At 44.8% G+C, this 144,179-nt stretch overlaps 1 protein-coding gene and 1 long non-coding RNA gene across 5 annotated transcripts; one reads left to right on the plus strand and one right to left on the minus strand.

Moving 5' to 3' along the window:
- Nucleotides 1-500: 500 nt before the first annotated feature.
- MYOCD (myocardin) lies at nucleotides 501-95,976 on the minus strand. Of its 4 annotated transcripts, XM_060132986.1 has the most exons (15): nucleotides 95,643-95,715; nucleotides 60,900-60,965; nucleotides 55,654-55,697; nucleotides 50,988-51,043; nucleotides 49,260-49,335; nucleotides 46,677-46,838; nucleotides 33,511-33,683; nucleotides 30,417-30,542; nucleotides 25,158-25,402; nucleotides 23,341-23,494; nucleotides 15,282-16,220; nucleotides 13,044-13,187; nucleotides 11,618-11,746; nucleotides 8,644-8,701; nucleotides 5,079-6,314 (listed from the first exon to the last, which is right to left on the minus strand). In XM_060132986.1, exons 5-15 carry the CDS (start codon nucleotides 49,273-49,275, stop codon nucleotides 5,740-5,742), a joined length of 2,721 nt encoding a protein of 906 aa, XP_059988969.1. In that variant the 5' UTR covers nucleotides 49,276-49,335; nucleotides 50,988-51,043; nucleotides 55,654-55,697; nucleotides 60,900-60,965; nucleotides 95,643-95,715; the 3' UTR covers nucleotides 5,079-5,739. The 4 variants fall into 4 exon arrangements, with proteins under 4 accessions (XP_059988970.1, XP_059988969.1, XP_059988968.1 ...); XM_060132987.1 differs by lacking the exons at nucleotides 5,079-6,314; nucleotides 55,654-55,697 and adding an exon at nucleotides 501-3,565 and having other exon boundaries at nucleotides 95,643-95,976; XM_060132985.1 differs by lacking the exon at nucleotides 55,654-55,697 and having other exon boundaries at nucleotides 95,643-95,976.
- Nucleotides 66,883-75,218, plus strand: LOC132510726 (uncharacterized). Its single transcript, XR_009537409.1, has 2 exons — nucleotides 66,883-70,805; nucleotides 74,519-75,218. It is a non-coding gene; the product is annotated as an uncharacterized LOC132510726 (long non-coding RNA).
- Nucleotides 95,977-144,179: the final 48,203 nt, after the last annotated feature.

The raw sequence follows: 144,179 nt of genomic DNA on the forward strand, positions 1-144,179 counted from the left end.
GAAAATGATGGTCAGGAATAAATTTAGGGGAGAAAAGAAGATAAAAACTCAGTCTTCCTTGGGGAGTCTCTACAGATTTCATAGATCACTTTGATGCCCAATTTGTTCTACGTTACCATTCGGTTTGCTCAGCTGCGAAACTGATGAGAACGTTGGGTTGGCTAACTTATCTGTCCGTGTGTTTTAACAGCATGTATGTAACTGCAGACTCTGTTCCTTTTCACTGAAGTCCTCATTTTATTAGTATCATCAGTGGTAAGTGCGGGTGAGACGTACAGTGTTTGAGATCAGGGACATCGGAGATAAATAAAGTGCGATTACTGGTTCTGCCAATTTTGAGACGTGTAACCTTAAGCGATTAACTTAGCCTTTCCAAACTCTGTTTCTTCAACGTAAACTGGGGATGATCACGGTACCGCTTCATGGGACCATTGTGAGAATTCAGTGAAATAACAGCACAATGCCTGGTACATCACATAGTTAAGAAAAAAGCTTCCATCTTTTTCTAAAATAAACATTTTATTTAAAAATATACATTTTTTTTTAAAAAGAACACATGCCAACTTTGGTATTTAGCCATTGCTTCTTTTCTCTTCCTGGTCACCCACATTTCTTTCTAGTTACGTATCGTTGAGCAAAGGAGGCCGACGTGAAAACTCCACCACGCAGGGTCCCTGCAGAGAACGTATGCTGGCTCTTCTGACTTCTTCACAATGTGTCTCTTGGTGTTTCGCCAAGGGAGGATTTCAAGTACCCAGCCACACACTGCCCTCCTTCCCCACTGCAGGAGCACTGGAGAGAACTCTGGGCAGCAGTGTGGATTCCCTTCCTTTGGAAAACATTAGAACAGCCTCCAGGATCCTCATCCTTATCCTCCCTTTTCCCATAAACCCCCGGGAGCTGTTAAAACATGTACAGGAAACTCACATGACCAGTGTCCATGAGGCTGGAGGTGATTCAAATAAGCACAAGAGACAATCAGGTGTTGGCCTTAATCCGCAGAATTCTAGAAGCCTAGAATCCACCGACTCCCACAATCAGGAGGGAACTTATTCATATGTTATCAAACTCAATGAATCCTATTACAATTTCCCTGCAAGATGATAGAGACATTTTTCTCAGACCTCTTGCTGTCTTAAAATCATCTCCTAATGTGCAGTCCCAGCCTAGACAGGGTTGCTCTGAAAATGTGGATTCCAGAATCGAACCCAGCTTCTCACCACACTGAGCGGCTCTCAGACTTACAGGACCGTCTTGTTCTAGGACCTGGACTCTGTGTGTCTAGTAATATCATCTAATAAAGCATTAGCAGTTTCAGCATCTGAACCGCCCTGTTGGTTTCTACTGGCTTTATAGGAAAATGAACACTCCAGACTCTTTTAATCCGAGTTCTCTCATAGCTGATAGCAAACTGTGTGCATCTGTGGACTTCCCCCGTGAGGACCACAGCCAAGCCCTGAAGGGGGACCACGCTGCCCTCGCAACCCTGCAGCTTTTCTCCTAAAAGATGGAGACTCCCCGTGGACACCCCCCCACCCTTAAGTGTCCCTTTGGTCCGGAGAGCTCGTTCTGAAGATCAAGATTAGGGGGTGAGGCCAAAAAAAAGTTTCCTTTACCCTTCCCTGATTTTCAAGAGGCTTCTGTATCGGGCAATGAAAACAAACCCTAAAGCTCTCACAGATGATTTAAGTGGTGCAAGTAAGGAAAGATGTCTAAGTGACACACTGAGGCTGTTTGAGAAGAAAAAAAAAAAATGTTAGCATGGGCACAGCTTTTACCTAAAAAGGGGCCCTCCCCTCCACCTTCCGGGAAAACGCAGATCCCTTTGTCACCATAGGTAAAGGGTTTCTGGTTGGAGGACTGAGAGATTCCCAGTGTTCCTGCAACTCCCCAATCACTCAAAATCTGAACCATCTGTGCAGAGTCTACGTGGTGCTGTCCATTTGGGGGTTTGCGTGCTTTGAACAGGTGAGACATCGAGTACTTAGCCACCGGATGAGTAAATTGGATGTGGGAGTTTTCGGCTAGGCCAGCATTGGTTTCTAGAAGAGCTGATGGTGTCTGAACATTTTTGGAAAAGGACTGTCTTGAATGCTTGGGGTAGGTTTTTGATTATTTTTTTCAGATTGGAAATAAATGTTTCTGAATGGCAAAGGCCACCAGTTCACAACCCCTTGACTATTTAGGTGAAGACCCTCTTGCTTTCCTCATTTACCAGTGCAACCATTTCATTGGAGAGAATCATTTCTCATCCAAAATTTTGCAATTTGCTTTTCATAATGCAGAGTCTTAGTTGAACTGAGAGGTTAGGACCTTCCCTTCCTTTCCGTTCCTTTCCTTTCCTTTCCTTCCTTCTTTCTCCCTCCCTCCCTCCCTTCCTTCTTTCCTTCCTTCAACTTCCTTCCTTCTTTCTTTCCTCCCCCCCCCCCCCCGCTTTATAGTAGAGTGTGTGTCATCTCAGTAACGCTGTTAGCAGCAGAGCTTCTAATGAGCACTGGCTTAATGAAATCATTTGCACAAAGCAATTTCCTGACTCCACTGGATAAGCATGAACCTACTGCACCAGCGTTGGGAAAAGCTGCAAATGTCTGCAGGTCTGCTTTACCACGGGGGGTCCCAGGGGTCTTAAGAGAACTACATGTGGCTAGTTTCAAGCTAACCTTGACCATGGCCATCTTCCTAAGTCTCTGTACATCTTTTAGTCATGCTCAATTTGTCACCAGAAAAGGAGACACAACTAAGAGTTTAAAAGAACTTAAAAAAAAAAAATCCTCAACCTCCTCCCAATTATCCTCAGTTTTATCTTGCAAATATCATATCTGATCTACGAAGAGACAGTGAATATGGCGGGTGAAGACTGTGGGAGGAGGTTAAAAACAACAATCCAGGAGTCTGCTCTGGGTTGTGTGTTGGTCTGTAGTAGCGAATGTCTTCACTGTGAGGCGTATATGTCAGTGCCTGATAATATCCTAAAAATATCCCAATGAAAATGCATAGTCTTACAAAGATAGGGGCCTCCTAACCAAGTCTAGCACTTCAGACAGAAATACCCAAAGGAAAAAATAATTGACACTCAGACCAGAGTCTCAGAGATTGCTGTGCGATTGTTTTCCAAAAGAAGGGGGACAAAAATAACATTAAAAAAAATCACACAACGTGGCATAGGAGAAATGGACGGACCAGCGAGCTTTATCAAGATCTGAATACAACTTCGACGTCTGAGGAACACACAAACGTGAGGAATGTGTCACGAAGGTTTTCTTCTCCATAGCTTCATTGTCAAAGAAGAGACTGGCAATCTTCCCCTCTAGATGTTTGGTTCTGATAAAAGCAAAGCATACCGTGTGGCTCTTTTAAAGCACAACGCAGATGGAGGAATGTAAAACAACTGTCATCTTCCACTGGTGCTCTCCCATGAGAGATGGCAGTACCCTTTCCAGCGACCAACGGTGATGCTCTTCCGTCTTTTCACATCACAGTCAAGACGCGCTTGTTCATGGTAAGCAGGTGGCTGTGAGTCATTGGGTTGGAGCCATGAGTCATAAACAGAGAGGCAACGTGTAATCTGGGTGATTAATCAGGAACTCGCAGTGAGAAACGGCAAGATCATTTCACAGCAGATGGAGGCTTAAAGGCTTTTGGTACAGAACTCTAACACTGCCTTGAAGATACACACACATACACATATGTGTATGTATATGTACATATGTATGTGTATATATGGATACATATATACACACATACCTATAGACACACATACATATACATATGTATATATCTATACACACATGCATGTGTGTGTGTGTGTGTGTGTGTGTGTGTGTGTGTGTACATCCCTCTCCTTCCCTCCTCACCCCCCAATAAGATCTGGCAGCTCTCAGAGTAGCAGTCACCAAAAACACTCTGTGTTCACACACGTTTACAAGTTAACAATGGAATGACTTCTAAATCTTTGGTTTTTTTTCAAAAAGAGAACTTCTAAAATCACAACATGTTTGGTTATTTTCTCCATAAGTGCACAGTGAACAATTTTTTTTTTTTTTTTAACAAACGAAGAAAACAGTGCCTTAGTGATTTCAATAAAAAATAAAAACAGCGATAGCTACTTTCTACAGCATGCAACACTACGAAACGGTGAGCTGGGACCACAGTGAGCCTTAGGGAGGCGATCCTGCAAGTTAAGTTTCTCAGTTCCCAGCGAAAGCACAAGAGGTAATGAGGAATGCACACGAGACCGTCGTCTTTTCTCCTTCCATCCTTTTCAACGTGCAATTGTGTTTTCTTTCAGAAACCCAGACCTGAAATACTGTCTCCTTGTAACTATGATTTGTATTTATCTTTACTATATAATGATTTCCGATTTCCCCAGAGCAACCCAGATCGGGGATTGCTATTAATCAAATGAGGGTAGAGACAGCTTTGTGACTAATGGGCCGAGTCACTGGTTTCTTCCTGAGGGCATTCTTTTGACTTCCTTTTGTAGCAGATTACGCATACGGAGAATGAGTTCTCCAGGAGAACCTCGATTTTTTAGCTTTTTAACATATGGCTTTATTAGGGGTATGACAGCTGGTTAGAAGGCAGAAGTTCTCTTCTCCCGATGGTGGGGCAGAAAAGGAAAGATCTCCAACAGAGGAGCAAGAAAGGACTGATATCTTGAAAGAAAAGCAGAGCGGGAGAAAGGTAAGCAGAGGTGGACCACCTCCCACCAATAAGAAAACAAGAAAAGCAGCCTGACTTCTATCATCGTCCTGTTATAGTAACCCACGGTATTTATTTCCAGGACACGTGAAACGATGTTCTCTAGTCCTGTCTGAATGATCTCTGATACGGTTTCCTGAGGCTAGGGAGGTCCTTCTGCTCTGCCTACATGGTCCTCTCTAGTCTTCGACACTAAAGGGGGTTGTGCTGGAGAACTGTCTACGGCAGAAGGTTTTGCTTTTCTTCTTGCTTTAGGGTTCTCACCTGTTTCACAACGCTTATCACCACGGAGACAGTGGGAATGATTCGGCTACTGGTTGAGAAGGAGGGAAATTCTAGGTGGGGTTCTTGAGGCCAAAGGTGGGTCGGTTGTGGGATAGAATTGGGGCCACCGCAACGGGGCAGCTTTGTGGCTGAGGGACGCTGAGTTCACTTCACTCCCCTGGGAATGGTTTGGTCCTGTCCCTCTGTTCTGCCTTAAGAACCTGACACTGGGCCTGACTTCTATTTTGAAAGCCAGGTGACGGACAGACAGGAAGCAGCTTCCGTCATGGGTACGTCCTCCATCACCTCTGATGGACTGGCTTCCCTGTGCTCCCTAGAGAGCTTACATCTTCTTTCCACGGTATGTGTAATAAATTCATGAGAAAAGCTTACAAAGTGAGATTATGCCCCAACGATGCCTGAGAAAAAGTACGGGCTAGAAAAAAGACTGGTGTTTGAAAAGGCAGTGGAAGAATTTTTTTTTTTTTTTGGCATTCTTGGTCTGAAAAAGCATATTTTTGAGTGCACTGCTGAAATCATGAGCCATCACTGAAGGCTGGTAAATATTACATTATCTATCTATATAGAAAAGACTCCGATTTGCTCTTGTTCGTTGTCACAGAAGTCTCCATTGCTTCTTTTTAATTCTCTCCGGCTTCTCCTTCCCCTCCTCCACCCCCCTCCTCCTTCTTTTGGATAATGTAAGTATTTACGGTTGTGTGCTCTCCCCCACCGGGCTCCTACTGGTCTTCCGTAGCACGCTGCGTCAGGCATCTACCACTGCTGTAAGTGGAGGTCCATGGGGGAATTCAAATTGAGATCCGTGACATCCAGGAAATCGATGTTGAAGATGCTGGGGCCGCCGGTGGAGAGGGAGCTGAAGCTCGGGGTGGAGCTGGGTGGCGTGATGTCCAGCCACTCCATACTTTCCCAAGGAGATTCCGTGAAGCTTAAGGGCAGCCCACTGCTGTCCACGGAAGAGGGTGAATACTGAGTCTGCATGGGGGAGAGGGGGCCCGGCAGGATCTCGTGCGTGTTGAAGAGGTCTTCCGCAGCCTTCCCGGAGAATCCATCCATCATCCCATCGAAAGGGGGTTCCTCGCTCCCGATTTTCAGAAGGGCGACGTCGCCCACCTTCCCCAAGGGGCTCTGGGAATTTAATAAGACTTCAAGGTGCTCGTTGCTGTCGGCGCCGTAGTGATCGAAGGAGAGCTGGCCTCCTGCAGAGGCTGGTTCAAAGGAAGCCGGGGGCTTGGCGGGGAGGGCAGCAGTGGGGCTTCGAGAAGACCCAGGTATCTTTGGGACTTTTTGAAGACATGAATGATCCTCTCTGGCGTCAGCTGGCATTTCTGTTGGTAAAACACAATGGGAATTGTTCAAGCACTTCCGCTCGAGCATGACACGTGCATGAATCTCTGGAATGAATGACTTACGTGTAGACACAGGAGATGGCCATGCTTCTCGGGTCACTGCTCATCACCCAGTCTGATCCCCAAACTGCTCTGTATATCCTCAGTTCTTCCCTTGGGTCTCTACCCAAACCCTCTCCTGCTGGAAATTCCACTCTGTGATTATTGATTGCTCAAAGCAGGTTCTTTTACCTGCTTCTTCACTGACACCTGGCTGTCCCCTGAGGACACTACATCCTCCGTTACACCCTCACTGGGGGTTCCTTTGTTGCAGAGCCAGAAGATGGGTCATCAGGTCCTTTCTCATTGCCACGTTCTGATTGTCACTCCCCCTCATTCTTATTAACTCCTCAGTGGTTTTTTTCTTTTTCTTTTTTTTTTGCGGTACGCGGGCCTCTCACTGTTGTGGCCTCTCCCGTTGCGGAGCACAGGCTCCGGACGCGCAGGCTCAGCGGCCATGGCTCAACGGCCCAGCCGCTCCGCGGCACGTGGGATCTTCCAGGACCGGGGCACGAACCCGCATCCCCTGCATCGGCAGGCGCACTCCCAACCACTGCGCCACCAGGGAAGCCCTCCTCAGTGGATTCGAGGGTCATGCTGCTCTCCTTGGCCCCGCCCCCGCCCCCCAGTCTCCTGGCCCCTCCTCTTCATCCACTGAAAACTCTACTTCCGGTTCATTGTTTTCCTCCCACTTCAACTCTTGCCATCCTCTGTGCCTTCAGCATCCCCAGAAGTGACCCGTTGTCCAGCTGGCCTCTCCGTTCCTTGACATTCCATCCCTCCAACCCAGCTGATTCCGCCATTCCCATTCTGCCGGACACAGCCTGGACTTTGTTGTCCCCAAACACTGCATCCCCCTGAAAGCTCGATTTCGATCAATACTGCCAACTCTCTGTCCACCTCCTCCTATTCCTCTAGCTCCCCTCATAAGGACCCCACGACAACAACTTCTCAGCCAGCTGGGGTCACCCCAACCTACCAACTCTGCTGTTTTATCACCATCCATCAGCCCCTTCTGGTTTTTACTTCTTGTCCCGTCTATACTCCTGAGCCACCACTGTAATTACTCTCTCATAAATATCCTCAATCCCCTTGTCCTTTTCTCCCGTCACCATACTCCCTTGGCAAAAGCCCGCATCTGGATGAATCTTATCATCTGTTTTCTCTGAGCCTGCCCTGGATCGGCTGGACGTTCAAGAGAAAAATTACACAATGAAGCTGCCCGGTTCCTCTTTAACTTCATGATGTCAAGCCTACGAGGGGCACTTAATACTGCCTAGGGATCCTACTGTGTTTCTCCAGAAAACTCAATTCACTTGTGATCAATTCATCACTGTTCTTCTTTCCTGGAACCTCCCGTGCTCCCCTCTTGCACCCCGACTCTTTGCAGACCTTGCCAACATACTTCATTAAAAATATAAGGGTGTCTGATAGGAACCCACTCATCTTTCCATTACAAAACTTACGACGATACATACCCCTGTGTCCATCTTTTCCTTTTTCCCTCTTGTTACAATGGAAGAATTGCCTGTTTACTTGCTTTTTCCCCATCTCCCCTACCAGACCGCAAATCCCCTAAAGGTGGAGACTTTGCCTGGTACAGTATTGAACCTAGTATGATGCCTGGCCACTTTTCTCCCTGAAACTTTAAATGTCGTTACTTAAGGGCTCAGATCTGGAGTCTTTTCTTTCTATGCACATGTTCTCCTTACATGATCCTACTAATTTGTGTGGTTTCAAATTTTAGACACATACTATATAATTTTTAAAAAAGAAATAAATGAATGACTTAAAAGGAGGCAAAAAGAACACACTGACCATTTTTTACTTGAATGCCATGTGAACATGAATGGGCCATCAGTGGGAGATTACCAATTAAATTTCATTTTGAGTAGGTAGCACAAAACTTGCCTTTTCTGCTTTCTTCTTCTTATAATTAAGAAGAAGGGGACGTTGGGATTAGAACAGTAGGGACAAGTGGTGTAGCAGGAGAAAACATTTAGGGAAACACGGACTGAGCTGAAAGATGAAAACTGTTAAAATGACTGATGAAAATTTTTCTGAGGACAACGGGACAGAGGCAGTGAGGAATCATCATCTTTGCCTTCTATTCACATTACCTCTGCTTCAAATGTGGACGGGAGGCTGAGAGGAAGTGACACTCAACCCTGAGACAACTTTTTGGTCCAGCTTACAATGAGCATCTGACCTTGATCCTGAGGTTTGCTCCCCAGAGTACATGCAGGTGCAGGGCATCCTGATGTCTTACCTCCACTTTCAATGAGGACATCCAGGAGTTCGTCCATCTGCTGACTCTGGGTCATTTGCTATTGCAAAGTAACCAAAGGAGAACAGAGAAGTTAAAAAATGGCAACCGCTTCTGTAGGAAATCATTAGAAGCAGCACAACAGGCTTTTGAAGTAGGTTTGGCTAGGGTCTGTTTCTTTTTAATTGTGGTAAAATACACACAACATAAAATTTACCATCTCAACCATTTCAGAGTGTGCAGTTCAAGTGCATTAAGTTCATTCACATTGTTGTGCCACCGTCACCACTGTCCAGCTCCAGAACTTTTTTCATCTTGCAAAACTGAAACTCTGTCCCCATTAAACGCTAACTCTCCATTGCATCCTCCCCCAGCCCCTGGCACCCACCGTTCTATTTTCTGTCCCTCTGAATTTTTTTTTTTTTTTGCGGTACACGGGCCTCTCACTGTTGTGGCCTCTCCCACTGTGGCGCACAGGCTCCAGAAGCGCAGGCTCAGCAGCCATGGCTCACGGGCCCAGCCGCTCCACGGCATGTGGGATCTTCCCGGACCGGGGCACGAACTCGTGTCCCCTGCATCGGCAGGCGGACTCTCAACCACTGCGCCACCAGGGAAGCCCTGTCCCTCTGAATTTGACAACTCAGTACCTCGGATAAGTGGATTGATACAGCATTTTTCCCTTTACAGCTAGATTATTTCACTTAGCATAATGTCTTCGAGGTGCATCCACACTATATGTATCGTATGTCAGAGTCTCCTTCCTTGTGAATGCTGAGTAATATTCATTGCATGTACAGAATATGTATTTGGTTTATCCATACATCCATCAATGGTTTATGCATTCATCCATTCAACCAACTTAGGTTGCTTCCACCTTTTGGCCTTTGTGAATAATGCGGCTATGAATATGGGTGTAAACTGACTAAAGGTTTTTGAACCATGTGTGATTAAAGCTCAGTATGAATTCTGGACAGGAAAACTACTGAATAAAACAATCTATTACGACAAAAGAAGGGGAAAAGGAGGCAGAATGCTCCCCAGCCCAGAGTTCTTCAGAGTGAATTCAGTTGTTTGAGAAGCTTCCATCCCAGGAGAGGGGCACCTTAACACATATATAGTGTGGCCATTTTTTTATCACTTTGAAGTGACTTGGGTAGGACACAGAACAAGCCTCAACAAATTTAAGAGGACAGAAGTTAGTTCAAGCATCGCTTCTGATCACAATGGCATGAAACTAGAAATCAACCACAGAAAAAGAAATGAGAAAAAAATGCTTACATGGAGACTAAACTACATGCTACTAAAAAAACCAGTGGGTCAGCGATGAAATCGAAGAGGACATTTAAAAATATCCAGAGACAACTGACAGTGAAAACACAACCGTACAAAACCTATGGGATGCCGCAAAAGCAGTTCTTAGAGGGAAATTCATAGTGATACGTGCCTTCCTCAAAAAAACAAGAAAATTTTCAACTTACCACCTAAAAGAACTGGAAAAAGAACAAACAAAACCTAAAGTCAGCAGAAGGAAGGAAGAATTAAAGAACAATAGGAAAAAAATCAATAAAACCAAAGGCTGGTTCTTTGGAAGGGTAAACAAAATTGACAAACCTCTGGCCAGACTCACCAAGAAGAAAAGAGAACCCAAATAAACAAAATAAGAAATGAGGTGACTCAGCTCTGCCTTCCATTTGGCTGCTGAGGATGTGACCCAAGAACGTGGTTCACATTTCTCTGGTTCCTCATTGTGATAGCTTGTGGAATCTATCAACGTTTGTAGGGACTACACCTTCCCCTCTGGCTCATCTGAGTTGTGAAGCAGAGTCCGTTTATGGAAGTCCACTTTGCCTGGCCTTTTTTTTTTTCTTTTGAAACCAAGAAGGATGTGTTGATGTTTACAGATACCAGGGGACAGGAATGGGGAGAACAGAGGCATAATTGGATCTCACTCTTCTGAGAGCTGGGTCCCAATAAACACAGGCATCAATGATCAACGTGGGTGAGAGCACTGCTTGGAGAACGAATCATTTGCATTAAATGCCTACAAGGTCTGGCAGGTAATGTAAATGAGCCAAACGCAGAGCAAGAGAGAGAGAGGGGTAGAGGCTAGAACACATGTTCTGGTCCAAGGAGGCGGCGATACTTTGTTTCAGGCAATGGTTGTCTGGCAGAGATGTGCCTCCGGGTTGCCAGTTCTCTGATTTTTTTTCAGAAATGGGAAAGCCTACGTTTTGCCTAAAATCTCCCGATATTTAAAACACTCTCTCATCTAAATGAAATCTAACCGCAGGCTGACTTTGCTCTGCAGGATACCAGGGGGCAGCCACCGATGGAGATGGTATTTTCTGGGTTGAGCACACACGGAGGGCCACGTGATCCTTTATCCACATTCAGGCCATTTGAAATATAAGATCACGCATTGCTGGTTTTTTCTTTCTTTTTTTTTTTTTACTTATTAGTTGAAAATTTTCCAAACATAAATGGAAGTGGAGGCTACAACAAACCTCCACGATTACCCAGCTTCTACAACCATTCATATTTTACTAGGATCACTGAATTTTGAAGCTAGGAAGAAACTTAGAAACGACTGGCCCAGCAATTCCTCTCATATATTTGAGTACCTATCCCATGTCTGGACCATGTGATAAATGCTGCATCATCTGAAATCCTTATGCAGTAGATATCGTCCCCATTTTATGTAAGAGAAGTTGAATACTTGCCCAACGGTAGTGGGAGAGGCAGCCGGCACGAAGCCCAGGCATCTGGGCGTCCAGCCAACCTCTTCTCTCTCTGCCTCAGGCAGCATCTGTACACACACAACACATCCCCACAGTGAGCATCTAGACATTTTGCTCATTCCAGCAGGGAGGTGACAGACACGCTCAACAACAGAATCTCCACGCGTGAGGCCGCATCATGTAAAAACACGTCCACTGAGTCAGCCTACTCTTCCGTAAAGACCAGATCATGTGCTTACCTGCTTTACTGCATCTTCATAGGAGGGAGGCTGGCTTATCTCTGAAACTGCTGAAGTTGACTTAGAAAAAGTTGGGGATGGAAGTGAAAACTTTGGCCCTGACTTATCAGAAGAGTGTAAACCAGCCATCTGGGTGAGTAAAACGCAGAGAAAGACAATCAATCCATGCGTCGGAAACGGTACAGCTTCTGTTTTAGAAACTACAGGCTAAATTCTGCAAACATTGACTTAAGGCAAAACAAAAGCTGGGGCTTAAATTTATGTTACATATACACCACAGATACATATTAACAATGGTACACATCACTATGGACTCAAAGCTGGAGGCGTCTCAGGATGGGAACCTCGAAAATTCATTTCCCCCCTCTAAGGTACACCCTGTCTGTTGGGAGAAAGTGAGATGAGAAAAGAAAAGAAAGCAAAGGGTCCATCCAATCCGACATGAAGAGCTCCACCAACCCAGGAATTTCCAGAGTGATTTATCTCCCACCCCGTTTCATTCCTAAGTGGATGTATATGCAGACAGTTGCAGGCAGGTGTTGCCAGGGTATCTCTTCATGAGCCAGCCTTGGGGATTGTGAGAGCATTCTGTGCAGTGCCCGGGACCTTTCAGGGTCTCTGTCCCCTCAGGATGCCCTGCCCTGGGGCCTGCAGCACTTTTGTGTCATGGCCGTCTCACGTTTGTCTCCTTTTTTTTTTTTTTTTTTCCTGGTACGTGGGCCTCTCACTGTTGTGGCCTCTCCCGCTGCGGAGCACAGGCTCCGGACGCGCAGGCTCAGTGGCCATGGCTCACGGGCCCAGCCGCTCCGCGGCATGTGGGATCTTCCCGGACCGGGGCACGAACCCGCATCCCCTGCATCGGCAGGTGGACTCTCAACCACTGTGCCACCAGGGAAGCCCATTTGTCTCCTTTTTACCATCTTCCCACTGCTCCTTGAATTCCCTGTGTCCCGCATCTTTTATATCCCCAATTGTCCCACCTGCTGACATGTATCCGCATCTTTTATATCCCCGATTGTCCCACCTGCTGACACGTAACATCTCTTCCCTTTTGCACCGTGATTCCAACTTTCTGCATCTCTCCAGTCCTTTCCGAGGACCCACTACTTCTTTCTCCACATTTTTTTCCCATGAGCCCTGACTCCAATCTTGAACTTCACTGAACCAGGTCTGTTTGCCATGATGTTTCGCAAACATACCAAGGCCGTGTTAGTTGGCATGATTTCTGGGATGAACCCTGGAAACAGTGCCTTGGAATACCCTCACTTTTATCTGTACATCCATTTCTGTCCTTTTCAAGTGGACTTGTTTCTATCCAAAATGTAATTTCTTTCTGCCTTTGAACCTCAACATTTGGAGAACAGGGGCCACAGAGAGAGAAGAGGCAAAGCCAACCCCCAGTTTAAACCTCCTCCCAGGTGCCTACCTTTTGCTGTACACCTGGGCTTTTGGGACAACAGTTGCCCCCGGCACCATGACTGCTGTCTGCCTGGGCTCCAGAGAAAGAGGGGTGAAGGCTGGAAGGCTGGGGAGAGAAGCTTGAAGGATGGCCCTCATGTGCCCCTGAGTTCTGTAGAAAGGAAGAAGGACAAATTAAATGGCCACCAGCAGCATATTTGAGGGTAACCTTTGCTGAGACAACTAGTCCCTGCCCTGGTATCTCATCTTTCCAAACCTCCCTGAATTCCATCACCAAAGTCTCAGATCTGGCTTTGGACGTATCATTTCCTGTTCACAAACTTTCCATGGTTTCCACACATCTACATCGTAGGGTCTCCACATCTAACCAGGATAAGGCTTCCACACACTCCACAGTTGAGTACGATTTCCCTCTGCGAGCTTCAATTCTACTAACCCCTCCGGGCCCTGGACATACTCCCTCCCTGTGTTTCTTCACATGGAATGATCTTTTCCCGACTCTCCTTCTCCAACTCCACTTCTCAAGTTCAACCCTTTTGCAAAGCCTTCCAGACTTTTCTAGCACTTCATGGTCAACAGCCACTGCCATGCTCTGGGCGGCATTTAATGTCAAAAGTGCCCATCAGTGATGTTATCCTATATTGCTCTTTATCTTCTAATTTTTTTTTATTATGGAATCATTCATGTCTTTACAAAGAGTGCTTTGTAAACCATCAATGACTGTACAAGTGGTAGTTCTTCTTGAGAGTATCGATATCCTTCAATTGAGCCCCTTCTGGTCCACAGCTGTATATTTCAAGAGCTATTTTTACCTTTGTTGCCTAGGCCATGAGGCGCTCAATACCTGTTGTCAATGAGGATGGTAATCCGTGTGAGTTTCAGCTCCTCTCAGAGTGCTGACTGAGGTCTGAGCACCATTCACGTGAATGTGTTGTTCTGGTGGGTTCATAAAAATGCATTCGCCTTACCTATGGCCACGCCTCATACTCCCAGGGTAGAGAATATTCAGTGGGAAAAGGGCATGCATTTTAGAGTCTGATAAACCTAGGTTCCTGCGACGCTGGGCAACTGGCTTCACCTCCCTGGGCCTTATTTTCCTCAATAGCAAAGAGTGATAAATTGGAACTCGTAAGGTTGTTGTGACAATGAATGAGATGACTCATGTACATGCCTCTTACTACCCGGTACACGGCAGGCATCCAATTAATGTAAGTGTTTTTCCTATTCCCTTTCTAATAACATGGATTCCAGAACCTTTTGATAACGTAACTGTCTTTCTCAAAGAGACTTTCCTAATAATTCTTTGTTTTCATGGATAAAAGGAAAGTCCTGGATGGTCACCTTGGTCTAGTCTTTGAACGGGTCACTGTTCTAAGCCATCCCTACTCTCCCTCTGCACCAAACACACTGGTTTCTTTCTGGTCCTTGAACATTCCACACGTGCTCCTACCACAGGGCCCTTGCACTTGCTGCTCCTTCTTCACCTGCAATGCCTTTGCCTCAAGTATTTACAAGGTTTTCTCCTTTACCTCCTTCAAATGTCCCGGGCCCTTCCCTTTAAAGTTGTAAACTTCCAAACTCCTAATCTCCCTTCTCTGCCTTTTTTCTGTAAAATGTATCATCTTCTAATGTGTTAAACACTTACTTATACCTTTTGTTTACTATCTGTCTCCCCATGAGAATAGGGATTTTGTTTGGCCAGCTCAGCACTAATCCCCAGAGACTAGAACAGAGCCTGGCACATCGTAGGTAAAGATCTGCACCGTGCAGACCATGACATGGCCATGGTAACTCCCTCTTTGGCCCTCTTGATGAGTTGGTTTGGCCTATGGTAAGGCTTGATCCCAAGGGGTCCTGGGAACAGCCCCACGAGCCCAATCCAGCCCCTGGCTTGTTTTTGTAAATAAAGTTTCACGGGAACACAGCCACGTGCATTCGTTTACCAGTTGTCTATGGCTGCTTTCGTGATCCAGGCGTAGGGCTGAGGAGCTGTGACAGAGACTGTACATCCCACAAAGCCAAAACCACTTATGATCTAGCCCTTTCCAGAACAAGCCACGCTAGTCTCGGAAGCGAGTTCGCTCTACTGTAAAGGCTTGTGCATCGTGGCGTCGGGCAGCTGCTACTGGGTTTGTGGCGAACCCTCCCCGTGAAAAGTTCCAACGTCAGCTCTGTAGCAGCTGCACGTCCACGTCCCGCTTCCAGGGAAGACGGGTTCACCAGGCATGGGGCCAGGAGTTCTTACCTGTGCAGTACGCACCTGGCTGCCGACAGGTGAGGAGACCCTGTGCTCTTCTCCTTGGGCGCCCGAAGATGCGGGTAGGAAGTAATGGTTGTTTGGCGAGGGGGGCAAACTGATGTGCTGCGGGCTTTTCACAGCCCCGAGGGGCGAATGCTGCGGGGAGCACTGCGGGCTGAGGAATGTGGAAGAAAGTACGCTGGTTTGACCCGAGGGCTCCGCACAGTGAGCGTTCCCGAGGGGCAGGAGCTGAGCATCTTCACGAGCCGGCGGCTGGCCCTCGGAGCAGGCGCTCTGTCTTTTCACAGCTATTTGCGGGGACGCGAACGGACAGCTGGAGGTGGCGTCTTCCTGCTTGATGGGGGCGGCCGGGAAAGGCAGCAGCTTCTTCTCGGGACAGTTGCTCCTCTTGTGCTTCTGCAGCTGCAGCCTCAGCTCCTCCACCTGCCTCTGTTCTTGCTGGAGTTTCCAGGTGAGCTCGTTGATCACCTTCTGCTTCTCCACCAGCATCTTGTCCTTCTCGGAGTCCAGTCCGTCCAGCTCGGGAGGGATGGAACCCCCATTTAGACTGCCCATGAGGCTTTCCTCGGGGCACGCGTGGACTGGGGACGGATGCAGGCCAAAGGACGGGGAGGCATCGTTGAAGGTGTCCGGCAGGGACCCCGCCACCGACAGGTCCGAAGAGGCGGGCGAGATTGGGGGGCTGGAGCTCGTGCTGCCGAAGTGGTAGAAGCCGTTGGACAAGGCGCCGGTGGACGGGGAGGACTGGTAATTGGGCAGCGCGTTGCTGGGTGTCACAGGAAAAGTGACAGTCGTTATGTCACCGAAGTTGGGCACAGGGTTCCCAGAACAGTCCTGGAAGGGCCGAAGCCGGTCCATGAGGGCCGTCTTGGTGCCGGACACCGGCAAACCTCGTATTCGAAGCTGCTGTCTTAACTCAGAGACCTAAAGAAACCAGGCCGTCGTTAGTGCTGCTTAATGACAATCTTTTAAAAATGTATTTATTGTTACAGAAACTTCAAGACATCACGAATGGGATTTTATAATGTCCCCTTCCTTGTTTCCGATTTCCTCCCCTACACCAGATGTTCGACGGTTTTGCACAATTTTACTGATTTGAAAATACTGGCATACACCATGTTTTCACGGGTCCAGATTATAGAAATGTCCGGCTCAAATGAACCACGGCGGTTATCTGGTCTACTGCTCTCCAACCCCCATCTGGGTCCTTGTCCCCACTTTACAGGTGAGAAAACTGATACCTGCCTGGGTTTGGACATCAACCCTCAACCCACAACATCAAAGCAGGCTGACGCCCCAGGACCTCTGCATCCTAGTTGAGTGCCCTGTCCACCACCTCTTTGCCACCACTGGCAAGAGCATTACAGCACAGCTGGGCCCCAGCCCGGGGTTCCTGATTCAGCAGGTCTGAGTTGGGGGCTGAGAATCTGGGTTTCTAGCAAGTTCCCAGAGGATGCAGATGCTACTGGTCTCAGGACCAGGTTCTCAGCCTTGCAGTTCTGCCTCACCATCAATGTCCTAATTTTACTGACTGGCTTGGTAACAGTCATATACTGAGAGAAGTGTGTGCGGAGATGAGACCATCATTCAAATCCTGGCCCTGCCTCTTCCCAGCTCAGTGATCTTTCTGTAAAATGGGTCTGACAGTACCTCCCTTATACATTTTTGTGAGGATTAAAATGGCCTAAAATTTGTAAAGGGCTTGGAGTAGTGCCTCACAAATTGTTAGTGCAGTGTGTTTGCTATTATTATTACGTTGATTCACATGGAATTATTTCAACGCTGCAATTTTATATAATATATATATATTATATAAAATTGCAGCGTTGAAATAATTCCATGTGTTCATAAATCACAGATATGTAAAAATATGACAGACATGATGGAACACTTTAGATCCATTAAAACTGATGCTATTTGTTGATATAGAATAATGAGTAATTATTTATGGTATATGATTAAGTGAGAAATGTTTGAATTGCTTGATTCTATTTCTATAAGAATTATATAAACATGTGTATGTGTGTATATGTGTGTGTGTATATATATATATATATATATATATATATATATACTTAAACCTATGCTTGCAAGATGAAAATGTCTAGATAAAAATATGCTAAAATGTTAACAATCGTTCTCCTTATCTGTATTCCCAAAATAGCCCACATCAGCATATTACTTTTGTAATTAAAATGGGAAATATATTAAATACCTAAATGTCAATAATTCCATAAAACAGCCAGAAATCTATAGGGAAATATTCTTCTGATACTTTGCAGGGAAAGATCTTTCAAGCCTCAAAGCAAAGAAAGTAATAATAAAAATATTGACCACAAAAATTGAAAACTATAAGTCAAAAATACTGGAAGAAAATGCAAATGCAAACAGTCATCTCATTAAAACAATAATTGCAGGGCAAGTAATAAAGTGTTCGTAAGCTCAATGTATCAAAAGAAAAAGACTGACACCCAGTATAAAACAGGGTAATGGACATGATCCAATCCTTCACAAACAAAAGATAAAATTAAAAGAAAAATGGCCAATAACATATGTGTACCATCATTAGTGTTCCAAGAAATGCAAATAAAATAAGTATGTACCTAGCTTTGTATTCATCAAATCGACAAAGAAATGAATAATAACACTGTGTCAGTGAAGTAGCAGAAAAATAATTGAATAAAAATGTTAAGAAAAAAAAGCTTTTTAATACCTTGCTATTCCAAGTGTGGTCTTTGGACCAGCAGCATCAGACAGCATCTGGAGCTTACGGGAGAAATGCAGAATCTCAGGCCCCTCCCCACACCTATCAAATCAGAATCTGCATTTCACCACGAGCCCCAGGTGGTTCACTGGGCACATTCAGGCTTGAGAAGTGCTGCCCTAACACACTACCTCTGGGAATAGATTGGCACAAATGTTCAGGACAGGAATGGGGCCATATGGATCAAGAGTTCTTAAAAATAGTTATATATTTTGGTTTAGAAGTTCCACTCCCATGTATTTAGCCTGGGGAGATAATTAGAGAAATTAATAAATGTGTGTACAAATTTTATATATATATATATATTTTTTGCGATCCGCGGGCCTCTCACTGTTGTGGCCTCTCCCGTTGCGGAGCACAGGCTCCAGACGCGCAGCCCCAGCGGCCATGGCTCACGGGACCAGCCGCTCCGCGGCATGTGGGATCTTTCTGGACCAGGGCACGAACCCGTGTCCCCTGCATCGGCAGGAGGACTCTCAACCACTGCGCCACCAGGGAAGCCCACAAATTATATTTTTAATAGCAAAAATTTGGAAGCAAGTTAAAAGTCCAATAGAGGGATGTCAACGAGGTGGAGAAATGATATGCCAGTATTAAAAAGAAAAATCTTATTGAATATTAAACGTTATGAAAAAGTCCATGATAAATAAAATAAAAGAGCATGCCCGAAGTATACGCTCACATAATTATTTAAAAATAATTATTTTAAAACCAAACACGTTCATGCATATTTTAAGTCTAGAAGGATACAGAATCTGTGAGTTAATTGTCTTTTAAAATACTTGGGACTTCCCTGCTGGTCCAGTGGTTAAAACTGCGCCTTCCACTGCAGGGGGCGCAGGTTAGATCCCTGGCCGGGGAACGAAGATTCCACATGATGTGCAACCAAAAAAAAAAAATACTCTTCACTTTTTTATACGCTATCATATTTCAATAGTGAATATATATTACATTAAGAGTTATTTTAAAAGTTATCCCAAAAAGGATTTGAATAACTTACCGTACCACAAGCAATAAAATACGCTCTCAGCCCCCCAGCCTGGCTAGCATTGTTTTACCATTTTCTTTTAGATTTGCTGGTTTGAAAAAGTGCGAGATGGCAGCTCATCACTGTTTTAATTTAGAGTTACTTAAAATTAATGAGCTCTACGTTTATTTTTAGAATCTGCTCTGGCACTGAATAATTTAAACAACATTATTAAATAATGCGGCTCATATTCTAAAATAAAATGAATACTTGTTCCGTCCAGTTTGCTATAAATTTCAGAATATTATGCTGTGTAGGCTTGCCTGGGACAAAGATTTGTATAAACCTCTTTCTTACATTCCCTGGTGTTTTATTTTTTGAATTAATTCATTTTTTGGCTGTGTCATGCAGCATGTGGGATTCTAATTCCCCGACCAGGGATCGAACCCGCACTCCCTGCGTTTGAAGCACAGAGTCTTAACCACTGGACCACCAGGGAAGTCCCTCCCTGGGGTTTTAATCGTTGATAAAACTTTAAACCATTTATTACGAAAAATTTCAAACATACACAAAAGTAAATAGAAAAGTGTAGCGAACCCACAAACCCATTAACCAGCTCTGACGATTATCAGCCCGCATTTGTTTCATTTATACGCCAATCTTGTTTGAGTTACACCCCAAACTACTTCTTCCCCTACATTTCCTGAATTATGTGGAAGCAAGTTATACATTTTAATCTGTAAATATTTTGGTATCTTTGTCTAAAAAGTAAGTACTTAAAAAATATAGATATAAGATCATTATCACACCTAAAAAGATGAATAATTATTTCTTAATATCCATCAAATATTTTCCCAATTTTTTAAACTTCCCATTTACTTTCTCTCTCCTCCCCCGACCCCCCATGCTCTCTGGTTCTCTGACTCTCCAGTTTGTTAGAAGCAGGATACAAAAAAATCCATATACTGTCAAATTTCCACTTAGAACTTTTTAATGAGAAATCAAATTTTTTTCTCAGTGCCTTTCCCCTTTCACTTCTTTTTTTTTCTTTCTTTCCTTTTTTTTTTTGTGGTACGCGGACCTCTCACTGTTGTGGCCTCTCCCGTTGCGGAGCACAAGCTCCAGACGCGCAGGCTCAGCGGCCATGGCTCACGGGCCCAGCCGCTCCGCGGCATGTGGGATCTTCCCGGACCGGGGCACGAACCCGTGTCCCCAGCATCGGCAGGCGGACTCTCAACCACTGCGCCACCAGGGAAGCCCTTCCCCTTTTACTTCTATGAAGCAAAACATAAGCATTTTTCTGGAAAACATCACCTTCATTGCCTTACCTTTCTGATTACTTTTTTTGAGGGTTACCTTCATTAAGTCCTCTGATTTCTTCCTTTCCCTAAATGTTTCCATCATTCACCTCCTTTATTCCTCTTCTCTCCTTCCTTTCCGCCTTCTCCATCCTTCCCTCCCACTCTTTCCATTTTGTTCTCCTTCTATCTCACTTGCTGCTCTACTTCCAACCCTCCCCACTATACAAACGATTCCAAGATTTCTGTTCCTATCCCTGACAGCACAGGTGAGCTGAGCGAGGCTAATATACGTCTAACTGATGGAAACTGCCTAGACTTTTTCTCTTGGTTGTCCTCCTGGTACTTGTGCTCAACTTTTCTAAACTGAATGAACTTGCCAACATACCTTGAAACCATCTCCTCAGTCTACCCTCCCGATTTCTGCTACTGCTGTAACTCTCCCAGGTGACACCTCTCCCCATACACCCAGTAGTCAAGCCCAGTTCAGGTTTCTCCCGTCTACCCCCCGCCCCCTTTCCACTCTCAAGAATGACAATAGCAAAGCCTTTGATATCAGTCACTTGAGTTCAAGCCCCAGTTTTGTCACGTAGAAGCTGGTTAACTTGCATTTCACTTAACCTCTTTAAGATCCTGATTTATTATGTTTACATTTAAAACTTATCTTGTGGGGCAAAAATTAAACCAAATCTCAAAGTAAACAAAACTGATAAACTTTTAGCCAGACTCATCAAGAAAAAAAAGGGAGAGGGCTCAAATCAATAAAATTAGAAACGAAAAAGAAGTAAACAGTGGACACCACAGAAATACAAAGGATCCTAAGAGACTACTATGCCAATAAAATGGACAACCTGGAAGAAGTGGACAAATTCTCAGAAAGGTACAATCTCCCAAGACTGAACCAGGAAGAAATAGACAATATGAACAGACCAATCACAAGTACTGAAATTGAAACTGTGATTTAAAAACTCCCAACAAACAAAAGACCAGGACCAGGTGGCTTCACAGGTGAATTCCATCAAACATTTAGAGACGAGTTAACCCCTCTCCTTCTGAAACTATGCCGAAAAATTGCAGAGGAAGGAACACTCCCAAACTCAATTCTAAAGCAAACCTCTGAAAGCTGGCCGACCGATAGTTTATACTCAAAAAATGGTAGTTCCCACTGTCACCACCACCATCTCCTTATACCTCTGTTAATTACTGTAACTATAACCAGCCAATGATTCTGCGCATGTGCACGCCAAGGAAACCACCTCTAGGGGCTCTGATAGGCACATCATAGCTGGACTATGTTTTCTTTGGGGCCAAGACATCTCCAGTCCTACGTGATCTGAGCTCCCATCCAGAGATAGACTACTTAAAAAAAAAAAATCTTTGTAGAAGACATATGACATAAAAGTTACCATTTAATAATGTGTAAGGGTACAGTTCAGTGGCATTAAGTACATTCACGATGTTGTGCAAATATCACCATCTCCAGAACTTTTTCATCATCTCAAATTGAACCTCTGTACTCATGAAACACTCACCCTTTATTCCCCTCTCCCCTGGGAACCAACATTCTACTTTCTGCCTCTATGAATTTGAGGACTCCAGGGACCTCACAGAAGTGGATGCACACAATATTTGTCCCTTTGTGTCTGGTTTACTTCACTTCACATAAAGTCTTCCAGGTGAGAGGAGCTACTTCTGTCTCTATGGATTGATGATCTGCGGGGGTGTGGAGGGTGAGGGGCCACCGCTCTGCAGAGCAACATGATACACCTGACGTCCTCCTCTAGGTTTACAGCTGCCAAACTGAAACAAACTCGACGAAACCTAAGCACTTTTATTCCAAGTGTAAGGAACAGAGAAACCTTTGATATCAAAGCCCAAGATACATTTTATCTACCAGTGTTGACATTTGGTGGCCACTGAACTTCCTCTAATTTGAAAGAGTCCCAAGCCTACTTTTCCCCCAAAGGAGAGAATGACTGAGGGCTGAGCATGGGAAGAAGGATGACCAAGGAGGACTGAGGGCTGGGGAAGGGCCATAGGACTGGCCCAGTGAGGACCACGGGGGCCTTTAGGAATTTAGTGTTTTGGGGGAAAAATGATAAGATCCTTTGGGGAGAAGAGTAATCGGTGGGGTGGAAACTAGGTAAAGAGGTGCAATCATGGAGCTGCAGTAGGCATTAGAGGGAGGTGTGCCCACGCATTGGAGACCCGGAAGGGCCCTGCCTCCATCCTTTTCTGTCCTTTTGTAAACACCGGACAGACGAATCTGGCGATCCTGAGGACTGCTCTGAAACACACCAGGTTCAACTCAAAGGCCAGCGTCCTTTCAGTGAACAGAGATGCATGAGTGTGATCCAGAGTCAACTGCTAGCGCACATACATCATTTAACAAGCTGCTGCTACACTTCAGGGCAGAAGTTCTCAGAACTGCGGATTTCATAATAGAACAGCACCTGGTCTTAAATGATAGTATCGACATAGGGTTCCCAACGTTTTACCTTGTTGAGTAAGGACTATTCTCCGTATTTAATAGCATCCTGATGGAAGAAAAAGAAATAAAACACCAGAAACACTCAACTTCTATCCACTGCTGCCATCATTTCCCGATGGAAAGGACATTGTGACATTCAAAACATTGTGGGGAAATAAATACTTCAGATAAAGACTGGTCAGATATATTGAACGCAGTTAGATTCATGAAAAGCTCTTGACGTGGCTCTTGTTTTTCTTATTTCAAGAGACTGGTAAAAGTTCATCGTGAAGTTGGCCATTGGAAACTTGCATCAATCTCAAAGCCGCCCTCTGCGCTAAGGGCTAGCACGTATACGATTCTGTTTGACTCTTACAATGACTCATTGCAAAGGAGGAATGTGAGAGGCAGAAACATTAAGAGAAGAGCTGAGCTGGGAGCCCCCAGTCTCCTGTTCTATTGGGTATCCAACCACAGTGGTTAAAAATATATATATATTTGTTAAAAAAAGAAAGAAAGAAAGAAAATCATGTCAAACCGTATACCTTCAGATCATCTAGGTTGGATGGGAGCGGGCCTGGCTTGAGAGAAGAGACACCAGTTTGTCCAGAAAAACTGTTTTTGGCAGGAGACAAAGGGGTATTGCTCAGCGGTGCTAAAGGAGGGTTTGGATTTCTGACCACCTGCTCATTTGGTTCCCTGAAAAACAAACAGAAAAGAGGCACTTAAAATATCATCAAATACAGTCAGCTATACATCTGGGGGTGCGATACTGTGATTTAGAATAGGAAATATATATTTGGTCTTCATCCTGGTTTCTGGCATAGCTCCTAAAACCCTTGGGATTTCCTAAGTCATGAGAGCGCAGAGCTGTCTTTTGTTATCCTAATGAGGTGACTCTTGGAAGCCACCTAAGGATGGAGGGTGGTGGCCTGGAGAACCAATCATGTGATTAGAGGGTTGGAACTTTTAGTCTTGCTCCCGACCTCTGGGGAGGACAGAGGGCTGGAGGTTGAACTGATCGGCAATGGCCAATGATCTAATCAACCGTGCCTATGTAATGACGTCTCTATAAAAACCCAAAAGGATGGGGTTTGGAGAGCTTCCGGGTTGGGTAGCATGTGGAGACTTGGGGAGGCTGGTGCACCTGGAGGGGCCATAGATGCTCTGCCTGCCTCCCATGTACCCTGCCCCAAGCGTCTCATCCATCTGGCTGTTCCCATGGGGAGTTACGTGCCTTTACAATAAACCGGTTACCTAGTAAGTAAAATGTTTCTCTGAGTTCCCTGAGCCACTCTAGCAAATTAATCGAACCCAAGGAGGGGATTGTTGGAACCTCCCATCTGTAGCTGGTCTGTCAGAAGCACAGGTGACAACTTGGACTTGTGATTGGTGTCCGAAGGGGGAGGGGACAGTCTTGTGGGACTGAGCCCTCAACCTGCGGGATCTGACACGATCTCCGGGGAGAGAGCATCGGAATTGAGTTGAATTGTAGAACACCCAGCTGGTGTCAGAGAGTTGCTTGGCAGTGTGGGGAAAACTGGGTGGCCAGAACCCTTAGGGGGTGGCTTGCAATTAGATTGGATCACAAGCTAATTGCCCAGAAGGATCAGGCGTGTAATAATAAATACATCAGCAACAATAATCAGTGCAACGTAATAAAAAATCAGTAGAAGTGGCAGGGTGAGGAAGAACCAGAGTGGGCCAGATGGCAAGCGGCAAGCACCCCTCAAGCTAGTTTTGGGGAGACAACAGGGAGTGGTGGAGACTGTGGCCGCGGGAGAGGCCCGTCCATCTGTGATTTAGCAGATGCCCTGTCCTGGGGAGGAAGGAGCGTGCGCACAAAGCTTGATTGCGTACAGCACGTGGCACGATCACCAGCATGACCCGAGGTTGAACAGAGGCAGGTGGGGGAACCTACATCCCAACTTTATGGTTGAGGGGAAAGACCCTTTACAAGGTGACCTAACTGTGAGATCACACACTGGGCTCAGGAGTCAATCTTTGGGGCTGTCACCCAGTCACTCAGCCCTGAGCCAATTCCTGAAACGTAATCCGTATTGGACTGGCTCCCAATTCCAGCGTTACATTCTTAGATGGCTCCTCCCCTCCGTTCTCTAGCGCTAATACTTTCCCCAAAGAGGCCTCTTACCAGGGGCACTGATGTACCTGCTTCCTCCCGGCCTTCCGTCCCTGAAAAAGTGGGCGTGGTTTCTGAACCGTCATACTCTAAACACACCGGACTGGGATGCGGTGCAGCGCAGGACTCGCTGGGTCCCCAGGGGCTGGCCCGGGGGCCTCGGCCAGAGAAGCCACCAGCAGCGTCTGCCCCCAGGCGCCAGCCTGGGCTTGCCTGACTTACTTGAGCTGAGCTTGGTGGAGCCCGGGGTAGCTGAAGCAGTGCTGTTGCTGCTGACTGAGGATCTGCAGCTGCAAGAACAGCTGCTGCTGCTGGAGCAGCCGGGCGTAGGCGGAATCCATGGGCGGAGGGGACTTCTCGGCCTTCTGGTCCGGGGGGATGTACTGGTGATATTTGAGCTTCTTCACCTTTGGCTTGGGGTCCTTGGGCTTTTTGTGGCGGTTCTTACTGTCGCTCAAGGACTTGGACTGCAAAGCGGATGGAGAAACGGCATGTGCTTTAGGTGATGGATGGGAATGGTTTGGCATCATGAATATATCTCTAGGAGGTTTCATGGGATGGATGTTCCTGAACCCCCGACACACAATACAGCAAAGGCAGGATGCACAAAGAGATCCTGGACGTTAAGGTACCTTACGGACAAATCCACTGCAAGTGCATCGCAAAGGAAGGACACCCCTGAGGCGGGGAGTCTTGAGTCTTAGAAGTGGCTCCAGGAGAATTTCCTTCCCGGAGAAGAGGGAGAGGTACACTTGTGTTTCATGAGGACACCTTTTTTTTTTTTTTTTGTGGTACGCGGGCCTCTCACTGTTGTGGCCTCCCCCGCTGTGGAGCACAGGCTCCGGACGCGCAGGCTCAGCGGCCATGGCTCACGGGCCCAGCCGCTCCGCGGCATGTGGGATCTTCCCGGACCGGGGCACGAACCCGTGTGCCCTGCATCGGCAGGCGGACTCTCAACCACTGCGCCACCAGGGAAGCCCGAGGACAACTTCTTAACCTAAAACCACCTGACGGCCTAACGAAGGAGATATTCTGCTCTTGGGGTGGATTCAGAAGAAAGCGCTTTCATCTGTATGCATGTAATCACCTTTAGTGAAGCCCTTAGTACGCTGACTTATTAATGACGTAAACTCAGATGAAGTTCAGCTTGCCTCTGAAAATCCAGAATGTGGATCTCTGTTACCTCAAACGTAAGATCAATTCCCCTTCCCATCAAACACTGATATAAGATCAGGAAGTGACATCCTCTGAACTAAAGATTCTTTATTGACTACAGGAAGGGTTAGTCACCCACTGGGACCTCTCCAGAAGTTACCCATCATGGAGCACGATTTGGACCCTTGAAAAAAGTTAAGGACACAGGCTCGGAAGTGAAGACACATTTTTGAACATGGTACAATCATCCAACTTCATGACATCTCAATTACCTCACTTGCAAGTTGGGAAAAACATGCTCTACTTTCGATCTCAGTACAATGGAAGGATGGTGAAACATACTGTTGAAATAATAACAGATTTCAAAGGACAGTGTGGTTATATTTATAACCCACTCCTAAAATCCAAAAGCCTCCATAGATTGGAAAGCAATAGATCCATACTGGAATCGGTTAAAAAACATACATTTCCAAACCCTGACTTTATTACAGAAGATTGAAAGGAACATAGATATGGTGATGGTAGAGTCTTTTGAGGATCTGGGGACAAGTGGGAGGGAAGGTGTGGTACCAGCAGTGTCCAGAAGAGGGGGCTCCTGAATAGCTGGCGGGCATGTTGTGACTGGGCAGCTTCCCCGTTTTAACCACAAAAGTTTTCTCTGACTCAGCGCATCCCTCCACCGAAGCCTTTTTTTTGTGTTTTCTCAGGGCGGCTTCTTCTTGGAGACCAATGAACAATGAACTCAAGTATTCCCGTGGGCTAGGGGCTCTCCTCCCTGCTCATTCATCGGTTAGCGCTCCAGGTAATGAATCAGTCTTCTGCACTTGGGAGAGTTTCTGCAGGGCTCCTACAGTCAGCTCTGCCCTGCTTTGCTCCGGTGCAGCCTCCGCTCCCACTCCTAGAACTTGCTTGTCTGGGGGAGCTGCAGCCCTGGGTCTAGCAATTAAGTCAGGGGCTAAGGCATTTTCTCTATCTGTCGCCTTAACATAGGGACTCTGAACATTTTAGAAGGTACGAAAATCGGACCATTTTCTCTGGATAGTGAGAGGCAAAGGCCGCTGAACCCATGGAACTCCGAATCCCTGGAACTGTACAGTTTCATATTTTTGACACCAGAGGATACTAAGGCTGTGGGTTTGCTTTTGTTTTCTTTCTAGAACTGCGTGGCCGATAGAAGGGGAGCACAGTCATCTTTCTAAAGCAGACCTGGATCCCAAATCCAGTGGTTTAAGACTTGGGCATGAATGTATAAAGCAAGTTAGTGTAAGGCAAGAGGGAGTGGTGGGGCCTGCAGCTAGAGAGGGCACGACTTCCTAAAGGCCTTCTGCCTCGAATTCGCACACATACTGCGCCGGGCACGCAGCACGCCCCCCAAGCCACCTGCACTCAGTTTGTCCATCCCGCACGGCACACTGAAGTCCAACCTCCAGCCTGCAAAGGAGACCATCACCAAGCTGCCTAAACATACTCCTCTCCAATGGCTTACCCCTCCTGACTCTTCTCCTTGTCATTTTCTGCCATCTGGGACTCCCTCCTCTGCTTACTGTCTGACGTCGGCTCATCCTTCGAGGCTGGCTCAAACCCTGGCTCACCTGGGAAGCCTTTCCTAACCCACAGTGAGGTCTCTCCTCTGCATGTCTCATATGACACTCGAGGCTGCCCCGTAACGGTCACACTGCTGCAGACCCTGCTGAGGGGGGAGGGAGACAGACATCCAGCCCCAGGTCTGCTCCCGAGGCTACTGGCCCTGATGGGGGGCTGTGGCCACCTGGGGAAGGGGACTCTCCTTCTGTATTGCGGTAAAACACAAGGAACACAGAAATCCCCAGTCACCATTCAGTGGCATTTAGCGCATTTACAATGGGGTGCGACCATCACTGCTACCCAGCTACAGGACATGTTCATCACCTCAAAAAGTCACTCCATCCCCATTAAGCGGTCACTCCCCATCCCCCGCTTCCCTTGGAAACCACGAATGTGCTTACTGTCTCCATGGATGTGCCCATTCCGAAAACTGCATAAAAATGGAATCAGACACCGTGGTGCTTTGTGTCTGGCTTCTTTCACGCAGCATGTTTTCAAGGTTCATTCACGCCGTAGCAAGAATCAGGGCTTCATTCCCTTTTCTGGCTGAATAATCTTCCATTGAATGGATATGCCCTATTTATCCATTCTTCACTTGATGGACATTTAGGTTAGTTCCAACTTTTGACTATTGGGAATAGAGCTGCAATGAATATTGCCGCATACATTTTTGTTGGAACACCTGTTTTCAATTCTTTTGGGTGTGTATCTAGGAGTGGAATTTGCTGGGTTACGTGGTCATTCCGTGTTTAATTTACTGAGGAACCACCAAACTGCATTCCACGCAGACGCGCCATTTCACATCTCCATCAGCAGTGCACAAGGGTGCTGATTTCTCCACACCCTCATCAACACTTATTATTTTCCATTTTTAAAATTTTAGCCACTCTGGTTAGTGTGAAGTGGTATTCTGTCGTGGTTTGGAGTTGCATTTCCCTGACAACGAATGACATGGAACCCCCTTCTTGTGTGCTTGTTGGGCAATTTGTTTATCATTGGAGAAATGTCTATTCAAGTCCTTTGGGGCACATTTTTCTTACTTGCTCAAAGCCCCATATGGACTAGTGGTGGCTGTGATATCAGACTAGATTGTAGGCTCAGTGAGGGCAGGAATCATGGGGGGTTTTTTGTTTTTGCAGTACGTGGGCCTCTCACTGTTGTGGCCTCTCCCGTTGCGGAGCACAGGCTCCGGACGCGCAGGCTCAGCGGCCATGGCTCACGGGCCCAGCCGCTCTGCGGCATGTGGGATCTTCCCGGACCGGGGCACGAACCCGTGTCCCCTGCATCGGCAGGCGAACTCCCAAACACTGCGCCACCAGGGAAGCCCAGGAATCATGTTTTATTCAACCTGATATGCACTACTTGGAGCCTGCAATGTGAGCACCGTTCTCTTATAGAGGATTTTACAGTTTTCAAAGAGTATTCTTGTGCATGCTCTCAATGGCCTTATGTGAAGCTTATGCAGTCGATAGGGCAGAGATGTTTTCCCCTAGCTGGGTTGCTTCGTTCTTTGAGAAGCCCTCTAGTAGCCTCCTAGCTTAGAGATGATGAATAGTCATCAGCTGAGAACCCACAGGCACTGACCAGTCAGAAGAGCTGTTGGCCTTCACGTAAGTCCTGCTGGACCAGCTGGTTATCAACCCTGCTCCTCGTTGAAACTGACTGTCCTTCCTCAGGGCAACTATTATACTCCCTTAGTACCAAGAGGCTGAAGGCTTTGCTCATTTGCATTAGGCAGAATTTAAATACTTTGGTAGAAATACCGATGCAATTTCTCTTGGCACACAACGTTAGAAATCACTGAATCATCCCCTCCACCCTCCAGTCGCAGGGAACGAAATTCATCCATGCCACTTATTTTCAACGCTGTTGAGCTGAGTGGACTGTAGGCTGGGTTTAAGCGACTGCAGTCTGGGGAGCTCTACTGGGAATCGGAAATACCCGCCATCCATTTATACGATGAAAACCACTCCTGTGTACATGCAGTGGAGGGGGCAGCGGGTGGGCACCGTTACTTCAGCATTGATTCTAACTCAATTTACAACCTTTTCAAAAAACGTGTCTTAAGAATCATCTCAGCATCAAGCGGTGGCTTTAGAGCTGAGAGAACATGCCCCCCAATCAATCAGAAGTTATTTGGGATAAAACGAAGAAAGTCAAATGACTACCAGGCAGTTAACTGAGGAGAAAGTACTCTGTGAACTATTAGATATAATCCTGAGAAACTTAAACCAAAAGTATGTGATCGTGCTTGTAGTTATGTGTCTCTTGTGAGTGTAACCCTCTGCTTTATTTCCATAGGGAGACTGGCTTGAATGACATAGGGTTTGCTGTAGGCAAGGCCTTCAGGTTTGCTTCCCTTGCATAAAATGCAGCTGCCCTGCACCTGTTTTACGCCACATACAAAGCCTGTGTGCACTGCAGTCAGTTGTGTCTATCTCTAGGCTGAGCCGATGAAGCCTTTTACGTCAGGAATAGGCTGGCTGAGCTGTGATCCCAAAGAAGGGCAAACATTGCCCAGCGGGGGTCTTCGTCTGCAGGGGAGACCCCTGCTGGGCAAGAGCATCTTGGTCCATATACACCGATGGCCCAGGTCTCAACTCCTGTCTTGCGATGCTCCCAGTGGATCGAACACGTCCGTGTGACTCTCCCCCTGTTGACAGACCTAACTCAGCACTCCCTGCCCCGAGCTGGCCCTGTGAGCTGAGTGCTCAGACGGGCGTGGAGGCCGGCCCACCTTACCTTGACAGCAGCGTGTACAGGGACGGGGTTGCCCAGGGGGCCGAGCCCCTGCTTCCCTGGGTCTGACTGGTTGCCGGGCTGGGGGGCCGAGTCATTCCTTTCATTTTCTGAGCCAGAAATAAGATCCTAAAAATCCAAAGTTTAGCATTATTAGGATGCGGGAGTGAAGACTGCGTGACGTGGAAATGTTGCGGGAGAGCCTCCCGCTCCCACCCCCCAGGTCTGCTGTGTGAATCCTAGCTTCTTATCTCAGGAACATCAGATTCTGTCCTCCAGCGGGAGGAGTCGTGTATATAATTTGTCATCCAGTTGAGGACACTTTTAAGAGAGAAAGCAGGCATGATTAATAATTATTCCAGCAGACAGGTATAGGACTGGCCTGTTCTAGGCAAACTGGGACATCTGGTCACCCTGGGTGAGGGTTCCACCTACCTGCGGCTAGGTCTACGTGTTGGAATTGACAGTGGGATTGAAAAAGAGAGGAAGCGGGGGAAGTGGGTGTAGGAGCTTTGGGGGAAAGTAGGACAACAAAAAAGTTAGATGAAACAGGAGTTAGCAGATGGAGGGAAAGTGTGTAGGTATGTGTATGTGTGTGTACGCATCTGGGTCTCTGTATTTGTGTGCATGTGTGTCTCTCTGTGTGTCTGTGTGTATGCCTGTGTAATGTATGTGTGCATATATATATGTATCCCTTTGCACGTGTGTCTGTGTGTATACTTGTGTCTGTGTGTGTATGTCTGTGTATATGAACATGTGTGTATATGTAAGTGTGTGTGTGTATGTGTGTAGTATCAGGAAAACCTTTATGAAAGGCACGTTGCCGTATGCAGAGGACTCTGAAATAGACCAAGTGCCCTCTCTCTTTCCCCTACAATCCTAGGCCATGACTTTGAAAAAGGGGCAGGGGCTGCTCCATGATCTCCCCGAGCGGCTCAGCCCTTCCCTGAGCCCCAGCACCTATCAAAGGTCTGTAGCCTCCCTTTCTCTCAGAGCCTGTGCCCTCATCTGTCACATGAGGTTGCCGGATGAGCTGACATAAGATGATTTTTGCATTTTGCCTGGCATTGTTCAGTGTTTGTTCCCTTTTTGCCCCGCTCCGAAGGTTAAAAAGAAAAGAATGCGTCTTCTCCCCAAAGCATCTTTAAATCAGAAGCTGAGGAATTTACTGTCAGAGTAATAAGATACAAATGGTCTGATGTACTGTTTGATGTTATCAAAGAAGTTGGGCTGCAGAGACCAGCTGCGGGATGCAGGGGAAGGAAAAATGCTTTGATTATAAACTCTTGCACAATAAACGTACGGCTCTTTTGGCTCTGCTTTTTCTGTCTCCCGTCTCCCTCCTGTTCCACATTTCCTCCTGGGCAGCCTTGGCTTTGTTCTGATGGAGTGAAGAAGGGCCTGACAATGACCGGTAACAGCACAGTTTCAGGAAACAGCGTCGTGGTAAATAATTCCCGAAACTGCCCCTGATCCCTGCATGCTTTACAGTGTAAAAATGTTTTCAAATACACTATCTAATACGGTTTACAAAGTGCAAACGTCCAGCTATACAGTAAGTCCTGGGGGTGTAATGTACAGCATGGTGACCATAGTTAGCAATACTGTATTGTCTCTCTGAAAGTTGCTGAGAGTAGATCTTACAAGACTCTCATCACAAGAAAGAAAATTTGTAACCATGTGTGGAGATGGATGTGAACTAGACTTACCCTGGTGATCATTTCACAATACATACAATGATATATTGTATCTATCGTACATATTGTGAAATACACAATACACGTGTATATGTACCATAGATACGATATCAAGCAATTATTTTGTACACCTGATATTGTATACACTGTATACATTGTGTATTTCACGATATATACAATATCAAACAATTATGTTGTACACCTGAAACTAATATAATGGTATCTGTCCATTATACCTCAATTTAAAAAATTAGAAGTACATACAGATATAAAATATCCATATATAATAAAAATGAGATATCTCTATATAATTAAAATATATAAAATAATATCTGTTAATAAAATATACATCATATATATAAAATATCTGATTTCAAGTCATCGAATTCCTGTGAGGCCAAGAGCAGTAAACGCTTCCTGAAGGGTAGGGGCTGAGGTCGGAGGGGTCTCTCCAAAGCCAGGATGTGGTGGAAGATTCACATCTCGTTGTCCCACGAGTGCGACCCCTCCCCCTCCTGTGTGGGCCTCACACTCATCTCCTCTGGGGGCTCTGGGAATACCATCCTGCCAGGCCAAGGAAAGGTCCCAGCAAGCCTGGGTGTGGCTCATAGAGGGGGAGCTCCAGGTGTTGGTGGGGGGCCCTGCATGCTCCTGGGGCCACACAGCTACTCAGCCTCACTTCCTTCTCTGCAACATCTAACAGAAAACGCTTGCAAGGTGCCTAGCACTGGCCCTGGTATACAGTGGGCACTTAATAATGGCAGTAGATGATGTCAGCCATCATTATACTGCTCCTAATAAGTGTGCTTTTAACAGTATGTGCAATATCCATTTCTCACATCTCGACAGTCTGTGGATTCGTCCAGAAAAAGGGGAATGCTGTGTCTGGGCTGGGGCTGGAAGTGGTCCTTGCTCCAGGGGTTCGGCAGGTAGACGCCTGCTAAGGGTAGAACCGGCTCGGGGCTCCAGCTTTGTAGCCCATCAGCGCCTTCTGCTTCCCGCTCCCCAGGGTCCTACGGTGGTAACTCAGTGCCTGGAAAGACCGTGGGCTTTGAAACCAGTCCTGCTGAGGCCCTTTCTCTCCAGGAGACTGTTGGTTGGTCATCTCATCTTGGAGAGCCTCATTTCTACCTTGTCTCTAAAAGTGGAGATAAAAGAGATCTACTTGACAGAGTAGATACTGAAAACATAAGTCAAAAGGGCATATTTCTGGGGATTCTCTTTCGGTGTTATCTGGAAGCTTTTGCCCTTACACACAGACCCCTGGACCGAATAGGGTGAGAAGAAGGATCAAGATGACGTGCCATGAAGAGACATCTCTGGGGTCTCTAAGCAAAACCACCTCAGCACTGCTGATTTCAAGACTGAAGAGGTGACAGGCTGAGATGTGGTCTGTTTACCTGGGTTTTCCCCCGAGGACCCGCCGAAGGGGTCTCTGTAGCTTTCATGTCTGGGGGGGATCCTGCTGAGCCCTGGAGGTCTTCACCTCGAGTCTGATCCGGAGAAAGCCCATCGCTGCTGTCCTCCTCAAAGGCAAATGCATCCGCTGATTTGGAGAAACTCACCTGGTTACCTGAGGGAGTGAAAGCCAAGAAGAACTGGGTCAGTGGCAGTGCTTCCCTTTTAGGAGCAGTTACCTACCTCCTTACATGTTTCCAGTTCAAGGTAGGAGTGGAGATATATTTAAAATGACTTGCTTTCCCCTCTATTTACTCCATACAGGGGAACTTGTGTTTATAAAAGTGACACGTTTGACAGGGACGAATGAGTGACATATCAAAGGTCTATCATCTTTATTAAACTTCATTTTCAGACTGATCCATTCCTGCACATTCTGTATGTGAGCCCTATCTTTCTGAAGCTAAATCAGGGAAGATGAAGGAAAGAACAGGGGCCACCGGGTGCAGGAGGAGAAGGTCCCTGTCTCCCTGGGGCTTTACGACGAGAGGTGAAACTGAAATGACAGAGGGCCATCTGCATCGTGTTCAAACATAAAGCGGGGCAACCGGCGCAAAATGTTTCGCGAACTTTGCTATTAAGGAGAAGACAGGGAGCTCCTAAGTTTAAATTCCTAAGTGTCAGAAGAGCTGTCACCAGAATGTCCCAAAGCCCCACTCAACGAACGCATATCTGTTTATAAAAGCCATAACCGTGTTTCAGAAACTGGAGTGCGATCTTTACTTATTTATTTTTATTATTTGGATTTTGTTGTTATTCCTCTCATCTTTGTCTCTATTTTGGAAATCCCCAGCGAATCACACGTGCTCAGATTCTTCCCCAGCAGCCTGCGTGGTCTCGGGAGGGAAACCCAGACATTGGCTTGGGGAGTGGGGTTACCAGACCAGATGGGACTATCGTGACATCCTTTTATGTCCCTTATGTGTTTTCTTTTTTTATCATTTTGATCATTTATAGTACTGTGATTTTATTTATTTATTTATTTTTGGCTGCTGCACGCAGGCTTTCTCTAGTTGCAGCGAGCAGAGGCTACTCTTCGTCGCAGTGCGCGGGCTTCTCACTGCAGTGGCTTCTTTTGTTGCAGAGCACAGGCTCTAGGCACGCGGGCTTCAGTAGTTGCGGCACGTGGGCTCAGTAGTTGTGGTTCGTGGGCTCCAGAGCGCAGGCTCAGTAGTTGTGGCGCACGGGTTTAGCTTCTCCGCGGCATGTGCGATCTTCCCGGACCAGGGCTCGAACCTGTGTCCCCTGCATTGGCAGGTGGATTCTTAACCACTGTGCCTCCAGGGAAGTCCCTCCCTTATGTTTTTTAATTGCCAAATCTCCTCTGGCTTATTATCCAAATGCACAGTACAAAATGTGCTGAGGCTACACAGCTCTTGTGACCCTCTTGCAGGCACAGGTCTTCGAAAGGAATTTATGTATTATCAGCAAGGTTTCCAGCCCGGTATTCTGCAGTTACACTGACAAGAACTTTTGACTCAGGCTTGGGGCAGATAAGAGAGAGGAGCTCTCACTGTGGAGATTGGAGAGGCAGCAAGGAGCTGGAAGTAATGGAATGAATGCGGTTTGGGGCTTGTCATCACCACCACTGCTGGCATCTGTCACGGACCCTCACTCAGACACGCAAGTGTCAAATCAGGAGAGAGGCCGGACCAGGACAGGGCAGGTGGGAACTCCAGTTACTGGCCCGCTGGGCAGCCTGCTAACCTGGAAAGGCCCGGGGACCAGCGTTGCTGCTCCTTGGTTTCAAGATTTCTTTCTAAAAGTCATTATTACTTTTCTGTGATTATAGAAGTAATGTTTACTTATAAAAATTCATACCATATGAAACGTACATAACAAGGTACATAACCATCCCACTTCCGTTAATGATTTATTCCCTCTTCTAGACTTAATTCTATCCATACAGCAGGACACGCACATATTGAAAAAGCATTTCAAACAGACAGGACTGAGTGAAAGACACTGTACTGAAACTTGCTTTTTTCACCCTACAGTGTATCTTGGAGATCTTTACATGTGAACTCAGAGATCTTCCTCAATGTTTTGGTAACAGCTACACAATATTTCATTGTATGAATGGGAACTTTTGTTTTCCAACTTTTATTTCCCAAGGGGCCCTTATCTTTAACTATAAAATTTTTGACATAATAGAAAAGTACAGAGAATAATATAAAACATGTGAATCACCTGAAATAAATATATGCCAGTATTTTCCTATATTTGCATCAGAAACCTATTCATTTTCTAACAGAAAGGGCTTTCAGCGGGTATTTGACAAATGTCAACTTTTTCTTTGCAATCAGGAGTCGCTCTTCTCTCCCATCTGGTCTCTCCCTCCTCCCTCCCTCTCTATTTTAAGGTCCAGAGCTAGCTCACACCCTTCCCTTCTTTTCTTACAGCAACATCCCCCCCCCCACACCGGGGCTCTGCAAAGAAGCCTCCCTCTGTCATTTTCACACGGTGTGAAGGAATTTATATGCCATTTCCCCTTTCTCCAGGGGATCACGTGCCTGCGATCTTCCTAGGAAGGTCCTTCCAGGAGCCTCCATGAATACCTTCCATTGTAAACTCAACCTGTTAATTTCTTTACTTTAGAAACCACGTTTTCATTGAAATTTCAGGTCCCACTTCTAGTTGTGGAATTAAAGGCTTTGTCCCTGTTGAAAAGATGACATATTATTCAGGGCCAGGTGGGCATGGGATTTGGTGGGGGGGAGTGGGTGTTAAGCCCTCCCCACCTCAGAAGCCACAGCATTTCATTGGGATTTACTTGGCGTAGACCGTGAGGCAAGACCAACTCAGAGAGCCCCGCGTGTGTGACCGTACCAGCCCCTCGGGGCAGCCAGCCTGCCCTGCCCAACAGGACCACCGTGGGGAGAGCTGTAGCATTACACTCCCTCCCCACCTCCTTCAGTCTGAATGGTACGGATCTTCTCTGTGTGATCTGACACTTCGTGTGACAAAGACGACGCCCCCGCCCCCTGCCACCTCCACCCGCATCAAGGATCATGTCCCAAACGCGTGCAAATGAGAGGGAATTAACCAAACTGCAAAGTTGTCCAAGCATTCTAACACGCATGGAAATGTTACAAGAAGGGCGGGGATGGGAGAAAGAGAGAAAATTTCTCTCTTAGTCCCCCAACTATCCCCCTTCAATAGTTTCAAGGGGAAAGATAACAAATGAGAAAAACAGTGGTTTGCATCAGCAGTTCACTTAGCAGTGGCAGCAGTAACGGAAGCAATCAACTGTGTTAGGCCTTAGAACGGTCCAGGAAGTCAGAGGAAGGACCACACTCTCTCATCTCTGTTTTGCAGACGAGGACATCGCAAGATCCAGGTCCCCCAGTTCTTTAGAGACCGAGCTAAGACACAGGCCCAGCCTTTGTATGCTCAGAGCCTCCAGCAGAGGGGGAGGCAAAATCAATATCCCTCCCGGGAGGTCAACAGATACATGTTGTTTAGGGAACATCGCCAAGACCCACTGGGTTGGTGGCAGTGGGGGGGGGTAGCGTAGAAATCGGCCAACGTCCACTTCTTTCTCGGCACACACGTACTGAGGACAGATCCATCCTCCACAACATCTTTGACTCGAGTTTTTGAGATCTGAAGGACTGAACGTGACATCTTGACTGTGAGAAGAAAGAAGGCAGGCGATCACTTCGATCTCATTGCCACTGTCTCAGAAAAGGGATTGGGAGGATTGTGAAGCCCTGTTGTTGTGGCCATAAATCAGCGTGTCCTTTTCACTTTGGCACCTGCCTGGAATGATGCGGAAACGTCCTAGAAGTAGAGTGTTTGGAATAAAGGAGTTGGTAACCAGTCCCATTTTCCCCAGAATTGGATGGAACATTCCTCAACTATTTTGTTCACTTCCAGCCTTCCCACTCAGAAAGGAGTAGAGAGAAGCAGAAGTATAATCAGATACAGTATGGTGAAGATACGGAAACCACGAGAAGGATGCTATCCGTCTATCTGCACGGGACATAACCGGAGAACCTGTCAAGGACTAGACTGCCTGGTGAGTGCTGTTGGTGGCTAGCAGACAAAGGGGATGGAGACGTGGGTCGTCCAGGCAGACTCACTCCCAGGCGAGGTGGGATGGAGCTGAGCCTGAAATGACGGTGGACAGGATGACAGAAAAGGGGAGGGCGCCTGGCAAGAGCTGCGGGGCGCAGAAGGGAAGTTACAGGGTGGTGATGAGCAGAGTTGGTGTGGGAAGGATGAAGAAGTAACTCTCCCAGCCACCGGAGTGGATTACTTTAAGATCCACGTCCTGGAGACACACAGCTTCGAGGAGTCTACTTGACAAGTGACATCCATCATTTAAAGAGATTCTTCTGCTTAAGTCAAGGAAGAAGCCATGAGTACGTGCAACTGTATACACGAAGAAGCCATGAGTACATGCAACTGTATACACGAAGAAGCCATGAGTACATGCAACCCCGTACATGAAGCCATGAGTACATGCAACCCCATACATGAATAAGCCGTGAGTACATGCAACCCCATACATGAAGAAGCCATGAGTACATGCAACCACGTACAGGGTAGTTGTTCACACCTGAATGAACAAACACAGGGTGAAGACCAAGGCCCCCCAAATGACTCCCATCTAGTTTCTAAAAAGCATGTTGCACCAGGTCAGAATAAGCCGACAGACACACTGAGGACCCCTCAGAGGCTGTCCACACTCAGAGAGCCGACCAGGGGGGCCCTGCCAGTCCCCCAGCACCACAAAGGGCTTGGATCTCTGACTGCGAGGCCAGAAGGTGAGCGACAGGGCAGATAGATGAGCCCACACTAGGCTCAGCCCCTGCTGATGAGAACGGTGACAGCAAGAGGCCCCCGAGAGCGTGGCAGTGGCTTCCTTTGGAGCTGAGGTACGTGGTGTTCAGTGTGGTCCGTGTGGGCCAGACAGGTCGGTTTGTTTCTTGTTCTACCACTTCGGTGGTGGAGTGACTGTTGATGAATTACTCAACTTCTTAGAGCCTCAATTTCCCCATCCATCAAATGGGCAACATCATCATAGTCACCTCTCGGGGTTTTGAGGATCAAAATAACGCATGTAAAAGCACTGCGCTTTACATGTTTTATATGTTATTCACAGGGTCCCTGACGCACACGTGTCCAGTCATTTCTAGCTGCCGTTGTTGTTATTATTGTTTTCGGTAGCAGTGTCTGCTTGTCTCAAGTTCACCACGATCAAAAATAAAACAAAGGGGGGCTTCCCTGGTGGCGCAGTAGTTGAGAGTCCGCCTAACGATGCAGGGGACACGGGTTCGTGCCCTGGTCCGGGAGGATCCCACATGTCGCGGAGCGTCTGGGCCCGTGAGCCATGGCCGCTGAGCCTGTGCCTCTGGAGCCTGTGCTCCACAATGGGAGAGGCCACAGCAGTGAGAGGCCCGCGTACCACAAAAAAAATTAAAAAAAATAAAACAAAGACCACCCAAGAGGCAGTTTATCCTGTGGTCAGCTTTGCAAAGGTCAGCCCAACTCCGGAGCCAGAAACACTGAGAGGTTCCTCCCGGGAAAGCAAAGACAGACCTTTCCCAGAGCAGGAGGAGTGTCACAGGAAAGGCTGCGCGCTCCCCGCTCTCCTGCCTGGTTCAAGGCGGGCTCGGTGGAGAGGGACGAAGGTCACCTTATCTGGCTGCTTCAGGAACAAGCAAAGTCTGTCGGCTCCGTGCTGTGACCCTGGGCCCCTGCTCCAATCCCCCACGGCGGGCGCGGGGCTCACTGGCCGCTGTGGGAGAGTAGGGCGCTGGCTGTTGTCCCTGGAGACACGTCAGGCGCTGTGATGACAAGGACCTGCTTCTGGAAGCCCTGACTCACCCCCAGGCTATGCCCACGGGGCTGTCTCTGGGCACCGGCCCCTTGGGGATCTCGGCCTGGTGACTCGGCGCTTTCCCCCTCTTTCTCGGAAGTGATTGGATGAATGAATCAGTTGGACTCTCCTCTGCATAAACATTTAAAATTCCAAGAGGAAAATGCGATCGCTAGAGTCCTGGTTACCTTTCCGCCGGGACCCACACCAGGGGCTGGAAAGCATGGGGTGGGAATGTGAGAACAAACTTCGCTCGCTTATCTGTTTGCAAGCCTGAGCGGTGTTCGCATGACAGCTATTTTAATTCATGATCAGACTTCCCCATGTCCTCCTGGAAGAGACTGAAGCCAAATCCACTTCCTAAGGGAGGAGGTGGGCTGGTGACAGTAGCTATAGTTTAAGAGTGGCTCTTGCCTAAAGAGACTTCAGTACACTGAAGATACCACAGTCCGGAGGAGATGGATTATGCCGTCCAACAAAGACCGAACCTACTGCCCTTGCAGGGGGTCAGATGCCTTTAGGATGGAAATCGATGAAAGTGGAATTCTGGAGGAACGAGCATTCTTTTTCCTCAGATCCCAGGCACTTCAGAAATTGGCTTTAAGTCTCTAGATAGACCCTGATGCTAGGAACACACGAGTTGTGAAAAACAATTCAGCTGCATAAACACTTGTCCCGTAACAGCTTTCGAGGCTAATTCTCCAGGAACGAATTCTTAGGTGGGCAAAGATACGTTACCACTGTCTCAGAGCACCCTAACTTTCCTCCCTGTCACCGCCCCCCTCAAAGCTACTGGCTTCCTACTTCTCTTTTCCCACCCCCTTTCCAGAACCTTCCTCAGAAAAGTATTTATCACGTATGCCTCCGTGTGTTTCTTTGCCCCAAGGATTATTCGCGCTTTGGAAATAACTTCTCATTATGGAATGACAGATTTTGTCCACGAGAAAGTTATGCCAAAGCAAACGACGCTACCATCTGCCTTAAGGCCATGGTTATTGTCTATTTGTCTTAAAGATGCATGATCGGACAGCGGTCAGACTTCCAGAGTCTCTGAAGAATGACTGGATACTTAGTAAACAAGAATTTTTGTTCTGTTTAGTGATAAAGTCTGAGCCTTGGGCTTACAGGTGAGCGAAGACTAGCGTAGGATCTTCTAGAAAAATGTACACGACGCTTGTAAATGGATGACTCCTGGGCCATCCCTGGCGGACAGAAACGTTGCTTTCCTGTGTCGAAGGGTTAAGGTGATAAAAAGAACTGCTTTATCTTGGATAATGGTGCTGTATACGCTAAATCACAGGTTCAATTAAAAAAAAAAAAAGAGCTGAAAAGCAGACTCAGGGATTCAGGTGGGAAGCCTGGCTCAGTTCAAGGAAAAGAGGAGGACACTTCAGGGGGAGGGGCTTGTCCACTAGAGCAGGATACCGGGACCCTTCCACTGTTTGAAGAGTTGAGAAAGCCAGCTGCGGTTCTCTTTTACCCAAGCAGAAGCCAGCTTCCTTGGTACCTAAGGGATGCTCCTGGCAAGTTAAGAAGACACCCGGATGACCAGAGAGAGGATTAACAGGCTTGGAGTAGGGCTCTCAAAACTGAGGGATGCTAAGTGACAATGATCACGTGCAAGCAGAACAAAGCCAGGCTCAACTCCAGTGTACAGTCTCTGTTCTCGTAAATCATCCACTCCCACATAATGTTATACTTGTTGTATTTGGCGTTCTGGCCTGAGAGTAGCTGTTAGAGGTTTTCTAAGAAGGAGAAACAGGGAAACAGGTGTATGTTCTGAGATGTAGCCACGAGGCGCCCCAAGCCTCCTTTTGTGTCAGTGAAATCACAAGGCCCCCTCTTCATCCACATTGCGTCACTCTGGTCACACAAGCCTATGTTTCCTCCCCAGGGAATCTGTAAAATTCTACCTGACTCAGAAAATAAACTTGCAGGCTGGAAGACGGATGACTAGCTGGCACCCCAGAAAGGAGAGGAAAGTTTTGGGGGAAACGATTTGCTACAGTCATTCAGCTGAGTTCAAGAGGGGGGACATCTGGGAAGGAGAAGAAAAATCCCAGAGTAGGGGCTGGTTCCCTGTCTTACAGTATCCTTCCCTCCCTGCACTGAGAGAGGTTCTGGATTATTGTATGTTTGGGATGGAGAAGAGTTGGTCTTGAATAAAACCGGGAGGGAGGGAGACAATGAGTGTTTCGCTCAGGGCTTGGCAGAAACACAGACGCACAGCTGCAGAGGGAGCTGGAAAATGTAAACACATCTGGAAAGGCACGTGCACAGAGGAGGAAAAATACACCCATGCCAGGAGAAGGATACACAGAAAACCACAGCCCTGAGTCACCACTTCACCGAGGGTGGATGATGTGACCCCAAGAAGTGACAGATAGGTGAGGGGTCGGCATCATCACCACCACCGGAAGGGCTACTCAGAGCGCCGTCTCTACAACCGGTCGCTGAGCAACTCCCTCTGCCTCTCTGACACTTCACAGGATGCCACAGCCTTGCCCATAGGAACTCATGCACATTGAAAGATTACCGCTAGAGAGCCTGAGGCATGGACGTTCCTTGGATGAGGTCAACCTATATCCTCCACCTCTTTCGCTAGCTATGCCTTCTCTTTATTCTTCACAGATCCCTGCCTCTGTCTTACATCTTCCTACATGAGAGCCCCCTAGCCCTCTTTGCTTCTTATACATCCTTCATACCCCCAGCTCCCCCTTCACACCCCGTCTACCGGGCACTCCTGATTCTCTGTACCCTGCGCAGCTTCTATTTTTACAGCATCTATCACCTTTTATTGGGATATATAATTATTTATGGGTTTTGTGTGTTGTCTGTGTCTCCTGCACTATAATATAAGCTCTGTTAGAGCAGAAATTTTTGCACGTTTGTCTAGTGTCTGACACATAGAAGATGTTCCATAAATATTAAATGAATAACTCCATAAATGAAAGGGCAGGCTTATCGGGTCCATCAGTTTAAATTACCACACACACTAAAGTCTCCCAAGTCTACAGCTCTAGACCAATACTTCCTTCTGAAGTCTAGTTGGATAGAATCTACTGCTTATCGAATCCCTGCCCTTGGAGTTCCTGCAGACCTATCAGCTGCAACAGTTGAAACGGGAATTCATCATCTCTCCCCAGATCTGCTCCTCCACTCTTGATACATGGCTGTCATTTACTCAGTTGACCAAGAGGGAAACCTCACTGTCATCTTTGACTCTTCCTTTTGTTCACACTGACATATTCTACTGGTCATCTAATGATGCAACGTCAGTTACCCCTCAGATGCTCGTTTTTTGGTACCCACAGCACGACTCTTGTTCAGACTCTTAACTAAAAGCTGTTCATCAGATTTTACGTTCCCCCTTCCGAAGTACAGAGACATTGCTGTGAAATCGCTGTTCGGCCAGGGAACACCACCCCTGCCAGCCGTGTGTACTGTTTTCACAGTGGGATGTGAGTGGAAGCGATGTGTACATCTCCAGGTTGAGGCTTTTTAAACGTGTGGGTGGACCTTTTCAGTTTTTCTTTCCTCTTCACTGGCTAGATCCAGAGGATGATGAGACTGTAGGGCACAGTTGGCAAAATTAGGGCCTGTGAGCCTGCTGTCTGTTTTTGTAAATAAAGTTTTATTGGAACACAGCCATGGCCATTTGTTTACATATTGCTTATGCCTCCTTTCCCACTACAGCAGCTGAGATGAGTAGCTGTGACAGCTTAGAGACCTCAGCTTATTCTTTAAGAAAAAGTTTGCCACCCTGGCTCTGGGGGATGGTGGAGCAGCAAGACCAAAGGAGCTTGAGTGCCTGAAGGGTTTGCTGTCGAGGAAAACCCTCTCTGGACTGTTTATGAACAAGAGATAAACGTCTATGGTTAAGCAGCTGAAATTTTGTGGTTTGTTTAGCAGCCTCTGTTATCCCAACTAACAACAAAAGAGATGTAAAGTCTCAAATAAAATACTAGCAACTTCTAGGGAAAAAAATCCAAGGAGGATTTATTTCCAGAAATGCCAAGGACGATTAGGAAAGATAGCAATACCACATTGCTAGATCAAAGAAAGAAGCCCATATGATCATCTTTTCATGCGTGTTGAAAGCATTTAAACAACTCAGCATCCATCCTGCAAGCTATTCTTAGTGGAACAGAATAGAGAAACACTTCCTTAGAACATCTACCTCCAGCACGAGTTAGTGTCATATTTAGAGGTGAATGACCGGAGGAATTCCCACTGAAGACTGAATCAACAAATGTTATCATTGGGCTTCCCTCATTGTGCAGTGGTGAAGAATCTGCCTGCCAATGCAGGGGACACGGGTTCGAGCCCTGGTCTGGGAAGATCCCACGTGCCACAGAGCAACTAAGCCCGTGCACCACAACTACTGAAGCCCATGTGCCCTAGAGTCCGCGAGCCACAACTACTGAAGTCTGCGTGCCTAGAGCCTGTGCTCTACAACAAGAGAAGCCACTGCAATGAGAAGCCCGTGCACCACAACGAAGAGTAGCCCCCGCTCACCACAACCAGAGAAAAGCCTGCGTGCAGCAACGAAGACCCAACGCAGCCAAAAAAAAAAAAAATGTTATCATCAGCATAACAAATATATAACATTATATAATATTGCTTTTGAAGCACTGGCAATGTACCAAGAATAATAATTGTCTACTATGTAATATAGCAATAATTTTTAAATTATATAATGAAATATTGCATAATGCAAAATAATATAAATTATATGTGCTTTATATAATTCACACATATAATTTTATATGTAAGATATATATCTACGTGATATAAATGTTTTATATATGATAAAATATATATAATTAGATTTGTATAGTATATTATACTATTATAACATATCATTTACAAATAAAATATTTAATTTATAAATAAAATACATAAAATTATATTGAGTTTATATTATGAATATACTGCATGTAACTTTTAAAATGATGTTAATTGTGTAATTTATTAATAATTCCATGACGTTGCTTTTCAACAACCAGCCAGCGCTCCAAGGCAGAAAGAAAAAACAAATAGGAGGCGCATCTTCCTTATTTGTAGATGATGTGATTGTCCACGCAAACAATTAAAGATAAAATGAGATACTATCGGAACAATTAAGAAAATCTTCAAAGATGCCCAGTTACAAAATAAATGTGCAAAATTAAGAGGTTTCCAATATGTAAGTAATAACTGATGTGAATTTATTTTTAAAAACCTTACCAAGGGAAATAAAAGAAGATTTGTAGACATGAAAAGAGATACTATCTTTCTGCCTCAGAAGAATTAATACATTTTAAACCTATGAATTCACCATAAACTAACCTATAAATTCACTGCAATCCCAAACAAAATTCTAATAGGATTGAAGTTGGAATATAATAAACTGATTCTAAATTTCACCCACCATATACTTGTGAGAGTAGCCAAGAAACATTAGAAAAATCAGACCAATGTAAAGAAACTTGTGAAGACAGATATTAAGACGAATTATAAAATACACCACTAAAATTGTGCAAAAAGGAAACTTAGACCTGTCTCTTAAACCGTGCACTGAAATAATGTAATATGCAGTAAAGACTGAAATATAAAAATGAAGTATATACATGTTAGAAGACAGTATAGGTGAATAACTCTATTCTTGAGGTAGGAAGTGTTTTTGATAAGCAATAACAAATTCAGAAACTACAAAGTAAAAGTTTAAGAGATTGCACGATACAGAAATTAAAAACTGCTATAGGTGAAATACACTACACACAAAATCAAAAGGCAAAGGACAGAAACCAACAAACAAACAACAAACAAAGCCAACAATAAAAGGCAAAGGACATGCTGGTAAAAGGATGTGTAATACCTGTGACAGATGGAGGATCAGCTTTTTTTTTTTTTTCAATATATATAAATAGCTTTTATAGTGAGGGAAGAAAATGCCCAGTAGAAAAAAGGAATAGCCACGAATTGCCAATGACACAAGAGCCCATGGAAAAACATCATCTCTCTATAAACCAAAGAAGGCGATTTAAAATGAGATATTTTGCCTATCGTATAAAAATCAAAGATAAATTTGCATGCATGGAATAAATATAATGTTTCAATAAATGATAAGAGATACGCGATAGAGATCTTTTCTGTCCTAGATCTCATCAAGGTAAAGACGGGGATGGTGCACTGTTGACTGGGCTAGTCCAAGTTCAAAGGCACAAGATATTTAGTGTGGACAGAGAGAGTAAAGAAGAGAGAAAACCACGGTGGGATATTTAATGGGCAGTGATGAGGATACTGTCTCCCCTAGAGTTGATTCTTCCATATTTACGGGTTCCAAATACAAAATTCATGTGGCTGGCCTCTGACTGGTTGGGTGCAAGACTTTAGAATGTCGATAAGTTTAACAATGAACTTAGCATTTAATAAAACATCTTTATGCATAATATTGGACAATGTGTCAAAACATGTAAATGTGCATTGCTTGTTATATATCAGTAATTCTTAGAGCTTTTGTAGGCTTCATTGGAAGAGTGTAATTTGCCCGTGGGAATGCCAGGATTCCCTTTCTTCCTTCTACCATGGTTTTCCCAGATTCCACCTCAACACCTCTGTGAATGAATTCAGGACCCTCCGGCCGTTTGGATCCACGTGGCTTCAACTGTTCCAAAGGTCTACAAAATGATTTTACGCAGCTGATGAGAGAATTAACGTTTGTGTCTCCTCTTTCAGTATCTGTACTTCAACCGTGTGGCACACATGTGTGTTGTCAAAGAGTTTTCACGTGCTTAAAGAACTGAAGCTCACTCCCAAGAGCCGATGAGTTGGGCTGGTTGGGTTTTCATCTTGGAGGAGTGAAGGGACCTGGGGAAGCCCCAAGCCACAGCACTCGAACTGGGCTTGGCGTCCAGGTCTTCCCATTCAGGTCCAGCGCTCTTCCCACTCTGCCAGTCTACACCCCTTTAAAAGAGGAAGGGCGGAGAGTGCCAGGACCCCAAAGTGATGGAACCTTGCAGGGAAGATGTTTTGAGGTTTAAAATCAAGTCAGCTCCCCAACCTGCTTGAGCAGAACCAGACTGGTCTATGTTAACCTGACTTTGGAGGCTGAGCGGGTTTCAGTTTCTTCCTTACTCCCCGGACCTCTGGTTACGGGGAACACTCTGGAACAGCGACCCATGGATTGACTCTTGTCTAGTGAGAGGTCTTCACCCCCAGGGCCCCAGCGTTTCAGAGCCACGGCTGCCCTCAGACCTCAGCACGGAGGGAAGCGTGCCACTCATTTGTGCTACCTACCCTTTATGGCCTCTTTCACAGCAGAATCCACAGGGAGTATGTTCTTCTCTACCAGCTCCAGGGGCCCCGGCCGGAGAGCGATTTTTTCATTGAGGTCATCTGCAAGTCGGGCTCTTTTCAGCTTCATCTGAGCAGTTGGAACGGATCTCTCTGCAGTGGAGCCTAAGGGGTTAAAATCAAAAGGGTCAGCTCTAGAATTCGATGTTATTTTTGTGGGGTTTTTTTTTTTTTGCTTTTGTAACCCAAACACCCTGACACATTGTACTCCACCATCCTAATAATTTTTCAATGCAATCATCCTCATTTCACATGGATTAGCAGCGAAGACTAGACACTTCCAAATAAAGGCAAATAGAGAAGCACAGAAGAGTTAGAGAAACTTGCTTTGTGAGGATTTGGGGGAAAAAAATGTGCAATTTGGCGATTCTGTAAGTAAGTAGTCCACGGGGCCTGTATTGCTTGCTGACACTAAACTATAGCATTTGCATGCAAAGCCTGTCTACATATTGCCCGGCCCAGGCTGAGCTGGCAGTAAATATTATCTATTATTATAATTAATTGTAGTAGCGTGACTTCTCAAGAGTTTTAGACTTGTTGAGGTTGTGTTACTAACTGATTCAAATGTCCAGGTCCAGCTGTAAAAGAAAAACAATTTTTGGGGGGGAATATTTAATTTAACAGGGATTTTAAAAAATTGAATGTATCCAACAGGCAGTTTCTCATCTTTGGGAGAGTGGGAAAGGTCACTGACAAGCCCTGAATCACCGCTCTATTCCTCTTTGGGTGAGGCCCAGACTTATTTCTGCGCAAGAACGTGGAAGAGAATCTTGTGAGCCGGTGGTTGCTATAACGCAGGACTGGAAGTTAGGGTTCCACGGGAGTTTGTAGCTTTCCGCTCAACTCTGCACATTTAGAAGTTGAGAACTTTACGGATGTCCTGGTCCTATTGTTCTATTAATATCCATCTACTAACCCAGGCTTAGTGTCTGGCCGCTGCTCTAGAAATCTCCACACAGGGGAGGGCTAGGGATGTCTCATGGTTGCAACAGGTCAGCCTTGCTTAGAAGCTACATCTGCAAAGCACTCGATGTGGGATGGAGAAAACATCAATATTCCAAACCCCAAAATGGAAGTTTCTAAGCCCAAATCCTCTCCCAACTACCCGTCAGGCCAGTGCAAGGGCTTCTGCTACACCCCCTGCCTCAGGGATCTTTCTGACCCATCCTGCACAGCCATACAGGATTCATCCTCAGAAAACACTCCTTTCTTGCATCCCCTCCAAGATGGTCCTCTCCATCCATCTCTCAGTCCAGTTTCGCAGGCTCGCCAGAAACTGAATCCACCCCCTACGTGACCTGAGATGGTTGATGCCCAAACTACCACTCCAGCGAGCCTGGTCCTTCGCCTTCTGCCCCCCGCCCCCCATCTTCCTGAGGTCACCTTTGTACCTTTGCTTACTTTGTTTCCCTGCCCTAACAAAGTCTTCCTGACTCCTGTTCTTACAGCTTCCTTCTGCTTCGACTTGCAGTTACAAGCACTGGTCCCTAATCTTATATTTCTATTTCTAAAATCAGACCATGAACCCTTGGAGGGCAAGGGTCATTTATAATCTAGCAGAGCCTTGGTGCACCAGGGGGCCAATTTCCAATTTCTGTGTGGGGGGGGGATGGGTGGGTTTCATGGGAACCAACAGAGACTAAACTTGGGGTTTCTGTGGTTCATAGCCTGATATTTTAATTCAAGACTGGCCTGATACGACAGATAATGCTTTCTTGATTATAATATTATACATACGTATTGTTGTAAGTACGGAAAACGCTAAAACATTATGCAAAAGAAGTGAAAGCATTAGGAAACTCCCCACTTAGGGTCAACTGTTTTTAATAACTGGGCATCTTTCTTAATTACTTATACAGTATTTATTGGTAAGTCTGTATTTCTTCATCATAGAATCTGACTGTAAATACAATTTATGTATATATTTTTGCCTCCCCGATTTTGACTGTAAATATAGTTTTGTTTTCTGGTCTCCTCACTAAGGAGCCTTTTCTCATTAAAACATGATTCTTCTAAAGCCTCATCTGTGGTAGCCGCAAGTTATTTAATCACACGGATGGTGCATAATTTATTCAGTCTCTCTACTACTTTTTGACGTTCCACTGATTTCACTGTGTCGCTATTTAAAGTAATGACATGATAAACGTCACTGTACATAAATCTTTGTATGTCTGATTATTATTTTTTTGATACAATACTAGACATTTATTACTGGCATGAAGGATGGACGTTTTAAAGGAAGCTGATATATGTTGGACACTCCCTATGTGCTCAGAGAAAACTGGGAGGGGGCACAGCCCAGAATGAATGCCAGGTCTGGTACTTCTTGGCCACTATATGGCTTCCCAATTTGACCGTCTACATGGCCTCAGATGACTAGATGAGAGCTCAAAACCACCACTTTGGAATGGCAGGGGACCCTTTCTAAGGGGAGTTAGCAATTGTGCAGAGACAAAGGACCCTGGAAAACGGCCCACGCTCCATTCCCGCTGATGGGCCCCAGTTTATGACTCTGGGCAACCTTACCTTGGAGTATGTGCATTTTCACCACGTCTGCACGGTCGGACCTGTTTCTGACCTTGTGCTTCAGGGTGTCTTCAGCCTGTGAGACACAGACACAGAATGAATTCTGCTATCAACCTCATACACTTGAGTCATCTAGTTTTAACTTTAAAAGAAACCCCTTTTCTCTCAAAGGGAAAATGTCTCTTTTTGTTTGTTGTTTGTTTTTTGTTTGACAAATGCAACATGCAAATATCTCTGTTCTCCTATGTCTTGATGAAGGAGGGCTCACAAAGACCTCTAATAATTTTAGGATAGAAAAATAAGACACAGAGGTCAAAAGCTTGGGTCCACCTCAGCGCTCCACACTTAAAGGCCAGGCAGGTACCTAATTATAAAATATTAATAAAACTGTGATGATACTACACTGCTTTTGCATGAGAGCCAATCCTATTCCATTGCCTCTTTTTTTTTTTTTCCGGTACGCGGGCATCTCGCTGTTGTGGCCTCTCCCGTTGCGGAGCACGGGCTCCGGACGCGCAGGCTCAGCGGCCATGGCTCACGGGCCCAGCCGCTCCGCGGCATGTGGGATCTTCCCGGACCGGGGCACGAACCCGTGTCCCCTGCATCGGCAGGCGGACTCCCAACCACTGTGCCACCAGGGAAGCCCTCCACTACCTCTTAAAAGAGTCAGAAATTAACTAGAGTCAGAGATGAAATGTAACCTCAATCCATCCAGTATAACATGACAACATGTGCCCCCCTCCTGTTTTGCCCTTGATCTCTCTCTCAAGACGTGAAAACGTAAATCCTGCAGACCGAGACCCACTGTGAGCTGGGAGGCCACTTAGAGATGAGTTATTTACTGAGTCTCGTGGCTTTCTTGATGATGGGGTTGTCTGTAGGGATGGCGCTGGCTGTGACAGGGCCACCGCTGGACCTCAGGGCTCTGATTTCTAGTTCTGGGTTTTTATCCCACTATCCTGAATCTCTTAATGGGCCCCCGAGAGGAGTCTGGGGATCACTCCAGTTCTGATGAAAGACAATTATTCTCCAGGCAGTAAGGAACCCCAGCCTCTCACGAGTGACTCTGAAGAGCCCCAGGGCTCTGCTCCTTCTTCCAGCCCCTCCCCTCACTAGTTGCCAGGCTAAGACGTCCCAGGAGAAAGATACCTAATGGCCTTTCCTTCTACATACACCGCTGATGCTTGCTCAATAGCACTTACTGTGTTGATAAATTCAAGTGGCGGAGATTTGCTCTGGAGGTACAGTATATACACCGATTTCCCCCCTCAAATGCTAAGAGAAAGAGAAACAAATAGAATTCCCTTTGCCTTTAAATAGCCACGAATAAGCTCTGTATCTGCAGGCCCTACCCTACCACTGAATTGGATTTAAAATAATCTGATTGTTGCTGAGAAAAGCCTGTCACGAAGGAGAGGGCAGCTTGCCTCCCTGTTTCATGTCTCTCTGACCCCCGCCGCATCCTTGCGGGGATACCCCCCGACATCAGAAAGATGGGGGACATTTTCTTAAAGCTAATAAACGGTAGCTTCAAAGCCAATACTATTGATCCCATGTCCACAGTTTTCAGTTCCTAGGAGGAAGATTCCACATGGTGTGCGGGGAGGGGACCAGCAAATCGGTTGAGTTTGCAGGAGAAATTCTACCCGCTTTCCCCCAAGCTTAGCATTCAGAGATCCAGAGGCTGGGGCCTGAGTTCAGGAAGGTGGGAAGTTTGCAAACAGTTACCTTGCCACTATCCAAACGTTTTCTTTGCTCATGGAATTCAGGTGGGCTTTTCAGGGCTGAAACAGAAAGACACAGACGTGAGCAGAGAGGGCTTGGGGCCGGGAGCGGCGTCGCGGTGCTTGCCGGTGTGCTTGCCGAGCGGTGCACAGTGGAGATGTGATGGACATGTGATGGCCTTCATCAGGCCACAAGCAATGGAAGAGGAAAGGCCTGGAGGTCACCAGCTTCCCTGCAGCCGGAGAATCCAGAGGAAGGCGGACGTCAGCCTCAAACAAGAGGAGCAGCAGAGACAGAATACGCGACAGGAAGAGAAGTGGCAGAGACAGGGCATTCCAAGATGCTGAGGAGGGACAGGCCTGGGGGAGGAGACCAGGCAATGCTCTAGCTTTAGGGGAGACTGGGGGGACTACCACCCTCTTTGACTTCGCTCTGCCCTTGAGTGCGCAAGTCTGGGTGGAGACTGCAGTCTGTGGAGGAACCTCGTCCCACGTTGCAGGAGGGGACTTGTCCTTTGGGTCAGGGAGTTGGCTGGTGGGGTAGGAACATGCAACCAAAGGGCAGTGAGTGAGAAGCACAGAATCAGACTCTGAGGGCTGGAAGGGACCTTGGAGATGGTGAAATACAGCTCCAAGCCTGAGCGGAATGGGGAAACGGAGGCCCACGGAACGGGACTGCCTCGCCCAGGGTCACACAGGTAGGGCTAGGAGCCTAGGTCTTCTGACAACCTAACTTCTTTCAGGGTGTGATGCTCAAAACACTAACAACCAGTCGACAGGGCACTGGTCCGTCACAGCTCACAGCAGCCGGAAACAACCTGGACCGAACGCCAGCCTCCCTTCTTTCCAAGACCCACTGCTCCCCTTCCCAGCTCCCAGCAACTCCTCAGGACGATGCACTGAACTTTTGACTTTGCAAAGCAGTAGAACATCACTCAGCAAAATTCTACCTTTTTACTGGTTTTCCTGATCCCCTGGAACAATTGCAACCAGAAGCTGTAAAGGACCACCTTTCATCAGAAGTGATGAGGCGGTTCAGAGGTTAGAGAATTGCATCAGATAGTTTTCTGGGTAGTAGGTCTGGACAAGTGGGCGAATCACGTGATCCAGGTTTCAATATTCACTCCCACAGATGTCAACTCTCAAGCGGCGGGCAAGAAAATATTCTTCCAAACCTTGGCTGGCATAAAAAAATTGGATTTCTAGCCAGATGGGCACTTGGGGCTGTGTGTGTGTGCATGTGTGTGTGTGTGTGCATGTGCGCGAGTGTGTGTGCCTCATTCAGCCTTAAGACCATGCCGAATTTGAGCCCAGCTCTCAGACGGGCTTGCTGGACAGCAGGCAGACTCCACTGTGGTCCTGGCAACTGATCGACCACGTTATCCTCTAGTGAGGATGCTGCCTGGGAAGCTACTAAGGCATCTCTAAGTCTTCCTGTCTCACCCCGACATCTGCCACGTTGACCAAAGGAACGCACAGAGTAGTCCCAGCTGGCTGCCTCGTGCCGAGGAGAATGGACAAGCACACTATTCTCCTCGATCTGACCAGAGACTAAGAGGCTTCCTTCCTTATAGGAAAAAAAGAATCACCCATTGCCTGACTATCTTATTTCCCATGGATCTAACAGCCCCCGTTTCTCTTTGCTGCTTTTCATGCTTAAAATGAGCCTCTCTGCCAACCCTGTCCTTTTCAATGGCCGCTTTCCCCCTCCCTGTCTCCTCACTCAGTGGCTCTGAGGAATCATCTGGAAAACTGTGCAGGCCTGCTGCGTTGCTCACGCATTTTCTCTGATTTGGGTCTGACCCTCATCGTGAGTCAGGAGGCTTGCCGTTATTTGCACTTGATCACAGTTGCAATTTATATTGATGGAGTTTTGAAACCATCTCCCATTTCCCCAGGCAACCAGATGCTACGAATCTGCTTGAAGTCCAGTGGGCCCTGGTGAGTCTGTACAACCTGAACCCATAGGTCTGCACCTCTGTCCGACAGTCTGGTGGTCACCTAAGTGGGTATTATACATTGGTGCGGCTTAATCTCTTCCATAATCCAGAAAAGGAACTGATCTCAGTGTGGCCTTATTAAGTGGTTAAAAAGAGCAACACAGCCTTTGCCTTAAGAAGCAACCCTAAGGGAACAGCATGAATCTATCTTGAGATCACTCTTACATTCCAAACTCAATTGGTTTTAATTGGTCTTAGGACTTAGGGGCAGTTCATCTGGTTCTCTTATCCCTGAGGTTTTTCAATTCTTATTTGCGGAACTTATTAATTCTCCTATGAAACACTGCGTTTCCTGTATCTTAGCTTGCAGAGCTATAAATCATCACTTCTTGGTGTTAACTATTCCCCTGTGAAATGATTGTACAGTCCAGTTCTCCAGGGCCAGGAGCACAAAGGTCTTCTGGGATCTTCTGCCCCAGGGTGGGAGAGGCTACGCCCATTTAGCCAGAACATGGGAAGGAAGCTAAAACATCCACACACTGCTTTACCCCACGCTCTTCTTTTCGGGGCTTAAGGGGTGTTACGTGGGGTACCATTTGGCTTGCCATGGGCCCTGTGATTGACATTTGCCTTTTCTGTGATTCCAGAGAATGTGGGTTTTAGCCACCTCCCCTGAGGGCCAGCGAAAGCCATAATGCACCCCCTATCCCAGTTGACTTTTTGGAAGAAAGGACCTCCTTTGCTGCCAGCCCTGGGAGTATCCAATGACACAATTTTGTATTTAAGGGACGTTGACATTTAGGATTGAAAAGGAATTTGGATTTCTAAATTAAAAAAAATAATAAGTCAATGTGATCTCAAATTAAAATACGGTTGTAAATTCAGTCAACCCGACGTCTAACTCATTCCGCCTGGAGGAAGATGAATCGCTTCTCACAGGGGAATTCATGTTCTCGCCGCCGAGTTTAGTTAGGGGCTGTTCCTATTTCTGTCCCCGCGGCTCCAGCTAATTTGGGTCAGCTGTGTGTATAAACATTTGCTTACTTAGAGCTCAGGAAAAGATCCCAAGATAAGAACAGGCCTCCTGCGGTCCCCTGCTGCTAACCTCCTGCTTCCAGCACGAGCCCAGCAAAAGGAGAAAACAGGCTGCAAGGCCGTGGACAATCCGTCAGGGAGAGGGGCCTGGCTCTCACAGAGGAGGGGCCTGGGGCTGGTAGCAGCTCTGGTGGCAGAGGCAGGGCCTGCCTTCTCTCCCAGGGCCGCTCACTGCCAGGCTTGCAGGGGAGAACCCAGCTCCACTGGTATACGGATAAGGACCAAGAGGCAGCATCAAAGAGGCCGCATCTTGGGCAACAGATGGAGCAATGGTTCTCAGAGTGTGACCCCTGCACCAGCATCTTCAGCAGCAGCTGGAAACTTGTTAATAATACCAATTTCCAGGCCTACAGAATCCAAAGCTCAGGTGGGACGTAGAGGAACGGAGGGGTCTGTGTTGGAACACGCCCTCTGGGAGATCCTGGCGCCCCCGGCGTTTACAAGGCCAGTGGGTGCTGATCTAGAGTCCTTGGGAAACTGAGAGTTCAAAAAGTGGGGAATGATGTCTAGGACTGATTTCTCAGTATTTCAAAAAGCTGAAGAAAAAGGGTGTGTTTGCCCAGAGAAAGGCTGCTTAGTTCAATGAAACTGCCGCTTCTCATACTTGCTGTCTCGAATCAGAATAACTTGGGTTAGAACTGGTTGTTCTCATCAAGAAGCACTGGCTGGTAAGCTTATATGCCACTAATTAAAGACAGATATATGGATTAATAATTCACATATGTAGGGTTCTTTGGAAGGAAGACAAAACTAATTCAAACGCAAGACCTATGGCAGTAATGGGTATAGTTTAAAAAGTGACTAAAATTTTGGGAGCCTTCCCTGCGGGCTCTGTCCTTGCTTTGCCGTCTATTTTTGGAACAGCCTTGAACACGTCTGATAGGTTTCCTGTGTTCTCAGTTTCCCACTTACAAAATGCATCTAGTAGTACCTGTCCTCTCTTGGCTCTGTTTTTAAGGACAAGTTGGACCACGAGTATTTTTTTTTCCCCAACAAATGGGCTCCATGCTATGGGTGTGATAATGCTTTGGAAATTGTCTTAACTCTTTAGGTAGCAACAGATTGCCTATTCGGTACCCAAAGGATGGCCTTAGGGGTCTGAAAAGAGTGCATTTTCCCAACGGAGCTCTGTAATATTTAAGGCCTGGCTTGCACACTTGGAGAATTGAATGCATCACACATGAATACTTTGGAATTTCGCAGAAGGGTTCAAAGACAAATTCAAAGGGTGCCTGTCATCACCGGTTTACTAGTTTCTAAGGAGCAAGGAACTAGAAAATCGAAGGAAAGAGGGAGGGAAATAAAGAAGTGAGGATTTTAGACCCAAAGGGGCTTGGCATGAAAATCCAGGGCGCCTTTTTTTTTTTTCCCTCTCTCTGAGTTTGAGATGTTAGAAGGAAGGGGAGAGGGACAGATGAAACCCTCGTGCCGTGTTCTGCTCAAACAGCCAACAGTGTGTGGTACGGAGGGTGCTGTGGGGAGAAGCCAAGTCAGATGGAGGCACTGAGAAAGGGAAGGAAGACTTTGCCCCGTCAACGTCTCAAAACTATCAGGAAGCTGCATGTGCTGTGGGTAGAGGAAGTGCCCCGTCACTCTTCTTGCTATGCAGGAGGATCACAGAATTCAGGGATTTACCAAGGCTTTGCAGTAAGTATGTGGCTGCTGAGGCTTGGATTAGTCTGCAAAACAAATAAAGGCAGCACCATTCACAGACAGCTCATCGTATCTTTCCATTCATTGACATCGATCAGACCATGGAACCAGGCTGCCCAGAAACTTCTTTCCGGCCAGCGGTGCTTTCTCTGAGTCTCTGGGAAGAAGTCGCAGCCTCTCTGGGCCCCTGGGCCTCTGTAATCCACTTCAGTTCTCTAATCTCGTTTTCTATATTCCCGGAGAATAAACTCAATGTTCCCTCCTCTCTCCCCTGGGTTCCTATAGAGCAGCCCCACTGTAGTAGCAGAAGGAAAGGGAGAGGAAGTCACCTATTTCCTTCAATTCTCCCAGAAACTCACCCTGTGTAGCGGTGGGACATTATCCAATATTATTAATGGGGATAACTAAGCAGGAGCGATTTGAGGAACCTTCTGGACTGTAGGCTCTTTGAAACAGAATTCATGTCTGACTCCTTTGTGTTCCATAAGGCCTTCCTCCCAGCAGATGGTCGAAATATTTACTGAATTGCTCTGTGACCATTGTTTTCTTTTTTTTTTTTTGCATTGAAAACTCAGAGCTGATCGTCTTTCTGCACTAAGGCTTCTGAAATGGTTGGAATAAAACGGTATTAAGATTCAACCCAGGAGATGATGCCCAGAGAAAAGAAGATAGTGGGGAAAATCTGCCTGAGAAATAATGAACAGATCTGAGCCCCATCCATAGGTCTCCAGAGGACGAGCCTGGGCTCTATCTCAAAGGCAAGAGAAAACAAGAGAACCCTGATGTCCTCTTGCAGCCTTGAGCCTGGCAGGGAGGGGTGGCAAAGCCATCCCTTTGAACTCTAGTTGATGGTGACAAGCAGGCAATTTGAAATCTCCATTTTGAGATTCAGAGGTAGGATTTTGGAGAGGAGTTCAAACAATATATTCTTAAAGTAATATTTCTAAGGTAATGTTGAGAGGCTATTTCACTCAGATTTCACGACTCTTTGGAAAATGTGAATTCCGCCACTGATGCTATAAACGTGAAAGCAATCTTAGAAGCCAACCTGGGCCCATGCTTCTGGCCCGAGAACGCTTTCCCACTGTTTAAAGTTGTTCAAGGGGCCGTGTGCCTTCCTTGACTAAATTCAAGGAAAAATGCCTTTAAGGGCATTCAAAGCACCGGAAGGGGAAAATCCTAAACCTATAATATATACAAGTAAGATAGGAGTACGTGCTTAAGAGAGGTGATGAAGGGCGATTATAAAAGAGACTTTGATTCTGTGACTGCTGTGGCCTGTTGGTTACTCATCAGCAACTTTGAAACCTGCAGGGTGCAAGCCCATGAAGGAGGAAGAAATTAAATTCAATCCATGTGGACCAGTTTCACTAGTCTACTGAAAATCACCCATGGTCCCACTGGAGTCAGTGGGGGAGAAACCTTCTACTTAATCATCAATTTGGTGCGCATTTGAAATGAGACCAGCCACAGAGCAAACTCAGTGGAATTTTCCATTCACTCTTGGTCATGGTGAGACATAGATTACAACGTAGAACCCAAAGTCATTTCATTAAAACCATGGGCTTTTCCTTGGCATTTTCACATATACATGTTTTTATTTTCCCAAATTCCAACTGAATTTTTCTGGCCACAAAATGCTTGATGATAGAAACTTAAGGAAGTGCTTTTACAGTTCCAGTGATTCCTTTTGAATATTTGAGTCAAGAGCCCTACACCAGGATCAGGAGACACGGGTTCTGGCCTCAGCTCTGCCGCACTAGGAGTGGACTGCACTTTTTTTTGCAATGGACAATGCCCTTGGGATTTAATCTAATGTACCACTCATGACTAATTCTGTCCAAGGAGACCAGGCGTTTCCATTGACCAGCTAAAAACTGCAGAGCCATCCGATAACACCATAAGGACAATGGACAATTCACTTGGCCATAAGCTTTCCATTTAGGCAATTATGACAAGTTTGAAAATTCAGGGGGAGCACTGCAATTATTTCCAACGTATGGATAACGTGAGATCGTGTTACTAATTTTATCGTGCGTGCATTTAAGGTCTCACAGTTCAGGTTTGTAAGTAGGACCACACTGGGCCCTGATTTTGGGATATTTGAAAAGCCTCCTAGGCCTCTCCAATCTCGGTTTCATGGAGGTTAAAGACAATGAGACGTGGACTAGGGAAGGGATTTTCAAACTCTGTTTGAAGACGACCAGTGCTCTGGGGAGGATAATCAGGGTCATCTAGGAGGGATGAGGGGAGCCGGGTGAATGGGACAGAGGACCCCGACCCTGTTCCAGTCAGTGTACATATATATATATTTTTTCCATAAATTAAAAATTTTTATTTATTTATTTATTTATGGCTGCATTGGGGTCTTCGTTGCTGTGCACGGGGTTTCTCTAGCTGCGGCGAGCGGGGGCTACTCTTCGTTGCGGTGTGTGGGCTTCTCATTGCGGTGGCTTCTCCTGCTGCAGAGCACGGGCTCTAGGCGTGCGGGCTTCAGGAGTTGTGGCTCACGGACTCAGTAGTTGTGGCTCGTGGGCTCAGTAGTTGTGGCACATGGGCTTAGTTGCTCTGTGGCATGTGGGATCTTCCCGGACCAGGGCTTGAACCCGTGTCCCCTGCCTTGGCAGGCGGATTCTCAACCACTGCGCCACCAGGGGAGTATATATATATATATATATATATATATATATATATATATATATATACACACACACAGACACACTATCTTTAACTATTAAAAAACATTGAAAATCAGTAAATTAGATGATCTCCAATGACTATCGGCTTTGCTTCCCTCCATTCTACCCCCTTTCTTCCTCCTTTCCTCTTTCCTTCCACTTCAAAACATTCAAATGATAGAACGAAGACATAAAGAGCCCTCTTGTAGAACATAACTAGTTTCACCCTGACTCATACTATCTGTGTCTCTTGTCACCTTTTCCCCTGAAATCTCGAGTCTCTGCGAAGGACGGTCCTGCTCACTGTGGCCCCCCCACAGCACCTGGCACACCACCCTGCAGAGAGTCAAGTTCATCATGAAATGTGTTGAGTTTGATTGAGCTGAAAGGACCCTGAGACGGTGGGCTCCTGTTCCTTCCTCTGGAGCGGCTGCTTTTATACACACGCCCCCAGGGGCGCTGAGTAAACAGACTGCATGTTTCATGTCTGGGTTGATGAGGCTACCATCTCAGCCCCCAGCCTCTCAGCAGGTGCAGGGGCTCGACTGGGTCTGGCTTCCCCAGAAGCACTAAGTCATCGAGGTCTAGGGGCTGGGCCTGCAGGGTGCACCTGCTGCGGCTCTGACATTTTTCCACAGCAGAATTGACACCCTTGGGAAGCCTGGAGAGGAGACGGCTAAAGAGTAAGGAAAACTGACGATGCTTAATCAACCCTTCTCATTTTTCTGAATTAAAAAGAAATATCATTGCATTACTCTTAGGACTTTCCCCCAGCAATTATCTTAATCATACGATGGGCTATGGATGCAAAATTTCTGTCAAGCAGTATTTCGTTAATATGTACACTACTTGATTCTGAAAATCCTGGACAACAAAATATTCTATCTTCATTGGATTCGACTCTACAAATGGACGTTCAATTTGCATGACTTACATAAGGGTGTTACGTACAAATGTACCATCGGGTTCATTCCTATTTTTATTAGGTGTTTCACTGACTCCCTGAAATTTAACCCCAGCAACCTAAAAACAAAAGTTTATTCTCATCCAAAAGCCAGCTGCAAGACCCGGGCTTGGATTATTTAAGCACGTAGGTTAAACTTTAAATCAGCTGTGAACAGCTTGAGGGGATGCAAAGGTACCAGGCCTCTCTACTCCAATTGCCTTTCCAGAATTAAGGGAAAGAAACACCCGTGAAGGAACAGGTTACTTGAATCCCACTGAAACCGATGTGCTCATCTTATATTTGAGGGCACGTGGCAGAGACTGTGGTCTACTGAGAGGATCCTGGTGGATCTAGACTTGCCTACACTCCATTCTTAGTGAATTGTTCTTCTAGACGTGGTTAAACAAGTTCGATTCTACGTGTCTGCAACAGGATTCTGAAAAAGACTGGCCTGCTCACATTGGAGTGCGAACGGATTTATCTGTCTCGAAGTCTGCAGACTCTTGGTCTTTCCTGGGTTTTAGCACCTGCCCTGCTGGGCTGACTGAGATGAAACAGGCCACACAGACTTGTACCTTTGGTTTCTCTTCCTCACTGTACATTTTATGGAAGCAGCCTTTCAACTGCAAGGTGAGATCTTTCTTCTGTGCTTTAGCAAACCTCTAAAAAAGTTGTTCTGCCATAAGGCCACCGGCTGTTTATTCTTTGTAGCGCTTAGCCATGAACAAAGAACTTCACCTGAATTACCAAAGGAAAGGGACTTGAATATTCTTAGTTCTGTTCTGGTTCTGAAGCACCGACAACACTTAAATTGTTTGGACCTTGGATCACAGGGCACCAAGGTTACTACCTGCAGGACATTCAATTAAGGGCACATGCTTAACCCTGAAGCCACAGTCATGACGAGCACCTGGATTTCTGCAGGAGTCATTATGGATACTGACTTTTAAATTTTGCTGGGGTGAGAAGTTCGAAAGTGTCACCTAAAGGAGCTTACATGGTGATTCCATTTATCCAGTACTTTTCCTGTTTCTATAGCTAACCAAAAGTTAGCTTCCATTGCTAAACCGGCAGGAAATTTCAAACGTATCTTCTAAAAGATATGATAATCCTTCTTCTTTGACCCAAATGATGGCCAGTAATTCAACGTTATACCATTTACACTAGAATGGTATTGCCGCTCATTATGCCAGAAAGGAAGCACTGGACAATATTCAGTTACTTGTGGACTCAGGTACCCACACAGAAGTGAAACCGAGAAAAAGATGATGTGATTGATGCTTCCGGAAAGAAGAGTGATTAGATCCAATTCTAAAAGTAGGAGAGAGGGATGGACGCCCATAGAATTGTGTTTGTCCTATAAGCAAACCACCACATTAGAATTTTCGGTACAACCTATATGATTAAAGGGAAGCGCTTACAGGTGAGTAGCATTTGGGGCTAAGCCTCCTTGCCAAGGTCTGGGGTTCCTGCTGACACAGAGTCTGTGAGGCTCTGGGGAGACTGATCCGTGGAATTAGACTATGACCTCTGAGGTGCTTTCCAGCTCTCAAGCTGCATGGTCCCATGGTACAGATCAGTCAGTAAGAGATGCAGCTACTCACGTGGTATGATGCCTTGGTTAGCCAGCTGTTCTTGGGTCCTTCTCTGTTGAAGCCGTAACTGTAAAACTTAGAAAAGCAAGTGTTAGTTTGTGAGTTGGGCTAAGACTGATCGCAATCACTTCTATTTGCCTCGTACTTTTTTTTTTTTTTTTTGCATCACTCTTCTTGCATTATTTCTAGAACAGTTCTGAAAGTCTGCGTGAAGGACACTTGCGTGTCTGTTGTAGACGTGGAGAAGGAAGGATGAGAGAAGCTGAGGGGCTTGCAGGGTTTTGCAGCAAGTGGGTAACAGCTAGAGACTAGCAGACTTGTCTCCTCTGTGAAGTGAATGTTACTTTCACAGCAGCATGCTCTGTCTTCCCCTGCTATACCACCTGGGAGGTGAATACCATCAAACACTGCTGGGAACTCGGCCATGATTTCCAAAGAGGAGACGGAGTAAAGGAAGCTTGGCCTCTCCACTCTCACCTGGGTTCAAATCCCATCTCTAGCCCCTTCCTATGTGGGTAACTCTGGGCAAGTTGTTCAACGTCTCTGACCCTCAGAGTGTTTTCATTTGTAACTGGGAACAATGCCTGCCTTACAGGATTGTTATATAGTTTGATTAAACTGTGTATGCAGACTGCTTAGCAGGGTGCCTGGCACCTAAGTCATCAATAAATGGTAGTATTCTGAGAGTTTAGAATCCACCTGGAAATTCAGAGAAGGGCTATTGGAGTCATGCTTTACTTAGAAAAATTAAAACATTGTAATCTGTCCAAACTATAAATTATAAAACTTTGTTACTATCCCTAGCATATTATTTATGATTTTCTCATTCTCTTCACCCCTTTCCTCCTAAAAAAATACCCATCATCTTTGGACATTTACAATTTCTCAGGGAGATTCTGAGTTCGCCATCTTGGTTCCCGGGTTTAAGTTGCTCAGGATAAGAACAGAAAGAGCAGAACTTTTCAAGGAGAGGGATTGGTTTAATCGCCTTATAATGAAAAGAGAGAATAACCATTGCTTTTATGAAGATAAAATTAGAATGGAGAGAAGAGAAGCAAAGATGAAAAGGATATATGGGCTGATGTTCAAGTTTACTTAGTATTTCAGAGTGAGGCTTCAGAGCAAATGCAGTCATAAGATACACTGAGAGAGTAATGGAGAAAGACAATTTTAAAAAGTGTTGCTGTGGGTTTTGAATTGGCTTCTCACCAAACTTCTTTGGGAGAGACCAATGTCACTGAAATACTTTTAATTACTTTTGGTGGCTGGACTGTGCTTCACTGAATAGCCTCATATGACTCCATCTTAGGACTGGACAACAAAGAGGACTAAATTATTTAACTTTGTGGATACATGAAAACGACACGAGCGTTTATTATTCAAGTCCTCCTTCAGACCAACCCTCTTACTGATAAAAACCATAAACTCTGAACATAATGTGAAAAATAACTACATGAGGATTCTGAATAGTGACAAAATCAGGCAGACTGTAGGGAGGAGTTGAAACTTGGAGAGGTGACTTACATGCAGGTGAGTTTCTCATTTTGGGGCGGGAGGCTTTGCCTTGAGGGTGGCCTGTAGTCATGAAGTGACAAGTCATAGGCAGTTAAAACTCCAGTAGAAAACCTGCTCATCTTTCTGGCCAGAGGTATCAGGAAAAGGTGCCCAGACAACCAAGGCTGCCCACCAGGGAGTGAGGGGGAAATCAGCAAGGGAGGGAGCTGGAGGAGGGGGTTCCCTAATTCCATGTGTGAATCTCTCCAAGTTTCAGGTTGATCCACTAACGATGTTTCCATGGGGCAGATTCAAAGCAGCACAGCAAAGGTTTAAAATTAAACTGGAATTTGAACATCTGTGCACACAGGCAAGAGAGAGCTTAAAGTGGGACTCTACCTGGGTTAACTGTGTGCTAAAACAAAAACATCAGCATTCTCCTGAGGACCGTAGGAGTCTATGTATAAGATTCACAATGTCCAGGATGCAATGCACAATTACTCTACACACTAAGAATTAGGAAAATGTGACCCACTCTAAATGGAAAAGACAATAATGAGATGCTAACCTTGAGATGACCCAGATGTTGGAATTATCAGTCAAGGCCTTTAGTTATTTTCAACTAGGCTCAATGAAGTAAAAGAAAACATACTTGAAATGAATGTAAAGACAGGAAGTCTCACCAAGAAAACAGAACACATAAAAAGGAATCAAATGGAAATACAAAACTTAACAGTAGAATATCTGAAATAAAAAATTCACCGAAAGGCCTGAAAAGAGAATGAATGTTAGAGTAATTAATCGGTATACTTGAACACAGAGCAAACTAAAGAAGAGAGAGGGAAATGATGGAAAAAGTGGACAGAGCCTCTGGTACCTGTGCCACAATATCAAAAAGTCTAATATCAGCTAATTAGAGTCCTAGAGAGAGAGCAGAAAAATAAATAATTGCCCAAACTCCCTAAATTCGGTGAAAAACAGAAATTTACAGATTCAGAAAGTTCAACAAACCCCAAACCAGATATAGTCACAGAAAACCATACTTAGATACATCATAATCCAATGGCTGAAAACCAAAGAGAAGGAGAAAATCTTGAAAGCAGCCAGGAAAAACAACACATTACATAAAGGGAAACATTGATTTAAATAATCACAGACTTCTCAGTAGAAATCATGGAGTCCAGAAAATAAAACAAAATGAAAACAAACCTGAAACTGTCAACGCAGAATAGGAAATATCCTCTAGGAATGAAGGTGAAATAAAGATATGTTCAGGTAGAAGGGAAACAGGATAATTTGTTGCCAGCAGACTTTACTACAATAAGGAATTAATTTCCTTATTACTTACTACTATGCTTAAGGAAATTCTTCAGGCTGAAGGGGAATGATATCAGAAGGAAACCTGGATATTCAAGAATGATGAAAGCATATCAGAAATGGTAACTAGCTGGGTAAATTTTAAAGATTTTTTTTCTTCTTAAGTTTAAGAAATGTATATGTCGTGTGTGTGTGTGTGTGTGTGTGTGTGTGTGTGTGTGTGTGTGTGTGTGTGTGTGTATATATATATATAACTGTTTAGAGAAAAGTCATATCATTGTCTGGTGATGTTCTTAAGGCATGTAGACGTAATACAGGTAACAATGATAACATCAAGGGCCCTTTGTGACAGCAAAGGCTATAGGTTGACTTTAGGTAGACACTGTAGGTAGACTATGAAAGGTTAATTATGTATATTCTCATCCTTAGAGCAACTAAAAATAAATGCCAAGAGGTATACTTTAAAAGAATAAATAGATTAAAATGGAATGTTAAAAAATATTCAAATAATCTAAAACAAGGCAAGAAATGGGGAAAATAGAAACAAAAAGTAGAGGGACAAACAGAAAATGAGTAATAAAGTGGTAATCAATAATTACATTAAATATTAATGGGTTAAACACTCAAAAGGCAGATTATCAGGAGGGATTTTTAAAAAAGCAATATTCAATTATATGCTGTCTACAAGAGACACACTTTATACATAAAGACTCAGATTGGTTAAAAACAAATAGATGGAAAAAAGATACGCCATACAAACAGTAATCATAAGAAGGTGGAATGGCTATATCAGTTAATATATACTTTAAGTCAAAGAGTATTAACAGAGATAAAGAAGGGACATTTCATAATTATAAAAAAGACAATTCATCAGGAAGATCTAGCAATTATAAATGGATAGGCATCTAATAAGAGCTTCAAATTACAGGAAGCAAAAACTGACAGAATTAAAGGGATAGACAATTTCAAAATCATGATAGATTTTTAAGATCCCTCTCAACACTTGGTAGGACTAGATAAAAAATTACTAATGACATAGAGGATGTGAACAACAATATCAACCATCTTGATTTAATTTATATTTATAGAGCTCCACACCCACTAACTACAGAATAAACATCCTTCTCAAGTGCACATAGTACATTCATCAAGATATACTAGACCATAAAACAAGTTTCAACAAAAAAAACTGAACTCATATAAAGTATTTCTCTGATCACACTGGAAGTAATTAGAAATGGGAACCAATGTGCTATTTAGGAAAATACCAGGTGATAACTTCTAAATAATTCATAGGTCAAAAAATGAATCACGAGGGAAATTACAGATATTTTGAACCGAATGATAATGAATATACAACATACTACAATTTATGGGATGCAGATAAAGCAATGCTTAGAGGGGAACTTGGAGTCTTAAGTGCTTCTGTTAGATTAGGAGAAAGAGTTAAATAATCAATGACCTAAGTTTCTACCTTAGTGAGCTAAAAAAGAAGTATACTCAAAGTAAGGAGAAGGAAGAGAAATAAAGATCAGAGCAGAAATCTTCAAAACAGAAAGCAGACAAGTACCAGAGAAAATTAACAAAGCCAAAGGCTGGTTCTTTGCCAAGACAACAAAACTGACAAAGACTCACCAGACTGACCAAAAAAAAAAAAAAAAAAAAAAAAAAGAGAGAGAGAGAGAAAGGATAAATTTTACCAGTATCAGGAATTACCACCCTAGACACTCGACATTAGAAAGGATAACAGGAAAATATCATTAACAAATTTGTGCCAATAAACTCGACAATTTAGATAAAATTTCTTGAAAACTACAACTTACCAAAATTGATACAAGAAGAACCAGAAATCTGAATATGCTATATTTAATAAATAAATTACACTGATTACCAAAAAGTTCCCTCCTCAAAAAACCCTCCAAGCCCAGACTGTTTTACTAGTAAATTCTATCAAAATATTGTGATTGGAATAAGTGATTTTGCAAGTTCTCTGTCAAATAACTTCCATATTCTATATATTACACCAAAAGTAAGAATCCTCAATTATTTTGTATTTATCATAGATCTTAATCCAATAAAGGAAAAAGTTTAGAGAGATATCCCATTACTAGTGTCAACCATTTTGAAGCCTGCTTCAGTTCTCTAGATATAAAGCTATTTTGACTTAGATCGACTGCATTAAAGTAACAGAAGTGAATGAAAGAGAAAAATATGAAAACACTTTTGAACAAAAAAAATGGAAGAATTTGGTGATATGAAGGAAGAGAGAAATATATATATATATATATATATCCCCACATGTGGAATCTGACGTATGGCTTGAGGCTAGACTATAACTTTAATTTATTCCAAATAATTGGCAAACTACATATATCTCTGCCATTTATTAAAGAATTTTCCTTTGCTCACTGATTTGTAATGTTGCTTTCATCATTTATTAGAGTTCTAATATAAGCCATGATCTGTTTCTAGGTGCTAAGTTCTAATTTATACTAATTTACACTTCTTATCCTTTTCTCTCCTCTTAGCAGCAAAAGTAGTAAATGTTTTCTGCTTCGAGATGGCAGACGGAGTACACAACTGATTGCTATAAATAACAGAAATGATAGTTTAAAAACTCTATACCTTCACAGGGAAAGAAAAAGGGGATTCCTCAGTGGACTGGAACTGTAAGTAATCTCTGAGACATAAAATGAATATGGAATTGATTGGATTGGAAAACTCATCCCAAGACATACACAAGTGAGTGACTGAAAGCCATGCCAAGAATCCTCCTTGCCTTGGCGCAGGTGGGAGTCTAAGGCTCAACGTAACAGGATTGTTAATTGGGGTACCAAAGCTAGAGGTCTGCCCCTACTATGTCCTGTACCCCTCCATACACTGGATCGGGCATTGGTTATGTGGGATGAAACTGTCTCCAGGTGGGAGCAGTAAACAAGTCATCTTGGGAGACACAGTGGTGGGCTTCAGACTGTGAAGCAACATGTCTTTTCCCCAGACTGTGCTCACCTGTGCATCAGACAGTCTAACAGGTATCCGCAGGGCATACGTGAGGGTACAACCAAGAATCACCTAACCTGGGAGGAATGTCAGCACCATGAAAGAAAGGCTCCAAACTTCAACAAAACAGTGTGAACGAACGGAGCAGGTATTTCTCAGAGGCAGGCAAGATGATTTTCATTAATTAAAAGTAAAATAAAATAACCACTTCATACCCATTAGGATGGCTACTGTTTAAAAAAATGGGAATTAACAAGGGTTGATGAGGATGTGACGAAACTGCACTGCTGCTGAGAATGTAGACTAGTTTAGCTACTATAGAAACCAGTACGGTGGTTCCTCAAAAAATTAAAATAGAACTACCATATGATCCAGCAATCCCACTTCCGAGTATACGTCCAAAAGAAGTGAAAGCAGAGGCTAGAAGAGATACTTGTACACCCAGGTTCATAGCAGCATTATTCACCGTAACCAAAAGGTGGAAATGACCCAAGTGTCCACCAGTGAACGAATGGACAAACAAAATGTTGTGTAGACATACAGTAGGGTATTATTCAGCCTTAACAAGGAAGGAGATTCTGACACATGCTACAATGTCGATGAACCTTGAGGCCATTATGCTGAGTAAAATACACTAGTCACTAAAGGACAAATACTGCATGATTCCACTGATATGAAGTCCCTAGAGTAGTCAAATTCATAGAGACAGAGAAAACAATGGTGATTGCCAGGGGAGGAGGGGACCAGGCCATGGGGAGTTATCGTTTTAATGAGTATTGAGTTTCAGTTTTGCAAGATGAAAAAGATCTGAAGATGGTTGTAAAACCATGTGAATGTATTTAATACCACTGACTGTACACTTAAAAACGATTAAACTAAATTTTATGTTTTACTATAATCAGAAAAATAAAATTAAAAAATAAACCAAAGGTCAAAATATAACTTAGTTCATTAAAATAAACACACTCAAGTGGATGGCTGAATGAATACAGTTAAAAATAAATCAGTAAACTGGATGTCTGAGCCATTCTCTTAGAATGTAACATAGAGGGATAAAGGGTGGATAGCAAAAGCAATATGGACTCAATGTAGAAACACTGCAAGATACAGAAAGGCTTCCAGGAAAAAAAATACTCATCCCTGAGCTAGAGATAACTATTACTAATATTCGATTCATGTACTTGAGCTCCTTTTTCCTATATGTTTATGTGGGATCATACAGTAAGTTTTCCTTCATTAGCTGCTCTTTTTAGTAATGTATCACAAATATATTCCTATGCCATTGAATACCCTTCAAAAGAGACAATTTTATAAGCTGCATAGTATTTCATTTTCTGATTATTCCATAAGTGATTGAACGAAATGCCTGTCATTGAATAATGAGTTTGTTTCCCGTATCTTACCATGTAAAACTGAAGCAGACATTTTTTGTGGTTAATTTGGGGCCACGTCCTCAAGATACTACTTTGGGATACACTCTTAGAAGTGGAACCGTTTGCAGGCGTTTGGTCCGTAAAGCAAACAGCTCTCTTGAGGGGTTATTCCGACGTTCTTCTCACTAGCTAAGTAAAGCACGGCAGGGTTGTCCAGCACCCTTGGCTTTGCTGCTCTTATCACTTGGAAGCTGCTGTATCCTTCTCTCCAGTGAAGCTGGTGGCCTGGTTGCCAGTTCAGTGCTCCAAGCCTACAGGGAGAGGCCAGACGGCCAAGGGCAGGATGATCTTGGCAGTGGCATTTGTCCCTGGGAGGCTTCTTCTCCAGGTTTGGCAAAGCTCTGATGCTACAGAGGTGGAGACTGAATGACCACCTCCCTTTCCATGCCTGCTTCCGGCTGCATGTGGGAGACCCCTGATATTGGGGCAGAAACCGTACCGCTACTGGCCTTTCCCTCTGGGCACAGCTGTCCTCAGCTATTGTCTGGCCTCCATCCCTGACTGTCTCTCTGTGCTTTACTGACCAGCACTGCCCTCCCTGCTTTCAGCCTGCTGTGGCCATTTGTGTCCCCAGAGCTCTTGGCAAACCTCCACTGCTCCACTGTAGCTAAAAATACTCTGAGCAGAGGGTTGCTTTTCAGCCCAAGCCTTCCCCCACTCCCAGTTCCAAGCACCTACAAATTACGGGTATCCATGGAGCTTCCTCTTCGCTTCCTTTGAGGCCATACGGTTATCTCTGGGAGGTGAAAGGGAGTGAGTTCTTGGCGTCTTTTCCATGTCATCCCAATATGTTCCCTTATGGTGCTGCATTCGGGTGTCAGCCTGTCTTAGCTTTCAGAAACAAAGCAATGTTTTTTCCTCTATTTTTGTGTTCATTTGGGCATCGTTGCCAGAATTAAGAGTCACATGTTTGCACTCAGGTCGCTTCTTTTTTGTTTAAATTAAGTTTCTTTATTAAAAAAATCAAAATCATTACAATGTTATATTTAAGGACAAAAAGAGACAATAAAAACCAATGTGATATTTCCTCCCAATGTTCAAATAAAAACGTGATAATTATTGTGACCAATTACACAATAATTGTTAGGCAATATTTATATCATTCTAGAAATTTCCATAACTTGCCTAGGAACCAATAAGAAGATCTGAGAAAATATTAAGGTTAAAACAAAAAGGAATCCTCAGTACATGCTGTTCTTTACTACACACTATTTACATTAGTGATTTTAATCTAATCATAAAATACCAGCTCTACTATATTAAATTCTCTTCAAGACTGACAATTAGTCCAATTTGGTTTTCTTGGTACAAACACAGGTATTTATTCTAATCAAGTTGCTTCTTTATTCATAAGTTCTGGGCTCTCAATTCTGAGTTTCTCATCTGTCTGGGGCTTTTCTTGCCCCAGTACTACACTATTTGAATTATTCTAGATTTATGATAGATTTTCATGCCTGATAGGGAGGATCTCACATCACCCTTCTTTTATAAATGTGTCTTGACTACTCTAGCCTGCTTTTCCCCCAAAATGAATTTCAGGATGTGAGTAGCAGGTTCCATCATCACCCCAAGAACCTACCTCCCCAGAAGCAGGAGGAATATGTTCCTTTAATATTCTGTAATCACAAGTGCGAACCCTACCTGGATAGGTAGCATCATCCTGGTTAAGATTATTAAAGAATATATAGAAACCTCTGGGTCAAGTATAGTGCAGGACCAGGACTAGGTTCCCTGCATGCAGCTGGGGCTGAGACTGGATACCCAACCCAAGAATGGGAGCTAGGAGTACTATTCACAATAGCCAAGACCTGGAAACAACCTAAACGTCCATCGACAGGTGAATGGATAAAGATGTGCTATACACAGACAATGGAATATTATTCAGCCATAAAAAAGAACGAAATAATGCCATGTGCAGCAACATGGATGGACCTAGAGATTATCATACCAAGTGAAGTCAGTCAGAAAGAGAAAGACAAATACCATATGATATCACTTACATGTGGGATCTAAAATATGACACAAACGAATCCATCTACAAAAGAGAGATAGACTCCCAGACAGAGAAGAGACTTGTGGTTGCCAACGGGGAGGTGGGTAGGGGACAGAAGGATTGGGGGTTTGGGATTAACAGATGCAAACTATTATATATAGAATGAATTAACAACAAGGTCCTCCTGTAGAGCTCAGGGAACTAGATTCAATATCCTGTGATAAACCACAATGGAAAAGAATCTGAAAAAGAATGTATATATATGTCTAACTGAATCACTTGCCTATAGAGCAGAAATCAATACAACATTGTAAATCAACTATACTTCAATAAAGTAAATAAATTAAAAAAAAAGGATGGGAGCTAGAATATCTCTACACACCACTGGGTTGCAACCAGAACATGTCAGTTGCCTGGGCCCAGCAGAGGAAGCAGGGCCAGTCAGGATGGGAAGGACCAGGTACAACTGTGCACGTCTCTGAAGAGTTTCAGGTTAAAGAGGAGGGAGCTATTGGGATTGATGGACACTGTGACATTTCTCTTGTCACACAGAAAACCACCTCTGCTACATGCCCAGACAGACCTTTCCTGATGCAAAAGGGAAGCAATATGATGGAGCAAGGGTGGGAATGGAAAACAGAGACTCAACTTTGATTCCACCACGCCGGGTGACCTTGAGTAAGTCACTCTGTCTACGAGTCCTAGCCTTCTCTGTGTATAGCAACAGTGTCAATAACAAATCAGAATAACCAATTTCACAGGATTATTGGGATGGAGTTAACGAGTTAACCACTTTCGAAACTATATAAGGCTGTCAAATACCTTTCTGTTTTATACTGCTAATAGCTGCTTCGGGAGAAAGCCCAACTGCTGGGTTCTGGTTACAGAATTTGAAGAGAAGGAGCTTTAACTTGTAGTGGGAGCACTAAAGTATAAGTTTTAGCAAGTCACAGCTGTCTTTAAATACTGGACAAGTTCAGGGCTAGCAGTTGCTGGGGGCAGGTGATGCAAATTGTAAAGGAGGGATTTGTAGGAAGAAGGGACCAGAGATACAGAGGTTATACAGTATGGAGAGTGAAGTGGGAAAGGCAGAGGACAGAAAAAGAAGTGAATGGTAGAAGCTGAATCAGTAACTCAACACAGATCAATTCTTCCATCTTCCTGTTCACTGTTTCGCCCTGTCTCTCTGGCATTGGTAGAATTGAAAAGTGCCAGTCTCTCGGACACAAGTTTTTATATAAATCATCTCATCGAAACCTCCCATTAATCCTGTAGTTGTATGAATTCTGATCCCTATGTTAAAACTCGTAAGGCCCAGAGGGTGTAAATAGCTCATCCAAGGCCATAGACTTATGAAGCAAGGACAGCGAACTTCAAACCCATGACTTTGGACTTTAAAGTTTTGCCTCATGGGTGCAAATCCTGAATGGAACCATTTGGATGATAAAATGGTAACTTCTTCCATGTTAAATCTTATGTTTTAATGTATTTCCTCCATTGGAAGCGTTCCTTTCAAATGAAGAATCAGGAGCCACTAGAAAACGAGGCATGTTTTATGCTCCCTGCCTCTTTGGTAACCCAACGTAAGGGACCCTCAGCTCAGCATTACTGTCCGTAGTGTTTCCATAGCAACAGTCATGTGGAGTACCATTCTCACCAACACAGGTGATGGGCTCAGTGGAGTCTCCAGTTAGGATGAGGCTCCTGAATGATCCCAGACTCTGACGGCATCACACAGAGTTGTTGCCATGGTTTTGGTGAGAAGTATTGCTTTTCTGAGGATTGCAAAACACTTTATGTTCCAACCCCATGCTTGTTCATTCCTGACAGAGTGGAAAATGCGTCTCCTTGGCTGAAATGTTCCTCTTGAGTCCAGCCCAAAGATGACATTTTTAGGAAAGTTTGAGAAGAATCCTGGGTCTGTTACTGAGTCACGATAGAGTAGAAATGGATCTTTTCTATTTAAAGAGTTTTGTGCTACTGTTTGAAAATGTCACATTGCTAGGGAACAGTGGAAATGGAAAACTTTCCATTTGCCATCAACAAAGAAAGATCATTACTGAATGTGAAACAGAGGAGTTGAAGAGAAGTTCTGTTACCTGTCTGACCAAAATAGAAGGAGGCTGATGGGAATTTGATTTAATAATATCGGTCTGCATAAGTCTGGTGCCCTAAAAAGGGATCACTTATCTGGAATACAGCGCATGTCATTCTAGAACCCCCTCTGCTCTTACGTAGTTGTTTCTTTAGACTGGTCCCAGAATCTCTGGATCTCAGTTTAATCCAAAGCAACAGAAGAGATTAGATTCGCTTAGATCGGGATTCTCCCAATTCATCTCACATCAAGAGTCACCTGGGACCTGGAAAAGAACATTTCTTTGGGATCCTTCCTTGGAGACTACAGTCCAATAGCTTTGGTGTATATTGGAAGTATATTTTAACAAACATTCCAGGAAATTCTGAGGAAAGAAGTAGTCTTGAGAAACAGAGATAAGCAAATATATTATGCGAAGAAATGAGACCATGTCTTTATACTGCTTTGTGCCTTGCTTTTTCACTGCTAATATATTGTCACTTTTTGTGTAGGTGTGTATATGTACACTCTCATTTTTAATGGCCACATAGTGTCTTGTCATGTTCTACGATCTGTTTAACAAACCCCCTCTTATTGTACATTTAATTTTTTTTTCCAGAAATGATGTATCACTTTGTACTCCTACTGGGACTTTTGGAGGGTTCGCATTTCACTACACCCTTATTAACAGTGCTGTTAAAGAGGAGAAAAGCTTTGCTAATTTGATAAGTAATGACGGTATCCGTTATTCTTTCTAATTAGTCAGACACATTTTCATAGATTTGTTGATTATTAGTATCTTTTCTTTTGTGAGTGGCCTGATAATATTCTTTGCAAAGTTTTCCAGTGGGATTATATTTTCTTATAGGTTTGGGAGAGCTATTTATATCTGAAGCACATTAAACATAGTCATATATGTTGTAAATTTCCCCTGGTCTTTTGTTTCCAATCAATTTTGTTTGTGATGATTTTTGGCATTTAACATTTCTATATGCAATCTTTTTAAATACTCTTTTATGATTTGTATCTTTGGTGTATACGTAGAAAAATCTCCTTCATCTCCAGATTATATATTCACTTAAATGTTCTTATATTTTTATGGTTTTGGTTTTTGTATCTGACTTTGCACTGCACCTGGAATTAATTTTAGTATATAGTATTAAAAAAGGCTTTCATGGTTTTTTCAAATTGTTAACTAATTATTCTAACATAATTAATTTCGAATTAAATGGATTTTAGATCTAGATTCTGTCATATAATACTTATATATAGTACTTCTATACCCTTGAATCCTTTTCTACCCTTTCTTTATCTTCTGACCTCGATACTTTGTTTTGTTAGGCTGGGTTTATCCTTGACTTAAATATACATTTGGTACGGTGTAGGAGTCTAATCTGAAATACCCTCGGCCCTCCAGTTACACAATCCTTGTTTAGATGATCAAAACCAAGCCCCCAGAATGATTTCTAAGTAATTACAAGGTTTCAAGGGACCAACTGGTAGAAAGTAGCTTCTATTCACACCAGCAACAGAGGTGACATATCAAAGTTAAGATAGTGCCATGTATTCATGGAAATGTTTATATACGACAGGTAGGAAAAGTTTAATCTGATGAAATCTGAGTCTGAATCAGTTCTGAATGTACTGAGGATTTTAGGGAAAAAGGGAGCAGACAAAAGAAGAGAAAGCAAGGATGGGATAAAGGTAAAAAGAGGAAGTAACAAAAAGAAAGACAGTAGGAAAAAGGTTTCGTTTTCTTTCACTGTGAGGAGAATATTTGTGTGTGTATGAATATCCCAGTGAAGGCTATTAGTTCATATGTATGTATTGGAAAATAAAAGATGGGTTAAATCAAGGGTGAGTTTCTGCTCCAGGAAGGAAACCACAGATGGGCCTAGTGTCTTGGTACAACTATGGATTTGTAAGGCTTCCACCCAGATCATGAGCTGCCTCCCTGGGCCCAGCGTGGAGGTGATTCTAATTCTGAATGAGGTGGAGGGAGAGGGGAAGGATGGAAGGAAGGAAGGAAGGAAGGGAGGGAGGGAGGGAGGGAGGGATTTCGAAGCAGCAATTTGGGAAGTAGAATTCTTCATGGGAGCCATCTATACCGACCCAATAAGCTGGATTATTACCCATTCATACTTGAGTTTGGGCTGTATTGACAAAGCTGGCAGGTCCAAGTGAAACCCAGATATCTTTCCTCCGACCACTGATGGTGGAGAGTAGCTGTCTTTCCCCCTAAACAATAACACTAGGTGTCTTGGTGTTTCCCAACTCTTCGGCAGTTGTGAATTCTTGTTTATTACTTTCTATCTAGAATACGACATGGGCCCATGAAGTTGCATCCTACAAAGAAGTTGCTGAGATCTGTGTGCTAAGCTTCTATTTGGTCCATCTAAGTAAACCATCACTGCGATGAGCATCATCCTTACCCATCACACCTCCCGTGTTGCCATGGAGACACTGCCTTCCTAAGACCATCATATTATTCATATTTGATTGATTTTCTGTTCTACCCTCCCTCTACTCAACTGTTTTTTTTCCTACCAAATCCTCCATTTTTCCTAAACAAATTTCTCTCAGCCTCGCTTTACCTGTGGTCTCTACGCAGCTCACTTGCCATCACCCTTCGGCCTCTAAGAATGGTCATATTTTCTAAAGCGGTGGTCCCCAACCTTCTCGGCACCAGGGACCGGTTTCGTGGAAGACACTTTTTCCACGGACGGCGGGTGAGGGATGGTTCAGGTGGTAATGCCAGCGCTGGGGAGCTCTGGGGAGCGATGGCGCGACGGGGAGCGGCAGATGAAGCTTCGCTCGCTCGCCTGCCGCTCACCTCCTGCTGTGTGGCCCGGTTCCTAACAGGCCGCACACCGGTACCAGTCTGCGGGCCGGGTATTGGGGACCCCTGTTCTAAAGGAACCCCAGAATGCATGGTCTAACAAGATACTGTTTCTGAATTATAAATTAATTTGTATTTAAACGTAACCAAAGTCATAAACTAATTTGTGTTTATTTTACATTTAGTAAGTCATTTTTGTGGGAGGGAATGAATGAAAAAACACCTCAAAGAAGGTAAATGATAAACGGAAGACATGTACTCACTAAACCAACCATATATTCATCATCTAGAGAATCATCTTCCTTCTAATGTTCCATAAATTCCACTCCAACAGTGGCTCTGCTTTGACTACGTGGTAAGGTGAAAATCAATCCCCCAATTTTGCTGAGCGAACCCAAAGGTCTTCTTCCAACAACACTTCAAAATAATAATACAGAAAGGTCATCTCGGGCTTCCCTGGTGGCGCAGTGGTTAAGAGTCCGCCTGCCGATGCAGGGGACACGGGTTCGTGCCCCGGTCCGGGAAGATCCCACGTGCGGTGGAGCGGCTGGGCCCGTGAGTCATGGCCGCTGAGCCTGCGCGTCCGGAGCCTGTGCTCCGCAACGGGAGAGGCCACAACAGTGAGAGGCCCGCGTACCGCAAAAAAAAAAAAAGTCATCTCTTTGGGCTCCAGCCTCCTTACCCATGAAGGACAGGACAGATTAAGTTAGAATTAGGTGTTCTCAAACTTAAAAAAAAAAAAGACACCTTTTTTTTTTTTCAAGCTGAAATCCTACATGGAAGGAAAAACAAAACAAAACAAAACAGTACCAGGGAGCACAGTAAAAGCAAAACCTCTCATGAAATGTCAGAGCTCTGTGGAGTAGTTTCAAAAATCATTGGGTTGGGTCGTCCCTAAATCCCTTCCAACTTAAATGTTATTTTTGTGATTTCGATCCTAAAAATCTCAAACCTCCAAGGAGACATTGCTTAGGAACAGACGGAGTGATTTTTACTCAGGAACGAGGGTCTGAGGGGCGGATAACGGCGCTGCCATTGCATCAAGAGAACCCTGTTCCTCCAGCCCAACTTGGTCCTTTGAACCCTCCTTGCGGGGGAGTAAAGCCTCGCGAGAGGCGGTAAAGCTTCCGATTCAGAGGACCACGCCAAGGTTCCTTAGCAACAGCAGCAGAGGGAAGCCTCTCCCATCAGCAGCTAGTGGTGGGCTCTCACTGCTTCTTTAGCGCCTTATTACAATGCGCTCTTGTCTCCTGGTAGAATCCTCTGTACCGTGCCTAGCAGCCAGCATCCCTTGGCAACCACAAGAGCAATCATTCCGTCAGACCGGTAACGCTGCTTGTATCCTCATTGCTCTATACGTTGTTTCATGTCCTGCATATACAATATGCCCTCTGTCTAAATGTGATTCCTTTTTATCATCTGAATATTGGAAGACAGATGCCAAAGTCCAGAATCTCACAGAAAACCGAAGTGAATTGTATTAAAAAAAATAATAACCTGCATCTACGGTGAATTTCTCATTTGCACGCAGGCAAAGTACTTATGAGTACTGGTTAGAAGATCACCCAGAGCTCTGCCTGCTGGAATACAACAGCGGATGTCCCCTGCAAGTCACACGAGAGTTCAGGGGACCAGGTCCTGCTGCTCCCATGAAACAGCTGTGTGACCTCGGTCAAACATACGTCACCTCTGCAGACCTCGGCTTCCTACTAAGAGCGTTAACATTTCATGACCTTTGGTTTCATCTTTGACCAGGGTCTTTCTGTGCATGTCTCCAAATTCAAGCCTCTGAGATGTTTCTTAATCTCAGGAGTTCTCCCCATGAGATGATGACACCGTCTTGTAATAGTTCTTAGCATTATATTCGAAGTGCAGGAAAAAGAGTGCAAGATAGCAGAGCAGTATACCATCGAGGGTTCCAAGAAGTCAGATGTGAAATGCAGGGTCTTAAAGTGAACCTCCAGAGGCAAATGTGACCCAAAACAGCTATTATTTTTACAAAGGTCCCAGAATTTTTACGATGCCCCCCATGAAGCTACCAATTCAGTCTCTCAAAAAGTATTTAACAGTCCCTTGCTATTGGCTGAGACATCTCCAGACACTGAGGATGATACACAGTAATTTAAGGCATGAATAATCTAATGAAGAAGAGAAGATGCCCACACATGAGTTAGATAAATAAAGTGTCAGGCAACACATGATTAAAGAATACATATTCACAGAAGGGTACCGAGGATAAAAGAATGGAACCTTTACATTTGCAAGGGAGAATCTTATAGGAAAGATGGGTGATAAAGGGAATTCTTGATCAAGGGAAAAGCATGCCTAAAAATTGGAATGTGGAATCCATATGGTACCTCCTGGCCAGAGCCAGCTTCATGAGCATATATGACCTGTGCCATGAGCATCCCACGCTCAGAAGGGCCCTGTGCTTAGTTTAACGCTGTGCTGTCACCACCTGAAATTGTGATCATTTTGAACACAGGACCCCACATTAGAATGCTGCATTGGGCCCTCACCAGATATGTAGTGTGCCCCAGAACACCAACTTTTCAAGGAGAGGGACTCCTGTCGTGGGGCGGTAAGAGATGATACTGGAAAAGGAAGTGGGGATTCATGGAAAGAGGGCCTTGAAACCTACGCTGAAGTGTTCAGACTTTCTCCTGTAGAAAGACGGCAGTACTGTCACTTTTTTTAAAAAAATTAATTTATCTTTGGCTGCGTTGGGTCTTCACTGCTGCGCGCAGGCTTTCTCTAGTTGCGGCGAGCGGGGGCTACTCTTCGTTGCGGTTCGTGGGCTTCTCACTGCAGTGGCTTCCCTTGTTGTGGAGCATGGGCTCTAGGTGCGCGGCTTCAGTAGTTGCGGCACGCGGGCTCAGTAGTTGTGGCTCGCGGGCTCTAGAGCTCAGGCTCAGTAGTTGTGGGTCACGGGCTTAGTTGCCCCGCGGCACGTGGGGTCTTCCCGGACCAGGGCTCGAACCCGTGTCCCCTGCATTGGCAGGCGGATTCTTAACCACTGCGCCACCTGGGAAGCCCATTTTGAGCACATTTTGGCACATTTTGAGCAGCAGAGCTATATGGTAACATTGAGATTTTAGGATAACTAATCTCATGTTAACGTGAATGGCGGAGACGGGGCTGGTGTGAAGACTCTTATCAGGCTCCGTGGGTAAAGCAAGAAAGGTCACTTGGACGTGGTGAGAATGGAGAGGAGAGGGACGATTTGAGAAACAAGTGGAAAAGAAGAATCACTATGTCTTGATAATAAATTAAAGATGGAGAGACAGAGTCAGAGACAGGTGAATCAAATTTACATGACAATTTCTTTCATCAGACTTTGGCAAAGAAGAAATAAAACCACAAAAACTAAAGCACTGGGCTTCCCTGGTGGCGCAGTGGTTGAGAGCCCGCCTGCCGATGCAGGGGACACGGGTTCGTGCCCCGGTCCGGGAAGATCCCACATGCCGCGGAGCGGCTGGGCCCGTGAGCCATGGCCGCTGAGCCTGCGCGTCCGGAGCCTGTGCTCCGCAACGGGAGAGGCCACAACAGTGAGAGGCCCGCGTACCGCAAACAAACAAACAAACAAAAAACTAAAGCACTGTTACTATAATTATTGGTAGCAAAATTGGTAGGGCTATCAGGAGCTTTGAGGCCATGCTTCCATCTGGGAACTTGGCAGTAAGGTGAGTGCGTTAACATCATTCATCCTTCATTTCATTCTTTCAATAGTTATTGATCTCTTACTAAATATCTAGATACCGTTTTAGACATTTAAAGATCCAGCTGCAAATAAAGCGGTCACTGACTCTGCCTATGAAAATTTTACAGCCTAGGAGGCAAAAGACGTTAAACAAATAATCACAACTGTGGGTACATTATGAAAGGGACGCTTCACATCGTTTGGGAATTAGAGAGGCTTTTCTGGTCTTTTCTCCCAGGAAACTTAGGCAAATAAATAAATGGAGTTGTTAAGCCCATGGCACTTAATTTGCTTCCTTTCAGTTCTACTGAACTACAGCCCATTTTGTGTGTGTGCATCCGTGCGCACGCATGGGTAGTTTCCATTTCCGAAAGACTTGGCTCCCCTGATAAGAAAGGGGGAGATATTGACAATAAAGTCCCTGGCAGAGTGAGGAATAAAAGAGAAAATAGGAAGCAAGTCATACCTGCCTTTCATTCTCTTCTGAACGGTTTTCCACTGAACTTACAAGGAAATGCCTTTCTGATCTGCTATGGAGGTGGTTTTTTTTTTTTTTTTTTTTTCTTTTTGCGTTACGCGGGCCTCTCACTGCTGTGGCCTCTCCCGTTGCGGAGCCCAGGCTCCGGACGCACAGGTTCAGCGGCCATGGCTCACGGGCCCAGCCGCTCCACGGCATGTGGGATCTTCCCGGACCGGGGCACGAACCCGTGTCCCCTGCATCGGCAGGCGGACTCTCACCCACTGCGCCACCAGGGAAGTCCCTGGAGGTGGGTTTTGTGTAGCTAAGATGTTCCCACAGGATGGCCTCTCTTCCTGATCTCAGTTTTCCCCCAAGGATGGGCATCCCCCCAGCCAGATTGGGCTTTTCCCTAGGAATTTTGGAAATTGGACCGGGCGAGAGCTGTCTACTTGGGAGCTGTCGGGAGTGGCCGTTTTCAACCACGTGAACTGGGAAAATGGTGAAGCTGGCCAACAGGGATGGGGAGAGCCAGGGAGAGTGGCCTGAAGGTATTCCAATCCCCAATTCCAGCTCATTCTCCTCCAAGTATCAACCACATTGCTGTTGCCGAGTTCCATGAGACAGCCCGGGATGCTTATAGTAAGTGCTCTTTCTTTGTTTAAGCTTGTTCAAGATTTAATTCTCTACTGGTTGCAAACCAAGAAGCTCCCTGCCGATTAGTATTGAACGGGGGCTGCCGGTGGTGGTGGAAAGCTACCAGCACAAGCAAGCAAAGCTTTGAGATCTATTTTAAAATCCTGGTCCACGAGTCAAAACTCCTAGGGGTGCAGATCTAGGGTCTGTAGAGGTGGCAGAACATACACCCCAGAGCACGATGCTGGCAGACCCAGGCGGCCAAGTTAAGCACGTCACGGGAAGCATCCTGGATGGCTGTTAATGTGGCGTCCTCTCTAGCCGATGCCAGGTAAAGACCACAAGCCCTGGACACGACAGAGCGATAGTCGGCTGAAAGCTCTCCCCTCAGAAGGGGCAGTCGTATCTGTCCAAAATTTTGGCCTTGAACTTCTTTTTGTTGAGCTCCACCCTGAGTTTGGATCAACCTTCACGTACGACCCCCGACTTCGACGTCACTGCCTTCAAGGACACCGTCAGGCACAGGGCAATGGAGGATCTCCTGGCAAGTAACAAGCAGGACCACCACTGGAGGTTTCAGGGATGCTCAGAGCTGGGAGCTGATGTTGTCGGACACAGACTGTAGAAATAACTGCTCTCTCCTTGCCCATCGGGTGGCCCACTCACAGAATTCTTTCCTTTCCCTGTGGCCCACCCACAGAATTCTTTCCTTTCCCCGGCATTTTCCGACTCTGGGACAGACCCCCTTCCCAGGAGCAGGCTGCGTCACTCGTGGGTCTGATGGTACACGGGCATCAACCCGCCTAGTACAGAGGAGATGGGGGGATGAGAACTGAGAGAATGTGGCCTTTTAGGCCACGTTGTCTACACTGTTCCTGCCCCAAGCCTGGCCGTGTTCCCCAAACAAGGCTGAAAGCCAGGGATTATTTTTGTGTGTCCTGCTGACATCTGAGCACACCCTGCTCCTTGCCTTCAGAGTCCAGGTACCAAGAATAACTGTTCCCTTGACCAAGCGTTGCCCTGTGTGCAGCCACATGGTCACGGTGAACAAGAAGGACAGAAGCTGACTGGGTACCCGTCCATTGCTGGGGGCATCGAGAGAAGAGGCAGAGAAAATGACGATCAGGTGACTGATGTGCCCTTTGTGGTCTGATGGAGAAGGGGAGCCTGGGCTGCCGGACTGGCGTTAGTCGTCTTCACAGATGAGCAGACATGCAGGGAAGAGGCTGGGACCAGGCACCACTGTTCTTTCTTGATCTCACGAGATGTCCCGACTCTGCTTCCTTCGAGGAGATTGAGACACACGAATCCAGGCCAGCTTCCAGCACTGGGCACGTGTTGGGTAAAAACCAGGGGAATATTCACATCCAAAGAGCACCAGCTCAGAATGACCATGCAGTTATTTCAATGATCAAGCCTCACACACAGTCTCAAGTTTGAGAAGGATGTCTGTTCACACAAACAGTGCGAAGCGATCCTTTCCCTAAGCACCACACTCTCAGTTTGTCAAAACATTTGAAGAAGACTAATTCATGCCTCAAAAGGAATTCTCTCTCACGCAGCCAGCTGCCAGGTTTGTGAGCTGAGGGCTTTTATGTTACAACATCTCAAGACACTACAGGCAGGAGGAACGCAGGCCTCGAGTGGGTGTGCTGTGGGGCTGACGATGTCACTAAGGGGACAGAAGGTGCCATTTGCCTGCTCTCGGGGAGGACAGGATGAGAAAGCCAGCTCCGGCCAGCCTAGATGCCTGTGAGAATCAGTACGGAGTAGGAGTTGCAGACGTAGGCTCTGAAGCCAGGGGTGCATATGTTCAAGTCCTAGCTTTTCCATTTACTAGTCGTGGAGTCCTATGAAATGCCCTTCGGGGCTGGGTTCTCCAATTTCTCCATCGGTGAATGTGGCGGGATGGAGGGGGACCCAAGGTACCACCCCACAGGACTGTTGTGTGGATTCAGTTCGTACATGTGAGGCACTGAAAGCAGTACCCAGCAAACAGTGAGCACCCAATCATTCTTGGGGTGCTCTACTGGGACTGCGGTGCATCTCCCCAGAGCCACCCCCGTGTGGGGAGGACCAGCTGGCGTCAGGCCATGCTGCCACCAGAACTGCCCGCTGAGCCCTGACCACTCGGCTGCAGGGAAATTTTTTCCTCCATCACAAATAGGTCCCTGAAGCGTGCAACAGAAACTCGGCAACTGACATAAACAATTTCAAACAATCATTTCAGAAGACAAATGGTTCCATGTGGGCATCAAGATTCCTCCGGAGGCTTTCCCCACTTGTTTATGTGTTCCATGGCCTAGAGCCACGAGTGAATTAGGTGGACAGCGTGCCACCCCGGGGCGGGGTGGGGGGGGCAGGAGGGGCCTGGGGGACCAGAACCTGCTGTTTGACCTGCTTTCCTTGAAAGCTGGTGCTGGGGTGGGGGGTGGTCCTGGAGGAAAGGGACTCTGATTTTCACCTCCCAGGGTCCACCATTCATTGGGAGGGGTCACAAGATCCAGGTTCAGCCCTGCTCTGCCATGTTTCTGCGTGTGAATTTCAGTGGGTCACGAACCCTTTCTGAAACTCATTTTCCCATCCCTCTAAGGAAGGTATCATTAGACCCATTTCACAGGGTCACTGCCGTGATCAAACTAAGACTCCGTGAGCTGGGATAAATGACTACACAAACATTCAAGAGGTGAACGCAGGCGTCCAGGGAATACCTGGATGAGAACTGGTATTAGAACTTGGAACCAAGGGTGTGCTTTACGAGGGCAAGGAAAAGGAATTCTCTCCAAATTAAGGGGAAATTTTTCATTCCACGTCGCTGTAGTCCTGGAATAGAGACTGAAGTTCTTTTGAGATCCTAAGTGAAGCGTGTGGTATACTGTGCTAGCACTGAAAGCATATATTGCCTCTTCTGGTTATAAAACATATTTCCATTTCATTAGCTATTCTTTGAAAGTACCATATATAACATGCACGTTATATTACATTTCAGTGTCTTCAAACATTCTCCCTTTGTTGAGCATTTTGAGTTTTTCCTTCAATTTTTCTGTAGCATGTATAACACTACAAAGAATATCGATCTGTGACTCGTCATATGAAGTGTACAGTATATACATAATATACAATAGACATATGTGTATATTATATACTCACACCATTATATAATCATGATATATATAATAGTGATTGATATAAATATATATAACATATAGTAGTGTGAGTATATATATATATGTACACATATACTGTACCTTTAAAGTTTGAGAAAATAGTAAATGTAGGTATATTGAAATTTTTTTTAAGCGTTAGAAAATAATCTTGGCTCTACTGTTTTTACAAGGTTTTGAAACAACCAAACATAACATTTAAGAACATTTTCTGTCTCTGGGACATTCCATAGCGCTGGGTTCTAGTCTATGTGCTAAGACCAGAACCTTCTACAGAGACTGGTATTCTACTAAAGCCAAAGGCTGCTTTGCCATTTCTATGCCTATTCTGTTCTCCTCTCCCAGCTAATACCGTATCTAACTTGCTGAATTTCACCCCTCTCTCTAATCTAGCCCTTTGAACCTTGAAGCCAGTGCAGATGGCTACTACGTGCGAAGAACGCTCTAAGCAGAGGGACCATTTATTTTGCTGAGAGCCACTGGCCTTGAAAAAGCCAGGCATCGGCCCATCTTTGCACCATCGATGGCTTCCCAGGCTGCATGTTCCTCAGAGGATCACACTGAGAACTTGGTTCTGGGAGCCCAGAACTCTGGTTCTAAATCTAATGAGTAACCTTGGGCAGATTTCTTTTTTTCTTTTTTTTTTTTTTTGCGGTACGCGGGCCTCTCACTGTTGTGGCCTCTCCCGTTGCGGAGCACAGGCTCCGGATGCGCAGGCTCAGCGGCCATGGCTCACGGGACCAGCCGCTCCACGGCATGTGGGATCTTCCCGGACCGGGGCACGAACCCGCGTCCCCTGCATCGGCAGGCGGACTCTCAACCACTGCACCACCAGGGAAGCCCTTTGGGCAGATTTCTTAATGTCCCAGACTCTCAATCTCATCGGCACGACCAGTTTTGTAATCGCACAGAGCTGTTATGAAAATATAAGCGTATCAACCTGCGAGTTTAATGCACCATAAAAATAAAAGGTATTATAATTTAGCAGAGTGCTGTCTGATCCTCAAACACTGTTCCCTCTGGAGAGAGCTCTTCGCCTTGGTTTCAGTTTTAGACAGAACAATATTTTCGATTACAAGGGTGTACTGGTAACCTTGCAAGGTCCCAGACAAGGCCTGGGGCTCTTGTCGGAAACACATAAGGACCTGAGCTGGACAACTACCCCTGTCTGGAGGATGAAAATGATAATAATGCCTTTCTCAAAATTTTCTTTTAAAGGGAAGGAATAAGTGATAGTACGTACATAAATCACTTTATAGAATACGGTGTAAATCCTATAATGATAATGAGTATATGCAACATTCTCAAACACCACCTGGGGTAAAAAGAAACGAGAAGTAGCAGCAAGTCTCACGAGGTAACCACAAGATGGTTGTAAATTTAGAAACAATATGATATTTTATAATAATATTGAAGTAATTTTAAATATTGCAGATTAACCTCCTATAGCATATTGATATAAATAATGATATAATCACGAATATTAATCCGTGGATAAAACCATTACCATTGACGGAGTACACAAGTACATCCCTGCACTAGGTCCGATACCTTTTTTGTCATTTCACTAAAGCCTCGCAAAATTTCCACAGGGCAGGCAATTTTGTTCCCACCTTCACAGACGGAAGACTGGAGAGCTTGAAGGATATGCTCAAGTTCATACGACCAGGAAAGGTGAAGCCAGGATCTGACCCCAGGTCAGTGAGACTGTAGGGCTTGTATCACGATATACACATTAGAATTTTCCAACACAGATTAATCGGAGGGGGTGCCAATGTTCAGTCTCAGCTGCAGACCAAGTTTTCTCGGTTGTAGTCTGAACGTGAATGTGCTCTCAGATTGGTGGGAGTTTGTAACAACTTAAACCTCCTAGGTGTTCAGCCAACCTGTTTCAGCGGCTCCTCAGTTAAGGAATCTTTCATCTCCTACGACTGCATTGCTTAAAACGCAATACGCAAGCAATGTCCGCTGCTAATTCACGTATTACCAAAGTTATTCCTGCTTACTATAGAAGATACAGGAGACACTGAATAGATCATCAAAATAAGGGATATAGGAATATAAGAAAGAAGATAAGAAAAATTAAAAATTACTCATTTTCTCACCACCCAGGGATAATCACTGAGAATGGATCCTTCTAGACTTTGTTCTATGCTTGAATGCTTTGCGGTGTGTTTTGATCCCTAACTTGCTGAGCTTAAAATATTTCAGCTATCAAAGTTTTTTTTTTTTTTAAAGGGAACACTTGTACACTGTTGGTGGGAATGTAAGTCGGTGCAGCCACTGTGGAAAACGGTATGGAGGTTCCTCAAAAAACTAAAAAGAGAACTACCATATGACCCAACAGTTTCTCTCCTAGGCATATATCTGAAAAAAGCAAAACCACAAATTTGAAAAGATACATGCACCCCAATGTTCACAGCAGCATTATTTACAATTGCCAAGATACAGAAGCAACTGAGTGTCCATCAACAGATGGATGAAGATGAATAGATAAAGAAGATGTGGTCTATTTATACAATGGAATACTACTCAGCCATAAAAAAGAATGAAATTTTGCCATTTGCAGCAACATAGATGGACTTGGAGGGAATTGTGCTAAATGAAGTAAGTCGGTCAGAAAAAGACAAATACTGTATGATACCACTGATAGGTGTAATCTAAAAAATACAACAAACTAGTGAATGTAACAAAAAAGAAGCAGACCCACAGAACAAACTCGTGGTTACCAGTGGGAGGGGGGAGGGGCAATAAAGGGGTAGAGGAGTGGAGGTACAAACTACTGGGTATAAAATAGGCTCAAGGATATACTGCACAACATGGGGAATATAGCCAATATTTTGTAGTAACTGTAAATGGAAAGTAACTTAAAAATTGTATAAAAAATTTAAAAATACAAAAACTTTTTTTTTCACTGCCTTTTGATCAAGAAATGAGCATGATATTTAGAATCTACTGACATTTCTGTGTGTGTTTGGGGAGGGTGCTAAATTTAAAACTGTCTTCTAATATTTTATGTCATGTCACTTATTTATTGTATAACTGAAAGTCTGTGCCCTTTTATTACCAACCTCTCCCTATTTCCCCCACTTCCCAGCCCCTGGCAACCGCCACTGGACTCTTCTGTTATTTGATATTTCTTACATGTATAGTGTCTTAGGGCAAGTCTGTTGTTGTTGTTTTTCAAAAATCTCTTGAAATTTTTTAATCAGATAAACTGAGATTAAAATACTCAAGTTTCATTAAAAGTCCTGGGATTTGGGAGAGATGGCATGTATAATTTACAGGTTAATTAGTATTAGAAACAAGTAGCTTAGTAAATCGCTATTTAGAAAATCACAGACAATAATGGCAATTGGGTATAAACCTGAAGTTGTAGTCCAGAACTCCACTGGAATGTAGAATTAAATCCACTGGGCCAAGTGTGTGTGGGGGGGATGGGCGGTGGAGGGGGAGGGTGGGAGAAGCAGGGTTTAGCTTGTGACAGAGATGGTCATCATGGCACAGATGGGATCAGACCTCGTCTCTGCCATTTACCAGTTATGTTACTCCGACTAAGTTGTTTGACATCTTGAGCCTCAGTTTCCTCATCTATAAAACGGAATAAGCATACCTGTCTCATAGCATTTTCTGTAAGGATTAAATGAGATACTGAAAATGTCATAGATAACAGGTTCCCAGTAACTCTTGGTCCTGTTCTCTTCTCCTTTGACGAAGCATCAATCATATCTGGTAATACGGTCACATTTGGTCCCCAAATAGCAGATCACACAGAGGTAGCCAAAGGTTTCCAAAGGTATCAGGTACTTGTGGCTCCTTTTCCTTTTCATTCTTGACTGAAAAGGTGTGAAAACTCACTGAACAGCAGTCCGCATTGGATAAGTATCCAAGATGACCCTGAGTTAGTTCTATCACAGGGTCAAATATTCACTGCCGTGTGGAAAAGGGACTAAGGTTAAGCTTGGGGCATTGTTAAGTGCTCCAGAAATACAAGCTACCCTAGCGGATCATAAAGATTCCTATCCATGATTCCCACACTTGGATTATTTCCTCTAAAGGATGAGTATCCTGTAAAACAATCCAGAGGAAGAGAGAGTCTATGTGCATGAAGATTTCCATAGCAGTGTTATTTATAACATAAAAAGTATAACTGGCTTAACATTCCACTACAAGTGGAATTATTATGTACTTACTTGGTGGAATAGGATACAGTCTTTAAAACAAGAATTATGCTACTACGGAGCAGTTTGGACCACTGCTTATGATATCGTGCTGACTGCTAAAAAGGCTGAGTTTAACTTAGGCGTATGCCCTGACCACAGCTTTGTAAAGTTCTTTACCTGTCTGCACAAGGGCAGGAAGGGAACACAAAACAGTAAAGACATTTGAAGTACTGAGGAAATGATTGTTCAATGAATGTTGAATAGCATTCTCTTGGAGTTAGCCTGTTTTGAAGCCCCACGGCCCTGTCTGGAGCTTGAGTATCGGAAGGTCCCGTGTGGAACTTTCCCTCAGACCAAGAAACCAGCCCAATCAGTCATGAGGACAACAGAGTCGAATGACTTCCTGAAAGGATAGCGTTTCCCGGAAGTAGGAACGTCAAAACAGCTTATGGGGTATTTTCCAGTCATTATCTGTGAAACAGGGATATTCCTGGGGGCTACTGGACTATATTTTATGAGAAAGAACTGATGACTTTGCACTACTTAAGAGTCCAAGGCGAAAGAGATGCAGACTGAAGGATGGATAACTTGTTTGAGTGGCAGTTCAAACTGAGATGTTAGGCAAGACATGAGAGTCTGTGTATTTGCTGATCATTGCTGCGCATACCAAGTGATGGTTAAGGTCCTACACGGGGGAACCCAATAAACATATTTTACAATATTACAGTGGCTTAATCCACTGCTTCTACTGCTAGAATTCTACTGCTTTCTCTAATGATCTAAGGTGGCTGAATACAGCAAACGTCAACTGGTGTAATTGAAACGTGAGAGAACTACTCTAGTGGTATCTGTAGAGAAACAGGAGAATTTATCTTCCTTCAACCAACAGGAGAAAAGAATGCAATTATTCTTCCTTCAGTGGTTTCTGAGGGCACTTTGCTGTGCTCTGTAAAAAATGAAAGTCAGGAATCAGCCTTATTTATTCCGAATTTCTGGGAATAAATGACAGTATAAAAAATTTGGAGACCCTTGTATTTTCCTCTAAGAATGATAATGCAAATGTAGTTAGGTAAAGCTTGACTTACCAGCTGTTCTAGATGATATCAGAATAGAAATGAGTGCAAATTACTGACTTAAGCAAACACTGTCTGCTTAATAAAGTTGAAAAACTAAATACTCAAATCATAAGGCTGCAAAAAACTATCATTTGGCTAATGGCTGGCTTTGGTTATTTTTTAAAATCCTATTTACGTCTATCAAAACCACTACTCCATGCTTCTCTCTTGTGCGATTCTTGCCACCAGGTCAAGGAGTCCCTTCCCACGTGGGGAATAGAGACGTCTTTCTGCAGAAGAAAGCCTCGATAATTCTACAAAACTCTTTCCCTCCCAAATAGCAGGGATCATTTTACCACTATGGAAACAGATGCCCAGCGAGCAGCATTGACTTTCCCAAGATCATGGAGTCAGAGAGTGGGCGTGATGGGCTCCCCCTACAGGTCTGCCCACAGGAAAGCGGGCATGAGACTGGAAAGACTGATACCTGGGAAATACACCTGCCAGCTTCCCCTTCCTGATCTGGGCAGAGATTCAAGATAGCTCGTCATGGCCTTCCCTGGTGGCGCAGTGGTTACGAATCCGCCTGCCAATGCAGGGGACACAGGTTTGGGCCCTGGTCCGGGAAGATCCCACATGCCGCGGAGCAACTGAGCCCGTGCGCCACAACTACTGAGCCTGTGCTCTAGAGCCCGCGAGCCACAACTACTGAGCCTGTGCGTCTAGAGCCCGTGCTCCACAATAAGAGAAGCCACTGCAATGGGAAGCCTGCGCGCTGCAACGAAGAGTAGCCCACGCTCACCACAACTAGAGAAAGCCCGCGCGCGGCAACGAAGACCCAACACAGCCAAAAATAAAATAAAAAATAAAAAAAATTTAATTAAAAAAAAAAAAAGCTCGTCACCATCTGCTAGAGGACCAGTGAGTTCGTGCTAGTAAGATGGAAATAAAGATGAAAGACCCCTTCATGTTCCAACATCTCCTATTCAGGTCTGGCTTCTTTGAGGTATGTAAAATCCTCCAAGTGCTGGGTTGAGCACTTCTGCTTCTGCCAGGCACTTCTGTTGTTCTCCAATTCAACCCAATTAGATCAGAATCCATTCAATTTGGTTCAGTCCTATTTGACAAACTCTTACTATGTCTGTCATATACTGTAGCAGATAAAAGATGAATGCCACTCTTTATGGTCTTAAAAAACTTATGTTTTCAATTTTTTTCAAAGACCCCAGATACACATAATTGGATCCATCATCATCCCTGGTCCAAGCCACACTGTCATCATCGGCCCATGAATGAACATTATTTAATTCATTTGCTGAATAATCAATGTGCACGTCACCACTGCTCTACCTAAGACCACCACCAATAACCTTTCTCCTACTCAGGCTCCACGCCTAGCTCTTCCCCTTGCCTCTCCTACTGCAGAGGTAACTACTTTTCTGAATTTTGTGCTTATATTCACTCATTCTTTTCTTGTTCTAGTCTTAAGCACCACTCCTTCAATATGCCTAAAATCTATATAAAAACATAGACTGGTCACTTTTGTTTCTGAATAGTCTTTGTGGGGGAAAATAAAATGCATCTATTCAAGGCATTGTTAATGGTGCCTTATCTACGCCAATCACTGTGCGAGGTGCCGGGGGAATAAAGCAGTGAAAACGAACAGACAAAAATTCCTGCCCTGGTGGACAAATAACTGAATGATCAAGTAAAATGTTTAGTGTCCTCCAGAGTGCTAGGAGCTATGGATAATAATAATAAGGCAGGTTAGGTGCAGGGGGGCAGTTTGGGGCTCTTGCTACAGTAATTAAGATGCTGGGGGAGACCACCTGGTATATGAGGTGAATGCAATGGTCTGAAGTAGATGGGCTGGCCCCTGAATGTTCCACTAGCTTTAAAAAAAGATTTAAAAGTCCCATTTAGGACTTAAAACACACTCATCTTTTAAAATCCCGGTAACTGTGTTCTCATGTGGACTTCTAGAAGGCTTGCAGGAACCACGCACAGGGTATTAGAGGGTCAGCTCTAACATTCCACGTGAGGACATGGGATGGGTCTTTTCTGCTTCCCAGTCGAACCCCCAGCTCCTAACACAGTCTCCATTACAAGGGAAACATGGAAGAAATATTCCTGCATGTTTGTTGAATGAATGAATAAATACGTAGCTCTCGTATAGCATTTTTTCAGCACCTTTCAGGTTGCCTGTGAGCTCCTTGGGAACATGGGGTATAATCCTCTGATGGATATTCCCGGGGTGGGGCATTGGTGCCAATAAATAACGGAGGTTTGAGCAGTGAAAGGGGGACCCAGCACGGGAGGAAGCAGCCAGGAAGGAAAAGCAACAGAGTGCGCACCTGGCTGGGTGCGGAGGGCTTGCCAGCTTCCTAGACACAGAGATTAACCCCATGAGAGAAATCACTGTCGGAAACCGTGAGTTTTTCTGTCCAGAAAGAATTCTCCACGATGTGTTTGTCCAGCTAAACTTGTCCTCTGAGATGCTGTGTGAATAAAGGTGAAGCATGTCTCGGAATCCCTGCCTTTCAGAAGCTCATAATAGACATGAGAAATAGTAAGGGCTTCAGAAATCCTGCAATTAAAAATCCAATTTAATTTTTCACTGTACTTTGCTTCCCTCTTTTTTAAATTTCCTGCTGAACAACTTGAACGTACTGTGGAGTTAGTCTTCTGTGGACCTCCCTGGGGAAAACACAGGTCTTATGGCTGAATAATCTATATTAAAGGAAAAGTGCTATAGAACAAAGTCTGCAGGAGAGAGGCATGTGGAGGGGTTACAGTTAGGAATGCCTTATTGGAAGCTGCTGTCACAGGCAGAATAATGTCCCCTCCTCGAAGGTGTCGACATCCTAATCCCTGGAACCAATGAATATGTTACCTTACATGGTCCTATGGACTGAAATGTGTCCTCCACACACCAGATTTCACATGTTGAAGCTCTAACTCCCATATGTCATAGTATTTGGAGATGCGGGGCCTTTGGAAATGATTAGGTTTAAATCAGGTCCTGATGGTGGGGCCTTCAAGATGAGATTAGTATCCTTGTGAGAAGAGATCAGAGAGCTCGCTGTCTGCCTGTCTCTCTTTCTCCGTGCCATGTGAGGACACAGCGAGAAGGTGGCCGTCGGCAAGCCAGGAAGAGAGCTCTCAGCAGAACCTTTCCATGATGGCGCCCTGAACTTGGACTTCCAGCCCCCAGAACTGTGAGAAAATAGATTTCTGTTGTGTTGCTACCCAGTCTATGGTATTTTTGTTACAGGGGAATTAAGGCTGCTGATCAACTGACCTTTTAAAATAGGGGGATTATCCTGTATATTTTACGTTTATTAGCTTAGAGTTAGCTCTGAGTGCAGGGGTAAAATCTTACTCATTTTTGAATTCCCGGTATCTGTCACAGCACCTGGCATATAGAAGGCTCTGCCTTTGTGGTTACAGGAAAATGTTGTAACCGTGGGCAAATGAGAGATATTCTGATAGCACATTAAGTAAACAAGTAGTAAATTTTTATATCACTGAAATAATTTTACTTCAAAATTCACCTTTGTTTTAATATTAGAATATATACCAATATTCTACTGGTCATTTCAATAGCAAAATGGAATTTGGGAATAGATATTTGTGCTCCAGTAAACGTCACACCCAAAAGTCATCAAGGAAATTTAGAAAAGAAGACTGAACACGTGAAGCAATTGAAACGATTGTCTTAGAATAATCATATCTTAGAATAATAATGGATTAATTATAAAGATGGCAGGTGTGAATTATTCATTCATCCACGTGAGAAAAATTTATTGAGCATCTACTCTATGTCCCGTTCCTGAGGATACAACAGTTAAAAAATGTCATAGTAACACTTCTATGAAGTTTATAGTCTTCAAAAGTTTACAGAAGTACTCAGGGACGTTCATTTGGGAAAATATCAAATCTTAGGGCTGGAAGCAACTGCAGAGATGAACCAGTCAAATCCTCTGTTTTGTAGATGACAAAAATGAGATCTGAAAAGGTCAATTAAATTAGGTAAATATATATAGTTTTATAGCCTAGTTGCCACAGAAAATGCAAAGTGCCTAGTTCAGGTGAAAGTATGCTCCCAATATAGGCTAAAAAATTATTCATTGTTTATCTGAAATTCAAATTTAATTAGGTATCCTGTATTTTTATTTGCGAAATCTGACAGCCCTAAATTTTCGGGGGATGGAGGTAAGGTCATGGCAGGAAGCAGAGTCTCCCTTTGTATGAGCTGTTTGGGGAGAAGAGAAAAAGAGAAAAAAGCAAAAGAAACACAATAGTTCTTTAGAAGGGAAACCCACTAATGGACCTCTCTCTCTCCTTTTGATCCTTTGTGCATGGTGTGTGTGTGTGTGTGTGTGTGTGTGTGTGTGTGTGTGTGTACACACGTATGGGTCCTTGTGTCTTACTGACACAAGGATTATGGTATTGAGGAAAATTACTGACAGTGATACTGATTACAGATACTGACATAACAACAGTGAAAAGATGAAAAACAATAAAAATGTGGTTAGTTTAAAAGCAACGCTAATGACTGCATTTAAGTAAACTGCCTCTGATTTATGCCCAACTGGTACACAGCCCAATCACAATTTTGCTTATTCCCAATCTTTGCATTTTCAGAGAACCATAAAATGTTTCTAGAGGGTCTGAGAAATCACCTAGTCCAACCCTGACATTTACAGATGAAGTAACCAAGACTCAGAGAGAAGAAGTGACAAACCCAGGATCACCCTGCCTAAGAATTTAAATAATAGAACAATATTTTTTGAGGGCTTACTAAGTGCCAGGCATTTTTCTAAATGCTCTACTTGTAGTATCACATTTAATCATCACAACAATCCTATAATCATTCTCATCATTCAAACGAAGCAAACTGAGGCAGATAAAGTTACGTAATTTAGCTAAGGTTCGAGGTTATACGGCCGATAAGGAGAAGTACCTGCTAAAAACCCAGAGTTTGGTACTAGACCTGCACATTCAATTGTGAAACCCTGCGGCCTCTCCAGTAAGATGAGTTTATATCACTAAACACGTTGGCCCATGTAAACTTTCATGTTTATTGCTCCAGTAGCACCGATTGGCAGTTAATAACAAGGTCACTGGAATACAGCTTATAGAAAGTCAGTTGCAAGCTGTTACCATACATGTCAGTTTCAGAGTCAGAACAGTTAGTTACCTGTTCCCTTACAAACCAGCCCTACACACAGGCCCCTTGGTATGATCAATTTCGTTTCCTGTATTTTTTGTTTGAAACTTTTTAAATGAAATACACCAGAACCCACTGTCAAAGCGAACATTAGCCCTGAGATAGAGTTTTATGAGTTCACATTTTGAGTAGTTTGTGAAAGAAAAGAGGAGGAAAAAAAGAAAACAAGAGAGAAAGAGAGAGAAATCAAAACAGAGAAGAGGCCTTCTTTATTCATTGTTAGCCATAAAATAAATCGAGGACTCGTAGGAAGAGGCCCTCTTGTTCGCATGCTGCCAGCCAGACTTCTGTGCTCCCGCAGCTAGGGCTGTAATTATCTCCAGGAAGAATAATCCCCATCCTCAACACTACATTTACTTAGTTTTACATTCAACTTGTCTTCTTCTCTATCTTTTAGGAGATTATCAACCCCTTGCATTCAGAGGACCAAACCACTCTGTCCATTTCCAGACCCCGTTTCCCTGTTTATCAAAGGTAGAGGATTAAGCCTGCCTATGTCTGCTTCGATAGCATAGCATGTCTTCCCAAAGCAATCCTTCCTGTGACACAGAAGCCTGTCCCAGTTTAAAAAAAAAACCAAAGTGAGGCTGCCATCGGAATTCTCGGAAGCTCCAGGGTCTAGGTCTGCAGGGTCCACCTGGGAGACACCAGGACTCCACAGACCCAGCAAAGCAGGAATTAGGAGCACTGTCTTCCTTGCCTCTGCACTGCAGCTGAAGGAAGCATTCGTTTGGTAAGTCTGTTTCACAATTCTACTATCAAGTACATCACCAAGTCCATCTAGAGACAAACCAGCTCCTCCCCTGCCCCTGCAGGAAACTGGCAAGGGTGCCTTTGAAATGAGCGTAGCTTCTTGCAAAACAAATCCACATCCTCTCTTCTTCAGAAAGGTGGCAGTGTTGCCCTGCGGTTTTGACCAAATTGCAAAGCAGTGGCCATTTGGCCATGTCTCTAGTGGATTAACAGACCAACCTGCCTCACCTCACCACGGAAAGGAAAGGATGGATTAATCCACTGCAGAACCTAGTCCCTGACAGACCGGCCCCAGATCTTCGGAGCACTGAGTCTTGTAGCTGCCTCTGTTCTCAAGTTTTCATCTCGCTTTGACGGTACAGAGCCATAGAAAATCTCCAGTGGACCCCACAGACATCTAAAAGCCAGGGGCATCTAAGCAAGTCCCAGAGGACCCTACTTTCCAGCATCCACTCTTCTCATTTTTTGGTAACATCCGTCCAAGTGAAATGCTGCGTGATCCCACTTAGAAGGGCTATGGAAAACTTAGCAAACTATGCCAGCATCCTTCTAACACCTGTTATGGGAAATGTTCACATCACAGTTTATATAAAGTAACCCATCTTCTAAGCGGAAGTTGTACCGTTTACTGAGCAGTTTGTTACCACTTTTATAAAACCGATATTCTATACAGAGCTATTGACAAAGAACCAAAGAAGTCTCCCCGTCTCAGTGTGGAGACCCACACACATCAACACCTTCCAGGGGCGAGTTACCACCCTATGTGTGAGGCAGTTAAAGGCCCGTCTCCTCTCCACTCACCTTCACTCAGCGTCCTCTGAGAAGTTCCTCTATCACCACTAACACAGAAATTTGGGGGAAAAGTCTCCATTTATAAACATCAGATGGTTTGGGAAAAAATATTTGTGGCACTGGACTTCTTTTTTTCCTACAGTGATGTCATTTTAAATACTTGGTGTGCTCCAAATTTGCTATTTTTACTTCCCCCAAGTGACTTTTTTTGGGAAATACATTTGTTTGGATTAGCTCCATTTGAAGTGACTCCTGTATCTAATACAACAGCATCAGGTTCATTGTCTCAGCAATTCTGACTGATACTGTGCAGCTCTCCAACTTGAAATCCCCTATTTGCTCACTTTCAAGGTTATTCCTGTTGGATGGACCCCTCCAGAATTTCTACTCGCAAATAGAGAGACAAAAGTAAAAGGACTGGCCTTTTCACAAACAAAAACCACACTCTGTGACTCAAAGCATTTACAACAGAAGACATTAAAGGCCCCCCAAGGCACATACAATTCTTCACTTGCCAAATGTGCTTTTGGGGAACAGAGTTGAAGTAGCCAAGGCGCTGGCTTTGAAACATTTATTGGAAAGCAGTGTGGAATTGAGACGTGCAGAAGAGGAAAAGTTGAAGAAGGAATGCCAAGTGCCTTAGCCCTACCTGATCTGAACTTGCTCCTAATCAGCAATGAGTGCTCAGACCCCAGGAGTGTCATGTTGAGTCTCAGCGAGCCGCTGGTCCCTTGGCCAGATGGCCCCTGACTTCCACCAGGTACGGGCTCCCGGGAGCCCAGTTGACCGCAGTTAACAACCCAGAATTCATCCAACTCTCCGCGAGCTCCCCCGGGTAGGAGTACAGTGGCAGCCAGTGACCGAAACCAGAGTCCCCAGAAAAGTGGCGGCCTCGCCGCGCGGGGCTACGCCACTCTCAGCTGGCGGGACCCTGCGCCTCCTCGGGGTCTGGCGGGGCGCCGCGGCATCCCAGGCGTGCGCGGCTGATGTCATAGGCTGCCCGCGCTCCTCGAGCATCCCCACCACGCCTTTATGAAGGTCCCCAGTTTGCTATCTGATCCTCTTTTACTACTGACAGGAGCTCAGCCAATCAGGAGTGGCAAGCGGGGCCCGGGACGCGGAGCAGCCGGAGGAGTCCCGGGAGCCGGTCTGAACTCTTGGCTGCGGGCGGCGCGGGGGCGGGCGGCAGGGATGCGGAGGGCGCGCGCGGGGGGCGGAGCCGGGAGCCGAGAGCCGCGGGGAGGGCAGGGGCGCCGCGTAGCGTCAGGCGCGCAGGTGGGCGGGCCAGGTGGGAGGGTGGGGACCCCGGGGGAGAGGGGGCCTCCATCCCTGCAGCCTGGCAGGCGGGCGGCGGGCGGCGGGCGGCGGGCGTGGCCCACCCCGGGAGGGGACTTGCGCGCCCGCGCACCCGGGGCGCACCGAGCTTGGCAAGCAGGCTGGACCCCTGGCAAATAACCGAGGCTTCCAACGCACCAGGGTGAGCACATTCTCTCTCCGTTTGCGCAGGCAGAGACGGAGCATACATGTCGCAGTCCCGTATCAAACCTGGATACACGTCCACGGAGAAAACGAAACGCCTTTCATTTTTCTGGGATATGCTCTTTTTGGACAAACCTGACTCAGGCTGTCTGCAGGTGCAGCCAGGACACAGTGCTCTCTCTCCTGGGGGAGATACACGAGTTGGAAGCCCTTTTGGGGCGCTCAGTAGAGTGGGACTCAAGGAGGGAGGGTCTCTGGAGCAGAGGGATGTCCGAGCCGGGCTTGGGCTCAGCTGGTAAAGGCTAAAAGACTTTTCCCACGAGTGAGTCCCGAATCCAACACCAAGTGATTGCGCATCCAGAATGTGCCAGGTGTGATAGGCTCGTCTGTAAATAAAATAAAGACATGCTCTCGAGAAGCTTGCTTAATCGTTGGCAGCACAGAAAATAACACGGAACTATATACACACATAGTGTTGGGTTGAATTTATTTGCAACCTTCTGTGCACGTGGGCGTCGAAGTATCATCTACTACATGCACGCCTGCTTATGTCTGAGAGTGCTAAACCCTTCAAAGATCCGTGGGTGACAGATGAAGACCTAATATGACCACAGCTCCTGGGACAGCTTCTAATGCTCTGAGTTTGGGCCTTGCCCAAATTCTCGGATCCTTGAGTTCACCCTTTGGAACTGACCAGTCGTTGGTATAAATGAGGTCTTCTGGACTAGACCACTTAATTCCTGATATGTCAGAAAGGCGGAGCAATCCCATCCTTGTTCCTCTTGGGGATAGAGGCCTGTCCCCAGAGGCCGTTTACGGAGGATAAGATGTGCATGAGTATCTCAGTTATTATGAAACACACATACACAAGGCATCTCTTTCCTAGTTCCGCTGGAATAAATTGTCACAACTTGAGTGGTTTCAAGCGACAAGAATTTATTATCTTGCAGTTCTGGAGGTCAGAAGTCCTTAGTGGGTCTCACTAGGCTGACATCACAGTATTATCAGGACTACTTTCCCTTGTGGAAGATTTAGGGGAGAATAGTTTCCTTGCCCTTTCCAGCTTCTAGAGGGCGCCCATGTTTTTTGTCTCTGGCTTCTTCACGTTCAAAGTCAGCATGATGGGTCAAGTTCTTCTCACGTGATATGGCCCTGCCCTTTCGTCTCTGCCTCCCTCCTCATTTTAAGGACCTTGTGATTATACGGGGCCCACCTGGATAAACGCCGTTGTAAGGTCAGCTGATTATCAACCTTCATTCCACCTGCATCTTTAGCCCTTCTTTGCCATGTGATGTAACGTACAGATTCCTGGGGTTTAAGATGTGAACATAGGGGGTAGGGGCATTACGGTATCTGTGACACAGAGTGACCCCTTTTCCTACCCGCCTGTTCTTGTCCTCAGTTGAATCCCAGGCTCGTGATCTTCAATGAAAAGAGGTCAAGTGGAGGGAGGTTTGGGAATAGAGCTGACCAGGAGCCTGGAAGAACCCTGGCCAGCTTTCAGATACCTATGGCAGGGAGGTCCTTGACAGGGAGGAGACCGGTGGGAGAAGGAATATTGCTAAATTATCTGAGCAGAGAAAAAACTATTCAGAGCCACATTCAACAAAAAAAAGCCAAACAGATTATTATCCCGAGGGCTGTGGAGCGATACATGGCAACTTGGCGGAGAATTCTTGCAGTGGAAGTCGGGATAAGGGTCTGCCTGACCCAGATGAGTTGGACAGGAGTGGACTGTTTTCCCTCTGCAGGCCCGAGAGCGTGTGTGTGTGCGTGTGCGTGTGTGTGTGGGGGGTTTCTTTTCTGAGTAAGTTTGGGAAATGCTGGTAACCATAGCCTTCCTCAAGTTTCCCATCGGAGCATGGAGCTGCTGACATCAGCCCTCTGGGATTTATACCCCCTATGGCGAGGAATATCTGTGGATATAAATATGCTCATATAGAAGCTCATCCTTCCCCCCTCTATGCAAGCATTTTTTGTGGAAAAAAAAAAAACGTTTTTGGTGGAATTTAAAGAGGATGTTCCCGAGGGAAACAGATGTCCCAAGCTGCCGTGCTTTGGGAGCAGCGGGCTAACGCAGCAACGGCAGGCCCCCAGGCTCTGTCCTGCAGTTGGACCACATTGGCAGCACTTCTCGGGGGCCTTGCTATCCCCGAGGCCTGGCGTGAGCCTGGGATGCGATGTGATGTAAGGGAGAGACATGAGCTGCTGGGAAGCTCTCCATTTGCATCTAAGCTACCTCTGTGACCTCGAGTAAGTGATGGAAGTCTTCTGAGATGCTGGGCATCTTCATGTAAAATGGAGTTAGAAATGCTCACTTCCCAGAAGTGTTGGGGCACTGAAACAAAATAATGCACCTGGAAGAATAATAATTACCCAGAACAATTCTTCCTGCGTGTTTTAGGTCCTTCTCTTTACCCTGCCCCCTTCTGCATCCATTCTTGATGATACCAGGTAATCCCAAATCCTTTTCCCTGGTTTTGGCTTTCCTTTCCTTTGCCCTCAGGTACCTAAGGCTGTGTCAGAACTTACCATGGATCTAGCAGCTTGCAACAGCCCACATGTTTCTTTTTTTTTTCCAATTTACTTATTTATTTATTTTTGGCTGCGTTGGGTCTTCGTTGCTGCGTGCGGGCTTTCTCTAGTTGCAGCGAGCAGAGGCTACTCTTTGTTGTGGTGCGCGGGCTTCTCATTGCTGTGGCTTCTCTTGTTGCGGAGCACGGGCTCTAGGCATGCAGCCTTCAGTAGTTGTAACTTGTGGGCTTCAGCAGTTGTGGCTCGTGGGCTCTAGAGTGCAGGCTCAGTAGTTGTGGCGCACGGGCTTAGTTGCTCCGCGACATGTGGGATCTTCCCGGACCAGGGCTCGAACCCGTATCCCCTGCATTGGCAGGCGGATTCTTAACCACCGCGCCACCAGGGAAGCCCTCACACGTTTCTTGTCTCCAGTTTCCATGGGTCAGGATTCAGGGCCTGGCGCTGCTGGCCCACTGCTCAGGACCTCACAGGCTGCAATCCAGGTGTTGGCTGGGGCTGTGGTCTCATCAGAGGCTCAGCATCCTTTTCTAAACTCACTGGTTGTTGGTAGAATCCAGTTCCTTGCAGCTCTAGAACTCATCGTGGCTTGCTTCTTCAAGGCCAGCAGGAGAATCTCACTCTCAGGGAAGATTCTTTTAAAGGCCTCACCTGATTAGGCCAGACACATCCAGGATAAACTCCTTTTTGATTAACTCAAAGTCATATTAATTAGGAACCTTAATTATACCTGCAAAACCTCTTTACTTTGACCATAGAACAGAATCTAATCATGGCAGTGTCATCTGTCACATCACCCACCCCTCCCAGCTACACATGAATGGATAAAGAAGATGTGGTCTATATATACAATGGAATATTATTCAACCATAAAAAAGAATGATAAATGCCATTTGCAGCTACAAATGGCAACTAGAGATGATCATACTAAGTGAAGTAAGTGAGAAAGAGAAAGACAAATACCATATGATATCACTTATGTGTGGAATCTAAAACATGACACAAATAAACATATCTATGAAACAGAAACAGACTCACAGACATGGAAAACAAACTTATGGTTACTAAAGGGGAAAGGGGATGGGGGAGGGATGGATTGGGAGGCTGGGGTTAAGCAGATGCAAACTGGTGTATATAGGATGGATAAACAACAAGGTCCTACTGCATAGTACAAGGGACTATATTAATATCCTGGGATAAACCATAATGGAAAAAATTTTTAAAAATAAAAAATGAGTGCTAAATTAGAAATGTGGTGGGTAATGTAGCGTATCACCTCTGATTGACAACTGACTAGAGTATGAAGACTCAGTTCTTTCTCGTGGGACCCTGAAGTCAACTGACTGGAAATGGCAACTCAGAAATGCCTCCTAGTTACATCCTGGTTTCCTTTTCCCACCTGGAACTCTCGAGAATTCTCAGCTCCTCCTGGCACCCATAGCACCAGTGCAAGTCCCTTAATTTTTTTTTTTTTAACATCTTTATTGGGGTATAATTGCTTTACAATGGTGTGTTAGTTTCTGCTTTATAACAAAGTGAATCAGTCATACATAAACATATGTTCCCATATGTCTTCCCTCTTGCGTCTCCCTCCCTCCCACCCTCCCTATCCCACCCCTCCAGGCTGTCACAAAGCACCGAGCCAATATCCCTGTGCCATGCGGCTGCTTCCCACTAGCTATCTACCTTACTAAGTTTGTTAGTGTGTATATGCCCATGCAAGGCCCTTAATTTTAAGCTTCATTGCCTTCCCAGTAAGTCCATCTCTGGGGCCAGTGGAACATGTGTGCGAGCTCAGGGAGATTCATGCAGTCCCGCTTGGCGACCCCTGTGATGAAATTTGTGCTCTAATCTCCAAGGAGGTCCATCTAGATCCTGGGATGGAGGGGTGAAATCTGGACTACCAATTACCTACTTCAGGAATACAGCCTCCACCTATCAATTTCAGTGTCAATTTCCTGTCAATTTCAGCCTATCAGTCTCAATTCCAGAAATGTTTATAAAGCACAGACCTTGTTCTAGCACTGTAAGGGTTATAAAGATAAAGCAGATGTGATCCTGGACCTCCAGGGGACAAGAATAGGGTGGCAGGGCCTCCACAAACTCCCAATAAACCAGAAATCCAATGTCATTATTACATTAGTAATGTAATGAGATCTCAGATGGAACTCGTGTGACCCACCCTATTCATATAGCCTGTTTTCTTTCATGAACGTGAGTACAAAAAGACTTTTGCCTGATTTAAACAAAGACTTTAAGTTAAACACATGTAAAGAAAGTAGTTTCAGTGGAAAGTATCTGTCGCAGCTCCTTCTTCTTCCCCTGCTTACCAGCAATACCTCTCACTCTTCCCTTCTCTCTTTCACTTCTCTATCCTAGCTCCTGCCCAGGAAAAGGGAATCCGATTTGATAATTCAGAGTTAGAGCCACTGAGTTGGGCCACATTTGCTGGAGGACAGGGTCACTGTGTTAAAAAAGTCATGCATCTGTCATCACCTCCTCCTCAGCTTCTTCCTTGCTGCTCTCACTTTAAGAGGGTGGGAGGAGCATAGATCTGAAATAAAGAATGTGCATCTGCCCCTATGTTTGTAGCAGCTCTATTCACAATAGCCAAGGCATGGAAGCAACCTAAATATCCAACAACAGATGAATGGATAAAGAAGACGTGATACATATATACAATGGAATATTACTCGGCCATAAAAAAGAATGAAATAATGCCATTGGCAGCAACATGGATGGAACTAGAGATTATCATACTAAGTGAAGTAAGACAGAAAGAGGACAAATGCCATATGATATCACTTATATGTGGAATCTAAAATATGGGGGAGGGATGGAGTGGGAGGTTGGGGTTAGCAGATGTAAGTTATTATGTATAGAATGGATAAACAACAAGGTTCTACTGTATAACACAGAGAACTGTATTCACTATCCTATGATGAACCATAATGGAAAAGAATATTAAAAAGGAATGTATATATATGTGTAACTGAATCACTTTGCTGTCCAGTAGAAATTAACACAACACTGTAAATCAACTATACTTCAATTTTTAAAAAATGTGCATTTAACAGTGTTTGAATCAATCTACACCGGTCGTCCCAGCTCCATTACGAGTATTGCTTAATCTGGTTTGCACTGAATTTATGCAATGATGGTGTCCCTGGTTCCAGGGTATATGCAAGAGCCTGTCACACTGCTGTGACTTGCTTGCCACGGAGAGTATGGAATTTGGAAGTGTGATGCCCACAGCTGGACTCATGGTTGTCATTCAGTATTGGATGGGTGCCATTTGCATGGTGCAAATTCTTCAATTCCCCTTTGTTTTGTCTATTTTTTTTAAAATTTATTTTGGCTGCGTTGGGTCTTCGTTGCTGCGCGCGGACTTTCTCTAGTTGTGCTGAGCAGGGGCTACTCTTCGTTGCACTGTGTGGGTTTCTCGTTGCGGTGGCTTCTCTTGTTGCGGAGCACGGGCTCTAGGTGCGCAGGCTTCAGTAGTTGTGGCTTGCGGGCTCTAGAGCGCAGGCTCAGTAGTTGTGGCGCATGGGCTTAGTTGCTCTGCGGCGTGTGGGATCTTCCCAGACCAGGTCTCGAACCCATGTCCCCTGCTTTAGCAGGTGGATTCTTAACCACTGCGCCACCAGGGAAGCCCTGTTTTGTCCATTCTGTGAGGGCACGAGGACGACAAATAATTACCTACTTGTCCAATAGACACTTGTCAGTTTTTGTCTTTCTAGATTCTCTCAGGGATCAGGCATTGTTGGTCCTTTCCCACATATCCAAACGCCTTCTCCGCTGGGGTTTACCCAAAGCTCTTCAAAACAACAGGTACAACACCTAACTTATACTTCCACTCACCAAGTTTCCCTACACACCTACTCTTTCTCCTGCAGTTCCTGTTGAGTGAACAGAACAGTAGCCCCCGAGTTTCTGGCTTGGGAGATGGCCCACCATCCCTTCATTCGCCCCATCACCAATCTGTCACCATGCTTTTTCCATTCTCCACCTAAATACCTTTTGAACCTACCCCTTAATTTGCTCCTAATGCCTCTTCCTTACTTCAAGCCCCCCTTGGTTTTTTCCTGGATTATTACCAGTGTCTCTTGAGTGGTTGCCCTTCTCTTTCCCTGCTCCAACCCATCTTCCATGGTGTCATCAAAATGGTACTTCTAAATCATAAGCGGGATCAGTCTGCTTCCTGCCTACATCTTTCTTTGGCTCCCTACTGCTGAAGGATAATGTCCACACCCCTAAGTACGACATGGAGAACCCCACGTAATTTGGACCCATTAACTCCTACTTTATTTCCTGCCTTTCTTCCCGTTTCATCCTCTGTATACTTGCAATAAGAAAGAATTTTAAAAACACTGAGGATTTTCTCTCTTTCTTCCTTTCCTGTTTCTTTCTTCTTTTTTTAAAATATTTATTTATTTATTTAGGCTGCACCGGGTCTTAGTTGCAGCATGTGGGCTTCTTAGTTGCAGCAGGCGGGCTTCTTAGTTGCGACATGCACGTGGGATCTAGTTTCCAGACCAGGGATCGAACTCGGGCCCCCTGTATTGGGAGCGCAGAGTCTTACCCACTGGACCACCAGGGAAGTCCCCCTTCCTTTCCTGTTTCTTTTACCTAGAATTCCTTCTTCCTTTCTCTGTCTAGAGACATCCTACTTATACTTCAAAACCCAATTCAAACTTTACCTTATTCAGAAAACCTTTGACAGGCCCAGGCAGAACTAATCACACCCTCCTTGCTTTGCTGCATTCATATCTTGCTTATACTTTGTTATTGCATTGATCAAGTATTATGGATTACTTTTGACACGAACATCCCTCCACTAGTTTCTAGGCTATTGGAGGACAGAAATGTCCTTTTCATTTATCTGTAAGCCACTATTTTTCCTTTTGTTCTACTTTGCTAATTTCTTGTATTAATCCTCTCATAATAAACTGCCCTTTGACCTACTTTGTATTTGAATTATTGTCTACAGGATAGTGTTTCTGGTTTTTGATCTTCTCTTCTGCAAATATATTATACATTTCTTGAGGGCTTTGGCTACATCTTAGATGCTTTCTCTCCACCAAGGCATCTTAAATGGTGGTTTTCAAATAGTTGTTATAACAGGGGTTGGTTGGATGACGCCTGGGATGTAGGGACTATTTTGTTCTGATTCACTCCATTCAGGAGGGCCCGATGCAAACTTATACACTTTCCAGAGATGATGAAACTGCTTCTGGTTCATAAAGTGTGATCTGATGTGGGAGTGTGCTTTCTCTTCCAAATCTTTGTTTTTTTTTTCCTTTCTTTTTTTTTTGCAACTGGTCACATTCTGTTTCCTAACTCTTCCCTTTGCTTCAGTCGCCTGCCATCTCCCCCGCTCCCCAGAAAACAGAATGGAGGCCCATAAATCCCTGACCTGCTTCAGATGACCTTACAAATCACGCATGCCTAGTCTCATTAACCCTGGACGCCTATTATGGCCAAGGAATGGAGAAGCACCGCCCCAGCAGGGAGGGGCGGGGCAGGGCCAGCGGTGCTGTTTCCTGGACCCCAATCACTCAACAGCTTTCCAAACCTCACCTTTATCTCACCCCACGTTTCCAGGGCTGTGAGTCGGGGAGGAGAGCTTTTAGTTCTAGGGGACGTGGTCTAGAAAGGCTATTTCTCTCCCCTTGGAAACACCACACAGAGAGTTAGAACAGGTTAACTGAAACTGACATCTGACTTTTATAATTAGTACATTCCAAGTGAGAATGTCTGAAAAGGGAAAATTCCAAGTGCTGTTCCAACCAGCTATGACAACAGGAAAGAAGATTCATGGTGGGAGGCTTGTTAACCAGGAATACCCTCAGCTGGTCTCAGTAAAAGGAAACTTAGAAAAAAAAAATCGTTCATTTCAGCAAATAGTCAAGGGACCTTCAGACCCACCAAATGCTTCTGCTACAAAATTCCTCCTTATGGATATGATGAGAACAGATATGCCAGTTTGATAGAAATGGATTCCTGAAACTCTCAGACTGAAACCTACACCATGTTCAGGCAGGGGTTGCAATCCTTAGTAGTTCTCGTTTTATAAGATTTGTTTTTATTAAGACTTAATTTTTTTTAGAGCAGTTTGAGGTTTGTAGCAAAATTGAGTGGAAGGCACAGAGAGTTCCTGTCTCTCCCCTCCCCCACGTACACAACCTCCCCCATTATCAGCATCCCACCCGAGGAATGCATTTGTGACAACTGATGACCCTACATTGAATCATCATTATAACCCGGAGTCCACAGTTCACATTAGGGTTCAGTCTTGCTGTTGTACCTTCTCTGGGTTTGGACAACTGTGTAATGACACGGAACCACCATTACAGCATCATACAGAGTAGTTTCACTGCCCTGAAAAAATCCTCTGTGCTCCACTTTTTCATCCCTCCCTGCCCTAAGATTTTCCTGTCTTATAATTGCACTAGTTTCATGCTTCTTTTCCCCAAGGTCACATGTACTTTTAACTTTTTAAAGCCCTGGAGTGTGTACTTTCCTTTGTAGCCATTCTGGGAGTTCTCTGAGACACTTTTTGACAGCTGAAGTAACTGACGCAGGAGAGAGGGTCACTGCTTCATGGGAAGTTGTCCCTCTAGGTAGAGGCAAGACCAGGTCTCGGGTCTCAAGGCCTGTGTGTGGCTGTTCTTCTCACGAGCTCACGCAGCCTCTAATTTGACAGGTGACTCAGAAGCCCACTCTGGTTTCCCTCTCTGGGTATACACGTGCCCAGGCTTCAACAGGTGTTTTCTTTATTCCCCTGGGTGGTCAGTATTCGTGTCAGGGAAAATTTAAACATCTCTTCATTGCTTCCTGGCTCATGCAGGATTTTCTTACAGTACGTTGCCAATTTCTGTTTTTCTTCTGGAAAATTCTTTATTACGAACTGACCTTGGTACTGACCCATTTCCCCCCCACAAAAAAAAAAATCCATAAAAGCCAGGATTTTGTTACATTAGCATTTAAAGCTAAGGAATGGTAACTGTGTGCCAAAGGCTTTCATGACATGAAGCTGGGGGTATCTTCTGGTGTGTTTGAAAGAAAACTTATTAAAAATGACCAAAGATGAATCCCAGAAGATTCAATAAAATGTACATGTCTGCAGAGGGCTGGGTTTGGAAAGGTTACTGAAACATGGAGCCGTTGGAGGTGTAATTTTCCCCTTTGTGGTCAGGTGCAGCGGTGGCATAAAGGCTAGTCATGGCAAAAGTTGTGGGTTCTGGAGCCAGATGCCTGAATGTAATTGCTTGGTCCCACCTTTACTACCTGTGTGACCTTGGGCAAGTTACTTAACCTCTCTGTTCTCTGTGCCTCGGTGTCCTCATCTGTAAGATGGTGGCCTAATCCAAAAAGTTACAGAGAGGACCCGATAGGTAAATAGATACACATAAAGCACTCAGGACAGAGCCTGGCATGTGGGAAGTTCCCCCAAAAGGAGCGCTCCCCTCCAAAGATGGCTATGATGGTGGCGGTGATGGCAATGCTGACAGTCGTGCATATCCATTGACCAAGGCATTTATGGGCAAAGCTAAGGTGCAGAGAAGCACCTCACATACTTTTTTTTTTTTTTTTTACTTTTTGGCTGCACCACACGGCATGCAGGATCTTAGTTCCCTGACCAGGAATCAAACCCACGCCTCCTGCAGTGGAAGCGTGGACTCTTAACCACTGGACCTCCAGGGACGTCCCGCACCTCACATACTTTAAAGTGCTCTACAAATGCTACATATTAGAGTCTGTGAATGGTGGTCATTTGGGAAATAACTATTTTCTGTGGTGGAAACAGCCAGAGTCATTCCAACGCAGTGAGGAAGTCAACATCCTTTAAACACCCTCCAGTTTCATCAGGCCAGGCTGTCCCTGCATGAAATCAGTGCTTCATAGCTGACTGTGGTCCTGCAAGTGGGGGAGCCATTGCCAGGGATGCTACAGTCAGACCCCTGAGCTGCAGGTTTGGATTGGCTGGCATCTGAGTTTTTTTCTAAAGATTCCACTGGAAATACAAATGTGGAATGATCCATGCTTAAGTGACTCATAAAAATGGAAACAACATTCAATTTTGAGGCAGTTAGACTTTGGAAGTTTTATTCTTGCCCTACCTGAAAAGAAAAAGAAAAAGCCTGCAAACTAATATCTACTTGGGTGGAAATTTGTGAAGCTAGAACTCAGAACTCTAAAGGCTTTGTGCCCTCTTTTTTTTTGTTGTTATTGCTCTGTTTGGGTTTGCTGATGGGTGATTTGAAGCTGGACACACACTGCACCTGCCAGAGAATAGAGCCAAGTGTTAAATACCGATAGATACATCTGTCATCCAAAAGTTTTCTGAATCTGGGCTATAACATACATATTTATGTGTATAAACACATTTATGTGTATAATACACACGTGTGCAACAACATTAGCTGACATGAAGTAAATGTACTCTATACTAGGGACCTGAATGGTTCTATTATCTCACTTAATACTCACAATGGCCTTAGGACGTAGGTACACTTTTTATTCCCATTTGCAGGTAGGGAAACTGGGGTCCGGAGAGGGTACTATCCTCAGACCCAGATGCCATATCTCAGGGGCCCCCCTATGCTTTGGACTGCCTTCCTTGAAATTTTCTAGGTCTTCTGAGAACTGTGGAGGCCAGCAGAGTCATTTGGGCTAGGTGCTCTGAGCCCAAGTCAGATAGGGTGGGCCCTACTGCCTGGTCTCTGTTTCTCCCCTTTGGGCAGTTCTCTAACCCTCTAGCCTGTGGTGGGGTTGACCAGATGCCCAATGAACTCCAGAACTGCAGCCTAATTAATGAGTCATCTCAGATCCTTGTGACCTGCCCTGGTGCCAGGAGGGCAGCCTGGTGAGCTGATAACTTCCTCTCACTGGTGTGTTATCAGGCTGCCAGAATGGTGCTGCCACGCTGATTTTGAGTTACTCAAAGTGTTTATATAGACAGGAGCCCTGCCTTCGGGAAAAATATTTTCCCAAAGCCCCTGCTCTAAGCAGCCCTGCTTAGAGGTGAAGCGATTTGACCGAGATCGTCCAGCTGCTTAGTGGTAGAGCTGTGACTTGACCTCAGATGTGTCTGAAGTGCTTCACATATTTGTTCTTTATTTTTAAAGATTCTAGGGGGTGTGATGCTTATATATACATTTGGCAGAAAAGATCAATTCCCTCGACTATCTTAAGTCATTTATTTGCAGAGGAGCAAAAAATCTTCCCACAGTTTCCTTTGATCTGCGACCAGCTACAGGCTAGGCCTACCTTCCATAAGAATATGAATTTGGTAGTCTACCTACATTTATTTATGGGACATCAGAACTTCTCAGGAGTGAATGATGGTTTGGGATTGGTATTATAGCACCAGCCTTTAAACTGCTCATCACTGATACAGTCTGTGATTAAAGAGACATCGATGGATTTTTAGAGACATTGATGGACTTTAGCTCTTTAGTTGGAAATGATACGTCATCTGGGATCACAGCAAAAGCATTCCTGATATCTGACAAAAAGCGTCATCCGAGAGAGAGAGAGAGAGAGAGAGAGAGAGAGAGAAAGGGGAAAAAAAATCCTACAAACATTCATGACTCTGGAATTTAAAAATTACTGACGTTATTTGTTTATTAAAGATTATAACTCACTTCAACATCACAAAGAATGAAACCCCTTTAACCAGATAATAAGCACAGCATGTTCTTTATGATAATGCCAACAATAAAACTAGAAGACTTTACAGTTTGTTATTTATCGGGTCGACTGGACACATCCTTTTTCTACATGCCAGGCTCGGAAAATTCTTTATTTCCTCTCTCCTTCTTATAAATAAAAGACGGCATAGAGCTGACACATTTATCTCAATGCACTTTGCACTATAAAAGCCACATGAGTTGGTACTGGTGCCGAGGTTCCAGAGTTCGCAACTTTGAGGGTGTACGTACATTCTTATTTCCCATCAGCGTTGGAGAAGGGTCTCCCTTTAGCTCATGGCAACGGCAGAACGTGCTTCTAAAATGTTTTTCCAGCGTGTTTCCTGAATCCATTTATTTTTCTTGATCTTCAGCCACCATGCTAAACCACCCCAACATGCATTTTAAAACATTTATTTAGATGGTGTAATAACCTCGTAAATATTCTCCCAACGTTCAGTCTTGCCCCTGGGAAGTCCATTCTCCACACAGAAGCCAGCTTGATCTTCTTCACATAAATCAGTTTAAAGTCCTTCTTTGCTCAAAACTGCCAGGGGCTTCCCAATGCCCTCGGAGTTACAGCACACACCTCATCATGGCCATTCTGGATATCATCTGCTCTCTTCCTTTTTCATCTCCGATCTTCCTCCTTCTTCCTCTGTCCTACCCTCCACTCTGGGGAGGGGGTCACAAGGCTGGGGCAGTGCTCGGGAGGTTGACCAATACGGCCAGGGTTAATAGGTTCCTTTGCCCTCTGACTTCCCGGTGTGTCCAGCCAACGGGGAGCTCTGGCTGGGATTCCACGGAGGTGGCAGAGTGAGGTCAGGGCGCGTGTTTCCCAGGGTCCCCTGACCCCAGCAGCATCCCCTGTGAAGACCACAGCTCTCACTAGGCAGTCTTGTCTGTGCTCCCTTCCTGTGGGCCCTGCGGACCACTCCGTTCTCTTCCTTCAGCGCTACAAGTGGCCAAGACGTCTCTCTGCCTGGAACACACTTTCCCCCAGATTTTTACAGGCCCAGGCTCCAATCACATAGGAATCAGCTTCACAGAAAGACCTTCTCTGACCTCTTCCTTGAAGCAGCCCACTCTTCCCAGCCACTTTCTATCAGTTTCTCTGTTTTGTTTTTTTTCCAGTCCCTTATCATGGACTGAAATGATCATATTCAGTTATCTGGTTTTTCGTTTGTGGGTCTGTTTTGTCTCCACGGCTGACACCTGGGCAGGAATCTTGTCTCTCTGGTGCTGCTAGGCAACCCCAGTGCCTAGGACTGCACCTTGCACACTGCCGGTGCCCCATAAATGGGTGCTAAGCATTTGTTCAATGAATCCAGTGGGACCATCTCACTTTGCAGTCGGGAAAGCTGAGATCTGTGGAAATGCGTCTTGTCCAGGACCCCTCTTGGGGATTGAACCAAGATTTTTATGACTCAGGGCTGCCTGTCCAGTTCTCAAGTTCCTATCTCATTTTAATCCCATCTTTCCTGTAGAAAGGGGCCTCTCTTCTTTACCTTCTCTTTACTGGCTATGATCTTTAATATAATGAGTAATTCTCCTAAAGCATGGATGTTCTAACCTGTATCTCCACCCCCACCCCATCTTTCTTTACTCTCTCTTGCTCTCTTTCTTTCCTATGTCCTTACCCCATGCCTCTTCTTGTAGCTATGAACCACTAATTAAGAGCTAATGTTTAGATACTTGGAAAAAACCATGCTAGGACTGGAGAGCAACTGGGGGAGATCAAGACCTGGGAGACCCCGGAGAAAGTCAGGGACTTCCTTGGTGGTCCAACGGTTAAGACTCCGAGCTCCCAATGCAGGGGGCTCAGGTTCCCTGGTCAGGGAATGAGATCTCCCACATGCATGCCGCAACTAAAAGATCCCTCATGCTGCAATGAAGATCCCTAGTGCCGCAACTAAAGGCCTGGTGCAGCCAAATAAATACATAAATAAACATTAAAAAAAAAAGAAAGTCAGAGCATCTGTCCCACACATAGTGATAATAACAGTTACTGCTCCTTAGCTGATGAGCACTCAGTCTGGACCATACACAGTATGAGGCACTTTGCATATAATCCATGTAAGTTCTTACATATTTTTCCTCATAGTAATCCCGTGACCTACACATCTTCCTCTTCTTTTAGGGGCAGGAGCTGAAATTCAAGGAGGTTAGGAGATGGCTTAAGACACGGGTCCCACTTGCCTTAAGCCCTGCACACGACCTTCTCCAGATCTAACGAGGCTCCTGGTAAATCAGGTAAGGGAGCTGCAGGTAACCTGGCCTTCAAAGAGAGGGGGTGAGACAGAAGAGCGAGCCTGATTGGGAGTTCAGCCAGAGCTTGGAAGAATCAGGCATCAGTGGAGGAGTGAAGCCCGAGGAGTAGACAGCACACAGAGCCACTTTAAGGCTAAGGGGTCGAAATTAGATCTTGAGCCCAAAGTTAGAGATGGGGGCCCATGCAAGGCTCATCATAGAGATGGTGCTTTCTGGCCCTTTGACTTTCTAGTGCCTTCTTTGCATCTTTAAGACTATTCTTTGGAAAGGACATGGAGAAAACCCACTGATATTCAAGGAGGGTCTTTCTCTCTGACTCAGTAATAAGAGGAGATACTGGTTGGACCCTCTCTAGGGCAGAGATAAGTTGCCCTTGAAACATGGTGACTAGCTCTCAGGCCTCACAAATCAGCAACAAGGACAGAGTTCGGGAGAAGTATTCAGAAGTGAGAAGTATCTGGCAAAAAAGGAGGAGGCCAGCTGAGGGCCGTGTGGTCCCCAGGTGCCAAACAGAAGACTTCAGATCATTGCGTGTCAATTCTTACTTTGCAGCACAAGGTTCCGTATTAAATGTATTTCCGTGACTGCCGTCACCTGCAAACGCCCACTCTCTGCCCCAGAAGAGTTTCTCTCCGTTTCACAAAAGGAGTGAATGGACGGAAAGGATGGTGAGGCTGCTCCGTGAAGGAGGCCAGAGGCAGGTAGAGGCAGTGTCTAGCCATGAAACATTCATCTCCATGCTTCAAGCATCCCAAAGAAACGTCTTAATGTATTACCACGCCGGGGCTCTTGCGCAATTGACTCTAACAAAAAATACTTCTGCACTTTACTAAGTCTGCTTTTGAGCCAACCCATGTTTTCATCATAATATTTACTTCTGGGTAAATAGGCTAAATTCTCCGATTCTGATACAAAACAGAAAGATCAGAGAATGAAAATAAATAGACATGGCTGTTTAAAGATCATGTAAAATGTTTTCTAGCAGCATAAATATTTGATTGTAAAACTTTCAATATGTTGTGTCTATTAACTAGTAATGTACAATATTTAAATAATTCAACCAGCCCAAGTAGGCCAGGGTCATTTGGGGAGGACAGAGTGAAGACCCAAGCTGGCAAGATGCCCACTTGCAGTCATAACACAAGCCCGAGACTGGCCCCAGACACTATCCATTCCATCTGGAGCTCTTCGGTCAGGCCAAGCCACAGACAAGAACAGAGGGTTGAATGAAACAATCGGGGACATGGACAACTTCCCTGTCACTTTCCATTGCTAATTTGGTTTGCTCAGAAGCTTCTGTGTGTCATTTATATTTGGACCTTCAGATGTTCAACCAGTTGGTACTCTTTGGCATGATTCTTTTGATTTTTTGTGTGTGTTTGGAGGTTGGGGATGGGGGGAATATTTCTAGAAGCCCGTCCAGGACTTCGGTGGAATTACTCTGAAATTCCATCCATTGTCTCTGATATCCCTGACTCTCTACACGTATAATCTGGCAAAGAGGATTTGATTTACAGTCAGGAGGCCTGAGTTTGGGAGGCCTTTGTAGCCATCTAAATTCAGGCAGTTCTCTGAACCTCTTTGGGCCTCACCTTCATCATCTGTGAAATGGGACTAAGATGTTTCCTGGCTGTTCCACTGTGTAGTTGGGAGGGTGAAACATGAAAATGAGAGAGAACAATGAAAAGTATGGAAGTTCTCTAAAGGACAGTCCTCACTTAAGGGACCATCGCGTTCACATGAGAGTATATACCTTACTGTATGTGTTCCACCCTCTGACACTGAGCCTAGCACGTTGTAAATCTCTTTATAAGTTTGTTGACAGAATAAATAAGCATCGTTGGTACCTGCACGGTCCTCTCCTCACTCAGTTCTGCAAGGAGTGTGCTTAGAACTTCTAAGAATGAAGAGCTGAAGCGGATCAAGATTGCAATGGGCCCTCGGCATTCTCAAGGGATACATCCCGCAGTCTTGAGAATCCCCAAGTTCCTGAATAAAATTGAATACGAGAAGGACAAAGCTGCAGTGAGATGCTGGCCGGCAGTCTGCGCCCACCCCCAGCTTGGCGACTCTCTTCTGAGTGCCAGCCTCCCAGGTGATGGAATTCCCAGGACAAAGGCGAATTTCTAGACAGCAGGGACTCTGCAGTGGCTCATAAACAGTAAAACCCAGAAATCTGAACTCAACATATGACAAGGACCTGCTGACTTGCTACTGTAAATAACTGGGAAGAAAGTAATTTCATAAGGCAGTACGAATAACACATCAATTCTAATTCTCTGTGCTCCTTTGCTTCCGCCAGAGAATCCCTGAGACAGCTCTCAGGTGCATGGACGTAACGCGATTGCTTCATCTCACACTTTTTGAATATTTCCCCCCTGACTTATGAAGTCCTGTAAAGACACGCACGTTGAGAGGCCTGTAAGCTAAGTAGTTCTAACAGATTGTGTATTCTTTTAGAACAGACTTTATTACATTAGGTGCACCTTTTTTAAAATTCATTACCTCACACTAAATGTTTAGAGTGTCTGCTACGTGCAAAACTATGTGAAATATTACCTACTAGGGGATATAAAGTATAAGACATTAATTTCTACCTTTAAAGACCTTACCATCCTTTCTGGGGGGCGGGGGCCATAAAAGGCGTGTGTACACCAGAACATAAGCTTGAATGTAGGTGTCTTGTCGGTATCGTTCGATGATACTGTCGGTACAGTGCTGAGCACATGGTCGGCAGTCAGGAAGTATTTACAGAATAATGAATGTATGTATGAATCACCCGCTGTATTTTACTGAATCCAAGATCCACATTTTTCTATCTTTTACTATCACCAAAATACAATGCCTCTTAAAAATCAATGGAATGCAAAGGGGAAAGGGAGGAGGGATAAATTAGGAGTTTGGGATTAACATATACACACACTATATATAAAATATATAAACCACAACGACCTACTGTACAGCACAGGGAATTATGCTCAATATTTTGTGATAACCTATAAGGGAAAAGAATCTGAAAAGGAATATCTATCTATCTATCTATCTCTGAATCACTTTGCTGTACACCTGAAACTGACCATTTGTAAATCAACTATACTGCAATTAAAAAAAAGAAAAAAAATCAATGAAATGTCACACTGTACTTGGAAGTTTTTTCTCTTTCTCAGTAGTTCATACAATAATGTCTTACCTTATAATCAACGCTTTTGAATTCAATGATATATGATGAATAATGATACAAGGGAGGATTTATTTAAGTATTAGAATACAGCACCTGATTCTTTGGACATCATAAGAGGAAAGCTTCTTTGTAGTAGGAGCTAGACTACATTTGAAGAGGAGAAAGGGAGATCTAGTTGGGGCTGGGAGGTGAAAGCAGGGAAGGATGACATGGAAATAAGTGGAGGGAGATTACAAATGTGAACAAGGAAAGACAGACAGAGAGACGTGATTAAAATATGTTTCAGGGCTATTGAAAAGATAGACATTCCTGGAATGGAGAGTTCATATAGAGAAATGGTACAGCGTAAGCCTATAAGCAAAGGTGAGATCATGGCAGATTTTAAAGGGCTTTGAATAACAAGCTGGAAAGTTTGGATTTCATCTCGTATATAAATTTTGAGCCAAAGAACACTTAAAATAGTGTTCTAAGAGGATTAATCTGTGCAGGGTGGATTGAAGTTTGTAAAAATACTGGAGACAGGGAAAGCAGATAGTGGATTATTTTTGTAATCCAGCAGAAATTTAAGGACAGACTGTGCTAGGGTCATAGAAATGGGAATGGAGAACAAAGGTGAGATATGCGAGAAATTTTGAAGGAATTGGTCAGTGATAGCTCTTGTTTTACATAATCATCATTTATTTAACTCCTTCTGTGTGTCAGGCAGCATTGTGCTAAATACTTTTAAGCATCATTTCACTTAGTATTCAAACAGAACTTATTATTTTCTCCATTATTTTCTTAATATCACTTATTTCCTCTATTTTATAGCTGAGGAAACAGTAACTGGTACATAACCTTGTGTCATTAAATGCTTCTTGCCTTGAATTCTTCTTTGTTTAATGGTAGTCTACCCCTGCATTTTAAAAAATATTTTTCTATAAAATTATTTATTTATTTTTGGTTGTGTTGGGTCTTTGTTGCTGCACGTGGGCTTTCTCTAGTTGTGGTGAGCGGAGGCTACTCTTCGTTGTGGTGTGCGGGCTTCTCACTACGGTGGCTTCTCTTGTTGCAGAGCACAGGCTCTAGGCATGCAGGCTCAGTAGTTGTGGCATGTGGGCTCAGTAGTTGTGGCTCGTGGGCTCTAGAGTGCAGGCTCAGTAGTTGTGGCGCAGGGGCTTAGTTGCTCCGCGGCATGTGGGATCTTCCCGGATCAGGGCTCGAACCTGTGTCCCCTGCATTGGCAGGTGGATTCTTAACCACTGCGCCACCAGGGAAGCCCCAAACTAGAGTATAATTTAACCTCTGCTACTCTCAGTAATAACTCTCAATAATTAATCAAGAATATTAAATATAGAGGAAAATAATCAGACTTAAAATTTTTTTCATTATACAGTATTTTTGGCAGGAATTGGTCTTACATTTGCATCCAGTGTCAAAATCATTTTAACAAAAAAATGTAAAACTTTAAATCTTATTGTCCTTATTACTCACCATCATCTATTTGTACTTTTCTCTCTTCGAGCTAGCGTTTTATCTTTGTATTTTATATACTTATCTGCTTTTGTGAAATCACTTTCTCTGATTAACTTTGTAGGAATGGGTGTATTGGTGTCGTTTTAAAGTGTGTAAGTCTAAGAACATTTCCCATCATTGCAATATTTTCTCATCTGAAATCTGTAAACTGGACTTCTGCTTAGAGTGTTGCAAAGGAGAAGTTTGATGTAGAACTGACTTCTTCTTCTGTGAGTAATTTTACAAAAATACATGGATTCTTATGGGTTTCTCCCCTCCCACACTTGAATTAGAAGAAAACGCAAACAAGATACGTCTTGATGTTTGTCTTAGTTTATTCTTAGGTGTGCTACTTGGTGAAAAGACTCATGTCTTGTGTTAGTTCAGGAAGGATTTTCCTGTAATTCTTTGTTCATTGATCCTTTGAATACTCTGATCTCTTTCTGGAATTTCTGTTCCACATAAATACTAGACTTTCTGGATCATGCCTAATACTTTACCACGTTTATCATTTATACTCCACGTTATGTGGAAACTTCTTGATCTTATACTGTAATTAAATTATGCACTTTTTATACAGACTCCATTTGATATGTGCCACCTTCACTGAATTTTAAAATGTATCTGTCATTTTTCAGTTGCTAATAAATATTTTCTGATGTCAGATTGCTTCCTTTTCAGGATCAGCTTCATAAGTGTAAAATCTTCCTGAAGAACATTGAAAATACATATTAGAGGTAGGTTGCCTATGATTATTTCAGTAACTGTTACTGAAATGGGGGGGTATTTCCTTTATCAGATCAGTTCCCTTTTTGGAGACTGTGGAATATTTTCATACATCTACCGCTTTTCCTCCATGACCATTCAGGTGATTTGTCCAGTATAGAGAGTTGAGATGGATTCTATCAAGGATTTTGTGTATTGGTATTAAAATAGTTGGGGTCCAGGTGAAGGGAAAAGGGAAACATTTAGATTCACAGATCTTTAGTTTGCCAGATTAGAGACCCAGTAGCTGGTGGGGAGTAAGGAGGGACTTCAAACCAGAGGCAACTGTGGAAGAAGAAATGTGGCCCAGACAAGACGACATCCCTACACCATTCCACTCTTTGCGGGACAACACAATGTCCCAGTCTTTGCAGGTGTGCTGAAGCCAGCTTGGACTGTTCGTGAGGTTTGATGGCATGCATCTCTTCCCAACTCCATTTTCGGTGACATCACAGTGCTAACTTGAAATAGTTGGTGGTGGGAATATTTACACCAGAGACATTGGCAAACACTACAAGTCATGGCGCCCCTCATCCCTGACAAATGGTGGTTAAACATTTACCAGAAAATGACTGCTTCTAGAAAACATATTTAGTTTTCCATTTTCCTGGGTCCAATGTCTAACTCTGCCTTGAGAAAATTTGTGATGAAGATGAAGCTTGATTTTGGTGTTTTTACATATTCCTCTGTTATGGGCTGAATTATATCTTCTCAAAATTCGTATGTTGAAGCCTTAACACTCGGTACCTCAGGATGTGATTGTCTTGGGAAATGGGGTCTTTAAAGAGGCTGTCGCAGGAAGCCCTAATCTGATCTGACTAGAGTCCTTATAAGAGGGGGAGATTAGGACACAGAGAGACACCAGGGAGGTGCACACACAGAGGAAAGGTTAAGTGAAGACACAGCAAAAAGACAGTTGTCTCCAAGCCAAGAAGAGAGGCTTCAGAAGAAACCAACCCTGCTGACAATTCGATCCTGGACTTCTAGACTCCGGAACTGGGAGGAAATAAATTTCTATTGTTTGAGCCACCCAGTCTGTGGAATTTTGTTATGGCAGCCTGAGCTGACTCACGCTTTCCCTCTCATGATCCCAAACCAACTCATACTCCCCCCTTCCCTTTACCCCATGAGAATGTCAACCAGGGCTTTCTAGTTCCTTACAAACAGCAGAGAATTATGTATCAGCTTACATGTTTAATCAACTTTGTTACAGATTCCCACCCAAGGGTCAGCTCAGTCCTCCTTCTAGTGTGCAAAGCCACTGACCTCTTCCTTCCCCTTGTCATCCTACACCTGCCCCTAGAGTTTCTGTCTACATAGAGAGTCAGGCAGGGGAGTGAACCGAACAGTGAGGAGGGGGCATCACACACGGGTGAGAATGCAACCAAAGATCAAGGCGATGGGTTCAAAGGTGATGAAGGGCAGAGTTATCTTGATGTAAGAAAAAAAGGACTTTTTTTTTTTTGGCTGAAAAGAACGTCCTTCTTTCAAAATACACTATCTTAGAGGACTAAGAAATGGTGGACTATTCACAGATGAAATTCTGAAGGTGGCATCTTTAATTCCAAAGATGTGCCCAGTTGACCCACCTCCTCATCTTATTTCCACCTAAATCTGTGTCCCTAAGCAAAAAACACCTTAGGGTGATGCTACTTCAATGCCTCATAAAGAATTACGGATGGACCTAGAGATTGTCATACTGAGTGAAGTAAGTCAGACAGAGAAAAAATACATACAACCTCCCTCATATGTGGAATCGAAAAAAATGGTACAAATGAACCTATTTACAAAACAGTCACAGCTGTAGAAAACAAACTTACGGCTACCGGGGGGAAAGGGGGCAAGGATACAATGGGAGACTGGGATTGACATATATACACTACTACATATAAAATAGATAATAAGAACCTACAGTATAGCACAGGGAACTCTACTCAATACTCTGTAATGACCTATATGGGAATAAAATATAAAAAAGAGTGGCTATGTGTATATGTATAACTGACTCACTATGCTGTACAGCAGAAACTAACACAACATTGTAAATCAACTATACTCCAATAAAAATTAATTAAAATAAAAAAGAATTATAACTCAGGCTTCTTGATTATATATTTCTTTAATTTTTTTAACATCTTTATTGGAGTATAATTGCTTTACAATGTTGTGTTAGTTTCTGCTTTATAACAAAGTGAATCAGTTATACATATACATATATCCCCATATCTCCTCCCTCTTGCGTCTCCCTCCCACCTTCCCTATCCCCCTCTAGGTGGTCACAAAGCACCGAGCTGATCTCCCTGTGCTGTGTGGCTGCTTCCCACTAGCTATCTATTTTATATCTGGTAGTGTATATATGACCATGCCACTCGCTCACTTCGTCCTAGCTTACCCTTCCCCCTCCCCGTGTCATCAAGTCCATTCCCTACGTCTGCGTCTTTATTCCTGTCCTGCCCCCAGGTTCTTCAGAACCACATTTTTTTCTTTTTCTTTTTTTAGATTCCATATATATGTGTTAGCATATGGTATTTGTTTGGCTCTTTCTGACTTACTTCACTCTGTATGACAGACTCTAGGTCCATTCACCTCACTACAAATAACTCAATTTTGTTTCTTTCTATGGCTGAGTTATATTCCATTGTATATATGTGCCACATCTTCTTTACCATTCATCTGTCGACGGCCACTTAGGTTGCTTCCATGTCCTGGCTATTGTAAATAGAGCTGCAATGAACATTGTGCTACATGACTCTTTTTGAGTTACGGTTTTCTCAGGGTATATGCCCAGTAGTGGGATTGCTGGGTCATATGGGAGTTCTATTTTTAGGTGTTTTTTTTTTTTTGCGGTACACGGGCCTCTCACCGCTGCGGCCTCTCCCACTGCGGAGCACAGGCTCCGGACGTGCAGGCCCAGCGGCAATGGCTCACGGGCCCAGCCGCTCCGCGGCATGCGGGATCCTCCCGGACCGGGGCACGAACCCGCGTCCCCTGCATCAGCAGGCGGACTCTCAACCACTGCGCCACCAGGGAAGCCCTATTTGTAGTTTTTTAAGGAACCTCCATACTGTTCTCCATAGTGGCTGTATCAATTTATATTCCCACCAACAGTACAAGAGGGTTCCCTTTTCTCCACGCCCTCTCTAGCATTTACTGTTTCTAGATTTTTTTATGATGGCCATTCTGACTGGTGTGAGGTGATACCTCATTGTAGTTTTGATTTGCATTTCTCTAATGATTAATGATGTTGAGCATTCTTTCGTGTGTTTGTTGGCAGTCTGTATATCTTCTTTGGAGAAACGTCTATTTAGGTCTTCTGCCCATTTTTGGATTGGGTTGTTTGTTTTTTTGATATTAAGCTGCATGAGCTGCTTGTAAATTTTGGAGATTAATCCTTTGTCAGTTGCTTCATTTGCAAATATTTTCTCCCATTCTGAGAGTTGTCTTTTCGTCTTGTTTATGGTTTCCTTTGCTGTGCAAAAGCTTTTAAGTTTCATTAGGTCCCATTTGTTTATTTTTGTTTTCATTTCCATTTCTCTAGGAGGTGGGTCAGAAAGGATCTCGCTGTGGTTTATGTCATAGAGTGTTCTGCCTATGTTATCCTCTAAGAGTTTTATAGTGTCTGGCTTTAAATTTAGGTCTTTAATCCATTTTGAGTTTATTTTTATGTATGGTGTTAGGGAGTGTTCTAATTTCATTCTTTTACATGTAGCTGTCCGGTTTTCCCAGCACCACTTATTGAAGAGGCTGTCTTTTCTCCATTGTACATCCTTGCCTCCTTTATCAAAAATAAGGTGACCATATGTGTGTGGGTTTATCTCTGGGCTTTCTATCCTGTTCCACTGATCTATATTTCTGTTTTTGTGCCGGTACCATACTGTCTTGATTACTGTAGCTCTGTAGTATAGTCTGAAGTCTGGGAGCCTGATTCCTCCAGCTCTATTTTTCTTTCTCAAGATTGCTTTGGCTATTCAGGGTCTTTTGTCTTTCCATACAAATTGTGAAAATTTTTGTTCTAGTTCTGTGAGAAATGCCATTGGTAGTTTGATAGGGATTGCACTGAATCTGTAGATAGCTTTTGGTAGTACAGTCATTTTCACAATGTTGATTCTTCCAATCCAAGAACATGCTCTGTCTCTCCATCTGTTGTATCACCTTTAAGTTCTTTCATCAGTGTCTTATAGTTTTCGGCATACAGTTTTTTTGTCTCCTTAGGTAGGTTTAATCCTAGGTATTTTATTCTTTTTGTTGCAATGGTAAATGGGAGTGTTTCCTTAATTTCTCTTTAGATTTTTCATCATTAGTGTATAGGATACAGGACATTTCCTGTATTTGATATCTAGTCTCATAGCATTGTGGTCGAAAAAGATACTTGATACAATTTCAATTTTCTTAAATTTACCAAGGTTTGATTTGTGACCCAAGATATGATCTATCCTGGAGAATGTTCCATGAGCACTTGAGAAGAAAGTGTACTCTGTTGTTTTTGGATGGAATGTCCTATAAATATCAATTAAGTCCATCTTGTTTAATGTATCATTTAAACCTTGTGTTTCCTTATTTATTTTCATTTTGGATGATCTGTCCATTGGTGAAAGTGGGGTGTTAAAGTCCCCTACTATGATTGTGTTACTGTCGATTTTCCCTTTTATGGCTGTTAGCATTTTCCTTATGTATTGAGGTGCTCCTATGTTGGGTGCATAAATATTTACAATTGTTATATCTTATTCTTGATTGATCCCTTGATCATTATGTGGTGTCCTTCTTTGTCTCTTGTAATAGTCTTTATTTTGAAGTCTATTTTGTCTGGTATGAGAATTGCTACTCCAGCTTTCTTTTGATTTCCATTTTCATGGAATATCTTTCCATCCCCTCACTTTCAGTCTGCATGTGTCCCTAGGTGTGAAGTGGATCTCTTGTAGACTGCATATATACGGGTCTTGCTTTTGTATCCATTCAGCCAGTCTATGTCTTTTGGTTGGAGCATTTAATCCATTTACATTTAAGGTAGTTATTGATATGTACGTTCCTATCACCATTTTTACTGCTGCGGCCTCTCCCGTTGTGGAGCACAGGCTCCGGACGTGCAGGCTCAGTGGCCATGGCTCACGGGCCTAGCTGCTCCGCGGCATGTGGGATCTTCCCGGACCAGGGCACGAACCCGTGTCCCCTGCATCGGCAGGTGGACTCTCAACCACTGCGCCACCAGGGAAGCCCCACCATTTTCTTAATTGTTTTGGCTTTGTTATTGTAGGTCTTTTCCTTCTCTTGTGTTTCCTGCCTAGAGAAGTCCCTTTAGCATTTGTAGTAAAGCTGGTTTGGTGGTGCTGAATTCTCTTAGCTTTTGCTTGTTTGTAAAGGTTTCAATTTCTCTGTTGAATCTGAATGTGATCCTTGCTGGGTAGAGTAATCTTGGTTGTAGGTTCTTCCCTTTCACCACTTTGAATATGTCCTGCCACTCCTTTCTGGCTTGCAGAGTTTCCGCTGAAAGATCAGCTGTTAACCTTATGGGGATTCCCTTGTCTGTTATTTATTGTTTTTCCCTTGCTGCTTTTAATATGTTTTCTTTGTACTTAATTTTTGATAGTTTGATTAATATGTGTCTTGGCATGTTTCTCCCTGGATTTATCCTGTATGGGACTCTCCGTGCTTCCTGAACTTGATTGACTATTTCCTTTCCCATATTAGAGAAGTTTTCAACTACAATCTCTTCAAATATTTCAGTCCCTTTCTTTTTCTATTCTTCTTCTAGGACCCCTGTAATTCGAATGTTGGTGCAGTTAATGTTGTCCCAGAGGTCTCTGAGACTGTCCTCAATTCTTTTCATTCTTTTTTCTTTATTCTGCTCTGCAGTAGTTATTTCCACTATTTTATCTTCCAGGTCACTTATCCATTCTTCTGCCTCAGTTATTCTGCTATTGATTCCTCCTAGAGAATTTTTAATTTCATTTATTTTGTTGTTCATCATTGTTTGTTTGCTCTTTAGTTCTTCTAGGTCCTTGTTAAAAGTTTCCTGCATTTTCTCCATGCTAGTTCCAAGATTTTGGATCATCTTTACTATCATTATTCTGAATTCTTTTTCAGGTAGACTGCCTATTTCCTCTTCATTTGTTTGGTTTGGTGGGTTTTTACCTTGCTCCTTCATCTGCTGTGTGTTTCTCTGTCTTCTCATTTTGCTTAACTTACTGTGTTTGGGGTCTCCTTTTTGCAGGCTGCAGGTTTGTAGTTCCCATTGTTTTTGGTGTCTGCCCCCAGTGGTTAAGGTTGGTTCAGTGGGTTGTGTAGACTTCCTGGTGGAGGGATCTGGTGCCTGTGTTCTGGTGGATGAGGCTGGATCTTGTTTTTCTGGTGAGCAGGACCGTGTCCGGTGGTCTGTTTTGGGGTGTCTGTGACCTTATTATGATTTCAGGCAGCCTCTCTGCTAATGGGTGGGGTTGTGTTCCTGTCTTGCTAGTTGTTTGGCATAGAGTGTCCAGTACTGTAGCTTGCTGGTCATTGAGTGGAGCTGGGTCTTAGCCTTGAGACGGAGATCTCTGGGAGAGCTCTCGCCTATTGATATTATGTGGGGCTGGAAGGTCTCTGGTGGTCCAATGTCCTGAACTCAGCTCTCCCACCTCAGACGCACAGGCCTGACACCCGGCCAGAGCACCAAGACCCTGTCAGCCACACGGCCAGGTACGTGGGGAGTTTCTTGCCTTTTGGGAATTCTGAGGTCTTCTGCCAGCGTTCAGTAGGTGTTCTGTAAGAGTTGTCCCACATGTAGATGTATTTCTGATGTATTTGTGGGGAGGAGGGTGATCTCCACATCTTACTCCTCCGCCATCTTGAAGGTCTCTCCCGAAGCTCTTTTATAGAAAGACAGACTCCGCGCTGAGCAGAAACTGTGCAGCTCGGGGGGCAATGGTCCTGGCGATGGCTCTTCCTATAGCCTCCCTCCCCCTTTCCCACAGAAGCTGTGCAGAGTGGGCTTCCTTGGGGCAGCCATTTGGGCTCTTAATATCTTGATTATATTTAGAAAGTCAGAAAACAATTGATTTTGAAATGACTGATGAATTATGATTATGTAAAAACATTTGTACTAAAAGAATCTTTAATATGGCTAAATAAATGTTTGTCTCACTAACTTATACTTGGTTCAGTTTGTGCTCACCAGGATTACCCCAAGTCACATACTGTTTGGGAGAGGGAGTCATGGCGATTCATAACACTCCATAGTAGGATAATGTGTAGGAAAGTCATCCCTTCAACAAATCCTTACTGAAGAAGCCCAATCGTCTGCTAGCCACTGAGGACACAAAGATGAACGAGATACAGCCTCTGTCCTCCACCAGGTACAAGGCATATGAACACACCCTTTCAGTAAAGTAGGTTCTAACGGAGGCACTATCATTACACACTGTGTATGCTTGGAAAAGTCATTTGATTTTCTTGAGTCTCAATTTCTCTTATCCACGAAGTGGGATCACTGGGTCCTGTCGGACCATTCCCGAGTTTTTCCTGAGTATCAGCTAGGATCCAGTAAGTGAGAATTAAAGACTACGTTGATGGTAAACCCCAGGCCTTCTCAGACCTCATCTTAAAGACAGAAACATTGTGTGCATTGGTTTGGCTCTTCCAGGCAGCATGGCCCTCCTGTGCACGCTGGACAATTTCAGTTAACCTTGGGCTACTGGAGCCTGTGCTCTCAGAAGCAGATGCTCTAGGGTTTTCTCACTTCTGGCCTCTTCCCCTCCCCATGTTCTCTGCCCAGCTGTGTCATAACTTACGCCCTCGACATCTAACTGTGGTACAGAAGAGCACGGGTTTTGAGTCCAAAGGGCTGGGAGGACAGATCTTGCTTCTCTTTGTGTGGCAATTTCTTAGTTTCCCTTTCATCTATTGCAGGTGCTTGGGAGAAAGAAAACAGACCCGCCAGTAAATCACTAAATCAATAACTTTAACAATAAATCATGAAGCCAGATTCATCCACAAGGACTGCAGCACGAGGATCCCTCCGCCCTCAACAAGACCGTTTGTTTGCATTCATCAAGTCTTCTCTACATGCCGGCTGCCTCTGTGAGTTCCCACCATAACTGAATATTGCATTCAAGGGAAAGCCAAGAGAGGTTAAACAAGGTGCCCCAGACCACACGGGTCTGCCTGATTGCAAGCTTCAGCTCCGTCCCCTTGACTCAAATTGCCCCACGACTGTCTCCAAGATCCTCGTTAATTGTCAGAAGTAGGGTATTCCCGGAAGCCCAGTTTCTGGGCTAAAATAGAACAGTGCCCACCCACCATTTTCTGTCCCTCATGCTTTGGGTGCATACTTTGAGGCATAGGCAAATATCTCTTTACCTCAATTCCTGGCTATTCCTGACTCTGGAATTCGGTTCAGGAGGAGAGTTAATATTGAAAAGAGATGATGGTAAGGGCTCTAGAGATGACTAATTCCTATTCTCTACCGACTTGCCTTGGGACCGTGGCTGAGACACTTCCTAACCAGATTGAAGTAAGAAATGTGTCTGTGAAATGAGGAGGGTTGAGTTGCGATTCAAGTTCTAGAGTGGGAGACACTCAGCCCTAGCCCAGGTGGCTCACATCCACCCAGTGTCCTTCCACTGACAGCTCTGTGTCCTGGACACAGTCCTCCTGCTGGTGGCAGGAGAAAGGTCGGGCTGGCGTACTTCTCAGTTCCCTTTTGCTTGTTAGTTGGCAAATCCTCATAGAATAAAAACGCCTTTCCGTATAATTCTAATCAAAACACACTTTGAAAGGGGTGTCTGTTGCCAAAACTTTATATTTATCCCAAGAAAAATGAGAAACTATTTTTGGATTATCTGCCCATGAGTCTCCTGCCTTACTGCAGATAAACATGAATTACTTGCATGCAAACCCCTGTGTGGCTCAGAACATGTGTCTGAGCACATGTTCTCAGACAATCCTCCCTCCCAGGATTCTGCCCGTGAAAACGGAGGTTCTGTGCTGCTTCTCCTCCCTGGCAGCTCCAAGCTGTGATTAGGTAAAGGGTGTAGGATGTACAGATCTAGTAGGTCTGAGCTCTGGCTTGGTTACTTCCCAGCTCTGTAGCTTCGGGCAAGTTTTTAAACCTCTCTGAGCCTCAGTTTTCTCATCTGTAAAACGGGGATGGGGGACACCTAATTTCAAGGCGGCTGTGGGGATTAAATGCAACAAAGCCTGGTTATACGGAGGGGGAGTATTCAATAACTGCTTTGTCCCTTCTCTTCCCAGATCTGTATTTGGCCCTGAAAGAAGAGATCTTAATCTACACTGAAGGAGACGGCAGAGAAATTAGGGAAAACACACACATTTGCCTTCATCCTCCCTGTGTTTTGGCCAGGCAGACTTAGCTCTAGAGAGGGAAGCAGCTATGGACAGGCTGCTTCAGAGCAGGAGACAAACGCCAATGGCCTTAGGAGCCAGGCAGGTAACAGAGATGCAGAGAGCAGACAGGAAGTGATGGGACCTGCTGTTCAGCAGGGATGCACATGCTAACCTCAGGCCTCTGGATTTGAAAATTTCACAACACCACGCCAGCCCAGCAAACACTTGGGTGGGCGGAATGGTGCCCGTGGAGCTCCAGTCTGTAACTCCTACTCCAGAGGGACATATTGTTCCATTCCTTCAAAAGCCATCTCACAAAATCCACCTCCCCTGGAAATCTGTTCTTCCTTCCTTTACTCATGGTCCTTGGCCTTTTCTAGCCCAGCCACTCATTTGCAAGCAGTTACTGAGCACCTGTTTTGCACAAATCACCGTGAAAGAGACACATGAAAAAGCACGTGGGAGTGGATACAGTCATCCGAATTTAAAGCGAAGCATCTAGAAACGAGAAGAGCATTTCAGGGAGCTGTTACATATATGTATTATAACAGCATTGCAATTTGCTAGGGAAATAGACAGGACAGAAATTGCTTCTGTCTGGCGTGGGAGAGGGGGCGGGCGCAGGAGAGAGGGACACTTAATTGTGGAGGTGTCCCAGGAGCCCTAATGGGTTTTGACAGGCGGCACGCAGGGAGGTGGGTACATCCCATTACAGGTCTGTGGTTATGGATTTTGTCTGTCTCTCGCGTGTATGTTTATGCCCTTTCCTGTAGGAAATTTGGAAGCTCCTTGAAGAAGGGGACTGCATCCCCTATGTGGTTTTCCTGATTTCCTTGACATTCCGTAACACCTATCTTAGTTTCTTGTTACTGAAGCATCCTTTTCTGGTTGTTGAGAGAAGGAGAAGCTGGATTCCTCTATCGGTGGGAAGCAAACAGTCGGAGGCACTTGGGGAACACAGATAAAGGTAGTGAGATTGGTGTTGGGCCTGAACGAGCCATGGATTCCTGAGACTGTGGCTGACAGGTGATGTCTCGCCCCTGATAATGGCCCATCAGGACTTCCTCCTCAGCTGAAAGGAGAGGAAAGGCAGGCACACTGGTCCCTAATTGTCCCTAATCACGGATGTTTAGAGACAACCCAGAGGGAAGACCTCCCGCGTTAGGGATTTTACCAGGAAGCAGTGGATCAGGTTATCAGCAGGCAAAGGATAAAGAGTGTTGACTTAGCTGTAGGGGGGTCGGACCCAGGCTGATTTGGCAAAACCAATGACACTGGGTCTCATCCCTTTTACCGAGGCTCCCGGTCTTGTCTGTTTCAGCGTTTCAGGAAAGATGGAGATGAAACAGGGAAAGATAAGAACGTTTCCCAAACACCTGTTATTTGCTAGACTAAATTCTTTACCTACATTAGCTCATTGACTCCTCACGGAGACCCACAATCAAATCAGTGATAGGCATTGCTGTTCTTTTTTACTTTGGAGGAAAACCGAGAGACGGGGACTGCATGCCCTGCCTGGGATCGCGCTTTGAGAAGGCTGCAGGGCGGAGCTTCAGTCCCAAGTCTGCCCATCATGTAAGCTTCCTGCTCCAGCTGTCTCCGTGACCTCAGTCAGGATCCTCAGGAAACAGACTCTGACAGTGTTAGGTGTGGTCGTAGAAGGCTTGTGGGGAATAATTCTTACAAGAGTGAGGAAAGCAGAATTAAGCAAGGAAAGAAGTTAAGCTGTGATGTGACTGCTGTGGAAACCCCAGCAGATCCCAGTAGAACCGGGACCAGGGTGAAGCAAGTCTTGCCTTGGGACGAAATGTAAGGGGTGCCAGGAAACGCAGTCGTCACGATACATAATATTTTAATGCAACGTGAAAAAAAAAATTAAGCTAACGGTAAAAAATCCATCATGAACACGCTATCAAAATTTTAAATACAGTCAAAATCCAACCCTGCACTTGTGTGACCGCCCTCACTCTCCTCACCCCGGTCAAGGTCAGTCTTCATTGAAAAATTTGATAGTTCTCCTGGATTCTTTTTTTGCAGTATTAAAAAAAATATTGCATCAAAATTGTATCTGTCTTGTTTACTGAGACTTTGGGTGCCCCCTTAGGTTTTGTAGCTGAGGTGAGCACCTTCATCTCCTCATCCTAGTCCTGGCTCTGAATCCCAGGAGCTCTGGAGCTGGGATGGTCCTTCAGAGTCGTTCTGCCTTCAGGCAATGAGGCTGGGGCTCCTTATCGCCATCCTCATGGACCAGTCATTGAGTGTATGTGCCCCTGGGGAGGGGATCGAACCTTGGGTAATTCTCTTTGGCTGAGAGCAAATCTCTAAGTGGGATTCAGCTGAGAGGCATCAGTCCCCAACACTCCAAGCAGCTGGGGGCTCTGGGTGTCAGACTCCTGTAGCCACTACACCCCTCAAAGCAACTTACCTTGAATCCAGGGCTTTCCCTACTGTGTCCTCTGAACTAGAGGCAAAGCTTATTATGAGACTAGAACTCTTAGGGAAGGAAAGAACTCTTAGGAGAGCACTTGGAAATGCTTTATCAAGAGCCCAAGGTGGGAGCAGAGGGGTGGAACGTACGAAGCAGGGATGTGGGCAGCTGGACCCTGAATGGGATTTGGGATGGGAGTTCCATGGTGTCTTGGTCCGTTCCTGCTGTATAAAAGGATACCACAGACTGGGTGGCATATAAACAACAGAAATTTATTTCTCCCAGTTCTGGAGGCTGGGATGTCCAAGATGAAGGTGTCGACAGATTCGGTGTTTGGTGAGGGCCCACTTTCTGGTTCATAAACAACTGTCTTTACATGGGAGGTGGGGTGAAGGAACTCCCTGGAGTCTCTTTTATCAGGGCACTAATCCCATTCATAAGGGCTCCACCCTTATGACCTAATTACCTCCCAAAGGCCCCACCTCCAAATACCATCATACTGAAGGTGAGGTTGCAATGAGTTTTGAGGGGAAATAAACAGTCAGCCTGGGGTCAGGAGAGCTCAGCTTTCCCAATTCCTCAGTTGCACCTGCAGTCACACTGTCGTCAAGGCAAAGACCCTGGAGTCTGGCTTCTTGGGTTCAAATCCCACTTCCTCTACCTGTTAGTGTGTTGACTGGGTGAGTTACTTAACCTCTCTATGCGTCACTTCTTCAGAGAGAATAATAATATGGGTCTTGTAGCTTTACAATGGTTCAAACAACCAGTATGAAGGAAGCACCTAGAAGAGTACCTGGCACAAAGGAAGTGCTGGTTACTTTTTCCAGCTGTGTTCTCTCTCCTTTATCCTCTCCTCTCCTCTGTTTCCAACTCTCCCTTTCTGTCTTTCCTTCCTTCTCTTCCTCTTTTCCTTAGCTGATTCTCATGTGAAGCTGACATAATATGCTTTATTACTCAAAACATGACCTCCTTTGTGCTTAATTTAAAATCAGGTAAGGGAAAGGTCCCATATCAGAATGGTCCTTTCCATTGTTTCTTTTTGGTAGTTTATGGTCCTCAAGTGAGATTTTCCCATGGTCGTGTGGCTCCAAATAGAAAACCTGTTTCCCACCCTTGACCTCTGTTCTCATTACCTCATCATTAAGTCTCTATTAGCTTTTTCTGGACCCTAATGTTACTGAGATTAGACTTAATGTGGTGTGGCCAAGTATACAAGGACCCACTCGGGCCATGATAAAGGTTTCTACGTTTCATGAGAAATCTTGAATTCCTTTTGAGATGATTTCAGGAGGGTACAGAGATGTTCTTTTTTTAAAAAGTTATTTTTGCCTGTGGAACACACCATTGCCACAAATAATGAGCCTCATGCAAACGCCACGCTAGACAGACAAACTCGCAGCTTGTGAGACAGTAACTCTTTCCTCTCCTAATTTTTCACTCTTTCACGGCTTATCAACATGGAAGGGAAAGTTCATCGGCTCTTGGGAGTAAGTTTAGAGATAAGCAAATTTAAAACATGCAAGCCAGTACTGGAAAGTTTAAAAATTAGCAAAACCTCAGGAAGGAGCCAAACTGACAGTTTTTTAAACCTAGTTACTCTGGAGAGCGGGGACCAGCCATTGATAGAGAGCCATGTAAAGGAGATGAGGCAAAAAGAACTTGTGGAAAATGGTGTTAGATTCAGATAAGCCTGAGACTGGACGTTGTTTCCTTTCTCGAAAAAGGAAGAAGCATGAAACAGCCCCGATCAAAGAGAAGACACTATTTGTTATTCAGGAACCAAACGGGACCCATTTACAGAACAGAGTTGCAGCTCTAGAATTTGTCCAGAGGAAACAGAAATGGATGGATCAAAGTTCAGTTAAGCAGGATTGCTTATTTTAAAGGCTACACATTCAGCAATAGTAGGCACTGAAATTAATATTAGCCCTGAGTTAAGGAAATGACTAACATATTAGGGAACAAAAGTGGATCTGTGGATAATGCGAAACCAGCAATGAAAGGAAAGGCTCCATCCATCTGTCTATCCACCATCCACCCATCCACCCATCCATCCATTTGCCCATCTGCCCACCCACCCATCCATCCATCTATCCGTCAAGCCATCCACTAACCCACCCATCTTCCCACCATTCATCCATCCATCCATCCAACCAACCACCCACCTACCCATCCAGTGGGAACTCACTGGGATGTACTAGTTGTAGTACTAGCTGATACCTACCTGAAAAGTCAATCTGAGCTTCAGAGAATTCACAGACAAATGGAAAGAAAAACATACCAACACAACATATGATGAAATGAGGTGCAGGCATCACCACCCAGGCAAAGAAAGCCTGTATCTCCCTAGAGGTCTCAGAAAGTTTTACAGAGAAGACAGGCTTTGTTCTGGAATATTAAGGCTGAGCCAGAGTTTACCAGGTAGACAACACGGCTCTCTCTACCTGGACGCCTCCTCTCTGTCCCCTGGCAGACTCAGAGGCAGGAGACAACCTCGCGTGTTTAGCCTTGGTGGGAGGGGTTTGCATTGCTGAGGTATAAAATAGGGCTAGAGGCCTCTTTGAGAATCTGATATGTGTCCTGCTCCCAACGCAAATACACATATACACACAACTGGACACGCAGTTTCAGGAGGTCCCTGAACCTATTCGTGTGCGCCAGGCCCGTGCCTCTGGGCATATGGGAGAAGAGAAGGAAGAAAAGAATAAGGTGGAGACACTTTCCTGTCAATGACATCAAGATCTGCCTACTGAAGACAGTGTGACATAGTGGACCCCCAAACAAACATAAAGCAAAAACCCTGAACACAGAAACACAGAGTAGAAAAGTGCTTGCCACGGGCTGCTGGGTGGGGAATAGGGAGAGGTTGGTAAAAGGGGACACACTTTCAGTTATAAGATGAGTAAGGTCTGAGGATCTAATACATAACATCGTGACCAGAGTTGATAACACTGTACTGTGTAACTGAAATTTGCTAAGAGAGTAGAACTTAAATGCATCCCCCCACCACTACCACCAAAAAAAGATAAATATGTAAGGTGATGGATGGGTTAATTAACTCAGTAGGCGGGATCCTTTCACAATGTATGCATATATCAAATCGTCACGTTGCACACTTTGGTTTTTTTTTTTTTTTGCGGTACATGGGGCTCTCACTGTTGCGGCCTCTCCTGTTGCGGAGCACAGGCTCCGGACACGCAGGCCCAGCGGCCATGGCTCACGGGCCCAGCCGCTCCGCGGCATGTGGAATCTTCCCGGACCGGGGCACGAACCCGTGTCCCCTGCATCGGCAGGCAGACTCTCAACCACTGCGCCACCAGGGAAGCCCCACGTTGCACACTTTGAATGTCTTACAATCTTGTCAATTATATCTCAGGCTGGGAAAATACACTAAAAAGACCCCATCAGTACCATGTTACCAGAGTTTGTTGTAGATAACCGTTTCAGTCAATGGTTTCATGATCAACATGTTTTTTTTTTTTCCTTCCATAGTGTGTAGATAACAGACACCGTTAGTCTCCAATAAGTCTTTGATGTTCATCATTATATATTTTGGTGTGAAAGAAGCAAAGTATCATGTGTTAAAACGGAAAGAAATATTTAAAGCTGAAAGACCCACTGAGTATTCTCAGTCAAGAGCTCAGAACCTAGAGCAGGCATCCAGGGAAGCAGTTCCCGTGCAAAGGTGTCTGAATACAGCCCGATTCCGCTGGTAGCACCTGCCCTGTAGACATTTGTTGTGTAGGAACACTGAAAAAGCTTCCAACACAGGACTGTCTTCAAAGCTGCCTTGTCATGGGAGTGGGGAAAATGAAACTTGAAATCAACAGACTTTGAGCAAATTATGGGCATTGTGCTTGCTATGGAAGTAACCTTCAAGACAGGTCTTACCACCTCCACTTCCCCGTAACTTCCACCCAGAATGGCACCCCTGAAGCCATCCTGAGTAGAATTACGCAGACCTGGGAATCTGGATGTGAACTTTGCAAGCACAGTGGGTGGGTTCTCTAGAAGCTAATGTTTTCTCATTTTCCCTCAAAAGTGAATTTAGGACACCACATCTTTATTAGAGTAAAACACAGGTTTTCTGGAGAGAGCCCAGGAGATACTTCTTACCTACTGTTTTAAGGATTAGACACTTACCATTTATTATAGGTCATGGAAAATGGCATTCTTTTCAAATTTCTGGATTATTTTTTATGTCCAAGGGTAAGTCAACATTCATAGAGACTTCTGTAGTCTACAATGCTGAGTTTAGGCAAGTTGGTGCCTCTGGAAGACATGAAAAGACTCACTGCAGTCTCTATTTATGGAAGAGACTGGCGGGAGGGATACCTTTCCAAAGTAGAAACTCTCTGCCTGCTTTGTGGCTCCTAACTGCCACGTGACCAAACTGGCCAAGGAGATGCAATGGAGGTGTTGTGTGGGACTCCAAAAAGAGAAAGGACCACACTTTCCCCCCATTTCCTCTCTGCTTTTACTTGGAATCCAGTCATGATGAATAGTGACCTGGCAGCTACCTGGGACCATGAGGTAAACTGGAGAATGGAAGCCACATGTTCAAGGTGGTAGAGGAAACAGTTAGGAGCCTGGGACCCGGATGACACTGTGGTCCCACTATATTAGTCCTAAACCTCCTCTTTGACTCTTTTTATGATTAGACCACTAATATGGTTTTTCAGTTTTCGCAGCAAAACCCATTTTTCACTGAGACGGCATTCATCTTTTTTTTTTTTAACATCTTTATTGGGGTACAATTGCTTTACAATGGTGTGTTAGTTTCTGCTTTATAACAAAGTGAATCAGTTATACATATACATATGTTCCCATATCTCTTCCCTCTTGCGTCTCCCTCCCTTCCACCCTCCCTATCCCACCCTCCCTATCCCACCCCTCTAGGTGGTCACAAAGCACCGAGCTGATCTCCCTGTGCTATGCGGCTGCTTCCCACTAGCTATGTATTTTACGTTTGGTAGTGTATATACGTCCATGCCTCTCTCACTTTGTCACAGCTTACCCTTCCCCCTCCCCATATCCTCAAGTCCATGCTCTAGTAGGTCTGCGTCTTTATTCCCGTCTTACCCCTAGGTTCTTCATGACCTTTTTTCTTTTTCTTCTTAGATTCCATATATATGTGTTAGCATACAGAGTGAAGTAAGTCAGAAAGAGAAAAACAAACACCGTATGCTAACACCTTCATGTTGCTTTGTCAGCAGAGGTCAGTCTCCACGCCTAGGAGAACAATCTTGTCGAATCTCAGTTTTGTTGAAGCAATCACCCACGGCTGATCTTCCTGATTGGCAGCTGTCCAAGCATGTCAGGCATTCCATCGGGCTACGGCATCAGAAGATCGTGGGTCATCAGCGTGATGGAAAGTTACAGTCGGCATAGCTGGGCAATGGTTCTGACGCTTCTCCTCTAAGATCTAAGAGAAGCTCCAAAGCTCTGCCTTTGATCCACCATTTGTCAGAATCTTCTCTTTCTACCCGGCCTATTGAATAATGGATCCAGACAGGCTTGACTCTTCCCTCTGTTGTAAATATCCTAGATATGGGAGGCACAACCCATTTTTCTTTCAATTATTACCTGACTCGTGGGGCTATTTGACTTTTGTGCGTCAAAAAACAAACACAGAACATGAGAATGAAGCCAGGACTGCCCCAAACGCAAGAAAAAAAAGAAAGTCTTTCTCTTCCCCTGAATGTTTTTCTAGTGACTCCTTTTGGAATGTTATTTTGAACTTACAAAGGTTCTTTTAAAAAAAGCTTTGTGTATTTCTTTTAAGCATCCCTTGAGAAAGTCAGACTTAAACTTAGCCAAAGCGCTGGCTTTTTAAAAGCACTTTCTTAAAATAGATGATGTAAATCTTGGTGGGAAATCTTTAGGTGCCCCGAATGGACGGAAATAGAAATGTTAATGGAAATGCCATTTGTGAAGACAGTGGTGCGGCTCCATTCAGATGGACCCAATCAGAAAAGACTGGAGTTTTGCAAACCATTCCAGTGTGAGTCTGAGCCCGGGGAGGGGGGAGTGGGGTGATAGGAAGCCAGTGGAAGAAAGTAAGAGCACAGGCCATAATAAAACTGTTTGCACCAGAGGGACTCCTGACTTGGTTTTTTTTTTAACTCTTTTATGGAGCAGCTGCACCTTACAAAGATTACAAATATTGTTAAATGAGTCACCCCGGCAGGTCTGCAGGGCTTGGCATGACGTCAGCTGGTTTGCTGTGAAGGTCAATAGAGAGTGAAGTCACAGAGGTCTGGGCTACAGTGGAAACCCAGGGGCAAAGGCCTCCGTGCTGGGCTTCACAGATGCAGACCTGACATCCAGATGTTTAGAAACATGCCTGGTCCTATGGCTGTTCCTTAGCAAACCCAGGCAGTGCCAGCTTGGGGGCGTGGCTTGGTGACAGTGCTGTGAGGAGACAGTATAGCAGAGGGCTTTATCTCCCCCAATTCTATTCTAGATATCCCCCAAAGCTGTCCAGATAAAAGAAAATGGTATAACTGGATACAGACAGTTGAGAGTTTCTTATTCTTATTTTAAGAGCGTTTAAAGGTCTCTTTCGGGCTTCCCTGGGGGCGCAGTGGTTGAGAGTCCGCCTGCCGATGCAGGGGACACGGGTTCGTGCCCCGGTCCGGGAAGATCCCACATGCCGCGGAGCGGCTGAGCCCGTGAGCCATGGCCACTGAGCCTGCGCGTCCGGAGCCTGTGCTCCGCAACGGGAGAGGCCACAACAGTGAGAGGCCCGCGTACTGCAAAAAAAAAAAAAAAAAAAAAAAGTCTCTTTGGAAATGCAGTTTTGAAACACGTCTCACCCCGGCCTTGCTCTCTTAATCACCTCTGCTCTTCAAAAACCTGAGGGCTCTCCTTCAACCGTAACCCCACACGATGTGTTCTGTATCCAACAGACTTCCGAGCCAAGAGGCTTTACATAACCCCACGTTATACTTATTGCTGGATTCACTGAGATCCTCAGGCTCTGATCGCACCAGGCAGGTTTTTAGCCCATTAATCAATGTTGTGGTTTAGAATCACAGGTCCCACCATGAGGCTGGGCCTTTTTTCTGCTGGTGCACTCCAGTTAGGGGACCACGGCTCCCTGTCTGCCCTGTTGTGGTATGTTATAATAATATTACTGTCCCCTTTCACTTGTAAAAGTGTCCAAATTTGCACGACTGATTAGACGGTCACCCTACTGGCAGGGGACAAGCGGGCCATCTGGCTTTGGGGTCCTGACTCTGCTCAGAGGTTGGAGGGGAGCAGGGGCGTGCTCAGGGCACCGGGCGTGGGCCACAGCTGCTGGTTCCACTCACAAAGGGGTGCTATCGTTACACAGGTGGATAACCAAGTTCAACTCCCTCTGAATGGCGATTCCCCCCCATGATGCCGCTGATGTGGTCCCTCAGGCTGGGGTCGTGACCTTGATTCAGGAGGCAGCCTACTCTCTGTGTGGTTCGGTGGATTCTAAAATGTTCTTTATCAGACTGAGCTGAAATCTTCCTTCTCCAAGAGCACAGAAAGTCTGCTCTCCCTCCTAATGGAGAACGCTTCAGATATGATTATGGAAGGTCCGAGGATGGAAAGGTGCTATCAGACTGGAGGGGCAAGGGAAGTCCTTTGCTCCCCGCTGTTTCCTGGTTCTCCCCTGAGGGATCCCTGAGCCCCATTCTAACTGGCAGCTGCTGGTCTGGGCGCCCGGAGCTCACCATTAGCGTTAAACGGCCTTGGGCTGAGTCCAGTGCCTGATTTATCTTAGCTCCCAAGGCTCAGGGCAGACACATATTCAGGTTCAAACATCCTGAACCTCCAAGGGCAGGTGCTATAGCGCCCCCAGTGCCTTGCGTCCCTGGACTTAAAAGTCCAGAGCTTTGGGCTTCCCTGGTGGCGCAGTGGTTGAGAGTCCACCTGCCGATGCAGGGGACGCGGGTTCGTGCCCCGGTCCGGGAAGATCCCACATGCCGCAGAGCGGCTGGGCCCGGGAGCCATGGCCGCTGAGCCTGCACGGCCGGAGCTTCACAACGGGAGAGGCCACAACAGTGAGAGGCCCGCGTACCACACACACACAAAAAAAATCCATAGCTTTTTGATGGACTTCAAAGCAGCTCTCTCTACACAGCCTGGAACCTCCTTCCTCATCTCACCCCAGATATGCCTAAGGGTCTCATTTTCTAAAACCTCATGTTCCCCCCGCCCCCCAACCAGGCACATGGTTCCTGTTTTCTGCTCTCTTCTCCTGTCCTGTAGTTTGGGCGATGAGTTCTTACATGACATGGGCGCTTCAATATTCAGCAAATATTTTCTAAGTGTCACTTCTGTGTGAGCTTTTGAGGCTATTTGGTGAACAGGACAAGCATACTCTCACCCTCATGGGGCTTTAATTCAGGGAATGGGCTCAAGAGAAGCCTGGGCAAACTTTCTCTGGAAGCAGCGTCATCAAGGCTGATAGTGTTGAAAGACGGGACAGGACGAACCTTAAATGAAAAGTTGCAAGAATTTTTGTTTTCCAACTTTCCCCCCCGCAATGTTATCGAGATAACTGACATATAACATTGTCTAAGTTTAAGGTGTACAACGTATTGATGTGAAACACTTCCATGTTGCAAAATGATCACCTACGTAGCATTAGTCCCATGGGGTCACGTAGTTCCATTTCTTTTTTGTGGCGAGAACATTTAAGATCTACCCTCTTAGCAACTTTCAAGTATATAATACAGAATTATTAACTATCATCACCATGCTGTATATCACCTCCCCAGAACTTATTCATCTTATAACAGGAAATCTGTACCTTTTGTCCATCTTCTCCTCATTTCCCCCAACCCTCGATCCCCGGCAACCACCACTTTACTCTCTGCTTCCATGCGTTTGGCTTTTTTCAATTCTACATGTAAGTGAGATCATACAGTGTCTTTCTCAGTCTGCCTTATTTCACTTAGCATAACGCCCTCAAGGTCCATTCATGCTGTTGCAAATGGTAGGATTTCCTCCTTGTTATGGCTGAGTAATATTCCACTGTAAACAGTATACTACTTTCTCTTCGTCCATTCATCCATCAGTGGACATTTAGGTTGTTTCCATGTCTTGGTTATAGTGAATAATGCTGCAGTGAACATGGGGGTGAAGATCTTTGAGATAATGACTTTATCTCCTTTGGCTATATGCCCAGAGGTGGGATTGCTGGCTCACATGGTAGTTCTCTTTTTCGAGGAACTTCCATACTGTTTTCCATAGTGGCTGCACCAATTTCCATCCCCACCAACAGCGTTCCCAGGGTCCCCTTTTCTCCACATCCATGCAAACACTAGTTATCTCTTGTCTTTTTGACGATAGCCATTCTAACAAGTGTGAGGGGACATCTCACTCGGCTTTGATTTTCCTTTCTCCAACGATTCGTGGTAGTGGGCATCTTTTCACTTTTACAACTTTTAATTAATACTGATTATTAAAGACAATTTTGATAAAAGGAAAAAAGTTTTCGACCAATCACCCTCACAAAATCTATTTTTGGTTTAGCTTAAACCCTTCTATCTCTCTAATTCATTTCGGCAATACTGTGCACACGCTCAGGTATTTTGCTTTTTGCACAGGGATATCGAAGCGTGGAGAAAGAACTGGCTCCCCAGCTTCACTCAGCCTTGTGTGCTCCCGGCCCTGGAGCTCAGGGCCCACTTGAGGGGCCTTTCAGCTCTTGGTCTTTTGGTTCCTCTAGACTTTTTGTCCCTGGTTGAGATTATTCGGCAGCTACACACCTCTGTCTAACTTGCCTAAGAAAAAGCAGAGATAAGGAGGGCTTTCATCCATTCGCTCAGATGCTCTGAGTGGGCCGTGAATAGCACTGTTTGGAAACCTACTTCTGATTATCACTGTCAAAGGTGTCAGCTGTCCAGAAAACCGCCGAGAGAAAATAACACCGAGATTAGCTAAATGCAGAGGGACACCAGGAACCCTTCTCAAGGACAGAGGTGGCTGAGAGCAAGCAGCACCTCGCTGCCAGGTGTGATCCAGAGAGTTTGTTCTTCGGATTTCTCTTCAGTGGCACACACCATAAAGCCAGAGGGAGACGGCTGACTCAGCCCTAAGACCAGACACAGAGCCTCAAACTCCATTCACATCCTTCTAATCACGCACTTGAGTCTCATGTTTTGTTCTAATGAACCGCAGAAAGGGGAAACGATGCATTCTTTAGGAACCTTGTGCCCCAAACACCAAAGAGATATTGCACCATGATGGCATCCTTAGAACAAGTAGAATGGACTCCCAAGGTCCTGTCTTCGGAGGTTGTACATGCGTTGGGATTTATGGTCCCATTTTCAGGACCTTTGCAATTTTTATTTCTCTTTTCCTGGAATGCTGTTCTCTCCCATCTTGGCAGACTCCCTCTCTCATTCCATTCATGTCTCTGCTCGAGGGTCATCTCCACACAAGATCTTCCTGACGTCTTTACTTGAAACTGCCTTCTCCCCCATCTCCCACCCTGTAACTCCCTCTGCTTTGCCGTTCCATGAGGTGCTCACGTGACTAGTGTCCCTGAATTTTTAATTGTCTTTAACTTAAATTTAAAAACTGATGGGGTGTAAATGATTTTCCTGTTAAACAACTTTATTGTTTGATGGGACTGCCGATTCCACTTTAACCATTGACACTGAAATATGCTGAAAGTGTCAAACGTACTTCGGTTTCAAAGATTTTTTTAATGAATTTTGGAGATTTAGTATGGGAAGACAATCATGTAAAATAGCTCAATGTTTATATTCATTACATGTTGACCATAGTTTGGATATATTTGGTTTTCTAAAATATATTATGAAAATTAATTTTACCGCTTTCTTTTTACTTTTTAAATGCGGCCAGTAGAAATTAAAAACTTCTATTGGATGGCATTGTTTTATGTCTTTACCTTTTCACTACCTGACATTATATATCTTAACTAATTTAATAAAATTAATAAATAATGAATTCTATATTATATAACATATTATGGTATTATTTGTTTATTGTCTGCTTCCCTTTCTAGAAGCCTTACTAGCATCTTATATTTTCTTAAGTACTGGAGTGCCTTCCTGAGGCTGATGTAGGGGAAATACAGCATCTTCTTAAAAGCCCAAATGGAGGAAAATCCACTGGATTTGGTCCCAAGTACATAAGTCCCCTATATACGAACCTTCAAGTTTCGAACTTTCAAAGATGCGAACGTGCATCTGGTTCCAGCAAGGAACCAGAACCTGTACCATCAACGTCAGGCATGAGTGAAATGGCAGCTCGCCCTCCGTCTCTTATTGCTGACGATCCTTCAGCTCTGCCGTCTCCCGCCTCCTCTCCCTCCTCCAGTCAGTAGCTCATCTTGCCTGTTCACTCCATGCCAGCTGTTGTCCTGGACTACTGTACTTTTCAAGGTACTGTACTGTAAGATTAAAACTGTTTTATTTAAAAAAATTTTTAATGTATTATCTGTGTGAAAAGTATTATAAACCTGTACAGTACAATATAGCCAATTGTGTTAGTTGGGTACCTAGGCTAACGTTGTTGGACTTATGAACAAACTGGACTTACAAGCCCGCTCTCTGAACAGAACTTGTTCGTATGTAGGGGACTTACTGTAGTGAACAAAGACCGATGGGAACGGGGCATAAGTGTGGGTGAGTGACAAGTAGAAGGAAATTTAGAAGGAACCAGAGATTCCTTGAACCTTTTGTCTAAAACTTTCATTTTATGTAGGGAGATCTGACTTTCTTCAGGACCAAACCCACGGGAAGACGTTTCTTTTCCAAATTAAAATTATAAAAGCATAGTGAAATTACTTGGTAGACTGTAACAGAGAGGGATTATTCCTTAGAAAACTGTGGTAGTCTCCGCAATAACCCAAAGCCAACGGCAGCTGCGTGTGCACACCTGCCTGTATATTTATTTCATAGAGAGTGTTCTGGTCTTGTTTTACCTCTAGATTCACACATATCACATTTTAAAAAACATGTGGAATGATAACTTAGCTAACTATGAGGGAAAAGATGTAATCATCTATTAATGGAGGCCGGCTGGAGAGAGGCTGGGGGATGCACTTGCTCAGTGCTCACCCTGATACACTGTATACCGGGAAGTGCCTGTGTCTTTGGTATGAGCATAGGGTAATGGGACTTACAAAACTCCATATCCTGCTTTCACTCCATCCATTCATTCAACAGTTATATTCTGAGTGCCTTCCACATGCCAGGCATTGGTCTATCTGCTGAGAATGTTGCAGTGACAAAGCGGGCACGTCCAGTGACCCCCCTCTGTGGGTTCAAGTCAAGGTGAAGATAGACACCAAGGAGCGTGAAGGCAGCGGCCATCCTTTCAGTGCTGGAGCCCTGGGTTTTGGTCCTTCCAGAGACAGGCTCTGTCTGGTGTTTCTTGCACTTGGTTCCTGTGAGCTTCTGTGGCTTAGGGTCTGGGTGTCTGTCACTTGCCTGTAAAAGGGTGCTGACTAATACATGAGAAAGCCACCACCTAGCCGGCAAGTTTGTTGGGAGGATTAAATAAAGTAATAAATGCAGGGCTTCCCTGGCGCGCAGTGGTTGAGAGTCCGCCTGCCGATGCAGAGGACACGGGTTCGTGCCCCGGTCTGGGAAGATCCCACATGCCGCGGAGCGGCTGGGCCCGTGAGCCATGGCCGCTGCGCCTGCGCGTCCGGAGCCTGTGCTCCGCAGCGGGAGAGGCCACAGCAGTGAGAGGCCCGCGTACCGCAAAAAAAATAAAAAAATAAATGCAAAGTAAACAGCACAACAACTGGCAAACAAAAGGCTCTCAAGAAATGGTCATGAGGACGGTGCCTCAAAAATCCCTCAGGGTCCTCGACATCTTTCTCAACCTGAAGCGGCCAGTGCTAAGCATCTCAGAGGTACTGACGTTGATCTGGGCTGCGAAAGGGCTTGCTTTCTCTAAAGAAACAGGGTGAAATGTTCCGAGGAAGTGTGTCTTTCACCTGAAGTGAGCCAGGTTCGTGGGGAACAGCTGTGGTGTGTCTCCACCAAGCCCTCACGTCCCCTCAGTGTACCGTGTATCTCAGAAGCTTGGCTTGCGCAATGTTTTCTTTCCTAAGAAGCAGACTATTGTTTTTCCCCTTGCAAAATCTTGTGCAAAACCCAAATTATAAAGCAGATAAAAGCGGTGTGGTTCTCTCCTACACCGCTGGTGTGAATGTAAGTTTGTGCAGCCACTCTGGAAAACAGTATGAAGGTTCCTCAGAAAACTAAAAATAGAGCTACCATATGATCCAGCAACCCCGTTTCTGGCCATATATCTGGACAAAACTGTAATTCAAAGAGATACATGCACCCCTGTGTTCATAGCAGCACTATTTACAATAGCCAAGACACGGAAACAACCTAAATGTCCATCAACGGATGAATGGATAAAGAAGATGTGGTACATATATACAATGGAATATTACCCAGCCATAAGAAAGAGTGAAACAATGCCATTAGCAGCAACATGAATGCAACTAGAGATTATCATATTGAGTAAAGTAGGTCAGACAGAGAAATATCGTATGATATCGCTTATATGCGGAATCTTAAAAAAAATGATGCAAATGAACCTATCTATGAAACAGAAGCAGAATTAGGGACACAGAGAACAGACTGGTGGTTGCCAAGGGGGAGGGGGTTGGGGGAGGGATGGAGTGGGAGTTTGGGGTTAGCAGATGTGAGCTATTATATACAGGATGGATAAACAACAAGGTCCTACTGTAGAGCACAGGGAACTATATTCAATATCCTGGGATAAACCATAATGGAAAAGAATATATAAAAAAGAATGTATATATATATGTATAACTGAATCACTTAGCTGTACAGAAAAATTAACACAACATTGTAAATCAACTATACTTCATTTAAAAAGAAAAGTGGTGTGGTTCCATGCTGCGGGGTCCTTTAGTTTTCCCTGTTTTCCCATTCCTGGGAAATCTCCCTGGAGCTCTAGGACCACTCAGGATGCATTTGGAGAACACTGTTAGAGGTGAGGGAAGATGGAATGATAGAAAGGCTTTAACTTGGGACAAGTGACTGGAATTAGTGTCCGAGGGCTTGAGTACAAGTAGAGGCATCGTGATGGAAACCGATGGAGATAAAGTAGGGCGTTCGCCCCTGCCCTTGCCCTGCTCTGAACTCTCAGAGGCTAAGCTGGGGCAGAGGGGCCAAAGCCCTCCCAGGAGCCTGAAGCAGTTTTATTAATGGAATAAACAAGAGTGAAGGTTAGAAACTGAGCTTTATTATAATGAAATGGCAGAACATGGTCTTTTATTTAGATGTCTCTTGCCTTTCGCTTTTCACTTTCTAAAACAACATGGAAGTTTCTATATTACCTTACAATTTATAAAAGCCCACACTCGTTCACTGTCTTTTGCTTTTGCGGATTTGTATATATTAACTTTATGTGGCCCTGGATCATTTATACTGAACATGAAATTTAATTCATCCTCCTTCTAAATAATTATATTTCTTTAGAGAATACATGAAATGATTCTTTTAATGCCTGAAGAAAAGGCCACACTTGGGTTTCTGCTCTTCTCTTTCACTCTCTCTTTTAAAAATAAAACCTTTTGGTTATGGGCAATTTCAAATATATACAAAAGTTGAGAGTAGAGTGTGATGATCTTTCCTTCAGCGAGTTACTCAGGGCTAACCTGTTTCATTTCTATTCCTGCTTCTAATCCTCTGGACGATTCTGAAGCAAATTTCAGACACACATCAGTTCATCCGTGTTGACAGCTGATTCTTGTTACTCGTGGTAGTGATGTTTTTTGAAGTCTCGTGAATACCGAAATAGCAAATACTCAACCACGGCTCTTGGAAACATACAGGGTTAAGTTCCTGAGAGCCTCTGGTCACAAACTTTTTGTCAACTGATTAATACATACCCTTGTTTTATGCGTACGTCTGTTTAAAGACACCTTAGTGACTATATATCATGGATTCGTTAATACAGAACTCATGGCCAACAGAGCCGTAACTCATGCCTGAAGGAAACTTATCTTACACACTTATCTTTCTTCCGAAATGCACATCACAGCCCTCCCACGCTTAGGGACACCAGACAGCACTTCAGCATATGCTTGGGGATCCTTTTAAACAATAAAGTCACCAGCAAAAGGCACACAAATGCAAAACATGTAGCACTAAATGGATGGCAAAAGGGACACAAGGGCGGCTGTTGCCTTGCTGACCTCAGGTGGGGTGTCGGATGACTCAGTTTTCACCCCTCCGCTCATGTCCTCCAATGACTGTAAAAACACCGTGAGCATCGATTTTGGGGATACAAATAAACTTTAGCAGGAGGCAAATTCGCAAAGATGGAATCACAAATAATGAGGATCAACTGTATTTCAGTATATGTCTCTGAAAAATATAAATTTCTAAAAAGCACAACCAAAGTCCCATGTCCCATTACTATATCTAAAAATTCTAACAGTAATTACTTTTAATTTTTTATTTATTTTATTTTATTTCTTAAAATTGATGTATATGGGACTTCCCTGGTGGCACAGTGGTTCAGAATCCTCCTGCCAATGCAGGGGACACGGGTTCGAGCCCTAGTCCGGGAAGATCCCACATGCCGTGGAGCAACTAAGCCCGTGTGCCACAACCACTGAGCCTGTGCTCTAGAGCCCAAGAGCCGCCACAACTACTGAAGTCCATGTGCCTAGAGCCCGTGATCCGCAACAAGAGGAGCCACCGCAACGAGAAGCCCGCGCACCGCAACGAAGAGTAGCCCCCACTCACCGCAACTAGAGAAAGCCCGAGCGCAGCAACGAAGACCCAACGCAGCCAAAAATAAATAAATAAATAAATAAACGTACGTTTAAAAATTGATGTCTGGTTGATTTACAAGGTTGTGCTAATTTCTGCTGTACGACAAAGTGACTCAGTTATACATATATATACATTCTTTTTAAAATATTCTTTTCTATTATGGTTGATCCCAGGAGATTGGATGTAGTTCCCTGTGCTATACAGTAGGATCTTGTTGTTTATCCGTTCTAAA

This window comes from Lagenorhynchus albirostris, chromosome 20 (assembly GCF_949774975.1).
Source record: "Lagenorhynchus albirostris chromosome 20, mLagAlb1.1, whole genome shotgun sequence".
NCBI classification, from domain to species: domain Eukaryota; kingdom Metazoa; phylum Chordata; class Mammalia; order Artiodactyla; family Delphinidae; genus Lagenorhynchus; species Lagenorhynchus albirostris.

Bases quoted from the DNA above. Each gene is read 5' to 3' on its own strand.
- MYOCD (XM_060132985.1), bottom strand. From the start codon at position 95,697: ATGACACTCCTGGGGTCTGAGCACTCATTGCTGATTAGGAGCAAGTTC. The intron at 60,966-95,642 runs GTAGGGCTAAGG...TGCTTTTCTAAG, and splicing joins TAGGAGCAAGTTCAGATCAG to TTTTACAGTTACGGCTTCAA. The intron at 23,495-25,157 runs GTAAGTCAGGCA...TTTGTTTTTCAG, and splicing joins CTCCACCAAGCTCAGCTCAA to GGAACCAAATGAGCAGGTGG.